Here is a 143,790-nt window from a genome sequence, read left to right on the forward strand (position 1 = left end):
ATAAACATCCTGAGAGTCACAAAATGGGATCTCATCAGCCTGACAGAGATCACCATCATCACATAAAAATAATGAGAGAAGAGTTAGAAATTGGGGATTTATCAGCCTGACAGAGATCACCATCACCTCACAAAAATCCTGAGAGAAGAATCATAATTTGGGGATTTTATCAGCCTGACAGAGATCACCACCATCTCATAAAATTTCTGAGAGAAGAGTTAGAAAATGGGAATTTCTCAGCCTGACAGGGATCACCACCATCTCATAAACATCCTGAGTGTCCCAAAATGGGGATCTCATCAGCCTGAGAGGGATCACCATCACCTCACAAAAATAATGAGAGAAGAGTTAGAAACTGGAGATTTCTCAGCTGGACAGAGATCACCATCACCTCACAAAAATCCTGAGAGAAGAGCTAGAAAACGGGAATTTCTCAGTTTGACAGAGATCACCACCATCTCACAAAAATAATGAGAGAAGAGTTAGAAATTGGAGATTTCTCAGCCTGAGAGAGATCACCACCATCTCATACACCGTTATCTCCCAAAATTCCTGAGAGAAGAGTTAGAAAATGGAGATGTTTCAGCCTGACAGAGATCACCATCACCTCACAAAAAACAAATCTCATAAAAATTCTGAGAGAAGAGTTAGAAAATGGGAATTTCTCAGCCTGAGAGAGATCACCATCATCTCACAAAAATTCTGAGAGAAGAGTTAGAAATTGGAGATTTCTCAGCCTGACAGAGATCACCATCACCTCAGAAAAATCCTGAGAGAAGAATCATAATTTGGGGATTTTATCAGTCTGAGAGAGATCACCACCATCTCATAAAAATTCTGAGAGAAGAGTTAGAAAATGGGAATTTCTCAGCTTGACAGAGATCACCATCATCACATAAAAATAATGAGAGAAGAGTAATAAATTGGGAATTTATCAGCTTGACAGAGATCACCACCATCTCATACACCGTTATCTCCCAAAATTCCTGAGAGAAGAGTTAGAAAATGGAGATGTTTCAGCCTGACAGAGATCACCATCACCTCACAAAAAAAAAAATCTCATAAAAATCCTGAGAGAAGGGTTAGAAAATGGGGATTTATCAGCCTGAGAAAGATCACCATCATCTCACAAAAATTGTGAGAGAGGAGTCACAAGATGGGGATTTTATCAGCTTGACAGAGATCACCATCATCTCCCAAAAATCCTGACAGAAGAGTCCCAAAATGGGATCTCATCAGCCTGAGAGAGAGATCGCCATCATCTCATAAAAATCCTGAGAGGAAAGTTAGAAAATGGCGATTTCTCAGCCCGAGAGAGATCACCATCCCCTCATACACCATCATCTCACAAAAATTATGAGAAAAGAGTTAGAAAATGGGGATCTCATTGCCTTGGCAGAGATCACATCATCTCACAAAAACCCAGAGAGTCCCAAATTTGGGGATTTCTCCCTCTGAGCACCCCAGGGCTGGCCTGGAGCCCCCGATTCCTGTTCCTCACCTCTCCTCCACGCCCCGTGAGCTTTCTTCAGCTTCACCATGAACAGCAGCACGATGATGAGCAGCACCAGGACCAGAGCAGCCACCAGCATGGGCAGCAGGAGATTCTTCTCCTTCCTCAGGAGCCCTTTGGATTCGGGATTTTGCTCTGTAAAATCACACAGGTTTGTGCTGTTAAATGTGCTGGGAATTCAAAGAGAAATTATTCACCCCAATGATGCATTCCTGAAAAATCAAGATTCTTCCCCGTAGGGGAAATCTGATTGGAGCAAAGAGGTATTTTTGCAGTTATGTATTCTTTTTACTTTTATCTATTTCATTTAAAATGTGTTATTTATTTATATAATTTATACATAAAAGGAAATATTTATAGTTTTCCTTATATATATTTATATATGTATCTATGTATCTATGTATATATTTGTATATGTAATATAGGTATATATTTATATATTTATATATATTTGTATATTTGTATATTTGTATATTTCTTTTCCCTTTCCTTTAGTTATGTCTGCTTTTTCCTTTCCAAAATCTTCCAGTGATCCTTTTCATCGCTTACACTGGTTCCTAAAACAAACTGATTTTTCCAGCTGTGCTCCCCAGAATTTCCTCCCTGCTACCCCATTCTATTCTTTAAGATTTTCTAAAATCTTCCCCTTTTGCTACTGCTTGAATTCCTCTCTTTCTGCAGGAACTGACACGACCAGAGCACACAGCCTCGAGCTGCACCAAGGGAAATACGGGTGGGATACCGGGAAAAGGTTTTTAGAGAAAGGGTGATAAAGTTTTTTAGAGAAAGGGTGATAAAGTTTTTTCCAGAAAGGGTGATAAATTTTTTTCCAGAAAGGGTGATGAATTCTAGAATATTCTGCCCTAGGAGGTGGTGGAGTCCCCATCCCTGGGTGTGTTTAACAAAGCCTGGATGTGGCACTGGGTGCCAGGGTTTGGGTGAGGGGTTGGGGCTGGGTTGGACTCGATGGTCTTTAGGATTTCCTCCAACCTTGCGATTCTGCGATTCTCTAAATTCTGTGAATTCTGTGATTTTGTGAATTCTGTGAAGAATTGCTGCACAGTGCCATCTAGTGCAGCCCATCGGAGCATCCCAGCCCGGCTCCCACCCTGCTCCTGCCCTTTTTTCCTCCAAGGAGAGGAACTTTGGCAGGAAACGCTGTGCCCTGTGTCCCACCCTGCTCTGGGACGTGCGATGGAACGCCGTGCCCGGCGGCATCTCTGTAAAATAAATCTCCGAAAATGTCATTTCAGCTCGGAGAAACTCAGGCGGCTGAGACCGAACTCACCGTGCAGTGTGACATCCGTGAGCTTCGGCTGGGCTGGAACTGCTGGAATCCCTGGGGATGCAGAGGGGCTGGAAACTTCTGGATCTTTTGGGGATGCAGAAGGGCTGGAAAGTTCTGGACTCCTTGGGGATGCAGAGGGGGTCGAAGTTTCTGGGTTCTCTGGGGATGCAGAAGATTTGGAAACTCCTGGATCATTTGGAGATGCAGAAGGGATGGAAACTTTTGGATCTTTTGGGGATGCAGAGGGGCTGGAAAATTCTGTATTCTCTGGGGATGCAGAAGGGCTGGAAACTCCTGGATTTTTTTGGGATGCAGAGGGGCTGAGAACTCCTGGATCATTTGGGGATGCAGAGGGGCTGCTGGAAAATTCTGTATTCTCTGGGGATGCAGAAGGGCTGGGAACTTCTGGATCTTTTGGAGATGCTGAAGGGCTGGAAGTTTCTGGATTCTCTGGGGATGCAGAAGGGCTGGAAACTCCTGGTTCTTTTGGGGATGCAGAAGGGCTGGAAACTTCTGAATTTTTTGGGGATGCAGATGGGTTGGTACCTGCTGCATTTTCTGGAGAACTGGGAACTGCTGGATTCTCTGATGAGCTGGGAACTTCTGCATCCTCTGAAGGTCTGCTTGCTTGCTTGCAGCCTGAAGAAACGCACCAAAAATAATGACAAAAATCAGAAGAGGCTTTGCCACTGAACAGATCCTTGAAAAACCATCCTGCCCTGCTCCGTGCTCTGCATTATTTGGGTTTTCTGCCCTGCTCTGGATTTTTATTGGGTTTTCTGCCCTGCTCCATGCTCTGTATTATCTGGATTTTCTGCCTTCATACTCTGCTTCATACTCTGGATTTTTATTGGGTTTTCTGCCCTGCTCCATGCTCTGTATTTTTTGGTTTTTCTGCCCTGCTCCATGCCTTGCACTGTTTGCGTTTTCTGCCCTGCTCTATTCTCTGGATGTTTTATTGGGTTTTCTGCCCTGCTCCATGCTCTAGATTTTTATTGGGTTTTCTGCCCTGCTCCAAGCCTTGCATTGTTTTTTTGGGATTTCTGTCCTGCTCCGTGCCCTGAATTGTTTGGATTTTCTGCCGTGTTCCATTCTCTGTATTGTTCATTGGGTTTTCTGGCTGATCAGGGGTCTCACTTCCAGTCCCCCCCTCACCTTTCCTGCCCTCAGAATATTTTCCCTGCCCTTTCCTGCTCTGAAATGAGGAATGAATGCCACACTTGGGGAGCTTGGGGCAGGATCTGCTGTTCAGCTCTGCCACCGATGAACAGCCCCAAACCCATTTTTTGTCTCAGACTCCTCATTTCATTTAAAGACACATTTCTGTGTGTGTCTGGGACATTTTCACCAGCTCAGGGCACTGAATCAGAGAGCAGAGCTGCAGTACCTGGGCTGGGAAGGTTCTGGAAAGGGAAGGATGCCACCAATCTCTGTGTCCCAGATTCCTCATTTTTTTGCCCCAGATTCCTCATTTTTTGCCCCCAGATTCCTCATTTTTTGCCCCCAGATTCCTCATTTTTTTGCCCCCAATTCCTCATTTTAAAGCACCCCCACACGTGTGGTGTATCAGGAACATTTCCACCAGCTCAGGGCACTGAATCAGAGAGCAGAGCTACAGTACCTGGGCTGGGAAGGTTCTGGAAAGGTGAAAGATGCCACCAATCTCTGTGCCCCCAAATCCTCATTTTTTGCCCCAGATTCCTCATTTCAAAGCACACCCCTCACTTCTGGGTGTCTGTATCATTTCCACCAGCTCAGGGCAGTGAAATCGGAGGGCAGAGCTGCAGTACCCGGGCTGGGAAGGTTCTGGAAGGTGAAAGATGCCACCAATCTCTGTGCCTCCAATTCCTCATTTTTTGCCCCATATTCCTCATTTCATTTAAAGACACATTTCTGTGTGTGTCTGTATCATTTTCACCAGCTCAGGGCAGGAAATCAGAGAGCAGAGCTGCAGTACCCGGGCTGGGAAAGTTCTGGGAGGTGAAAGTTGCCACCAATATCTGTGCCCCCAATTCCTCATTTTTTGCCCCAGATTCCTCATTTTTTGCCCCAGATTCCTCATTTCAAAGCACACCCCTCACTTCTGGGTATCTGTATCATTTCCACCAGCTCAGGGCAGGAAATCAGAGAGCAGAGCTGCAGTACCCGGGCTGGGAAGGTTCTGGAAAGGGAAGGATGCCACCAATCTCTGTGCCTCCAATTCCTCATTTTTTGCCCCAGATTCCTCATTTTAAAGCAGCCCCACACGTGTGGTGTATCAGGAACATTTTCACCAGCTCAGGGCAGGAAATGGGAGAGGCAGAGCTGCAGAACCAGAGCTGGGAAAGTTCTGGAAAGGGAAGGATGCCACCAATCTCTGTGCCCCAGATTCCTCATTTTTTGCCCCAGATTCCTCATTTTTTGCCCCAGATTCCTCATTTTTTGCCTCCAATTCCTCATTTTTTGCCCCAGATTCCTCATTTTTTGCCCCAGATTCCTCATTTCAAAGCACACCCCTCACTTCTGGGTGTCTGTATCATTTCCACCAGCTCAGGGCAGTGAAATCGGAGGGCAGAGCTGCAGTACCCGGGCTGGGAAGGTTCTGGAAGGGGAAAGATGCCACCAATCTCTGTGCCCCCAATTCCTCATTTTTTGCCCCCAGATTCCTCATTTCATTTAAAGACACATTTCTGTGTGTGTCTGTATCATTTTCACCAGCTCAGGGCACTGAATCAGAGAGCAGAGCTGCAGTACCTGGGCTGGGAAGGTTCTGGAAAGGGAAGGATGCCACCAATCTCTGTGTCCCAGATTCCTCATTTTTTTGCCCCAGATTCCTCATTTTTTGCCCCCAGATTCCTCATTTTTTGCCCCCAATTCCTCATTTTAAAGCACCCCCACACGTGTGGTGTATCAGGAACATTTCCACCAGCTCAGGGCACTGAATCAGAGAGCAGAGCTACAGTACCTGGGCTGGGAAGGTTCTGGAAAGGTGAAAGATGCCACCAATCTCTGTGCCCCCAAATCCTCATTTTTTGCCCCAGATTCCTCATTTCAAAGCACACCCCTCACTTCTGGGTATCTGTATCATTTTCACCAGCTCAGGGCAGTGAAATCAGAGAGCAGAGCTGCAGTACCCGGGCTGGGAAGGTTCTGGAAAGGGAAGGATGCCACCAATCTCTGTGCCCCCAATTCCTCATTTTTTGCCCCAGATTCCTCATTTTTTGCCCCCAGATTCCTCATTTTAAAGCACCCCCACACGTGTGGTGTATCAGGAACATTTCCACCAGCTCAGGGCAGGAAATCAGAAAGCAGAGCTGCAGAACCAGAGCTGGGAAAGTTCTGGAAAGGGAAGGATGCCACCAATCTCTGTGTCCCCGATTCCTCATTTTTTGCCCCTGATTCCTCATTTTTTGGCCCGGATTCCTCATTTTTTGCCCCAGATTCCTCATTTTTTGCCTCCAATTCCTCATTTTTTGCCCCAGATTCCTCATTTTTTTTGCCCCAGATTCCTCATTTTTTGCCCCAGATTCCTCATTTCAAAGCACACCCCTCACTTCTGGGTGTCTGTATCATTTCCACCAGCTCAGGGCAGTGAAATCGGAGGGCAGAGCTGCAGTACCCGGGCTGGGAAGGTTCTGGAAGGCGAAAGGTGCCACCAATCTCTGTGCCCCCAATTCCTCATTTTTTGCCCCCAGATTCCTCATTTTTTGCCCCAGATTCCTCATTTTAAAGCACCCCCACACGTGTGGTGTATCAGGAACATTTCCACCAGCTCAGGGCAGGAAATCAGAAAGCAGAGCTGCAGAACCAGAGCTGGGAAAGTTCTGGGAGGTGAAAGTTGCCACCAATCTCTGTGCCCCCAATTCCTCATTTTTTGCCCCAGATTCCTCATTTTTTGCCCCAGATTCCTCATTTCAAAGCACACCCCTCACTTCTGGGTGTCTGTATCATTTCCACCAGCTCAGGGCAGTGAAATCGGAGGGCAGAGCTGCAGTACCCGGGCTGGGAAGGTTCTGGAAGGCGAAAGGTGCCAGCAGTGTCCGTGCCCCCAGCGCGGGGTGCCCGATGGCACAGCTGGCCGTCGCTGTCCCTGCGGGGCTGCAGCTCAGGACCCTCAGGGTGCTCCTGCTGCTCCAGCTGCTCCCATCGGCGCCCAGCTCGTGCCTGGTGTCACCTGCGGGCCCGTGGGGAGAAAAAAAAATTAAAAATGAGCCAGAATAAAATAAAAGAGAATAAATAAAATAAAATAAAATAGAATAGAAAAAATAAAATAAAATAAAATAAAATAGAATAAAATAAAATAAAATAGAATAGAATAAAATAAAATAAAATAAAATAAAATAAAATAAAATAAAATAAAATAAAATAAAATAAAATAAAAAAAATAGAATAAAATAAAATAAAATAAGAAAATAAAACAAATGGAATAGAATGGAATGGAATAGAATGGAATGGAATGGAATAGAATAGAACAGAAAAATAAAGTGAAATAAAATAATAAAAAAGAATAAAATAAAGCAAAAAAAAAATAGGATAAAAGAGAAAAAAATAAAGTCAAGTAAAATAATAAAAAATAAAAAATAAAGTAATAAAAAGGAAAAACTAAAAATAAAAATAAAATTTAAAAAATTAAATAGAATAAAATAAAAAGAATAAAATAAAGTAAAGTAAAAAAAGAATAAAATAAAAAATAAAAAAATAAAATAAAAAATTAAAATAGAATAAAATAAAATAAAATAATAAAATAAAACAAATGTAATAGAATGGAATGGAATGGAATAGAATGGAATGGAATGGAACAGAATAGAATAGAATAGAATAGAATAGAATAGAATAGAATAGAATAGAATAGAATAGAATAGAATAGAATAGAAAAATAAAGTCAAATAAAATAATAAAAAAGAATATAATAAAGTTTAAAAATAAAGTCAAAAATAAAATAGAAAAAAATAAAGTCAAATAAAATAATAAAAAAATGAAATAAAGTAATAGAAAGGAAAAAATAAAACTAAAAATAAAATAAAAAAAAATAAATAAAATAAAGTAAAGTAAAAAAAGAATAAAATAAAAAATAAAAAATAAAATAAAAATAAAAATTAAAAATTTAAAATCCAAAAGGATTTCAGAGCTCCAAAGGATTTCAGAGCTCCAGAAGGATTTCCAAGCTCCAAAGGATTTCGGAGCTCCAGAAGGATTTCGGAGCTCCAGGAGGATTTCAGAGCTCATCTTTGGCAGCAGCTCAGCAATCGCAGCTGCCCTGCCCTGCTGAGCCCTGCTGGTGGCACTAATTAACATTTATTAGCTATTTGCTGATTAGTGTCAATATTTGCAGCAAGTGATTAAAGCTGCGGATGGGAGGGGGAGAAAGAGAGTCACTCCAAGCCTTTAAAAAATGGAGAAAAACACAGAAAGTTGGAGAAATACTGAATTAAGGCAATGAATTTTTATATTTCAAACAATTAAATTTTTGTGTCTCGTGTTTTCATATAAAAGTGGCTGCTCTGAAGGGCAGCCCAGGATGAACCAAGGCAGCTCCGAGGGAATTTCCTGGGGCTGGGAGGTGCCAGCTCAGGGGTTCCCTGGGCTCCAAAGGCAAGGAGAGATTTTTGTTAAAATATTGGAGAAATTCAATTCTGGCTTGCGGGACGTGTTTGGTGTCTGAAGTGTGAGTTGTGGTGTCACAAATAATCCACTTTATCAGGGTGGTTTCAGGCTTGGGGAACCCCCTAATTTTAGAAAAACACTGCGAGAGACAGAGATAAAAACCAGGGGGATAAAATATCAGTATATATTGAGATTATATTGAAATAATATGTTTAGGTTAAATCTCAATATGTACTGATAAATATCAGCATATATTGAGGTATTTCCAGACCCTCACACCCATCCCAGCTCTTCCCAAAAACAGGCAGGATTTAAAAATCTGCTTTTCTACCATGTACTACTCTAGAACACTTCTTTTTTACATTAAAATCCCAGAGATTTTATCTGCCAACCTGATTTATTCTTAAGATTTATTTTATTTTTTACTTTATTAAGACCTGAATGCTGAAATTCCAGGGGTTTGAGTTTATTTTATCCCAGTGGAATTTAGTGCTGAGGTTCCAAGGGTTTGGATTTATTTTATTCCAGTGGAATTTAATGCTGAAATTCCAGGGCATTTTGGCTTTGTTTTATCCCTGTGGAATTTCGTGCTGAAATTCCAGGGGATTTGGTTTCTTTTATCCCAATGGAACAGAGTGCTGAAATTCCAGGATTTTGGGTGTTATCCCTGTGGAATTTAATGCTGAAAATCCAGGATTTTGGGTTCAATTTCTCCCTGTGGAATTTTGTGCAGAAATTCCAGGATTTTGGTTTTGTTTTATCCCTGTGGAATTTCATGCTGAAATTCCAGGGAATTTGGCTTTGCTTTATCCCAGTGCGATTCAATGCTGAAATTCCAGGATTTTGGCTTTGTTTTACCCCAGTGGAATTCAATGCTGAAATTCCAGGATTTTGGGTTTGTTTTATCCCTGTGCAATTCAGTGCTGAAATTCCAAGGGTTTGGGTTTATTTTATCCCAGTGGAATTCAGTGCTGAAATTCCAGGATTTTGGGTTTGTTTTATCCCAGTGGAATTTGTTGCTGAAATTCCAGGATTTTAGGTTTATTTTATCACTGTGGAATTCAATGCTGAAATTCCAAGGGTTTGGGTTTATTTTATCCCAGTGGAATTTGATGCTGAAATTCCAGGATTTTGGGTTTATCCCAGTGGAATTCAATGCTGAAATTCCAGGATTTTGGGTTTGTTTTATCCCAGTGGAATTTCATGCTGAAATTCCAGGGGATTTGGGTTTATTTTATCCCTGTGCAATTCAATGCTGAAATTCCAGGATTTTGGGTTCTATTCCAGTGGAATTCAATTCGGAAATTCCAGGATTTTGGGTTCAATTTATCCCTGTGGAATTTGATGCTGAAATTCCAGGATTTTGGGTTCTATCCCAGTGCAATTCAATGCTGAAATTCCAGGGAATTTGGCTTTGTTTTATCCCAGTGTGATTCAATGCTGAAATTCCAGGATTTTGGGTTTGTTTTATCCCTGTGGAATTCAATGCTGAAATTCCAGGGGATTTGGGTTTATTTTATCCCTGTGCAATTCAGTGCTGAAATTCCAGGATTTTGGGTTCAATTTATCCCAGTGGAATTCAATGCTGACTGTTCCCCAGAGCCGCAGCCCTGAATCACAGACCCAGCTGATATTTCCCCCTCCAGCACCTTTAACCACCCCAAAACTGCCCCAAACCCCAATTTTAGTGCTCAAAGACCCTTTAAACTCTTACCTGGGAGCTCAATGCCATTGTCCAAGAGCCAGGAGATCCGGGGCTGGGGTCTGCTCCCCTGGGTGTGGCAGGAGAGTTTGATGCCCCTTTCCTCGTCCTGCGAGATTTCCAGCACTGGCTGGGAAGGAGGAGCTGAAACGGGGAGATTTGGGATCAGTTTAGGGGCATTTTCTACTCCTTTTTATCAGCATTATTTCTTTTTTTCATCAGCATTATTTCTTTTTTTCATCAGCATTATTTCTTTTATTCATCAGCATTATTTCTTTTTTTCATCAGCATTATTTCTTCTTTTTTTTTAATCAGCATTATTTCCTCTTTTATTTTATCAGCATTATCCGAGGGTGTTGCAAGCCCCCAGCTGGGTTATAATCAGCATGGACTCCGTGATCCAGAAGGAATGAAGGCCACTTTATTATTAGAAATAATTATTATTAAATTATTAATTATTATTGACATAATTTGTTATTACAGTTCTTCTGGAAACACCGGAAACCCTAAGAATTTATTATTAGAAATCTGCAGTTTTTATGGAATACCTAAGACTTTATTACTAGAAATTTACAGTTCTTATAGAAAAAATTAAAACCTAAGATTTTATTATTAGAAATCTACAGATCTGATAGAAAGCTGAGACTTTATGGTTAGAAATCTAAAATTCTTATGGAAACAATGGAAAACCTAAGGCTTTATTACTAGAAATTTACAGTTCTTAGAGAAACAATTAAAACCTAAGATTTTATTATTAGAAATCTACAGATCTTATAGAAATAATGGAAAACCTAATGCTTTATAATTAGAAATCTACGGATCTTATAGAAAACCTAAGATTTTATTATTAACAATTTACAGTTCTTATAGAAACAATTAAAACTTAATATTTTATTATTAGAAATCTACAGATCTTACAGAAATAATGGAAAACCTAAGACTTTATAATTAGAAATTTACAGTTTTTATGGAAACAATTAAAACCTAAGATTGTATAAATAATGGTTACAGAGAGATAATAATTGTTTGAATTTTTAAAATTCTTTGAATTGTTTGAATTTTAGAGAACCATATCTATAAACAATGGTTACAGAAAGATAATTGGTTGAATTGTTTGGATTCTTTGAATTGTTTGAATTTTAGAGAACCATATTTATAAATAATGGTTACAGAAAGAGAGATAATAATTCTTTGAATTGTTTGAATTATTTGAATTCTCTGAATTTTAGAGAACCATATTAATAAATAATTATTTGCATTCTTTGAATTTTGGAGAACCATATCTATAAACAATGGTCACAGAGAGAGATAATAATTGTTTGAATTCTTTGAATTCTTTGAATTCTTTGAATTTTGGAGAAACATATCAATAAACAATGGCAGAAAGAGAGATAATAAATGCTTGAATTTTTAAAATTCTTTGAATTGTTTGAATTCTTTGAATTTTAGACAACCATATCTATAAGAAATGGTCCCAAAAAGAGAGACAATAATTCTTTGAATTGTTTGAATTCTTTGAATTTTAGAGAACCATATCTATAAACAATGGTTACAGAAAGAGAGACAATAATTATATGAATTGTTTGAATTCTTTGAATTCTGGAGAACCATATCTATAAACAATGGTTACAGAAAGAGAGACAATAATTATATGAATTGTTTGAATTCCTTGAATTCTTTGAATTCTGGAGAACCATATCTATAAACAATGGTTACAGAAAGAGAGACAATAATTATATGAACTGTTTGAATTCTTTGAATTCTGGAGAACCATATTTATAAATAGTGGTTACAAAAAGAGAGATAATAATTATTTGAATTCTTTTCCTCTAAGCTCCCCACAGCTTCCCAGGATTTTTCTGGGAAGGATTTTTCTGCTTTCTGTGGCCAGAGAGCTGCTGCCACAGGAGGGGACTGAGCTAAAAGCAAAATGGGAAAAATCAATGTAAAAATTGTTGGGAAAAATCAATGTAAAAATTCAGGTGTGCACTTGAGGAGCTGGCTCTGTTCTGCCCCAGGTACAAATCCCGACCAGGGCAGGGAACTCACCCAAAATCTGCACGTTCTGGCGCTGGGCTCTGACGTGCCGGGCGTAGCGCAGGCACCGGTAAATTCCCTCATCCTGCAGGGTCAGGTTGGAGAGCTGGATGGACAGCTCATCCCTGGAGTAGCGCAGCAGTTTGTACCTCCGGTCCCTCAGAACTGCCCCAACAGAAAATCCGGCTCAGGAAAAAAGCTTGGTGTCGTAGGAAGGGGACCAGGACGCCACGTGGCTCATCACAGGTCCGGTTTATTCAAGAAAGCATCAAACACTCGTACAGCAAATAAAAGCTCATGAATATTCTGCAAGCCAAGCAATCTATTGGTTAAACTATTCCGTGAACTCTTCCCCGTTCCTTAGGGGTTACATCTCCCTTTTCTCATGTCTCTGTCACCGTTTGTTATCCTACAGCAGCCAGGCCCAAGGACACGCTGTCTCACAGGTGCAGGACTTGGAATCGGCCACGGCTTTGCGCTTTTCCAGTCTCTGGTCACCTGAACTTCCCAACAGTGGCTCTGTGTATCTAGAGTGACATGCACGTACTTGAGCCTACCAAACCCGGCTACATGCGTGACGTCCATTTGCCATTTCTCATTAATTTCTAAACTCGAGGATTAACTCCGCAGCCCAGAGCTATTCCCCCATTACGACAGCTGCATACTGGACATGCCCTGACGGTGGCCTTGGCTTCTGATAAGCCCAAAATCAAAGTTCCTCGCCAACGCTTTTGCATTTTGATGATATCTACTATGGGCTTCTCTTGCCAATGCATGCTTATCAACAGGACAAGAGTTATCAAAGGGTAAGGTAACCAATTTATCTGCACACTCATTCCCTTCTCCTGGGCCCTCGGACCGCTTGTGGCTCCTGATATGGATTACAGAGGTCCAGTTTATTCAAGAAAGCATCAAACGCTTATACAGCAAATAATGAGCTCATGAATATTCTGTAAGCCAAGCAATCTATTGGTTAAACTATTCCGTGAACTCTTCCCCGTTCCTTAGGGGTTACATCTCCCTTTTCTCATGTCTCTGTCACCGTTTGTTATCCTACAGCAGCCAGGCCCAAGGACACGCTGTCTCACAGGTGCAGGACTTGGAATCGGCCACGGCTTTGCGCTTTTCCAGTCTCTGGTCACCTGAACTTCCCAACAGTGGCTCTGTGTATCTAGAGTGACATGCACGTACTTGAGCCTACCAAACCTGGCTACATGCGTGACGTCCATTTGCCATTTCTCATTAATTTCTAAACTCGAGGATTAACTCCGCAGCCCAGACCTATTCCCCCGTTACGATAACTGCATATTGGACATGCCCTGACGGTGGCCTTGGCTTCTGATAAGCCCAAAATCAAAGTTCCTCGCCAACGCTTTCGCATTTTGATGATATCTACTATGGGCTTCTCTTGCCAAGGTATGCTTATCAACAGGACAAGAGTTATCAATGGGTAAGGTAACCAATTTATCTGCACACTCATCCCCTTCTCCTGGGCCCTCGGACCACTTGTGGCTCCTCCGCTCTGGTTTCACACTTACCCTGCTGGGCGTTGAGGAAAATGGTGAAATTCCGAGGGTTCAGCCACTGCAGGGTGAAGTTGTGGTTGCTGAGGGTGCTGAAGGTGCAGTTCAGGTTCAGATTTTCTCCTTCCTTCAGAGCCACAGAGTCACCGTCAGCCCCTGCAAACGCCCCTGCCGCGCACCAGGGGGAAAAACAAACTGGAAATTGTGACGAGGAGCAAAGCAGGGATGTTTTGCACAGAGTGATGTGTTAATTTTCCTTTTTCTGCAGTGTTTTTTTTTAATATTTCTACATTGCCAGTATGGTTGTAGGGATATAAATAGATTATTTTCATTGGACAGGTCATCTGTGTGACAAAGGTTTGGGGTCTCCGCCTGCCGGCATGACCTGATTATTAATTATTAAATAATTATTAAACCAATTTTAGTTATTAGCCAAGAAAGTATATCATTGTTAGCCAATACAGAACTGAAGCAGACCCATTTCATGCACTGTATTTAAACACAGACATTCAATTTTCACTTATTTTATGATTATAACTAAATAATATTTAAGGTCCCTTCCAACCCAAACCATTCTCTGATTTTGTGTCCCATTTGCTCCGTGTGTGACTGAGCAGTGAATGATTTCCCAGCACCTCTAAAAATTAGGCTTTTTATTCAGAAATGAAACTTCTTTTGAAAAAAAAAAAAAAACCCCAAACCTGGCCTGGCAGAGGTTACTAAAATGAAATTATAAAATTTCACTCTCTCTTCTCCCAGCTCATTTACAGGCTGGCAGTAAAATGTATTTTTCCTCTCCAGCCATTCTAAGGCAGATAAAACACTTTGTGAGAATATTTGATGATAATTTGAAAGAATTTTGCCTTCTCCAGACAAAAATACCCTGGAGAATTCCAACATTGCTGCCTTGGAGCTGGGTAAATGGGCAGCGGGAGAGTTTTGTTTTCCTTCCTGTTTTGTGTGTTTTGATTTGATTTTCCACGTGGCTGTCGGCTGCCAGTTCCCGCTGCAGTTTGGGGAAATGAATCTTTCGGGGCTTTGGGGAAGATTTTCACATTATTCAAAAATTTAAATCGCTCAGAAATGAGGTTTTTTTTTTTTTTTTTTTTTAGTCTGGAATTTTGCTTTTGTAATCAAAAGCTGCTTTTGTAATCAAAAGCTGGTTCTGGTGGTACGAAAATTTTGATGTTTGTACCTCCGGAACCATCCTTATCTCGCTGTAGGACAGTTCCCCGTGGGGATTGCGGCTGTCGGAGGAGCTGTGGCAGGAGGTGAGCGTTGTTTGGAGGCAGCCGGGGCTCTGTGTGGTTTCTCACAGCCCCCTCGGGTATTTCTGTCCCCGTGGTGGTTTCCTGTCACCCCCGGCAGCGTGGGGACATCGCACCTCTGCGGGTGACGGCAGCCAGGCCGAGCAGGAGGAGCTGGGGCTGTTGCCGCTGTTCCAACCCGGGGCAGAAATGGAATTTCCACGGGGAACCACTGGGAAATGGGGTTTAATCACAGCGTGACTCACAGGGCGGCTCTCCCCAGCGCAGGCGCTCCGCTGGGGTCACCAAATGTGGGAATGTCCCCATGGCAGCTCCAGGGCCGCTGGCTTTTGTTCCACCTGGAATAACCACTCTGCCACCAAGGAGAGATCCTTGGGCAGAGGGAGCAGCAGTTTGGGGTGGGATTGCAGGAGGCAAATCTGAGCTCAGGGTTCGGCTCTGGCTGCTGCTCCTGCAGCCCCCAGGAAGTGGCTGAGCTGCTTGCGCTGAGGCTCGCGCTGAGAGCAGGGTGCAGAGCGAGCTGTGAGCCACAACCACCCTGCCCAGAGAGTTTGGTGCAGTTATCTGTGAGACTGTAACCCTCCATCGTCCTATTTACTGATTTTGGTGCAGTTGTCTGTGAGACTGTAACCCTCTACCGTCCTATTTACTGGTTTTGGTGCAGTTGTCTGTGAGATTGTAACCCACAATCATCCTATTTAATAATTTTGGTGCAGTTATCTGTGAGACTGCTACTCACAGAGCCAACCCTTTAAATGAGTTTGGTGCAGTTATCTGTGAGCCTGTAACTCACAGAGCCAACTCTTTTAATAAGTTTTGGTGCAGTTATCTGTGAGATTCTAACCCACAATCATCCTATTAATAATTTTGGTGCAGTTACCTGTGAGCCTGTAACCCTCAATCACCCCATTTAATGAGTTTGGTGCATTTCTCTGCGAGATTCTAACCCCCAATCATCCTATTAATAATTTTGGTGCAGTTACCTGTGAGTCTGTAATCCACAGAGCCAACTCTTTTAATGATTTTGGTGCAGTTTTCTGTGAGATTGTCACCCACAGAAGCACCCCATTGAATGAGTGAGTTTTCATGCAGTTATCTGTGGGATTATAACCCACAATCACCCTATTTACTGATTTTGGTGCATTTATCTGTGCGATTGTAACCCACAATCATCTTATTTAATAATTTTGGTGCAGTTATCTGTGAGATTGTCACTCACAGAGCCAACTCTTTTAATGAGGTTGGTGCAGAGTTATCTGTGAGATTCTAACCCATTATCATCCTATTTAATAATTATGGTGCAGTTATCTGTGAGCCTGTAACCCACTGTTACTCTAATTAATTAATGAGTGAGTTTTGGTGCAGTTGTCTGTGAGATTGTAACCCCCAGAGCCACCCCATTTAATAATTTTCGTGCAGAGTTATCTGTGAGATTGTAGCCAGCAGCCACCCCATTGAATGAGTTTTTTTGGTGCAGTTATCTGTGAGATTCTGACCCCAAATCACCCCATTTAATGAGTTGTTTTTGTCCTGGCTGCTGACCTATGGATGGAGCTGAATTAATTCTGGAAGCCAAGGCAGCAGCTACAAATTCACCCTGCAGAAAACCTAAAGTGCTTTTCTTTTCCAAAAGACTTTGCAAGTTCTCCCTGAGTTGCTCTGACTTCACACCAAAAAGGACAAATTTGGATTTCTGACCCAGGCAAAGCAAGCAGTGACCCCCTGCCCAAATTTAAGGCAGAATCGTTGGATACCCCAAAGCTGTGTCACCCAGGAGTAACTCGGTGTCACTGATCCTGGGTTTGGGACTCGGTGAGCTCACTGACCCCTAAATGGGGTGACAACTCCTAAATGGGGTGACAAAAAACTGGGAATGGGGCGATGTCCTGGTTCTGAGCAAATTTGGGAGAGAAGCCCCAGAGTGGTTCCTCTAGAAAAGCAGATTCTGTTGGCCAGGACACCGGGACGGGACAAAATTGGGAATGGGGTGACAAAACTGGGAAAGGGGTGACAAAACTGGAAATGGGGTGATGTCCTGGTTCAGGGCAAATCTGGGAGAGAACCCCCAAAAGGGATCCTCTAGAAAAACAGATCCAATTGGCCAGGACATCGGGACAGGATGAATTGGGAAAGGGGGCACAAAATTGGGAATGGGGTAACAAAACTGGGAATGGGGCGATGTCCTGGTTCAGGGCAAATTTGGGAGAGAACACCCCAAAAGGGATCCTCTAGAAAAGCAGATCCAGTTGGCCAGGACACCGGGACGGGACAAAATCGGGAAAGGGATGACAAAATTGAGAAAGGGGTGACAAAATCGGGAATGGGGTGACAAAATCGGGAAAGGGGTGACAAAATCGGGAAAGGGGTGTCATTATAGCTTTGTGACCCCGGTGCCAGCAGCGCAGCAGGGCTGGGGAGCAGAGCTGGGCCGAGCTGAAGCCGGGCTTACCTTGGAGCAGGAGCAGCGGCACGGCGAGCAGCGCCCCGGGCACGCTCATGCTGGGCTGGGCTGGGCTGAGCCGGGCTGGGCTGAGCTGAGCCGGGCTGAGCTGGGCTGGGCTGGGCTGAGCTGAGCCGGGCTGAGCTGGGCTGGGCTCGGTTGAGCTGAACCGGGCTGAGCTGAGCCAGGCTGAGCCGGGCTGAGCTGGGCTCGGTTGAGCTGACCCGGGCTCGGTTGAGCTGACCCGGGCTGAGCTGAGCCGGGCTGAGCTGGGCTGGACTGGGCTCGGTTGAGCCGGGCTGAGCTGAGCTGAGCTGAGCCGGGCTCGGTTGAGCTGACCCGGGCTGAGCTGAGCTTGGCTTGGTTGAGCCGGGCTGAGCTGAGCCGCACTGGGCTGGGCTGAGCTGAGCCGAGCTGAGCTGGGCTGAGCTGAGCCGGGCTCTGTTGAGCTGAGCCGGGCTCGGCCGCTCTCGGTTTCCCCTCCGCGCTCCCTTTTGAGCTCAGCCCGCCGTGACCGCGCGGTGCCCCCGCAGGAACCGGTGGGCGGAATTTCAGCGCTGCCCCCGAGCCGGGACCGGCTCAGCTCGGGGAGAGGGGAAAGGGAAGAAGAGGGAAATGTGGGGCTGGGTCACCCCGCTGCTGCCATGAGCCGGGATCCATTCCCAAGGCAGCGCTCACCTGGTGGATGTGGCAAAGCTGCTTAAAAACCAATTTTCATTTTTTAATCCGTCCGTTTTAAATGCCTGGATTATAAAAAATGACGCTTGTGGACGTGGCAAGGCAGTTTAAAACCCATTTTAAATTATTGGATTAAAAAAAAAAAAAAGTCAATTGTGGAAGTGGCAAGGCTGCCTAAAAACCCATTTTAAATGCCTGGATTATAAAATTGACACTTGTGGATGTGGCAAGGATGTGGCAAGGCAGTTTGAGAACCCATTTTAAATCCTTGCATTAAAAAATATCACTCGTGGATGTGGCAAGGCTGCTCAAAAAAACATTTTAAATCCCTGGATTATAAAAATGACACTTGTGCATGTGGAAAGGCTGCTTGAAACCCATTTAAAATGCCTGGATTATAAAAATGTCACTCGTGGAAGTGGCGAGGCTGCCTAAAAACCCATATTATATCATTGGATTAAAAAAAAAAAAAAAAAGTCACTCGTGGATGTGGCAAGGCTGCTTACAAAATTCATTTTAAATCCTTGGATTAAAAAAGTGTCACATCTGGATCTGGCAAGGCTGCCTAAAAACCCATTTTAATGCCTGGATTATAAAAATGTCACTTGTAGATGTGGCAAGGCATCTTAAAATCCATTTCAAAATCTCTGGATTATAAAAATTACACTCCTGGATGTGGCAAGGATGCTTAAAACCCATTTTAAATGCCTGGATTATAAAAATGACAGTTGTGGATGTGGCAAGGCTGTTTGAAAACCCATTTAAATTCCCTGGGCTAAAAAAACCAAAAATGTCACTCATGGAAGTGGCAAGGCTGCCTAAAACCCATTTATAATGCCAGGATTATGAAAAAAAAATAAAAAACAAAAAAAAGTCACTCGTGGAAATGTCAAAGCAGTTTAAAACCCATTTTAAATGCCTGGATTAAAATATGTCACTCGTGGAAGTGGCAGGGCAGCTTAAAACCCATTTTTAAATCTCTGGATTTAAAAATTGCACTCATGGATGTGGCAAGGCAACTTGAAAACCCATTATAAAAATAACACTCGTGGGAATGGCAAGACAGCTTAAAAAAAAAATATTTAAAATCCCTTGATTAAAACAATGGCGCTCGTGGATGTGGCAAGGCAGCTTGAAACCGATTTCAAATCCCTGGATTTAAAAATAAAAAAAGTCACTCAGGGGTGTGGTAAAGCTGGTTAAAAGTCGATTTTAAATCCTCGGATTGAGAAATGTCACTCGTGGAAGTGGCAAGGCAGCTTAAAACCCATTTTAAATGCCTTGATCATAAAAACGACACTTGTGGATGTGGCAAGGCAGTTTGAGAACCCATTTTAAATCCTCGGATTGAAAAATGTCACTCGTGGATGTGGCAAGGCATCCTAAAATCCATTTTTTAAATCTCTGGATTATAAAAATGACACTCGTGGATGTGGCAAGGCAGCTTGAAAACCCATTTTAAATGCCTGGATTAAAATAAAAGTCGCTTTTGTGGCACTGTGGCAGATCCTCCTTTGGAGCTGCTCAGAATTTGGTGTGGACTGTTACAGTCAAAATAAACTGAATTTAATAAGATAATTATTTATTTTAGAAGCTGTGTGTGCTTGAGTGAAGTGGACAAAATTAATTACAAACCAATGGTGTGTTTTATTCCTCATTTATTAGGATCTATTTCCATGAAATTTCAGGTGCATCACTCAGGGGGAATTTGGTTGATAAATCTGTGGTTTTTGTGGTCATCGTGAATCAATTTTACTGCAAAACAGAGCTGCAGGTCGTGAATTTAAAACAGGATTGAAAGAAAAAAAAAAATAAAATTGGGTTGGAAGCAAAAAGAATAAAATTAAAACTTAGATTAAGAAAGACGTGTGGGAAAAGTGAGTTTGGTTTGAAAGTTGTGGCTTCAATTCCAGAGCTGAGAGTGAAATAATTCCGGGGAAAATCTGGATTCCGAGGGAAAATCCCGTCCCTGAGAGCGGGAATTGGGAGGATTTTGTGCCATCTGCCGTCAAGTGAGCGAATTTCAGCCTCAGGAAAAAATAAAAATGCAGCTCAAAACTCCACCGCACTCCGGAGGAAACGTGAAATAGGAAGGGTGCTCGGCACTTCCTATTTAATAAACTTTATTAAATCACCTGCGAGATGTTTTTGTCTGAATTCGGAGAGTTCCGTTTAATGTGAGAAGCAAATTAAAACGCCGTGGTTGTTTGAACAGCTGGCAGCACTCAAAAAAATGAGATTAAAAGCAACCACCCACCCCTAAAATAAAAAAAATACAGATGTCACAGGTAATCACAGCTGGTTTTGGCAATACAATTATTGGGGTTTTTAAACAGCAAGCTTCTTTTTTTTTTTTTTTTCCCTCTCAAATAAATACAACCAAATAAAAACCAAAATCCGTGATAAACAGAATGATACAATGAGGTGAAAACGAAACAAAAATAAAACCGAAGGAAAGGGGGAAGTTGGCTACAACGAGTCTGAAGAGATGAAAGTTGAGGAAATACAGAAATAATGAGAAATAATGCAGGAACTGGCTGAAAGTTTAGGAAATACAGAAATAATGAGAAATAATGCAGGAACTGGCTGAAAGTTTAGGAAATACAGAAATAATGAGAAATAATGCAGGAACTGGCTGAAAGTTTAGGAAATACAGAAATAATGAGAAATAATGCAGGAACTGGCTGAAAGTTTAGGAAATACAGAAATAATGAGAAATAATGCAGGGACTGGCTGAGAGTTGAGGAAATACAGAAATAATGGGAAATAATGCAGGAACTGGCTGAGAGTTGAGGAAATACAGAAATAATGAGAAATAATGCAGGAGCTGGCTGAGTATTTTCTGTTGTGGGTGATGAGGAGTCCCTGGGGATGAATTTGAGGAAGTGGGGAGCAGCAAGAAGTGATTTTGCAGCCAGGCCGTTAATTAACAGCCACTGCTAATTGCATTTCTTCTGTTCAGTGACTCCATCCATCCCTCCCACCTGTGACTTCCTCTGCGCCTCTTTTGAAAGAAATTAAACCAACCCACAAACCCAGGGAATTACTTGGGGATAAAATTTACCAATCTCTTTGAATTCACCGGGATTTCACAGCAGAAGAGGCCCCTGGCCCCTGTCTGAAACTGTGAAAAGGGAAATACCAAATTTTTACTGAAATTACCACGGTCTGCATCCTCATTTTGCATAAACAAGCAAAGCTCTGTTGACTTAAATCTCAATTTAATTTTTTTTTTTTTTCCCTAAGCCATACATTGCAAATTATAAAAATTAACTTTATTCTTGGCAGGCTTGCAGCTTTTTTTTTTTTTATTCCTTAATTGTGGAGAGAAGGAAAAAGCTGGGAATTGATGTTAGAATAAAAGCTGGGATCTGATGCAGCTCACAGTGAAGGGGAAGATTTTGGAGCGCTGAAATTTAATGTTGTGGGACAAACCACGGGAGTGACATTAAATCCACATTAATCAGCATTAAATCCACATTAATCAGCATTAAATCCTCATTAATGGGGTGAAAATGCAGCAGCAATCCTTTTGTCTTCTCAACTCTCAATTATAAATTTAAAAGGAATATTTTTTCTCTTTTTTTCCACCCAAAAAGCCCTTTTAACACCGCTCAACACAAAACCCCCAAGAAAACTCAAAATGCTGAAGAAAATAAGATTTTTCTCCCTGACACCTAATTCAAGACAAGACCAAAATTGTCAAAATATTTCCCCAACATCCAAAAATATATCTATCTATATATATTTTAAAGAAGAGTATTTTAACATCTACCTCCTCAACCAGAACACCTTTTTTATTTATTTCTATAATTTTTATTTATTTCTGTATCAAAGAGCAGCTGACACCACTCAAATTGTACATCCAGCTTTTGCTCCCTCTCTGTTTAATGCTCCTAAAAATCTCCTTTTAATATCACTCAACTCCAGCAGGATCTAAGATAAATAAATATTAAAACACAGCAATATTTCCTGCCCCAAATTTTTACACAAAAAAAAAAAAAAAAATCTGGAGAATTCACACGCCTCAACAACCAAATTTTTTCTCAATTTTTTCAGTGTGATTGTCAAATATTTAATTTAATTTTTTTTTTTTTTTTTTTTTGCACGGAGGACAACAAGCCAGAAATGCTCTTCAGAATGTCTGTACACAGCAAAAAAAATAATTGAAATGACAATTAAAAACGAACCTGACAGCGATCAAACCACACAGGAGCAGGTTGGGGTTTTTATTTTCCCTGTCCTGAATTTTCTCCCTGACTTTTCAGTTCCATCCCTGCTGGAATAAAGCTCTTATCAGCGGCCTAAGGGGTGTCACACACTCCTAAAAGTAGAAATAATGGGATTTTTATCCTGTGGATTGTGGGAATAGCTGGGATCATGGCCAGGATGGGCTCAAAACTGAGCTCAGCCCCTCTGCGTTTGCTCCTGCCCAATTTTCCCCTTTTTTTGGGGGTTTTTTTCCATTCCAATTTTCTCCTTTTTTTGGTTTTTTTTTTCCATTCCAATTTTCTCCTTTTTTGGTTTTTTTTTTCCATTCCAATTTTCTCCTTTTTTTGGGGTTTGTTCCATCCCAGTTGTTTCTCGTCTCTTGGAGTTTGCTCCCTCCCAATTTTTTCTCCTCTTTTGGGGTTTGTTCCATCCCAATTTTTTCCTCTTTTGGGGTTTTCTCCATCCCAATTTTTTTCTCCTCCTTTGGGGTTTTCTCCATCCCAAATTTCTTCTCTTTTGGGATTTGCTCCATCCCATTTTTTTCTCATCCTCTGGGGTTTTTTTCCATCCCAATTTTCTCCTCTTTCGGGGTTTATTCCATCCCAATTTTCTCCTCTTTCGGGTTATTTGATTCATCCCAATTTTTTCCTCCTTTTTTTGGGGTTTTTTCCATCCCAATTTTCTCCTCTTTTGGGGTTATTTCCATCCCAATTGTTTCTCCTCTTTTTGGGGTTTGCCCCATCCCAATTTTCTCCTCTCTTGGGGTTTGCTCCATCCCAATTGTTTCTCCAGCCCAGTTGTTCTTCCCTCCCAATTTTCTCCTCTTTTTGGGATCTGCTCCATCCCAATTTTTTCTCCTCCTTTGGGGTTTATCCCATCCCAATTTTCTCCTCTTTTGGGGTTTTCTGCATCCAAGTGTTTCTCCTCTTTTTGGGGTTTTCTCCATCCCAATTTTCTCTTTTGGGTTTTGCTCCATCCCAAATTTTTCCTCTTTTTGGGGTTTGCTCCCTCCCAATTCTTTCTGGTGAATGGCCAGTACAAAAATCCCAATATAAAAGGGGAAAAAACCCCTTTTATAAAGGCTTTTTATAAAGGGTTTTTATAAAGGGTTTTTATAAAGGGCTTTTATAAAGCCTTCTGAAGGGAATTTAACAGCACAAACCTGTGGACACAGGTGGATTCCAATAATCAAAATAAAGGACTAAAAACCCAAATCTGAACCTCCTAAATCCCTCAGATTTGGTTGGAAAAGGCTTCTTTTATTCCCACTTCAAAGAAATCCCTCCCAGCTTTTGTTGTGCTGACTTTTGATGCCCAAACTTCACCTGTAACCAGTATGAAATTTGGAATTTTTAATGTACAGAATTTTCCTGAATATCAACCCATCTCTTATTTTCTTTAATATCAACCAATCTCTTATTTTCATGAATATCAATCAATCTCTTATTTTCCTGAATATCAACAAATCTCTGATTTTCCTTAACATCAACCAAATCTCTGCACAATATCCAGCACATTTTGAGCACTCCCATCTTTGCTCAGAGGAACAGCAGAGGCGACCCTGGACTCATTTCCAGCCTTGGGGAAGGATTTTTTTGAATTTTTTGATTTTCCTGTGAGGTGCTTGAGGGTTTGGGGGTTGTGCTGACTTTTGATGCTCAAACCTCACCTGTAACCGCTGTGAAATTTGGAATTCAGAATTTTTCACATGCAGAATTTTCCTGAATATCAACCCATCACTTATTTTCTTTAATATCAACCAATCTCTTATTTTCATGAATATCAACAAATCTCTTATTTTCCTTAACACCAACCAAATCTCTGCACAATATCCAGCACATTTTGAGCAATCCCATCTTTGCTCAGAGGAACAGCAGAGGCAACCCTGGACTCATTTCCAGCTTTGGGGAAGAATTTTTTTTATTTTTTTGATTTTTCTGGGAGGTGCTGAGGGTTTGGGGGTTGTGCTGACTTTTGAAGCTCAAACCTCACCTGTAACCAGTGTGAAATTTGGAATTTTTAATGTACAGAATTTTCCTTAATATCAATCAACCTCTTATTTTCCTTAATATCAGTCAACCTCTTATTTTCATGAATATCAACAAATCTCTTATTTTCATGAATATCAACAAATCTCTTATTTTCCTTAACATCAACCAAATCTCTGCACAATATCCAGCACATTTTGAGCACTCCCATCTTTGCTCAGAGGAACAGCAGAGGCAACCCTGGACTCATTTCCAGCCTTGGGGAAGGATTTTTTTGAATTTTTTGATTTTCCTGTGAGGTGCTGAGGGTTTGGGGGTTGTGCTGATTTTTGATGCTCAAACCTCACCTGTAACCGCTGTGAAATTTGGAATTCAGAATTTTTCACATACAGAATTTTCCTGAATATCAACCCATCTCTTATTTTCTTTAATATCAACCAATCTCTTATTTTCATGAATATCAATCTCTTATTTTTCATGAATATCAACCAATCTCTTATTTTCCTTAATATCAACCAATTTCTGCACAAATCCAGCACATTTTCAGCACTCAGAGGAGAGGAATATCCTGGTGCAGCCCGCAGAGACAACCCTGGACTCATTTCCAGCTTTGAGGAAGGATTTTTTTGAATTTTTTGATTTTCCTGCGAGGCGCTGAGGGCTTGGGGGCTGGGAGTGGAGCAAGCACGAGGTGCTGAACAAGGCTGCAAAAACAGCAGTGACAAAACAACCCCAGCATCCTGCCTGCCACATCCTCATTGTCCCCACAGCGAAAGTGTCACCAGAGCTCCTTCAAGGTGAGGAAACCAACCCCGAGCTGTGCAAGAGCACTCGAGCTGTATTTTAATTTACTTTTCTCCCCCCTCAACTCAGCCCGTTTTGTTGTAAAAGAGCCGATTCGCAGCTCATTTAAGTTAAAAAAAGACTTTTTGCAGGGCCGCGGCCGTGTGGGATGCGCGGGACGGGTGAGGAGGGTTTTTCCTGCTGGCAATAAAACACAAGGAGGAAGGTGATGAAGAGGAGGAAGAAGAGGCATTGTCCAGCTGGGCAGGGCTGTCCTTGCTGGTGCTCCTACTCCTGCAGGAGCGTTTCTCTCCAGTTAAAGCCCCCGGTGGGTCCATGGGTGAGAGGGAGGATGGGGGGGTCTGTGAGCTGCCACACGCCGGTGTCCCCCAGCTCTTCACAGGAGCAGAAGCCCAGGTAGGGAATCTGTGAGGAGAGAGGTGGGAATTCAGGAAAACAGCAGGGATTGAGCTGGGTAATCCCAAGGGATCCATACTGTGATAAATAGGTATGATTCGTGCTGATAGAAATTGAAACAGTAATCAATAGTGATACAGTAATTAATATTTGAGAATAATAAAACAGGTAATAGTTAAAAGTTGTAATGCCAAAGAAGAGAGGGAAAGGAGGGGCTCCACCCACCCCCTGTGGGATCTCAGCACCTCAGGACGGAGGTGCAGAGTCACCGAGACCACCCTTGGGGGGCTTGGAGGTCCTGGAATGTTGCCAGAAGTGTCTGGTGGCTGCACTTTGATCCTACACCTGTGTGAGGATGGGAGGATCTCACTGGGGTAAATGGTGAAGGGATAAGTTAATTAGAGTGCGAGACACAGGGTTTAGGATTTCTGTACAGGGGGGTCTGGAGAAGCAAGATGGAGGAATTGGGGCGTGTCCTGTCCTTCTTCTTCTTCTTCTTGGCCTCCATCTTCTGTGGTGGTGGTGGCACTTTGGGATTGGTTCTTGCTAAAAGTGCACTGGTCAATAAGGGTGAAAGGCATTGGGGAAAATAGGTAAATATCGTATACGTAGTTTTGGGTATAAAGATAAGTGACCGCCCCGGGGGCTCTCAGTGTGCTCATGGCTGGCTGCTGTGCAGACCTCTGTCGGGCCAAGAGAAAATCTTGTAGATAAAAACTAATAAACACTGAAGACCGAGAAAAAACCTGAAGACTCTTTTCGTCCTTTGGAGCGCGGGCTGCCCAAGACCACCCCGAGCCTTTCCAGGCCATCAGAAACAGCCGAGACAGCGACAACCCCCCATTCTCAGCAGATGTTCTCAAAGACCACAGGAAAGAAGCTGAAGATAAAGTTGCTAAAAATGACCAAGAACCTGGTTGGGTCCAAGAAAATGCTAATTGTAAGGGACTTATTGCTTTGATATGTAGATGCAGTGATACGTTATTCTTGGCTTACATTGTACTGGCTTGGTGCGCATGTGTAACCCAAAGGTGAATTAAAGGACAGCGAAGAAGACTACAGAGCCTTCATCAGTGACCACCCCCAAAGACTTGTGCGACCGCCAAACCGAGTGGTGGTGTCGCAGACATTTCTTCACAGAAATCCTTTCTTTCGGATTTCTGTGTCTTCTGGAGGCCAGAGGCCTCAGAAGGGAAGGTAAACAATTATTGTCAGATGCTGTGGAATGTAACAGGGGTCTCTTGATTGGCTCATTTTCTATGTTTATAATTAAGGGCCAATCACCAGTGCAAGCTAGGGGACTGAGTCCTTGGGCAAAACTTTGTTATGGATTCTTTCTATCTATTCTAGCTAGCTTAGCAGCTCTGCAAACCTCTCTCTATATTCTATTTAGCATAGTCATAATGTATTCTATATAATATATAATAAATCAGCCTTCTGATCAAGAAACAAGATTCACCGTCTCTCTCTCACCAGCAGCGACCCACTCAGGCGCGGTAATATGGTGGCACGTGCGTAGTAAAAGTAGTGAAGAAAGTAGAAACAGAAAAGTGACAAACCGAAAATAGGAGGAGATGGCATTGACACACGGCATGTAAGAAGTGATTTCCACTCAGCAAGCTCGTACGTGAGGTGGCAAGGGTCACTGAACCCTGCCCTCCGTACCCCGCGGTTGTTTTTGCTTATGCACTATTATTTGAACCAAATTATCCCTTGTTTATATATTTTCTAAACTATTTCATTCAAATTGTTACTACTTTTAATATTATTTAGTTTTTTTTAATGATGAAATAATTAAGCAAACATAACAATACCCATCCCAGGGGTGAGACCCTGCTGGGCCACTCCAGGATTTCACCCTTTTTTGCTCTCTTTCCCTCTCCCAAAGTCCATTTTCAGATGGTGATTGACAGGCTGCGCACCACAAAAAAAAAAAAAACAAAACAGATTATACCCTTGGAATGTGGGTTTAAAAATGTAGTTTTGAATGGAACGTAGCTTTAAAAATGTAGCTTTAAGAATGCAGTTTTAAAAATGTTGTTTTAAGAAGGTAGTTTTAAGAATGTAGGTTTGAATGCAATATAGTCTTAAGAATGTAGCTTTAAAAATGTAGTTTTGAATGGAATGTAGTTTCAAAAATGTAGGTTTAAGAATGTAGTTTTGAATGGAATGCAGTTTTAAAAATGTAGTTTTAAAAAGGTAGTTTTGAATGAAACGTAGCTTTAAGAATGAAGTTTAAGAATGTACTTTTAAGAATGTAGGTTTGAATGCAATGTAGTTTCAAAAATGTAGGTTTGAGAATGTAGTTTTGAATGAAATGCAGTTTTAAAAGTGTATGTTTAAGAATGTAGTTTTGAAAGGAATGTAGTTTTAAGAATGTAGTTTTAAAAATGTAGTGTTGAATGGAACGTAGTTTTAAAAATGTTGTTCTAAAAATGTAGTTTTGAATGGAATTGTAGTTTCAAGAATGTAGTTACGAATGAAATGTAGTTTTAAAAATGTAGTTTTAAAAAGGCAGTTTTGAATGAAATGTAGCTTTAAGAATGTAAGTTTAAGAATGTACTTTTAAGAATGCAGGTTTGAATGAAATGTAGGTTTAAGAATGTAGTTTTGAATGGGATGTAGGTTTAAATGGGATGTAGGTTTAAACAGGGACCAGCTCAAAGCAAGTGTGGTCCCAAACCAGCACAGCTTTGGGGGAAATGTGGATGTTCCTGCAGCTCAGGAACATTTTTGTTCCTGTTTTGTTTGAACTTTGGGGGGGATATGGATGCTCCTGCAGCTCAGGTGGGCACCTGACCCCACAAACCCAAAAGGCTCCCAGCAAACCCTTCTCAGGTGGGCACCTGACCCCACAAAGCACAAACTGTCCCTGCACACCCATCTCAGGAGGGTCCCTGACCCCACACTCTGCCCCAGCCTCTCAAACCCTTCTCCCTCACCCTCCTGACTCCTGAAATGAGTCCATGTCAGACCAAGCCCTGCTCCAGCAGATCTCCACTTGGTTTTGTCCCTGCTGGCCCTCACCTTTCGGACCATCTGTACAAAATCCTTGGAGTTCTGGGGGGACAGCCCCTGGAGCTGGCAGGTGCAGGCCTCCAGGGAGGAGGCATGAGCCACGATCAGGATGTTATTTCCTGAAATAAAATGAGAAACACTGTTGGGGAAGGTGAAACAGGAAAGCCTTATCAATATCATTGCCTGGCAAAAGATTCTGAGAATATGGAAACCATAAGCGAGATTGAAATGAAAGCAAGCTTTGAGATCCCTCAGTTACTGAACAACTGGGAAACAATGGTGTGGCTGGCTGAAGGTGATCCCCTTTTGATGGAACAACACCCTCTGCTTGCAGACAGGCCCAAGGGTCAGAGCAGACCCTACAGCTTGGCAGAAGGGGCCCAAAGAGGAGATTTTAGGGTTTAAAATGTAACACAGGATGGTGATGTAATGATTCTTACAGGCTGCATGTAAATGCTGCAGGATTTGTGTATTGTACTAGATTGGTTAGTGAGGATTAGAATATCCAAAACAGAAGATAATTTATTGCATTGGAACGGGAACCTTTCTCTCTTTTCCTCACTCTCTCATCCTCTTTACCACTCTCTTTACCTCTCTCTCCCTCTTTGGGGCTGCTCTGAGCTGTGGCTGGCAGCTCCCAGCAGGGCCCTGCACCCAGGCCCTTTGCAATAAACCCCAAATTCCCAGCCCTGGCTCCAGAGATCTCCCATCTCTTTCTGTCCCCACTGTCCCACCCCTGTCACTCCTACAAAACACAGCCTGAGGAGGGACCCAAAGCCAGGTTTAGGGGCTGGTGCCCCAGATCAAGCAGCCTTTTAAAACACTTTATCCTACAACAACACATCAAGCTGTGAATTGTCGCTGTCACATTCTCTGAAAAATCCCTTTTGCCCAGGATTTCTCTCCTAGGAAGCTGAGAAGCCTCAGAGAAAAAGGAAAACAATAATTATCTGATTTGCTTCTCCTGTGTTTTGCTGCTTTGGAATGTGTTTGGAGATTGTTTTATTGGTTTCATGGGAATTGTTTTGACTCTTCGTCCAATCAGCGCCAAGCTGTGTAGGGACTCTGGAACGAGTCACGAATCTGCATTATTATCTTTTTAGCCTTTTGTCTGTATCCTTTCTGTATTCTTTAGTATAAGTAATATAATATAATTAATATAATATAATTAATATAATATAATTAATATAATATAATATAATATAATATAATATAATATAATATAATATAATATAATATAATATAATAATAATATAATATAAATATCAGCCTTTTGAGAACACAGAGTCACATTCATCATTCCGCCCTGCCACGGGGCACCCCACAAATACAAGAGTGAATGAAGGGGAAAATGAGATTTGTTAACATGTTTAGAGCATTTCTCAGTTTTCAGGGTAGTGCTTAACTCATTCCTACTTGGTTTGAAAATGCTTTCTGGAGAAAACAAGAATTCCAGTGAGGTTTCAGCTGTGTTGGGAAGCAGATGCTTTTTGCCTACGCAAAAATTAATTCCTGTTACAACAAACACTTTAATTTCACTTGCTGGCTTTGCACAGTGGCAGCTCTGCATTTCCATTTCTGAGATCCTTCACAAGCAATGCCCCACTGTGCTTTTGAATTTTTGCGTGCAAACCATTAAAATCAAAGCTTAGAATGCAGAGTCAGGTCAGCGAGAGGAAATCTGTGAAAACGACAGAATTTAGGGATTCTCAGAATCAACAATAACAGTTAGAGGTTTTTTAAAAAAAATAAATATTGTGTTTGGAGAAATGTTCTAAGGTTTTTATGGAAATATAAGTTGGAGGAGGGGCTTGGATAGGGGAGGGAAAATGTCCCATTTAGTGGTGGGAACACACAGCAGAGGGCAAATAATAAATAAATTCCCACCATTCCAATGGAATCCCTAAAATAATTCTGCTGTTTAACTTTATGGATCTCTCTTGTAAGAGAAGTATATCTGAAAAATAATTCATCTAATCCCTTGGGAATAAATTCCCATCATTCCAATGGGATCCCTAAAATAATTCTGCTATTTAACTTTCTGGCCTTGACTTGTAAAGTGATGTATCTGGAAAAGAATTCATTTATTCCCTTGGGAATAAATTGCTATCACTCCAGTGGGTAAGGATCCCTAAAATAATTCTGCTATTTAACTTTATGGACCTCTCTTGTAAGGTGATGTATTTAAAAATAATTCATTTACTCCCTTGGGAATAAATTCCCATCATTGCAATGGGATCCCTAAAATAATTCTGCTGTTTAACTTTATGGCCCTCTCTTGTAGGGTGATGTATCTAAAAAACAATTCATTTATTCCCTTGGGAATAAATTCCTATCACTTCAATGGGTCAGGATTCCTAAAATAATTCTGCTATTTGACTTTATGGACCTCTCTTGTAAGGTGATGTATCTGGAAAATAATTCATTTATTCCCTTGGGAATAAATTCCTATCACTTCAATGGGTCAGGATTCCTAAAATAATTCTGCTGTTTAACTTTATGGACCTCTCTTGTAAGGTGATGTATCTGGAAAATAATTCATTTATTCCCTTGGGAATAAATTCCTATCACTTCAATGATTCAGGATCTCTAAAATAATTCTGCCATTTGACTTTCTGGCCCTCTCTTAAGGTGACGTATCTGCAAAATAATTCTGAAGGGAATAAGTGAATTTTCTTGGGAATTTCCATTTATTCCCTTGGGAATAAATTCCTATCATTCCAATGAGTCGGGATCCCTAAAATAATTCTGCCATTTGACTTTCTGGCCCTCTCTTGTAAGAGGAGTTTATCTGAAATTATAGCTCAGGACTTTCCAATGGTTCTGGGAGAGAGGATGGGAGATTCAGGGCTGGGAATTTATCCTCTAAGAGAGAAATAATTCAGGAATGTTGGAATTGCCACCCCCTCTGCAGCACTCACTCACCTTTGCCTTTACATTCACTGATGATTTCCTTCGTCACTTGGTAGCTTCTGCTGATGTAGGAGTCGTAAGACTCAGAAACCACCAACTTGCTGACAGGAATATGAGGTCTGAGGGGAGAGAAACACAGCCAGGGAATTGTAAAAATAAAGAATTCTAACTGACTGCAAGGACTGGGAGGAGAAAAAAACAGCCAGGGAATGGCAAAAATAAAGAATTCTAACTGACTGCAAGGACTGGGAGGAGAAAAAAACAGCCAGGGAATGGCAAAAATAAAGAATTCTAACTGACTGCAAGGACTGGGAGGAGAAAAAAACAGCCAGGGAATGGCAAAAATAAAGAATTCTAACTGACTGCAAGGACTGGGAGGAGAAAAACACAGCCAGGGAATGGTAAAAATAAAGAATTCTAACTGACTGCAAGGACTGGGAGGAGAAAAAAACAGCCAGGGAATGGTAAAAATAAAGAATTCTAACTGTAAGGTCCGTGCAACCTCTGTGATCAGGAGGAAGTGCCAGTGATGTGGGAAATTTGGTTGATAATAAGCCAAAATTTATTTTATATGTATATATTTTATATAGAATAATATTTATATAATTTATATATAAATATATAAAAATACTAACTATTATATAATATATTTATGTTTGAATTTCTTATATATTATATAATCTCAGGTCACATATATATATTCTACATATATTGTATAGAATTTTCAGGTCATATATATATTTAATATATATTTAACATATAATTTATATATTTATAGATATTATTTAATATATGTACATATACATATGTATATACATATATAAATTTATATATAATTTATATATATTTATATATAATTTTCAGGTCATATATACATATATATAAAAAATATATGTATATTTTATATATTATTTAATATACCTACATACATATATATACACACATATATATTTAGACACATACATGTATATATACATATATAAATAAATAATAATAATAATATATATATATAATTTCCAGGTCATATATATTATATGTATATTTATATCTATTATTTAACATATCTATGTACACATATACACACACACACACACACATATATATATATATATATATATATATATATATATATAAATTAAAAAATATAAAAAAATATAAAAATATATAATTTTCAGGTCATGTTCAGCACAGCAGCCCGGAGCCTGCTCTGAGTTTCTCTGGACACCCTCAGCAGCTCTCCCAGCCTGTGGTGACATTCACCCTGAGCAGGTTTGGGTGCTGGTGCCCCGAGCAGGTTTGGGTGCTGGGTGCCCCAAGAGCCCCAGTTGTGCAGGTTTGGGTGCTGGGTGCCCCAAGCAGGTTTGGGCGCTGGGTGCCCCGAGAGCCCCAGTTTGTGCAGGTTTGGGTGCTGGGTGCCCTGAGAGCCCCAGTTTGTGCAGGTTTGGGCGCTGGGTGCCCCGAGAGCCCCAGTTTGTGCAGGTTTAGGTGCTGGGTGCCCCGAGCAGGTTTGGGCGCTGGGTGCCCCAAGAGCCCCAGTTTGAGCAGGTTTGGGTGCTGGGTGCCCCGAGCAGGTTTGGGTGCTGGTGCCCCGAGCAGGTTTGGGCGCTGGGTGCCCCAAGAGCCCCAGTTTGAGCAGGTTTGGGTGCTGGGTGCCCCGAGCAGGTTTGGGCGCTGGGTGCCCCAAGAGCCCCAGTTGTGCAGGTTTGGGTGCTGGGTGCCCCAAGAGCCCCAGTTTGTGCAGGTTTGGGTGCTGGTGCCCTGAGCAGGTTTGGGCGCTGGGTGCCCCGAGAGCCCCAGTTTGAGCAGGTTTGGGTGCTGGGTGCCCCAAGCAGGTTTGGGCGCTGGGTGCCCCGAGAGCCCCAGTTGTGCAGGTTTGGGCGCTGGGTGCCCTGAGAGCCCCAGTTTGTGCAGGTTTGGGTGCTGAGTGCCCTGAGAGCCCCAGTTTGTGCAGGTTTGGGTGCTGGGTGCCCCCAGAGCCCCAGTTTGAGCAGGTTCGGGTTCTGGTGCCCTGAGCAGGTTTGGGTGCTGGGTGCCCCGAGAGCCCCAGTTGTGCAGGTTTGGGCGCTGGGTGCCCCCAGAGCCCCAGTTTGAGCAGGTTCGGGTTCTGGTGCCCCGAGAGCCCCAGTTGTGCAGGTTTGGGCGCTGGGTGCCCCGAGCAGGTTTGGGTGCTGGGTGCCCCGAGAGCCCCAGTTGTGCAGGTTTGGGCGCTGGGTGCCCCGAGCAGCCCTGCCCTCGGTACCTGTAGGTTGTGTCCACGCTGAGCGTGGCTGCAGCCAGGTCTGCGGGGGGGATCCAGGCGGGCAGCGAGCTCCCCGACACCCACTTGGTCCACTCGAACAGGCCGGGCTCCACCCGGATCTTCAGGCTGTTCTCCTGCTGCATGCCTGCGACACACGGACAGGGGAGGAACAGAGCAGCTTTAATGCTTCAGGTATTTGTTAATTAAAAAATAAATTTAATTGTAATTATTATTAAATAAATAAAATTAATTAACTTTATGTCATGTATATGGTTCACTCAAACAAGCCGGGCTCTACCCAGATTTTCAGGTTGTTCTCCTGTTGCATACCTGGAAAACAGGGAGATGAGGCCAGGTAGCAGTGAGAAGGAAGAGATAAGATTTAATGCTTCAGGTGTCTGTTAATTTATTGGTTTTCTATGGGAAATTAAGTATTACTGTTCCTATTTTCCTATTGTTAAGTATTGCTTATTCCTGTTCTCTATAGGAAATTAGGTATTAAAAAAAATTAAATTATTTAATGTATGCCCTACAACTGATTTGTAAATAATCAAATAATTATTGAAACAAAAATATATTAATTATAAAAATCAAAAATAATTAATTTAATGTATTCCCTACAATACATACATTGTATACAATGTATTGTAGGGAATGTCAAACTCTGGCTGGCAGCTGGTGCAATTAGAAAAGGGCTCCTTATAGATTGTGCTGATAGAAAATATATTGCTATGGAAATAATGATTGCCATTCACTTAATAGATAATAGTAATTAATTTAATTAGAATAGGATAATATATATAGTAATAATATTATCTATAATAAAATAGAATATAATAATAGAATAATAGAAGAATATACAATAGAATTATTAAATAAAATAATGAATAAATTTAATAATAATTTTATTATTCAATAAAATAATAATAACCTATATATTAAAAATAAATTTTAATGAATAAATAATCCATTTAAAGAAATTAAATTTATTTAAATAATTAAATAAAAATGATATAATAATACACCAATATATAATATAATAATATAAAAATTAATTCAACAATAAAATTAATACTAATTACCACCCCCCCATGGACTTAGGCCCATGTTTTTTCCCTGTTTGTCAGATTTTTTGCAGCACATGAGGACACCCCAGCCCGTCCCTGTGTCCCTTACCTTTCAGGATGTTGTGGGCTGTCTGCACGCAGCGCAGCGAGGGCGAGCTGTAGATGTAGTCTACAATGGTGTTGGTTTCTAGCAAGGCTTCACCTGCAAGACAGTGTCCCCTCAGAGCCTCAGATGCCACCAGCAAAGTGTCCTTGGGCCCGTTCATTGCCACCAGGAAGGTGTGCCCCCAAATCCCTTTAATTCTCCACAAAATGTGTCCTTGGACCCCGTTAATGCCACCAGCAAAGTGTCCTCAGACCCCGTTAATGCCACCAGGAAAGTGTCCTTGGACCCCGTTAATGCCACCAGCAAAGTGTCCTTGGGCCCGTTCATTGCCACCAGGAAGGTGTGCCCCCAAATCCCTCTAATTCTCCACAAAATGTGTCCTTGGACCCCATTAATGCCACCAGCAAAGTGTCCTTGGGCCCGTTCATTGCCACCAGGAAAGTGTGCCCTCAAACCCCTTTAATTCCACACAAAATGTATCCTGGGACCCCTTTAATGTCACAAATTGTGTGTCCTTGGACCCCATTAGCAAAGTGTGCCCTCAAACCCTTTTAATGCCATCAGAAAAGTGTTCTCAGACCTCATTAATGCCACCATCAAAGTGTCCTTGGACCCCTTTACTGCCACCAGCAAAGTGTGTCCTCAAACCCTCTTAATGCCACCAGCAAAGTGTGTCCTCAAACCCTCTTAATGCCACCAGCAAAGTGTGTCCTCAAACCCTCTTAATGCCACCAGCAAAGTGTCCTCAAACCCCTTTAGTTCCCCACAAAATGTGTCCTTGGATCCCTTTACTGCCACCAGCAGAGTGTGTCCTCAAACCCTTTTAATGCCACCAACAAAGTGTCCTCAAACCTCGTTAATGCCACCAGCAAAGTGTCCTTGGAGCTCTTCAATGCTACTCAAAGTGTGTCCTTGTCCCCTGAATGCCACCAGTTGAGTGTCCTTGGAACCATTTATTACCACCAGAAAAGTGTGCCCTCAAACCTCTTTAATTCTCCACAAAAATGTGTCTCTGGACACCTTTACTGCCACCAGCAGAGTGTGTCCTCAAACCATTTTAATGCCACCAATAAAGTGTCCTCAGACCTTATTAGTCCCACCAGCAAAGCGTCCTTGGAGCTGTTAATGCCACCCAAAGTGTGTCCTCAAACCCTTTTAATGTCACCAGAAAAGTGTCCTCAGTAAAGTGCCACCAGTAAAGTGACCTTGGACCCCTTTAATGTCACAAATTGTGTGTCCTTGGACCCCATTAGCAAAGTGTGTCCTTGAACCCCTGAATGCCACCAACAAAGTGTCCTTGGACCTCTCCAAAGCCACCAGCAAAGTGTCCTCACACCCCTTGAGTGCCTCCAGGAAAGGGTGTGCACAGACCTCTCTAAAGCCACCAGCAAAGTGTCCTTGGAGCTCTTAATGCCACCCAAAGTGTGTCCTTGTCCCCCAAATGTGACCAGCAAAGTGTCCTTGGAGCTGTTAATGCCACCCAGTGTGTCCTTGTCCTCTGAGTGCCACCAGTAAAGTGTCCTTGGAGCTCTTAATGCCACCCAAAGTGTGTCCTTGTCCCTGAATGCCACCAGCAAAGTGTGCTTGGAGCTCGTTATGCCACCCAAAGTGTGTCCTTGTGCCCTGAATGCCACCAATTTAAAATGTGTTTAAAATGTAACGCTTTGTAAAGTGTCCTTGGAGCTCTTAATGCCACCCAAAGTGTGTCTTTGTCCCCCAAATGACACCAGCAAAGTGTCCTTGGAGCTCTTAATGCCATCCAAAGTGTGTCCTTGTCCCTGAATGCCACCAGCAAAGTGTCCTTGGAGCTCTTAATGCCACCCAAAGTGTTTCCTTGTCCCCTGAGTGCCACCAGCAAAGTGCTGTGACACTCACAGGGTCCCCTTCTGTCCCTGCTGCCATGTGGAGCCTGAGCATCCTCCTGCTGCCCTGTGGTTTATTTGTGCTCAGACAAGGCAGGATAATTTTAGCTGCCCCAGTTTGGCTGTGCCCAGCAAGGAGTGCTGGAAGGATTTGAGTTGAAATGCTCAGAGCTGTGTGTTTGAGGGCTGGGCTCTCCCATCACAGCTCCCAAGATGTGCTGCTTCACCGACAAAGGATTTTATCTGTGCACAAAGCAGCAGGCTCAGGGATGAGGATGGGGAGGGTGGGAGAGCGCTGGAAATGATTGGTGACATTATAAAGCCGGGCAGGCTGATAAAAGGATGCTGGTGTGGCAAGCTGGGGGGAAAAAAGCAGATTTTGGAGGAGGTGACAGCCACATTGCTGCAGTGCTCCACAAGGTGGATAATAACAAAATTTTCCCAGTGCATTCATCCTTTGGTGGCTCTGATTCCCCCCATGTCCCACATTTCTGCTTTGCCTTCTCAGCTGCAGCAGCTGAGGGAGATGAGGTTTCCTTTGGAAGAGGAAAATTGCTGGGGAAGGTGAAGGGACTTTGAAAAGCTCCTTGAAAGATTTAAATCCTGTCAGCTCAAGGCATCCAATCCATTTTTCCTGCCTTGAACGTTTCCATTCTCTGATGGGGGGAAGATAATGGGAGGAAGTGGGAGGAAGAAAACAAACCTTCCTGGGCAAGGTCTTCATGGAACCATGGAATGGTTTGGGTTGGAAAAAACCAAAAACCCCCTGGCCAGGGACACTTTTCACCACTCCAAGTTGCTCCAAACCCTGTCCAACATGGCCTTGGACACTTCCATGAATGAGTCACACTCATGGGAACAATTCCTTTAAATCCTTGAAAGATTTAAATCCTGTTAGCTCAGGGCATCCAATCCATTTTTTTTCTTCCTTGAACATTTCCTTTCTCTGATGGAGGGAAGGTAATGGGAGGAAGTGGAAGATAATGAAGTTTCCTGGGAAAGATCTTCATGGAACCATGGAATTATTTGGGTTGGAAAAACCAAAAAACCCCCTGGGCAGGGACACTTTTCACTATCCCAGGTTGCTCCAAACCCTGTCCTTGAACACTTCTATGAATGTGCCACACTCATAGGAACAATTCCTTTAAATCCTTGAAAGATTTCAATCCTGTTAGCTCAGGGCATCCAATCCATTTTTTTCCTGCCTTGAATGTTTCTTTTCTCTGATGGGGGAGGAAGATAATGGGAGGAAGTGGGAGGAAGATAATGTGCTTCACACTGCAGCAATAATGAAGTTTCCTGGGCAAGATCTTCACGGAACCATGGAATGGTTTGGGTTGGAAAAAACCAAAAACCCCCTGGCCAGGGACACTTTTCACCACTCCAAGTTGCTCCAAACCCTGTCCAACCTGGCCTTGGACACTTCCATGAATGGGCCACACTCATGGGAACAATTCCTTTAAATCCTTGAAAGATTTCAATCCTGTTAGCTCAGGGCATCCAATCCATTTTTTCCTGCCTTGAACATTTCCTTTCTCTGATGGAGGGAAGATAATGGGAGGAAGTGGAAGATAATGAAGTTTCCTGGGCAAGATCTTCATGGAACCATGGAATGGTTTGGGTTGGAAAAACCAAAAACCCCCTGGGCAGGGACATTTTTCACCACTCCAAGTTGCTCCAAACCCTGTCCAACCTGGCCTTGGACACTTCCATGAATGGGCCACACTCATGGGAACAATTCCTTCCCAAAAATCCCCCCCCAAATCCCCCCAGTCCAGCTGCAAGCTTTGCCTGCTGAGCAGCACTTACCCACGAGCCTGGCCTGGGTGCAGCCCAGCACGGTGATGGGAGCATCTTTTTCATAATCCCTGAAACCACCACTCCTCTGAGGTAAGTTGTGAGGCATGTTCAGGTTGCTGCGCATGTACCTGCCTGCAGGGAGAGGTGCCGAGCTGCAATTATTCCCCCAGACAAAAGCAGGAACATCAACACCTGATTTTCTCCTCTCCCACCACCTCAGCTGTGCCTAAGCCCGGCTCATGAGCAGGTTTTTTTCCCATACAAATTTACAGGAATCTCACAAAATTAAATTAAATTAATTTTAAATCTCTCACCAGCTCAAAATCGGCACAGAATGTTGCTAAGGTTCTCAAATTTATTTATTTTTTTTAGGACTGATTTCCCCAAGGGAATGTCATTTCTATCCCACAACAAACATTCCACTTTTACAGGAGGTTGGAATATCAGAGTTTAGAAAGAAGGGAGTTGTGAAATCATCCTTTCACCACAAGGTTTTGAATAGTAGAATCTTTTAGGACAGATTTGTGATCAGCTCTAAGGCCAACACAGCCTGAAGTTATAATTTATTCACTAGTCTGAAACCAGAGCATAACATTTGGTTCAAAACACCAATTTATACCCCAGAAACCACTCTGAGCAGTGTTATTTTCATTTAACAACAAGTGAATGGCTCCATTTCATGAGACCCAGCAGTACAAAATTTTTCTTTGATGGCAGCAAATGTTTTCATTGAACACAGACTGCCAACACCATGACTGCATTTTCTCTGTGGTGATGGAACTGTAATCACTCCTGTGATATATTCCCAAATATTGCCAAATGGAGCATTTCCTCCTTGCTGCTGCTGGCTGCACAAAAATCAAAATTTTGTCTTAAAACCCACAGCTTCTACCAGAGAGTGGCCACTTCTTCCTCCATGAAATCCTGGGATACCCCCAGATAGCAATAAAGGTGAATAACAAAGGGCAGAAGACCTCAAAGTTCCAGCAGCAAAGGCTCCACTTTCATATTACAGCATATTTTATATTCAATTTTCCAAGTTATTGTGTTTTATTCTAAATTGGCTAGAATAAAACTAACTAAATCATTAGAAGAAATTCTAACTCTCTGCCACTCAATTCATTGGTTAGAAGGCGCCTGTGTGTGTATGTGCTAAGACTCTATCTTTACACAGGTGTTTACGCTTTTTCTTTGTGGATTTCTTCATTTTCACAGATTCAAACTGCCTTTTGACAAGAACATTGTTATGTAAACTCATTCTCATGGTTCTTTTCCATGGGAACGTAACAGGCTACCTGTTAATTGAGCTGAAATAGAAAGGCCTGATTTTATAATGTGGGAGAGTTTTACAGTGACTTCTGTGAGCCAGAGAGGAGTTTGATAAGAGGATCCATATTTGATAAGAGGGATGCATATTTGATAAGAGGATCCATGTTTGATAGGAGGATCCATGTTTACCCCAGAAAGAATTCTCTACCAAGGTCATTGACACAGAAACCAAGAAAAAAGAAGGATAGAAAAAAGAAAGATAAATAAGAGAAGCCTGCAACTCTTTATTCCATAAGCACTTTGTTTGTCTTGTGACCAATAAGTAAACTGAAGAGTTTTGTAAGAATGCATAAAAAGCATGCATGCTGTAATAAAAACAGGTTTGAAACCTTCTGAAAACAGAGTGTAGCTTTGTGTTGTGACCATCTCAACTATGACATTTTAAGGCATTTTTAAAATAAGTTTTTACCCTACATGCGACACGCTGGGCTCACCTTTGGCATCGAAGCACTGGGACAGCCAGTACTTGCCAAACACCACATCCATCCTCTCTCCATGCCTGCACACGAACAGGCAGCGCTTCTGAGGGCCCGGCTGGCTGCTTATCCTCAGGGGCTGATGTTGGGGGAGATGAAACAGGAAAGCCTTATCAATATCATTGCCTGGCAAAAGATTCTGAGAATATGGAAACTATAAGCGAGATTGAAATGAAAGCAAGCTTTGAGATCCCTCAGTTACTGAACAACTGGGAAACAATGGTGTGGCTGGCTGAAGGTGATCCCCTTTTGATGGAACAACACCCTCTGCTTGCAGACAGGCCCAAGGGTCAGAGCAGACCCTGCCAGCTTGGCAGAAGGGGCCCAAAGAGGAGTTTTTAGGGTTTAAAATGTAACACAGGATGGTGATGTAATGATTCTTATAGGCTGCATGGAAATGCTGTAGGATTTGTATCTTGTACTAGATTGGTTAGTGAGAATCAGAATATTGAACACAGAAGAAGATTTATGGTATTTTAACAGGAACTTCGCTCTCTTACCTTCTCATCCTCTCTCCCCTTCTCTTCTCTCGGGCCTGCTCTGAGCTGTGGCTGGCAGCTCCAGCAGGGCCCTGCACCCAGGCCCTTGGCAATAACCCACAAGTTCCATGACCAGAAGAAGATTTATCGTATTGTAATGGGAACCTCTCTCTCTCATCCTCTTTACCACACTCTTACCTTCTCTCTCTTTACCTCTCTCTCCCTCTTTGGGGCTGCTCTGAGCTGTGTTTGGCAGCTCCCAGCAGGGCCCTGCACCCAGGCCCTTTGCAATAAACCCCAAATTCCCAGCCCTGGCTCCAGAGATCTCTCGTCTCCATCCGTCCCGACCATCCTACCCCTACAGGCTGCAAGGAAATTGATGCCTTCAGTTGGAGCTTTTATATTTTCCACATTCTGCCCTGCATTGGTATAGAGCTCTGAACTTCAACACATATAAATTGTCACCAAGTTCTCCTCACAGCTCAGTCCCACAGAACAATCCTTGTCCAGCCCCAGAACCAAGGACACCACTGCAGCTCCAGCCCAAAAAGTGCAAACAACAGAGAACTGAGCAACAAACAACAGAAAACTGAGCAACAGAGAGCAAACTGGGAGGCTGGGACTGCAGAACCTGGAGTTGGAATTGGACAACTAACTCCATGTGGAAATCGACCAAAATTTATTAAAGTGTGAAAACTCGTGACCTGCCATCCATCTTGGGCGTAGCTCTGGCTGGACTCTTGTACAGCCCAAGCTGTGTCCTTTAAAAAATAAATTAATTATATCCTTTTAAAAAATGCCCATTTTATTCCTCTAACTGTCCAGCCTCTCCAAGCATGAAAGTGGCAGCAGGCTTGACTTTCAGCAGAGTGCAGAGACCTCAGAAAACCACAAGATTTGGATTTTTTTTTGCTTTGCCCTTGTGCAAACATCCCAGGGAAGGCTGCAGGATTTGTTGCCTTGATGGGTTTGTGGGGCTCTTTGGGAATTTATAATCCTGCTACACTTATCTATACATAAAATCATTTATCTATCCATATAATCCTGGTGCATTGACATTTATTTTATGTGCTATAAAGCTGCTGAGGGGGGCAGAGGAGGGGGTCCTGCCACCCCAGCTGAAGAGGCAGTTTGGGGACAGGGCTGTGTCATTAAAAACTCTGTAACTTGTGCTGCAGGGAGTGAAAAGATAAATTTTTTTAGGAAAATCCATTCGGTGGAAGGTTGTCCCTAATGATTTCTGGCTGTGGGTCCCTACCTGCACGTTCTGGCAGATGATGGTGAGAGGCCCAGCGTCCCCTGGCCCTTGGTCTTCCTGCTGCCTTCTCTCTAGAGCTCCATCAGCAAAGGCTTGGAGGGATGGGCAGGATGAGGTGTTCAGGATGGAGTAGGACCTGCCAAAAATAGAAAAACATTGTCTTTGGGAATGGTCTTTGTGCTCTCAGGATGTTTCTGTAGCCTGCAGGAGCCGGTGGTAATTATTGTTGTAATTATTTTATTATTATTTGGGGTTTAGTGCTGCTCTGAGAGCACCTTGCCAGGTGATGCACACACGCGAGGAGACAATTCCATCTCCATGGGCCGTTTCCTTAGGAACAATTCACAGAACAATTCCCAAACTTTGCCCTGGGAGATTCTCTCCACCCTGGAATGTCCTCATGGAAAACGCCAGGACCCTCCTGATGGCCACAGGATGCTCACTAACATCACCTGGGGACCTTTCCATGCCACTGACCGTGGATTTGTGATCCCAAATTTGGGAATGAACGGCTGCAGGGAGTTTGCACTCATTTCTAGCACAAGCTGTGGCTGCAGCAGGAAGCTGGGGCCTCTCCCTGTTCAGTTCTCAGGGTTCCTGTGCCCAAAACAGCTTCTCCCCCTGTTGCTCCTGCAGTTTTCAGTGCTGCCTATTCCCTTTCCCACCTGTTTGGGAATTTATTTATTCCCCCAGTGCCTCCTGTTGAGGGCACCAAAGGGATTTAACAGAGCCCACTCTCCCTGCAGGGCCCTGCCTAATGATGGTCCCTCTGAACAAAGCTCTCATTCCCACATATTCAAGGACTTTGGCCAAAACCCTGGGGACTAAAATGTGACAGGCAATTACAGAAGCGGCCCCGACCCTCTGCTGACTCAGTTACCTCTGCTTAGTCATTAAAAAAATAACATTATCAGGTAATGGATGTGGTCATTTATTTTGACAGAAAGAGTTGCCAGAGCTGGCACTTTTCAGTGCCTTAAATGCAGCAGGAGCTGCTTCCTGATAGCAGCAGTTGGGATAAAATCTCCCAGGGGTGTCACAGCTGGTAAAATAGCCCCGAGTGACTCTGCCAGTGGGACAAAAATAGGTCACCTGCGTGAGTTGCATGATTTAAAGGAGGGAAAAACCCATTGTGATGTTGGTCCTGATCTATTATCTGCTGAATCAGGGTGCAAGGATGACACTGAGCTGCTGGATTATTCCTGAGCTCCCAACAGGGGCTGGCACTGTTGAATTGTTCCCCTCGTTGCCCAAATGCAGGTGGAGCATTGGGGTCAGCACTGATCCATCCTCAGTGACCCCACAGCTTGAGTATTTGTGTGAACAGAATCTCAGTTCTCACTTAGGACCCATCCCTATTTCTGTGCAAAGTGAATTTCTCCCAGCTGTCAGCCCTTCCTCCCGTTCCATCCCTTTCCTGTCTTGCCCATATGACATTTTTTAAGGACACTGATCTGGAGAATGCCAAGGATTTTTTGGTTACCCCACTTCCCTTTGCCCCCAGGAGCTGCCACACAATTTCTGAGCCTTTCTTTCTGTTTTAATAAAGGCCACAAAGGCTTCACCATCTATTTATAGAGGCAGGATTTGCTGGGAATGGTGCTGAGGCAGAGGCAAACTCTCAATGTGCTGGAGAAGAGCCACCAGCCTGTCCCCAGTGCTGCTGGAAAACACAAACTGCTGAGGCTGCTCCAGCTGAGTCATCTCCTGAGGACAGCTCATTGTTTGGAGGCTTTTCCTCAAAATTCTGGGATTTTTGGGGAAAAAATCCATCTCCTGCCTTCCAGATGGTGCCTTGTCTCCCCTGCTCTGGCAGGGATAAATGAGGGGTGAATTAATGATTTCAGGACCAGCATTCTGTTTCATGATTTCCCACCAAAATCAAGAGGCATAACCTTATTTAAAAGATGAGGGCTGCATTCTCACTGAAGCTATTAACAAGATCCTAAAAATCTTCCTAAATATCCTAAAGAATATTCCTGATCCAAACTCCTTCCCAGCAGGGAATGATGCAGGGGGAAGATGTCTCTTCCCAAATTAACTCTCAGATTTACACCTTGCTGATGGCAGGCCCAGCCCAGAGGTGCCTGCACAGCAGTGCCTCCAGCAGCCATCTGCTGCAGCTCCATCAGCCACAAAGAGCTGCTGCAAAAATCTGCAAAATTCACCTTGTCCTGCAGCCCCATGCTAAGGGAGAGCATCTGCTGCTGCTTGGCTGAGATGAGGCTCTGTGTGCCAGCTCCTTCCCCTCAGTGCCCTTCTCAGCATCCCCGCTCGCTGCCCCAGCTGAAATCCCAGCTGCTGCTGAGGCCTTAAGTTTGAGTATAATTATATTATATTGTATTGTATTGCATTGCATTGCATTGCATTATATTATATTGTATTGTATTGTATTGCATTGCATTATATTATATTATATTGTATTGTATTGTATTGCATTGCATTATATTATATTGTATTGTATTGTATTGTATTGTATTGCATTGCATTATATTATATTATATTATATTATATTATATTATATTATATTATATTATATTATATTATATTATATTATATTATATTATATTATATTATATTATATTATATTATATTATATTATATTATATTATATTATATTATATTATATTATATTATATTATATTATATTATATTATATTAATAAGTTTATATTTTCCAGATTCTGAAAAATATAAAACCCACATATTTTCTGGATTGTGCCTTTGTGCGTGACTCTGAACTTCATGTAAAGTGTCAGCAAGCTCTCGTCACAGCTCACAGAACAGTCCTTGAACAATCCTTGAACAATCCAGAACAATCCTTTTCCAGCCCCAGAACCAAGGACACTGCTGCAGCTTCAGCCCCAAAAATTGCAAACTACAGGGAATGGAGCAACAAACAACAGAAAATTGAACAACAGAGAGCAAACTGGGAGGCTGGGACTGCAAAACCTGGAGCTGGAATTGGACAATTAACCCAATATGGAAATGGACCAAAACTTATAAAAGTGTGAAAACTCGTGACTCAGTGTCCATCCTGGGCGTAGGCTTGGCCAGGCTCCTGTACTACCCAAGGTGTATCTTTAAAACCCTTTTAATAAATCCCTATTTTATTCTTTAACTCTGCCCAGCCCCTGTTCCAGGGACCTCCCAAGCCACCCCTGAGCCCACTTTTCAGCCGTGGAAAGGGGAGGAGCAGCCTGACCTACCCATGGAACACCCAGGTGCCACATTCATCCGCCTTGGTGATGTAGTTCTCAGGCAGCAGCCCCGAGCAGCCAGTGGCCAGGGAAATGCCATAAATCCAGCCCTCGCTCGTGCTGCTCTGCTCCACTGGGGACATGAAAATGAAATCCCCTGGGACCAGCTCCAGCTCGTCGTCGTTCTGCGGGGTGTAGGGGTAGATCACTTGCAGAGTCTGGGGGAGAAAAAGCACAAAATGTTGTTAATGTTACATCAAACGGGCCCCCAGCTGTGTAATAATTAGCACAGACTCCAATAAGTAATAATCTTTATTAACAAACCCATTGGTCTTTTATACATATTTATATATATATTTGCACCCCAACTGGTGCCATGATCTAGTTGAGGTGTTAGAACATGGGTTGGACTCGATGATCTTAGAGGTCTCTTCCAACCTAGAAATACTGTGATTCTGTGATATTCTAGTTGGCTACATGTGGAATTGATTGGTGCTTTAGTTAAAACACCATCACCATTGGCTAATTAAGAAACCACTCTTTGGTGAACAAATCCCCATAACACATTCCACATGTGCACAACACCACGTGCAGCAAGTCGAGATAAGAATTCTTTCTCATTCTTTTCTCTGATCTCACAGCCTTTCCCAGGACAAAGCTTGGAAAAGTTGTGTAAAGCTGCTGCAATGCCACCCTTCAGCAGAGGGGCAATTTTTTGGGGTGATGATTTATTAAAATATGGATATTGATCTAGTACCGATATCCAACTGTATCCAACTGTGACAGACAAAAACTCTCTAACAGTTTAGAGTTAGAAAGTGTGTGTTTATTGTGGGATAGCTCCCAAATACACACCGCAATTTACAGATGATTACAGAGTCCTTTTATCTGTACAAGTATTGAATACCCAAAATGCAAATACATATTTATGACTTTGGTACATCCCATTCCCAATATGGATATTGATCTGGTACCGATATCCAAAAACTCTCTGACAATTTAGAGTTAGAAAGTGTGTGTTTATTGTGGGATAGCTCCCAAATGCACACTGTGATTTACAGGTGATTACAGAGCCCTCTTATCTCTACAAACATTGAATACCCAAAATACAAATACATATTCATCACTTTGGTACATCCCATTCCCCTCTCCTATGGTAATTAGTTCAAAAGCTATTAAACATGGTAATTAGTTCAAAAGCCATTAAGCATGCACAGTTTGTTCCTTGAAATGGGTCGGTGGTCCCTGTCATGGGGAGGGGTCCCAAAATGAGGAAGTCAATGGAGTCTTCCTCGTTCTGACCTCTCTACCTTTTCAATGCAAATCTGACGAATGAACCCTTGGTAGAACTCCCATTCCCATCTTCAATTGGTTTCAGAGCACAGGAGGCCACAAATGTCTCATGCTCCTAAAAGCCATTTATCAGCTTCTGTATTCTTCATTATAAACCCAGCTAACCCAACATTGTGTTGCCAAGCAACCAACTATTAGTTAACTACAAACTCTTAACTTCATCAAGGCCTACCCATTGGTTTTAATTACCTCCAATAAAGCTTATCTCTAAATAAAATCCTAGCTCCTCTAAAACCCCTAAATTCCTCCAAGTTTCCGTCTCAGTGGGAGGAGCTGCCGGGCTTTACCTCGTGGTTGACGAAGCGAATGTCGCGGGAGAAGATCGCGGCCACCCAGTCGCAGCCCAGCTTGACGTCGATGCTCTGGGCCAGCTTCTCCAGCGTGGGCAGGTGGCTGCTCTGGAAGTGATAGGCCAGGGTCACGTGGAGCTGCTTCTTGTGGGGCTCCACGTGCACATCTGCAATGGGGAGAGGTGTTGGGAAGGATGAAAGTTTGGCAAGAAAGATATCTACGCTTAGCGGAAAGGTTTTTGACTATAGAACCAGAAGAAGAAATAGAAATGAAAGCAAGTTTTGATATAGAAGAAAAGAATTGCTGAGTCAGTCTCACTGGGTAACCAAGGAGGCAAAGGCTGTGTTAGTTAGAGGGGGTTTTTATGGCTTAGAGCAAAGGATAAACCCACCCCAAACAAGAAGATGTTTTTACCAAGCAGAAAGACACCACAGGCAAACAAGGCAGCAAAGTTGCAAAAAAAGTCTCAGAATTTTCCAGTGCAAGAAAACTGAAAAAAAAACTTCTAGCTTAAACTGTAATGTACTGACTTTTAGTGATTGGAGAACAGTAACATGAATATGGTAATTACAGCAGTTATGATGGGCTAGAGACAAAGGTTAAGGTATAGATTGGTTCTGCTGTGTTAAAATGCTCAGCAAAGAAAAGTATATAATGCAATTAACCAAAAGAAAAGTATAAAATGCATTGTAACCAAAAGAAAAATATATAATGCATTGTAACCAAAAGTATAGAATGCATTGTAACCAAAACCAAAGGGTGTCCAGGCCTGCCTGCAGCTGGAGTTGACAGCTGTAGGCACAGCTCTGTCACCCACAACCCTGGGCTCCTGTAACATCTTGGATGTAATAAACTGCATTTTGGATACAATAAACTGCATTTTGGATACAATAAACTGCATTTTGGGTACAATAAACTGCATTTTGGGTACAATAAACTGCCTTTTGAAGAGCTGCCTGGAGTCCTGCAGAGATGAGGGTTGAAAACCCCTTTGTGCCAGGTTGGTGACTGTGGCCTCTAACAGAGCTGGACGTGCAAAGATGCTCAAGTGGGACAAACCAGAGCTCAGCTGGAAATCTGGGAGTGTGAGGCTGTTGCTGTTGTGTTAGGGACAGCTGAACAAAGCAACACAGACCCCAAGGTCTTCTCAGAAGGCAACAGCAAAGTTTATTAGACATCCCATTCTTTTATAGACTGCTCTGAGAAAGCTGGACCTGGTGGGTCCTCAATCAACACCCCTCACCTCAGTGGCTAATTAGGAACAACACCCCTCTTGTAAACATCAAATGAGTAAACAACAAGCTCAAAACATCAGCTGAACAGATTAAAGATTATTTTAATTCTTTCTCTGAGCTTTCTCAAAGCTCCCCCTGAAAAATGCCAGGGAAAGTTTACCTGACTTTCTCTCTGAAAATTTATCTTTCTCTCTGAAAGTTTATCTGACTTTCTCTCTGACCAGGCTGCCAGCATCCACAGGAGGTCTCTAATATTGAAAATTATCAGAGATGTGACAATCCTTATTGCAACTCTGGAAATGCAGGATGTCCTGCCAAAAAAAAAAAAGAGATTTTTTCCTAGGTAGGAAATCCAGGAGGCTTTCATGAGCAGCTGAAGATCTTTCCAAAATAATCAGGTTAAAAAGCATGATTTTCACTCTCCCTCCATTGTTCTCTCTGCTGCACTGAATTACAAGTCCATGGAATTTGCAGGCTTGTGCAACGTGATTAAATCTTTTCCCTGGACATTGGTTGGATTATCAGTTTAGCCACTGAGGGTGAGGTATTCCCAAAATGTGGAAATGTAATAATGATTCAAAACGATCCTGCAGAAAAAAAGAATCTGCATCAGGAGATCATTCCAGGTGAAAAGACGTGAAATATTTGGGCTCTTCCAGTCGATGTGGAAATCACAGGATGCATTGTTTGCACATAATTTATTCATGCTTATTCAACCAAAAATTGCAATTAGATTTGACTGATTATTCAGTCACAATTGCAGCTATTCAGAGGCTTGGCTCCAATTGCCAGCCAGGGTAGCTTTGCAAGCTCATCTGTCTTTTTTGTTGTTGTTGTTTTTCATCAGTGATAAAAAAAATGTTAAATAAAAACCCCAGAGACTTTAATGTGATAACCCGACCAAGCTGTGGCTGCAATGCACCAATTGCCTTCCCCTAAAAACCCCAATTTGGCCTGAATTGGAGCAGTCTCAGGGCAGAAGATTGTTGGAAACCACCAATGTTTTTTTATTCTGGGTCAGTGGGGTTTTTTTGGATAAAAATCTCATTTTTGGCTGTGCTGGAGGGAAACACTGATCCCACACTCACTGGCTGCAGTGTTCTTGGACCCACCCAATATCTGCCTTCCAAAACTTTCTTTTTAAAGATAAAATTCCTTTTCTAAAGGGAAGGGATGTTCTAGATCAGGTGAAAGCAACATTTTCCAGAGGTTCTGGACCCTCCTGGCTCCCTGTTCTGGAGCAGGGACAGACTCAGCATCCCTGCAGGGCTCTGGATGCCTGCCCAGCATGGGAGCAGCCCAGGAATGCAGAATTTGCTGCATTTTGGTGCATTTAAACTCCAGGATAAACCTGGGACTAAATGGGGAAGGACTAAACCAGTTGTGCATTTAAACTCCAGGATAAATTTGGGATTAAATGGGGAAGGACTAAACCAGTTGTGTGTTTAAACTCCAGGATAAACAATGGGGAAGGACTAAACCAGTTGTGCCTTAAGATTCAGGATAAACCTGGGATTAAATGGGGAAGGACTAAATCAGTTGTGTGTTTAAACTCCAGGATAAACCTGGGATTAAATGGGGAAGGACTAAACCAGTTGTGTGTTTAAACTCTAGGATAAACCTGGGATTAAATGGGGAAGGACTAAATCAGTTGTGTGTTTAAACTCTAGGATAAACCTGGGATTAAACTGGGGAGGACTAAACCAGGCCAAGCAGTGATGGAGGGTGGGAGGATTCTCCAGGGAGATGTCCCAGTGCTCCCAGGGTGTTGTGGTTTCCCATTTTGTGGGTGACTGGAGGACATTCAGAGGTTGTTCAGCAGTGCAGAGGATGAGGTTCTGGTTATTCCCCCTCCAGAAGCAGGAGAGGATCATGAAGCACCTGTGAGCTCTGAGGTTGGAAAGAGCAACCAACCAACCAACCAACCAACCAACCAACCAGCCAACCAACCAAACCACCAACCAACCAACCAACCAACCAACCAAACAACCAACCAAACAACCAACCAAACAACCAACCAACAAAACAACCAACCAACCAACCAAACAACCAACCAAACAACCAAACAACCAAGCAAACAACCAAACAACCAAACAACTCAGGGTCTTCTCTCAGGGCCCTCCTCACACCTCAGAAATGCAGTGAAAAATGCAGTGAAAAAACAACCACAGCCTTGAAATGGCCGAGGAAAGTTCTGTGGTGGTGGCTGGAGGCGGCGAGAGGGGCAGGAAATGGCTCAGAGCAGCTGTCAAAGGGTGAAGAACCACCAAATGTCAGCTTCCCCTCCAAAACAGCGCTGCAAACTCAGCGTGAGACATCTCCCAGCTGAAAAGGCAAAGCACACGCTGGGGTGTTTGAGTTTTCACTTAAAAATCGGGGATTTGCTTTCGAGCTTTGCTTCTTGGTGGCAGCAGAGCTTTGGGGTGCTGAAAAGGCCCAAACTGTGAGCTTTGGAAGCTGCTTTGCTTCTTCATGACACCAAAGTTCTGGTTTTTCTGACACTGCCCAAAATGGGCTCCATCATAGAATCAAAGTTTTGGTTTTCTAATGCCCTTCACGCTTCAAAGTTTTGGTTTTCTGACAATGACCAAGCTGGGTTCTCATGGCATCAAATTTAGTTTTCTATCAGTGCCCAAGCTGAGCTCTTTTGGCATCCAAACTTTGGTTTTCTGACAATGTCCAGGGTGATATACTTCATGACACCAAAGTTTTGATTTTTTATCAATGCCCAAACTGGGCTCCTTCATGGCTTCAAAGTTTTGTTTTTCTGACAATGCCCAGGCTGGGCTCCTTCAGGACACCAAATTTTGTTTTTCTGACAATTCCCAAACTGGGCTCTCATGGCATCAAACTTTTGGTTTTCTATCAATGCCCAAACTGGGCTTTTTCATGACACCAAACTTTTTTTTTTCTGACGATGCCCAGGCTGTGCACTTATGGCATCCAAGCTTTGTTTTCTCCTCACCTGCTTTGGAAGCCGCCTCTGCAGCGAAGTCTGCAGCAAACTTCTTGAGCACCTCAGCACTGTCCTCCTTGACGAAGAGCCCGATGAAGTTGGAGGACGTGTAGAGCTCCAGGGGCAGGGGCGTGGGGAATTTGCATTTCCAGCGCATCACCGTGGCCTGCAGGGCTTCCGTGAGGGCGTCCACCTTGCTGTCCTCACACTGCCAAGGAAGCAGGACAGGAGGGGATGAGGGTGGGTGGCAGTGGCCTACCTTTCCCCTCATGCAGGGAGAGAAAGCACAGGGGCATGGAAAACAAAAAAAAAACCAAAAAAACCAACAACAAAAAAGAAATCTATGTTTAGAAATCCTCGGCCCCTCCCTTGTCCTCAAAGCAGGATCAGCTATCCCCAAGTAACCTCCCCAAGCTCTCCCCACCCATTCTCACACTGAGGATCACTGCAGAGGATGAGAATTCTGTCTTCTGCTGCTGCTCTTCCCTGAAAACAACAGCTTAGAAAACCAATTCCTCCTCCAGCAGCCCAGGCATCCACAAAACCCCCCCAGCACCCCCTAAACCAGGATGAAATCTCCAGGCCGAGCCCGGCAAGGAATGGCTGAGGGAGAGAGGGGAGACGAGCTGTGCCTTACCATGAAGAACTGGCAGAGGGTGATGTGGGGGAAGATGTTGTGGGCTTTGTTCTTGCCACAGATCTGCTTGGACTGCTGCCAGAACTCGGAGAGCTTCTGCGCCAGGGGCCCGGTGGGGCGCAGGTACAGCACGTACTCGCGGGGCAGCGAGTCGTCCAGGAACGGGTCACCCACGTGGGAGAAGAGCCTGGCGGGCAGAAAGAGCTCCTGAATCAATAAATAATCACTGGAACCCAGGAAATGCCTCTGGCTGCCCTGGAGGGCTCGAGGCCCTGCCCAGGGGGCTCAGAGACCTTGGCACAGAGCCCCAGACCACTGTGCCTTTGGTTTTTACCCGTGGAAAAAATTACCAACCTTTATATGAAGAATTACAAGTCAAGAGAGTTTAAGTGGAATAATAGTTTGTCACGGGGTGAAAAATAGATTTTTCTGTCTGGGTTGTTTCTGCCCTCTAAAAGAGAGATATGACCGTGCAGAGCTGTCCCCTGAGTGGTGGCAGTGAGTCCTGCCCTCCCAGAGCAGCTGTGGCTCTGCAATGAGCAGTTTCTGGGATTTCCTGTGCCCAGATCCAAGCCCAGAGCTCTGGAGGATCTGTCCAGGTTCCACCATCACCCTCAGGGACTCTTTTCCTTCATGACCTGACCAAGATGGAGGAGTTTGGGTGTGCCTTGTCCTTCTTCCTCCTTCTTCTTGGCCTCCATCTTCTGCTGTGATGGTGGCACTTTGGGATTGGTTTGAGGTAGAAGCTCACTGTCTAACATAGGTGATAGGTGTTGGAAAGTAATTGTAAATATTGAACACGTAGTTTTTAGTAAAAAAGATAACACCAGTGTGCCTCAACCCGACCTGCCAGACAGACCTCGGTGGGTCAGAGAAAGAATTTTATAGATAAGAAACAATAAACAACCTTGAGAACGAGAACTGAAAAATCCTGACTCCTCCTTCCACTGCTGGGCTGGGAAAAAGAAGCTTGTACGTATCTCAGAGTCACTGTGACCAGCAGAGATTCTGAGAGGTAATCACGGATTCTCTTCCCCCAACCAAACCAGCTCCCCCTGTGCTGCCCCTCACTGCCCCTCCATGGGAAAATGCGGCTCTGGCGGGTCAGGCAGAGCTGCTGTGCCTCACTTGCAGCCCATTAGCACCGCTCAGTAACACAGAAAATTGGGTTTTACTTTCAGCCTGATGCTCTGAAGATCTAAGCCAGGTCACTGCTTCTGCCTTTTGTGCCTTTCAGGGCGCAAAGCACAGGAAGGAGAGCACAGGAATCAGCTGCAGAGGGTGGTGGGGGATCCTTCTCTCCCCTATTCCCTTTCCCACCTGTTTGGGAATTTATTTATTCCCCCAGTGCCTCCTGTTGAGGGCACCAAAGGGATTTAACAGAGCCCACTCTCCCTGCAGGGCCCTGCCTAATGATGGTCCCTCTGAACAAAGCTCTCATTCCCACATATTCAAGGACTTTTGTCGGTTTCTCGGCTGTTTAGGTGGCCTGGAAAGGCCCAGGGGTGGCCTTGAAGAGCCGACGCTTCAAAGGACGAGAAGAGACTTCTGATCTTGTCTCGGTCTCGGTGTTTATTAATTGTTTATCTAAAAGATTTTCTCTCATCCCAACAGAGGTCTGCACAGCAGCCAGCCATGGGCACACTGCGAGCCCCCGGGGCGGTCACCTATCTTTATACTCGAAGTTACGTACACAATATTTATTATTTTTCCCCAATACCTTTTACCCTTATTAACCAGTGCACTTTTAGTAATAACCAATCCCAAAGTGCCAACATCACCACAGAAGATGGAGGCCAAGAAGAAGAAGAAGAAGGACAGGACACGCCCCAATTCCTCCATCTTACTTCTTTAGACCCCCCTGTACAGAAATCCTAAACCCTGTGTTTCACTCTAATTAACTTATCCCTTCACAATTCACCCAGTGAAATCCTCCCATCCTCACACAGGCGTCATCTCCCTTGTAGGATCAAAGTGCAGCCACCAGACACTTCTGGCAACATTCCAGGACCTCCGAGCCCCCCAAGGGTGGTCTCGGTCACTCTGCACCTCTGTCCTGAGGTGCTGAGATCCCACAGACTTTGGCCAAAACCCTGGGGACTAAAATGTGACAGGCAATTACAGAAGCTGCCCCGACCCTCTGCTGACTCAGTTACCTCTGCTTAGTCATTTAAAAAAAAAAAAAAAAAAGAACATTATTACATTATTATAACCCATTTGCTGCAGATCAAACCCTCTCAGACCAGGCTCATTTCCAGCACTTAAACAGCACCTCAGTAACCCATAAGAAGGATGTTTTTATTTGCAGGTGTTTTTCAGACAACATCCCTGTTTAAACATCCCACATTCTAATGGTTAAACTCTAAATTCACCATTTCTGCTACTTTTGAACATTTATTACTTCATACCAACCAGTCGCATGCTGCTTGGACACTCCTTCCTCCTGTCGATGCCAGCGCTTTTTGTCTGCAGAGAGAGCAAAATAAAAAGAGAATTTCAGTGCTGCTGGGTCCATTGCTGTGCGTTTGGACATTTGTGAGATGCCCTTTCCAATTCTCCAACCCCTGAGGCATTTTTATTGTTTTTTTTGGATGTGTCACCTGTGAAATCCCAATAAACTGAAGGGCAAAGTCAGGCAACCAGCACAAAATATGAATTATGAACCTCTGGGTTTTCCCACTTCCCCACTTTTTCTTCCATGCACAGAAGCATGGAGGAATTGGGGTTTCTTTTTATTTTCTTTTATATTTTATTTATCTAAATATAAATCTATATATAAATCTATAATAAATCCATCTGCATTGTAATAATATTCCATTCTGGAGGCGTGCAATGCCTTCCCCACAAGCTCACTCACAAAAATGAAGCTCAGACAGAATCCTGTGCAGAACAATGCAGCCCTTCACTGACAACTGTAAATCAAATTAGAAATATTCCTAAAAATTAGCAATTAGTAGAGAAACATCAGCATTGAATGGTCTCTTTGCTGGCAATTTCAGCATGAAACCCTAAAAGTTTGGGTCTGAAAGTGCAGAAGTTGCACTGAGGAGAAGAAAAATTCAACAGCCACGAGAGGGCACAAACAGAGATTTTTCCAGCTTAGAAAAGTTCCCTTTAGTCCAAAAAGCTCTTCTGCTTCTTTCCCTCCAGAATGCCTCTAAATCCCTTTTCCCTCCAGCTGGGAGCACCCAGCTCTCCTGTTCTGTGAGTTTTCTGAGCAGACCAGCACAAATCACAGATTTAAACATGGAATTGTGTTTTCCAAGTGCTCGATGCCAGCAGGGAAAGCAGCTGTGGCACCAGGGACAGCCAAAGGGAGGGATCCACCCAGAACCCAAAGGGAGCAAGAATTATGAGTGAAAAAAGCAGAAAATGACAGAAATTTTAGGATTATGAGGCAGAGACAGGAGCTCAGCTGAGGGGGGTGAAGAATTCCCCATTTCCCCAAGGGAAAGGGAGCAGATCCAGGCTCCAGCCCGTGGGTTTGGGGTCAGGGAGCCTCCAGGACTTGTGGCTGTGGTCGTGTCACCCCTTGTGTCACTCGTGGCTGTGCTTTGTCACCCCTCCTGCCTGCAGTGCCGCCTTTCCCAATGCCCTGACAGCCCCAGGACACCCCTGAGCATCACCCCCAGCCCCAGGCATGTGCTGTTGACTCAGCTGTGCTCAGCCCTCCCCACCCCTTGAGCGCACACAGCTTGGTTCGTTTGGAGGGTAAGAGGAAGGCAGAGAGATAATTCTGATAGTGCTGATAACGATAAAAAACAACCAAAAAAAAAAAAAAAAAAGAAGATAAAAACTAAAGGGCTGTGTTTTGCAAATGTGCGATGATGAAAACACTTCCTCCCCAAGCTGTTTTGCTGCCAGAATTCCCTGGAGATCAGCAGGGCTGGGCCCTCTGGGAGATGGATTTGGTGGGTTTGGGGTGGTGGACGCTGTGGGTTGGGGCTCCTGCCCGGCTGACCTTGCTCTGCTCTGGAAAATGTTCTATGCAAAGCAGAAACTGCTTTGGTTTGGAAAGCAGCTCAGGCAAAGGAGCTGAAACAGGGGGAGGAACTCTCTAAAAGATAAGGGGGGGAACTCTCTAAAAGATAAGGGGGGGAACTCTCTAAAAGATAGGGGTGAAGTCTCTAAAAGATAAGGGGGAGCTTTCTAAAAGATTGAGGGGACAACTCTCTAAAAGATGGGGGGGGCTCTCTAAAATAGAGGGGAGAACTCTCTAAAAGATAGAGGGGAACTCTCTAAAAGATAGGGGGGGACCTGTATAAAAGATAAGGGGGAACTCTCTAAAAGATAAGGAGAATCTCTCTAAAATACAGGGGGACCTCTCTAAAAGATATGGGGCACCTCTTTAAAGATAGGGGGGGCCTCTCTGAGAGATAAAGGGGAACTCTCTAAAGGAGAAGGGGGAACTCTAAAAGATAGGGGGGAAATCTCTAAAAGATAAGGGGGGAATTCTCTAAAAAATAGGGGGGACCTCTCTAGAAGATAGAGGGGGAACTCTCCTAAAGAGAAGGGGGGCATCTCAAAAAGTGAAGGGGAAACTCTCTGAAGGATAAAGGGGAACTCTAAAAGATAGGGGAGACTTCTCTAAAAAATAAGGAACACCTCTCTAAAAGATAAGGGGGGACCTCTCTAAAAGATAAGGGGGAAACTTTCTAAAAGACAGGGGGGACCTCTCTAAAGGACAGGGGGGATCTCTCTAAAATACAGGAGGGGACCTGTCTAAAAGACAAGGAGGCCCTCTCTAAAAGACAAGGGGGACCTTTCAAAAAGATAAGGGGGAACTCTCCAAAATATAAGGAGGACTTCTCTGAAAGATAAGGGGGACTTCGCTAACAGATAAGGGGACTTCTCTAACAGATAAGGGGACTTCTCTAACAGATAAGGGGCACCTCTCTGGGAGCAATGCCTGAGGATTTCTCCTGCCCTGCTTCCACCATTTGTTGTGCTGCCCTTGCTCAGCTCCCCTCCCCTCCTGTCTGGGCTGTTTCTGCTCTCCAAAAGGGAGATGTGGCCCTGCAGAGCTGTCCCCTGGATGGTGGCAGTGAGTCCTGCCCTCCCAGAGCAGCTGTGGCTCTGCAATGAGCAGTTTCTGGGATTTCCTGCGCCCAGATCCCAGCCCAGAGCTCTGGGGGATCTGTCCAGGTTCCACCACCACCCTGAGGGACCCTTTTCCTTCATGACCTGACGACTCCCTGGAACAAACCACACAGAGGAGCTCTGCTGGGATTAACTGGGATTGCAACAAAGGGAGGCAGAGAAAACACCAGGCTGGAGCCACAGCTTTGTTCACCTGCGATTTCCAGAGCTGCCTCCATCATCCACAGGGACAAGCAACTCCCTTTCCAATTTCAATTTAATTTTCAGTGTGAGGAGGAAATGCTGCATAAAGCAAACAAAGCCAGAGGATATTTTTATCCCAGGACCTGCAACTGAGAGATTTATAAGGGTTTTTTTTTTTTCCCTTATTGTTTAATTTAGTGCAAGGAATGGTGCTGATGACTGATGTGTCTCTGAAAATCCCACCCTGGGGAGGACCCATCCTCCAGCTGCCAGGCCAAAATCAGCTTTTTTAGAAAGCTGAGTTCCTCAAAACTGGTCCCAGCCAATGCAAAAGTGGCCTGATTTTCACAGCTGCTGAGTGCAGTGGGAGCTGGAAGACGCATCCTGCTCCTGAGAAAATCAGGTCACTTAATTAGGTGACAAATTATGGCTTAGGTGCTCACATTTCCTCACGCTGGGCAGCAAATGTTGGCTGCAGCATTGTAGAAAAAAAATATAAATTATGACTCAGATGAACCAGAAAAGAGGAAAAAGTAAGAAGATGACTTATTTTTCAGAATTTACTGGATGGTATCACTGAGTAACCGTTTCTGGTGATGCAAAATGGGTTCAGGAGATTTGTGCAGCATTGCTGGTCCCCTGGGGCACCCAGTTCCTCTTGGCTTCTGAGATGAAGTGCAGGGAAATCGTTTAAAAGCACCCAGCAACACGGAATAATCATTTTGAACAGAGTTCTGTGCAAATGCAGATCTGGAGAATTCAGGGGAAGAGGAAAGAAAATCCCAACAGCAATGGCTTCCAAATGCACAGCAGGAAGAAATAAATGGGTTTGATTCTTCCACTTGAGGTGGGAGACACCAAAGTGTGTTGAAGAATTAAATGGGTTTGGTTCTTCCACCTCAAAGTCCTCCCCATGACACTCCTCAATGTCAGGGCCCAAGGAAAACCCTTCCCCACTCAATCCTTGGTTAAACGATGAAATATGGCCAGGAAACATCCCAGCTAAAGAGCTGACCCCAAAATATTCCAGCAGAACTGAGACGAAGTGCAGGGAAATCGTTTAAAAGCCCCAGCAACATGGAATAATCATTCGGAACAGAGGTTCTGTGCAAATGCAGATCTGGAGAATTCGGGAAGGGGAAAGAAATTCCTCCTCTGGGGAAGGGGAAAGAAAACCTAACAGCAATGGCTTCCAAATGCACAGCAGGTATTTTATTCAGCAGGAAGAATTAAATGGGTTTGATTCTTCCACCTCAAAGTCCTCCCCACGACACTCTTGAGTCTCAAGGCCCAAGGAAAACCTTTCCCCACTCAATCCTTGGTTAACAAGGTGAAATATGGCCAGGAAACATCCCAGCTAAAGAGCCACATTCCTGGGTGCCACAAATTTCTGAATTATTCTGCACACAGAAATGGCCACTGTGAAGTAGGAAAAAACCACCCAAATTCCTGGGTGCCACTAATTTCTGAATTATTCTGCACACAGAAATGGCCACTGCGAAGTAGTAAAAAAACACCCAAATTCCTGGGTGCCATTAATTTCTGAATTATTCTGCACACAAAACCAGCCATGGTGAGGTGTTCCTAAATGCGCTGTGCTCCTCTGAATCCTCAACGTGCACAATTCACTCAGCCAACCCCCAAAAACGTAATAGGATGCTGCTTCTGTTCTTATTTGGGTGACCTTGGTGCTTTCACTAAACAACTGCATATTGAGGAATGGTTTTGCAAGGAAAATTTGCAAAATTATGCATTTAATGACTTGGTTATGTGAAGTAGGAAGAAAACCACCCAAATTCTTGGGTGCCACAAATTTCTGAATTATTCTGCACAGAGAAATGGCCACTGTGAAGTAGTAAAAAACCACCCAAATTCCTGGGTGCCACTAATTTCTGAATTATTCTGCACAGAGAAATGGCCACTGCGAAGTAGTAAAAAACCACCCAAATTCCTGGGTGCCATTAATTTCTGAATTATTCTGCACACAAAACCAGCCACAGCGAAGTAGTAAAAACCACCCAAATTCCTGGGTGCCACTAATTTCTGAATTATTCTGCACACAAAACCAGCCACAGCGAAGTAGTAAAAACCACCCAAATTCCTGGATGCCACTAATTTCTGAATTATTCTGCACACAGAAACAGCCACGGTGAGGTGTTCCTAAATGCGCTGTGCTCCTCTGAATCCTCAACGTGCACAATTCACTCAGCCAACCCCCAAAAATATCATATGATGCTGCTTCTGTTCTTATTTGGGTGACCTTGGTGCTTTCACTTAACAACTGCATATTGAGGAATGGTTTTGCAAGGAAAATTTGCAAAATTATGCATTTAATGACTTGGTTATGTGAAGTAGGAAGAAAACCACCCAAATTCTTGGGTGCCACAAATTTCTGAATTATTCTGCACAGAGAAATGGCCACTGTGAAGTAGGAAAAAACCACCCAAATTCCTGGGTGCCACTAATTTCTGAATTATTCTGCACAGAGAAATGGCCACTGCGAAGTAGTAAAAAACCACCCAAATTCCTGGGTGCCATTAATTTCTGAATTATTCTGCACACAAAACCAGCCACAGCGAAGTAGTAAAAACCACCCAAATTCCTGGGTGCCACTAATTTCTGAATTATTCTGCACACAGAAATGGCCACTGCGAAGTAGTAAAAAAACACCCAAATTCCTGGGTGCCATTAATTTCTGAATTATTCTGCACACAAAACCAGCCATGGTGAGGTGTTCCTAAATGCGCTGTGCTCCTCTGAATCCTCAACGTGCACAATTCACTCAGCCAACCCCCAAAAACGTAATAGGATGCTGCTTCTGTTCTTATTTGGGTGACCTTGGTGCTTTCACTAAACAACTGCATATTGAGGAATGGTTTTGCAAGGAAAATTTGCAAAATTATGCATTTAATGACTTGGTTATGTGAAGTAGGAAGAAAACCACCCAAATTCTTGGGTGCCACAAATTTCTGAATTATTCTGCACAGAGAAATGGCCACTGTGAAGTAGTAAAAAACCACCCAAATTCCTGGGTGCCACTAATTTCTGAATTATTCTGCACAGAGAAATGGCCACTGCGAAGTAGTAAAAAACCACCCAAATTCCTGGGTGCCATTAATTTCTGAATTATTCTGCACACAAAACCAGCCACAGCGAAGTAGTAAAAACCACCCAAATTCCTGGGTGCCACAAATTTCTGAATTATTCTGCACACAAAACCAGCCACAGCGAAGTAGTAAAAACCACCCAAATTCCTGGATGCCACTAATTTCTGAATTATTCTGCACACAGAAACAGCCACGGTGAGGTGTTCCTAAATGCGCTGTGCTCCTCTGAATCCTCAACGTGCACAATTCACTCAGCCAACCCCCAAAAATATCATATGATGCTGCTTCTGTTCTTATTTGGGTGACCTTGGTGCTTTCACTTAACAACTGCATATTGAGGAATGGTTTTGCAAGGAAAATTTGCAAAATTATGCATTTAATGACTTGGTTATGTGAAGTAGGAAGAAAACCACCCAAATTCTTGGGTGCCACAAATTTCTGAATTATTCTGCACAGAGAAATGGCCACTGTGAAGTAGGAAAAAACCACCCAAATTCCTGGGTGCCACTAATTTCTGAATTATTCTGCACAGAGAAATGGCCACTGCGAAGTAGTAAAAAACCACCCAAATTCCTGGGTGCCATTAATTTCTGAATTATTCTGCACACAAAACCAGCCACAGCGAAGTAGTAAAAACCACCCAAATTCCTGGATGCCACTAATTTCTGAATTATTCTGCACACAGAAACAGCCACGGTGAGGTGTTCCTAAATGCGCTGTGCTCCTCTGAATCCTCAACGTGCACAATTCACTCAGCCAACCCCCAAAAATATCATATGATGCTGCTTCTGTTCTTATTTGGGTGACCTTGGTGCTATAAATGGGGCCAGGACAGGAAGATGTCACCAGGGATGCAGTTCCTGTTTGGGCCAGGGGGTTGGGGATGTTCCTTTTCCGCGTCTGTGAAGGAAAATAAAACCAACAAAACCCCCGCGGTGTTTTTGTGAGGAGAGCGGCTCTGATATGAGGGAGTGGCAGGGCAATTAATTAATTAATTAATTAATTTCTCTCCCTTCGTTGGGTTTTAAGCAAAAGAGAATTTAATAAGTGCAAAAAGTCTGTGATTGCCAAGGGATAGAAATTCCCTTTTCCCCCACTTCCCAATTGCTGGAATTTCCCTTTTTCCTTGTTCCCAAGGGATAGAAATTCCTTTTTTCCCTCTTCCCAAGGGATGTAAATTCCCTTTTTCCCTCTCCCAAGGGCTGCCTGCTTATCCCCAGCTCTGGAATAGTGAGTAAATAGTAAATTATTATATATATTTCCCTTTTCCCTCTCTTCCCCTCTGCTAGCAGAGGGAAAGGGAGCGAAAAGGAAAATATATATAATAATTTGTGTTTGTATATCCACAGTTTCAAGTATTTCTTTTATTCAGAGGACAAGCAAACTGCAACGTGGCAGAAAATATATTTAATAAAGTGTGTTTGTAGTCTCCACAGTTTCAAATATTCCTTTTTTTTCAGAAGACAAGCAAACTGCAGGCTAGCCACAGGAGGAGGAGGATGAAATGATGAATTTTATGTACAAAGGAGGATGAAATGGGAAATATATATAATAATGTGTGTTTGTATGTCCAGTTTCAGAGATTCCTTTTTTTTCAGAGGACAAGCAAACTGCAGCCTGGCAGAAAATGTATTTAATAATATATTTGTATAATAATATAATATTAAATTTATATATTGTAATATATATAATATACACATATATAATGTAATGTAATGTAATGTAATGTAATGTAATGAAATATAATATAATATAATATAATATAATATAATATAATATAATATAATATAATATAATATAATATTAGTATAATAATATATTCGTTTGTAGTCTCCACAGTTTCAAATATTCCTTTTATTCAGAGGACAAGCAAACTGCAACCTGGCAGAAAATATATCTAATAATATGATATGATATATGATATATGATATTATATTATATTATATAATATATTTATATATATATTATTTTTATATATACTATTTTTATAGATATAAATATATCTATCTATATATTTGTTTGCATCTCCACAGTTTCAGAGATTCCTTTTTTTCAGAGGACAAGCAAACTGCAACCTGGCAGAAAATATCTCTAATAATATATTTGTAATATAATATAATGTAATGTAATGTAATGTAATATAATGTAATATAATATAATATAAATATATATTTCTATAATAATATATTTGTTTGTATATCCACAGTTTCAAATATTCCTTTTTTTCAGAGGACAAGCAAACTGCAGCCTGGCCACAGGAGGAGGAGGAGGATGAGGATGAAATGATGAAATGATGATTTCTATGTGCAAAGGAGGATGAAATGATGATTTTTATGTGCAAAGGAGGATGAAATGATGATTTCTATGTGCAAAGGGGGATGAAATGATGATTTTTATGTGCAAAGGAGGACGAAATGATGATTTCTATGTGCAAAGGAGGACGAAATTATGATTTCTATGTGCAAAGGAGGATGAAATGATGATTTCTATGTGCAAAGGAGGATCGAGTGATGATTTCTATGTGCAAAGGAGGATGAAATGATGATTTCTATGTGCAAAGGAAGAAGAAATGATGATTTCTGTGTGCAAAGAAGGATGAAATGATGATTTCTATGTGCAAAGGAGGATGAAATGATGATTTTTATGTGCAAAGGAGGATCAAGTGATGATTTCTGTGTGCAAAGGAGAATCAAGTGATGATTTTTATGTGCAAAGAATGAAGGCCTGGGCACGTGTCCGCTCCTTTTTGGAGTTATGTAAGGTTTTGAAGGTGCATTTCTCTCCCCACATGTGCACCAAGGCGCTCCCTAATCCCTGCTCAGCCAGCTCGTTAAAGCACGAGCAGAGGGAAGTCCAGGCTTGTAAAAGTGGCGGGATCAAGGCAGGAATGTGGCAGCCATTCACCGCTTCCAGAGAGGCACGGGGTTGAAAGAGGAAGCAGGAAATTCCCTTCCTGAGAACAACAACACAGCAGCTTTTTGTGCTTTTTGTGCTTTTTGTGCTTTTTGTGCCTTTTGTGCTCTTTATGAGGCGTGGGCTTGGCTGTCCAGCCCTTCCAGGGCCCTGCAGGATGCAGGAGGAGCAAGGCTCAGGTTTTTGGGCTGATTTGAATCTGTCACACCCCATTAAAATCCTTTCATTCTCCCCTTCAGCTCTGTCCTCAGTTCTGCTCATAATCCTGCTATTGGTTTGGTTTTTAATTTCTGTTTTGGATGATATTTGCTGTCTGGCTTCCTGGTTCACTTCCTTCAGCTCCTCTCCCCATGTGCTAATCTAAAAGTGCTGCTCAGACAAGCTCTGAAAATAGCAGGAGGCCTGAGGCTGGAGGAATTTAAGAGAATGGTGTCTCACAATTCTCTAATAAACCCACAGCACCTCAGCTGCCTGGTTCAGCCTCAGACCTGTGGCTGCAGGGCAGTGGGGGCTCGGGGCGGGAAGGTGAGAAATATCTGCTGCTGTTAAAGCTTCTGCAGAGCTGTGGCCATCAGCAAAGCAGCCAGGCGGGGTTAATAATACAAATAAACTCACACACAACTGGAGCTCATTCAGCAGGGGCTCATCCCCTGCAAAACCTGATTTTAACGGGAGCCAGAACTGACCACGAGCTCAGCAGCTTTCATCCCAAAGCCATTAATCCATTTTTAGCTAACCAGGATGACAATGTCTTTGCAAGGAGCCAAGCTGGAGGTTTAAGGATGCTCCAAGGCACCATCTGGAGGCTCGGTGATAGCCAGGAAAGGAAGCAGTTGGCAGCTGATTGGGGAGAAATGAAATCCCACATTTGAGGCAAACGCGGCGCTTTCCTCTCCCTAACTGCTCCTCTCCCTCTCCAGGAATGAGATTTGCCACAGCTCTGGGGTTTTTCCTTATTCCCACAGCCCCTTTTTCTTACCAGGAGTGAGTTTGGGCTGGAGGAACAGGGCCAGGTGGCTGCTGCAGTGTCACCAATGTCCCCACTGCCACCTCCTGCCTGCCCATCGCGGCAAACACAACACTTTCTTCTCCCTAATTGCTCCTCCCTATCCAGAATGAGATTTGCCACAGCTCTGCTTATTTTTCCTTTTTCAGCCTCTTTTTCCCACCAGGAGTGAGTTTGGACTGGTGGAGCTGCTGAGGAATAGGAGCAGGGCCAGGTGGCTGCTGCAGTGTCACCAATGTCCCACTGCCACCTCCTGCCTGTCCATCAAGGCAAACACGGCACTTTCCTCTCCCAAATTGTTTCTCTCCCTATCTAGAATGAGATTTGCCACAGCTCTGGGGTTTTTCCTTTTCACCACAGCCCCTTTCTCCCACCAGGAGTGGGGTTTGGGCTGGTGGAGCTCTGGAGGAATGGGAAAGGGGCCAGATGGATGGTGCAATGTCATGAGTGTCCCACTGCCACCTCCTGCCTGTGCACTTTCCTCTCCCTGATTGCTCCTCTCTGTATCCAGGAATGGGATTTGCCCGGAATGAGATTTGCCACAGCTCTGCTGTTTTTTCCTTATTCCCACAGCCTCTTTTTCCCACCAGAACTGGGTTTGGGCTGGTGGAGCTGCTGAGGAATAGGAGCAGGGCCAGGTGGCTGCTGCAATGTCACCAATGTCCCACTGCCACCTCCTGCCTGTCCATCTGTCACAGCCCTTCTGCACTGTCCCCAATGCCCAGCACAGCCCCCCCACCCTAATTTGGGGAGGGGGATCAGCTCCTTGTGCCCCCTTTGTGCCCCCAGCAGCCCCACTTTACCCCTCTGTACACTGAATTTTTTCAGTAGATCTTTAGGAAGAAAAAGAAAAAAAAAAAAAAAGCCACAAGTAGCACTTTAAAGTGCCAGTGTTAACATTTTCCAGCTTCTTGGGGTTTCAAAACAGGAAGTTTGGGGGCGGCGCAGTTGCACAATTTGCCAGAAGCTGCTGTTCTGTGAAGTTGGTGACACGGGGCTGTACCAGGAACCCCAGCCCTGGTGGCCACCAAGGCTGTGACCTTGTGGGACTGATCCCCAGCAGGTTGGATGAGCTGGAGGAGCCCTGTGTGACTTCTCCTGGAGCTGGTTTGTCCTGCACAGAGCTGTGCTCAGGGGGGCTTTTCTTTTTTGAAAGAGGGAGTGAGCAGAGATCACACAGCCCAAAACCCCAAACTGAGCCCTGAGCTGCTTGGTTTGGATCTGGTGAAGAAATTTAGGGTGTAAAACCCCTCCAGGGCGAGAGTCCAGGGCTTTGAGTGCTGCACACCCTCACAGGGACAGGCAGAGTTGCTGTGAACTGGCTCTGCTTGAGATTTGGATTGGTTTTGGTCAAAACTTTGTCAGTTTGGGTCCTGCACGACCAAATGATGGAATCCTGGGATGGTTTGGGTTGGATGGGGCTTGGAGATCATCTGGTTCCACCAGGGACACCTTCCACAACCCCAGGATGCTCCAAGCCCCATCCAGCCTGGCCTTGGGCACTTCCAGGGAACCAGGAGCAGCCACAGCTTCTGGAAAGTTCTCCCAGAGCCTCGCCACCCTGATGGGGAAGAATTTCTCCCAAAAATCCATTCGTCCAGTGAAGAAGGGAATATCCTGTGCTTGCCCAAACTGGGGGAGCTCAGCCACTCCCACCCCAACATCTGCACTCAGCCTGATTTGGTGCTCTTTATAGGGCTCAATTCTCGTGGTTTTGGGGTAAAATCTTCACCTTCCCGTGTCCCAAAATGTCTGTTTAACACCAAAATAGAGATCTCAACAGGACACAGCCATGGTGGGGATCATAAAATACCAGCTCTGCATTCAGCCTGATTTGATGTTCTTTATAGGGCTCAATTCTCGTGGTTTTGGGGTAAAATCTTCACCTTCCCGTGTCCCAAAATGTCTGTTTTAACACCAAAAAATTCTGCAGCTGTGTCAGAGGCCTCACCAGGACACAGCCATGGTGTGGATCATAAAATATCAGCTCAGAAGGTCTCTCCTCCATCATTTCAGTCTCTGCTGAGAATTTCTCCCATAAATCCATTCACTGTTTCATTTTCTCTCTACCCAGTGAAGAAGGGAATATCCTGTGCTTGCCAAAAATGCAAAACTGGGGGAGCTCAGCCACTCCCACCCCAACATTTGCACTCAGCCTAATTTCATGTTCTTTGCCCTGATCATTTTTTTGTTCATTCTGAGCTCTTATTTTTCCCTCAAATGCTGATTTTTTCCCCTCAAATGCTGATTTTTCCCCTCAAATGCTGATTTTTTCCCTTCTTTGGGAGCAGTGTGTGCCCATCTCAGAGGTCCTGCGTGCTTGTGGGCTCCCAGCTCTGCTGAAAAGGCAAAGCCCAGGGAGGGAAAATGGGAAGTGGAGGCCTGGCAAGAAGCTCAGGCTGCTCTCACACCCAAAATAAACTCAGGCAAAGCAGCAAGAAGGAAGTCTAAGAAATTAAGGAAGGTGGAAGGAAGAAGGAGGGCGGGGTGCTGAAATAGTTGGGTCAAAGGCAAAAAGAGAGACTCAAAATAGCCTTGTGCTCTAGACAGCTCTGTTCAGGAAATTTTGGAAGCCTTGTTACTTTCAGTAATACACAAAATTCACAATATTTCAAATTAGGATTCCTCACTTTTTTTTGGTGTGACATCTAGAGAAGACCAGTATTCATTATATCAATATTATGTCAATATTATGTCAATATTCAGTATATCAATATTATGCCAATATTCATCATGTCAATATTGTGTCAATATTCATCATGTCAATATTGTGTCAATCTTCATCATGTCAATATTAATTATTTCAATAATAATTATTTCAATATTAATTATGTCAATATTCACTATGTCAATATTATGTCAATATTCATTATGTCAATATTGTGTCAATATTCAATATGTCAATATTGTGTCAATGCTCATTATGTCAATATTGTGTCAATATTCAATATATCAATATTGTGTCAATGCTCATTATGTCAATATTCATTATATCAATGTTATGCCAATATTCATTATATCAATGATATGTCAATAATAATTATGTCAATATTTATTATATCAATATTATGCCAATGTTCATTATATCAATATTATGTCAATATTCATTATATCAATATCCACATGGGAGATCTGGCCAAAGAAGCCCAAAATGCTGCAGGAAAAGGACAAAAAGGGGTTAATCAGCAGATGATGAGGGACATTTGCCACTGACTAAAACACCCCCAGAACAGAGCTGGGGCTGGGAGTCCCCATGTGGGGGTGAGAAAACACTCACAGGGCTCAGGCTCTGGCCTCAGAGGGTTTGAAGTGTGTGGTTACAGCACGGAGCTGCAGCTGAAGTCAAAGTTTCCACCAGGGGAAAGAGAAAACAAGCGAGGCAGCGAGCTCTGCTCTGAATTTCAGTTTGGGGAGCTGAACTTGGTCTCCTTCAGGTCACTTTGGAGTCCGCAGGTGATTAAAAAAGCTATAAAAATACACAATTATTTTGCTGTTATAATCATGATAACTTGTAAATTCATGGCCAGACTTCAAACTCTAATACCAGAATAAATATTAAAAATGACCCTGCAGTGTCTGGCTCAGCAATCTGGATTTTTTTTTTACATGAAGTCTAACCAAGAGACTCCAAAAAGTTCCAATCCTCACTAGGGAAGGTTTAAAAAAAATTCCCCATTTTAAAAATAAATATGTTTGAAGCCTAAAAGGGAACAGGAAATGAAGAATTGCGATAAAGTGAGAAACAATGAGATAAAGAAGGATCTAAGAATTTAATGTGAAAACTTCACCACAGACTGGGAAGATTTCCCTGCATACTTTCCTGATTTTGTTCAGGCCTGTCACCTCTAAGTGTGGAGCCTTTTTATTCCTCTATCTGATCCTGCAGAATCTGTCAGTGAATTACAAAAAAAAGCAATAGGAAGACTTTAATGAGACCTGGATTTAGTAATTATCCCTACACTAAAGAGTACTTATGCATCTCTTTAACTCCAAGCATGTACTTACAGACTCCAGCCCTGCTCTTATGCAAAGCAGGTGCTGCAAGGTTATTAAAAATCATCAAAGCTTTGGGGCTCTTCTTCCTTCTAGCACGGTTTCCAAGGATTTTAAACCAAGTGTTTGCTGTGATAAAAGGAACTTTGTTCAGCTGCCTGAAAACCTGGGGATTTGGTGCTGGCATGAACACAGGGGTGTGGTTTTTTTGCTGGTGTGTTTGCTCACGAAAATCCCCTCAAGCAACAAAAGTCTGGCAAAATGTGGGAACCCAGGAAATTCCTCTGGCTGCTCTGGAGGACTCCAGACCCTGTCAGGGGGCTCAGAGACCTTGGCACAGAGCCCAAGACCCCTGTGCCACGGAAAAAATTTCCAACCTTATATGAAGAATTACAAGCCATGAAAATTTAAGTAGAATGACAGTGAATTTATCACAGGGTGAAAAATTGATTTCTGTGGTTTTTAGAATGGGGGTTCAGGGGGCAAGATGGAGGGATCTGGGTGTGTCCAGCCTTTCTCCTTCTTCTTCTTGGCCTCCATCTCCTGCTGTGATGGTGGCACTTTGGGATTGGTTTAGAGTAGAAGCTCACTGTCTAACATAGGGGATAGGTATTGGGAAGTTATTGTAAATATTGTACAGGTAGTTTTTAGTATAAAGGCATAACAGTGCCCCGGGGCAGGCAGAGTGCCTGTGTCTGACCTGCTGGATGGACCTCAGCTGGACAGAGAAAGAATTTTATAGATAAGAAACAATAAACAACCTTGAGACCGAGAACTGAAGAGCTCTGGATCCTTCTTCGACCTCTGGGCTGGGAAAAGAGACTTTATAACACATCTTGGGAAGAATTGTGCCTTGATTTTCTCTGTGAAGAGAAATGTGGGGCTACACGCTTGGCCCTGACAGGAACAACATCACTGTGGGTAAACAATCTCCATATTACATTCCACTTTGGCACAAACACAGACACAACAATTGTTTTTCCTTTCTCTGAGGTTCAGAGAATGTGAAGCCCAGAAATATTCTTGGGAAGAATTGTGCCATGCTTTTCTCTGTGAGGAGAAACGTGGGACTACACACTTGGCCCCAATAGGCCAAGGAACCGAAACCCCATCACTGTGGGTGAACAATCTCCATATTGCATTCTACTTTTGCACAAACACAGGCACAGCAAATAAGATAAGAATTGTTTTCCCTTTCTCTGAGGTTCAGAGAGTGTGAATCTCAGAAATATTCTTGGGAAGAATTGTGCCTTGCTTTTCCCTGTGAAGAGAAATGTGGGGCTACGCGTTTGGCCCTAATAGGCCAAGGAAACCAAACACCATCACTGTGGGTAAACAATCTCCATATTGTGTTCCACTTTGGCACAAACAGGGGCACAGCAAATGATATAAGAATATTCTTGTTAAGATTTGTGCCTTGCTTTGCTCTGTGTGGGGCTACACGTTTGGCCCTGATAGGCCAAGGAACCAAACACCATCACTGTGGGTAAACAAGCTCCATGTTGCATTCTGCTTCTGCACAAACACAGACACAACAATGGTTTTTCCTTTCTCTGAGGTTCAGAGAATGTGAATCTCAGGAATATTCTTGGGAAGAATTGTGCCTTGCATATGTCCATTCAGGCTGGATAAACCCGTCAGTAATCTGATATCATGGCTGTTTTCAGCCAGGGACTTCCTGAAGTCCTTTCTGCCTGAACTATCAAAGAATGTTATTCAATTCTCATCAAACAATACTCTCTTAATCCTCCCTGCCTAGAATTTCTATAGTTCAAAAATACATTTCTGCTTATCTGAACAGTGTGCCATGAGATAAATATTCTCTGTTCTTCCTCTACAATGTAAACTGTGCCAGACAACATTATAGACAGAATAATCACCGAAATCTATAAATCTACAGATCTACACACTGCTATATTTTCTACCAATCTCTCTGTGAGGAGAAATGTGGCTACACTACAATCTAATGAAATCTCCTTTTCCCCCCTCCTGTCACCATTATAATTTTAATTTTTGACACCTAAGAGGTGTGAAATGGGGTGGGAATAGATCAAGGGCAGAGCCCTCATTAATTTTTCCTGACAAAAACTTGTGTGTGAGCTCAGAGACACAACCTGGCCTGTCCTTCAGGGCAAAATTTCCATGGGTGTTTTGGGATTGCTTGGGTGTGATGGTGTTCACAGGGCCTGAGGATGAGGAGGATCTGACTCCATGTTTCAGAAGGCTTGATTTATTATTTTATGATATATATTACATTAAAACTATACTAAAAGAATAGAAGAAAGGATTTCATCAGAAGGCTGGCTAAGAATAGAAAAAGAAAGAATGATAACAAAGGTGTGTGGCTCAGACAGAGTCCAAGCCAGCTGACTGTGATTGGCCTTTAATTAGAAACAACCAACGTGGGCTAATCAAAGATCTACTTGCTGCATTCCACAGCAGCAGATAACCATTGTTTACATTTTGTTCCTGAGGCCTCTCAGCTTCTCAGGAGGAAAAATCCTAAGGAAAGGATTTTCCAGAAAATATCATGCTACACTTGGGTCCCTAAATAGTGACAGATCTGGGGTTTCCCTTCACTCCAGACCTTTGCCCACGAGCTGAGCTGTGCTGCCTGAGCATGAAATGGCTTTCCCCATGTTATTTTATTTTTTCCCTTCTTTCCCACATCTCACACCTCATCCCAGCACTGGGGACACATTTCCTGCCATGCCAGGGCTGTGTGGGATGGATGCTCTCCTCGGAGCCCTCGATATGCAGGCTGAGCTCTGCAGGCAGGTACTGGCAGACAGACAGACAGGCAGACAGGCAGACAGGCAGACACACCCCTCCATGAGCAGCACCTCCTTTCCAGAGCTCAGCTCTCCCCCGCAGCTCAGCAGCGCTGCTGCTGTGGGGGTGTGCTGCTAAAATTATTCATGGGGGAAAAATAAAAACCCCAAAAAAAACCCTTTTACAACTGAGAGCTGAGCCCCATCTCCTCCGGGTTTCTGAGGTCTAGAAAGCAGCTTGAGAAGTGCAGATTTCCTTTCCTAAACACACAAGGAGCCTCTTTTCCCATCTGGTGCAGCCCCTCTTTCCATCCTGCTGAGGAGGCAGCCTGCCCTGGGAGGGAATCACTGATCCAGGGACAATTGCAGGCACTGGTAGCATCAGGAAGGAGAACACCTGGCAGTGTTCAAAATAAGAAATAAATAAATAAATAAAATAATAAAAAAAAAATTAAAAAATTTTAAAATAAAAAAATAAAAAAATAAAATAATAAAATAAAATAAAATTAAAATAATAAAAAATAAAATAAAAAAATAAAAAATAAATAATTAAGTAAAATAAAGCAAAATTTAAAAATAGAATTATAAATAAGTAAAAAAAACAAACAACACAAAATAAAATAAAATAATAAATAAAATAAAATAAAATAAAATAAAATAAAATAAAATAAATAAAATAATAAAATAAAATAAAATAAAAAATAAAATAAAATAAAACAAAATAAAATAGAATAAAATAATGAATAAGTGAAATAAAACAAAACAAAATGAAATAAAAGAAAATAATAGAAAATAATGAATAAATAAGTAAAACAATACAAAATAAAATAAAATAATAAAAAATAAACCAAAATAAAATAAAAAATAAAACAAAATAAAATAGTAACTAAAACAAAATAAAATAAAATAAAATATAAAATATCTACTACTTCAAAATAATATCTGTGCTTCCCTCCCTCCACCTGTCAGAGTGGGCTCCTGGGAGCTGGGACAAGAAAAATGTTTAAATAAAATGAGTGGCAGCTGCTTGCAAAGGTTGGTTGCAAAGCTCCCTTGGTTTTTAAAGGTTGGTTCCTCTGCAGGCTCCTGTGGTCATGGTGAAGGACCCAGACTCGTGTGAGTTCCCTTTGGGTAAATGTTTGAGAGCTGCCTCGTGAAAAATAGGCAAGAAAGGAGAATCTGTCAGCTGAGAGGAATTCTTTGCAGTAAATCTCAGGGGCTGGTGAGTGGCGGAGTCATGGAATCACAGAATGGTTTGGATTAATAAAAATAATTTAATTCATCCCCTCCCATGGCAGGGACACCTTGCACTGTCCCAGGGTGCTCCAGCCTGGCCTTGGACACCTTTTAACCCTTTCTGTGCAGTGAGGCCTCTCTTTTCTCAGCGCAATCTTCTTTGTTCTGCAGTTTAACATTTCCTGTTTCAGCAAAGCACCTTGGCAAACAAGGCACAAATAAACCCCATGGAGTGAGGCTGAAGTGAACGATCAGGGCAAATTCTGTGGGTAGCACACCGACCTCGGTGCCACTTGGGGGTTTGGTGCCCCCAGATTCAAAGAGGAATTCTTTGCTGTAAATTTCAGGGACTGGTAAGTGACAGAGTCATGGAATCACAGAATGGTTTGGGTTGGGAAGGACCTTAAAAATAATTTAATTCATCTCCTCCATGGCAGGGACACCTTGCACTGTCCCAGGGTGCTCCAGCCTGGCCTTGGACACCTTTCAACCTTTCCTGTGCAGTGAGGTCACCGTTTTTTGAATTCAGTCCTCTTTATTCTGCATTTTAACATTTCATGCTTTCAGCAAAGCCCCTTGGCAAACAAGGCACAAATAAATCCCATGGAGTGAGGCTGAAGTGAACGATCAGGGCAAGTTCTGTGGGTAGCACACAGACCTCGGTGCCGCTTGGGGGTTTGGTGCCCCCAGATTCAAAGAGGAATTCTTTGCAGAAAATCTCAGGGGTGATACAGCAAGGCATGCCTAAGTCATGGAATCACAGAATGGTTTGGGTTGGGAGGGACCTTAAAAATAATTTAATAAAAATAATGTAATTCATGCCCTTCCCTGAGCACTGTCTCAGGGTGCTCCAGGCCCCATCCAGCCTGGCCTTGGACACTTTTTAACCTTTTCTGTGCAGCGAGGCCTGTGTTTTCTCAGTGCAATCCTCTTTGCTCTGCAGTTTGTTTGGCAAACAAGGCACAAATAAACCCCATGGAGTGAGGCTGAAGTGAACGATCAGGGCAAGTTCTGTGGGTAGCACACAGACCTCGGTGCCATTTGGGGGTTTGGTGCCCCCAAATTCAAAGAGGAATTCTTTGCAGAAAATCTCAGGGGTGATACAGCAAGGCATGCCTAAGTCATAGAATCAGAGAATGGTTTGGATTGGGAGGGACCTTAAAATAATTTAATAAAAATAATTTAATTAATGCCCTGCCCTGAGCACTGTCTCAGGGTGCTCCAGGCCCCATCCAGCCTGGCCTTGGACACTTTTTAACCTTTTCTGTGCAGCGAGGCCTGTGTTTTCTCAGTGCAATCCTCTTTGCTCTGCAGTTTGTTTGGCAAACAAGGCACAAATAAACCCCATGGAGTGAGGCTGAAGGGAACGATCAGGGCAAGTTCTGTGGGTAGCACACAGACCTCGGTGCCATTCAGGGCTTTGGGGATTTTTTTGGCCCAGCCCTGCCTGGATTCCTGTGGAATTGCCTCCACCCAGGCAGGTGAACGTGCAGAGCTGCACAGAGGCTTTCACAGCAGCTCAGCATCAGCCTAATTTTGCTCCCAGTGGCATTGAATGAGGCAGAATTAGGCTGGAGCTGAGCTGCTGAAAGCTCCATCCCATCTTCCTCCTGCTGGAGTTGCCTAAAAATAAGGAGTCCAATTAAATCTACAGCAGTACAATGTATGAGGGAATGTATAATTAATTTAAAAAATCAAAGGCTGTCTTACAGCGCTGATCAGCATTTAGCAATGCTGCCACCAGCTCTTACTCTCCTCATCCTTCCTTTTTAATCAGAGATTATTGTTGGATCTCCTGACAGTGTGATCACATATTCTGGTGCTATTGCAACAACTGGGAGCTGCAAACATCCCCCCAGGAGGAGAAGGAGAGAAGGAAAAATTTATTTCCCTGGCCCTGACATTTACCAGGAACCCTGATATTGGTGAAAGATAAAAATTTGCTCGCTGTGACAGTCAAGGCTTTCATTTCCAGCACAGCCCTGCTGAGGAACTAAAAGCTGAGAGAAGAAATTGCATGTGCAAGGTCATCTCCCAGAGTTATCACTCTCCTTATTGCTGTTTTTCTGTACCCAGCACTCCCAAAAACAAAAAAGGATTTTAATTTTGGGTCTAGCAGGACAGCTGAGGGAAGCTGCAGAGTCTGAGCTCTGCATTTCTGCTGGCAGCATCCCCAGGAGCTCTGCTGGATCCCCACGAGCTGCACTGGCTCCATCTGGGCCCCCAGAGCAGAATCTGCTTTTTATTTTGGGTGCCAGCTGCTCACAGTGGGACAACAGCGAGGGTGGCTTTGTGTCAGCCCTGGGCTGTGCCCAGATTTTCCCTTTTCTGGTGCCATTTCAGGCTGAATCCCTTCCTTTTTATGTGGCTTATGCCCAGATTTCCCCATTTCCCCCCTTTTCTGGTGCCTTTTCAGGCTGAATCCCTTTCCTTTTATCACGGTTATGCCCAGATTTCCCCACGTTTCCCTTTCCTCGTGCCATTTCAGGCTGAATCACTCCTTTTTAACTTGGTTATGCCCAGATTTCTCCATTTCCCCCCTTTTCTGGTGCCTTTTCAGGCTGAATCCTTTTCTTTTTAGTTAGGTTATGCCCAAATTTCCCCATTTTCTTTTCCTTGTGCCATTTCAGGCTGAATCCCTTTCCTTTTTATAACGCTTATGCCCAGATTTCCCCATTTTCCCTTTCCTCATGGCATTTCAGTCTGGATCCTCCTTTTACCTGGCTTATGCCCAGATTTTCCCACTTTCCCCTTTCCTGGTGCCATTTCAGGCTGAATCCTTTTCTTTTTCTCGTGGTTATGCCCAGATTTCCCCATTTCCCCTCTCCTGGTGCCATTTCAGTCTGGATCCCTTCCTTTTTATCAGGGTTATGCCCAAATTTCCCCATTTTCCCTTTCCTCGTGGCATTTCAGGCTGAATCCCTTTCTTTTTAGTTGGGTTATGCCCAGATTTCCCCATTTTCCCCTCTTCTGATGCCATTTCAGGCTGGATCCCTCCTTTTATCAGGGTTATGCCCAGATTTTCCCATTTTCCCTTTCCTGGTGCCATTTCAGCCTGAATCCTTTTCTTGTTAGCTTGGTTATGCCCAGATTTCCCCATTTTCCCCTTTCCTGGTGCCATTTCAGGCTGAATCCTTTTCTTTTTCTCATGCTTATGCCCAGATTTCCCCATTTTCCCTTTCCTCGTGGCATTTCAGGCTGAATTCCTTTCTTTTTAGTTGGGTTATGCCCAGATTTCCCCATTTTCCCTTTCCTCGTGCCATTTCAGCCTGAATCCCTTTCCTTTTTATAACGCTTATGCCCAGATTTCCCCATTTCCCCTCTCCTGGCGCCATTTCAAGCCGAATCCCTTCCTTTCCTGGCACACCTCAAAATCCTCCTGCTCCAGCAAGGCCCGACTTTTTTTCCCGGAGGGAATTCTGAGAGGAAACCACCCCAGAGCCCAGCACTGGAGCCAGGGATTGTTCCTGATTGTCCCCTCGGACCGGGGAGCTGCTCCAGCCTTGTCCCCAGGACACTTTTCATCAAGCTCAGAGGATTCACGGGCTGTAAAAAAAGCATGAAATGCAACCCAGACGTGAATTTCACCTGCTGCCACCTCGGTTTATGTGAAATCTCTCCCTTTTCCCTGCCCCATCCTTTTTTTCCTGCGTGTTTAACCCGCAGATTCCCCCTGGCACTGCCAATTCCTGCCATGGGTGATCCCGGGGCTCCTTCACAAAACTCACAGTGCAAACCTCTCTAATTGCTCCAAACAGGCAGAAAATAAATAATTGTGAGAGGTCAATTATTCCCAGATTGGTCCCTGCACTCCCCAGGGCGAGTTTGAGTCACCATTTCTTGATTTTCAACTGAATATCTTTTGTAAAAAAATATTTCTTTATGAAATAATTTTAAATAATTAAGTTGTTATTATTGATAAGTTTTAAAGAACAAGTTTCAAAACTTAAGATAAGGGGTTTAGAACAATAATTTTATAATAATTAATTTATAATAATTTTGATAAGTATAATCTATATTATTTCATTATATATTATATTATATTATATTATATTATATTATATTATATTATATTATATTATATTATATTATATTATATTATATTATATTATATTATATTATATTATGTTATATTATATTATGTTATGTTATATTACATTGCATTGCATTACATTATATTATATTACATTACATTATATTATTTACATATTGATTCTTTATATTTATATATTTTATATTTATCTATTTATGTATATTTATGTATATCTATTTTATACATTTATTTTTATATTTTTATATTTTTATATTTTTATATTTTTATATTTTTATATTTTTATAATACAATACAATATAATAAATATAATATAATATAATATAATATAATATAATATAATATAATATAATATAATATAATATAATATAATATAATATAATATAATATAATATAATATAATATAATATATAGAATAGAATATATCTATATTTATTGTTGATATATATTTATTTCTATAATTTAAATAATTTATATTATTTATTATTATAATATATATTTTGTTATATATATTATTTATTATTTATTTAAATAATTTGAATTATTTACTATTTTATAATGAATAATATAAAATTATATGTAAAATATAATAATTTTATACATTTTTAGATTCAAAATTATTAAGGAAAGATCAGCCACCCCTGAGTGTAGTGAGATTCAGGAAAGGTCCATCCCTGCTCTAGGCTGGTGTAGAGCAGCTCAAGGAGGCCAAAAAGGGATCTCAGACTTCTCAAGGGACTTTTATTTGTACAAACACCAGCCCTGGGCTGTGGCAGAGTTTTTCTGTCTGTTAAACCAAAAAAAAAAAAAAAAAAAAAGAAACTTTTCTTTTAATTTCCTGCATCATTTAATAACGCTCAGTGCATTTCTGAAGGATCACCCCTCTCAGTGGATTCAGGATCCAGCTCTGCTGCTGTCAGATTTAAAAATAAAAATCTCCACAAGAGTTTTTTTATGTAAGGAAGAGGAATTTTTACTTCTCTGACTGGGCACTGCTATAGGCTGAACGACGCATTTGAAGTTATTTTTGCAATGTGTTATTACCCTCAAGTTGCATCTCTCCCTTTTTTGATGCATAATTTAGATTTTAGCCTCTCATAAATTACATGCCTAAGGAACTGCTGATGCTTCTGGGAAAGAGAGAAAAAAAAATAAAAGGCTCCAACAACAATAAAAAGCCTGCACAAAGTATTCTTTCTTTCTGGATATGAACACATTTATGCTTCTCTGAGTTTTCCCCTATTTTTGTCTCTGGGATGTTGACACAAACACAGAACTTCTATTGTTGGCTGATTCGCCAAGATCAGGGTGAGTTTTCCCATCATCTGCAGCCTGAAATCCCCAGATGGATGGATGGGGTAAAAAAAGAAATGAAATCAATTTGATTTTTTCTAATGGAGAAGTTTCTTCCTTGCAACACTCTCCAGGAAAAGCAGGATTATTAAAGTCCTGAGGGGGTTGGAGTAACTCAATCTCCTATTCTGCTGCTTGATGTTGACAAATCTATTTATTTTTGGGTGCATTTTATGCTCTGCTCAAAATAGAGGTAGGGAGGTCTTTGCCTGTTGCTGCTTTCCTTTAGGTTACCATAGAATTTCTTAAAAAAAAAAAATAAATTCCCAGTGGCTTCCAAATGGCTCTGACCTGAATATTTCCAATAAAAAGTGTGAGAATTTTGGACAAGTGGGTGAAATGCCACAGCCCCCTGCTGAACCTGGCTTCAAGTTAGAAATGCCAGGTGGGAAGTTAATTAAAATTACAGAAAATAAACTTTCTGTTGCAAAACAAACTGAAGATCTCTGCAGGCTCTGCATTGTGCCCCAGTAATTTAAAATTTTAACTCAGTTAATCTGCTGCTCCTGAGGTTAAAAAGAAGAAATTATTGCCTGAAATCATCTGTCCAAGGAAAACGGAGATAAAATGGGGAATGGGGGGAAAAAAAGTCAAAAAAATGATGTTTTTGTAAGTATTGGAGGCAACATCAGCAGGTTTTTAAGTGTGTAATTTATAAGGGAAGTGCTTCAAATGAAATCAGGCACTTAAAAAAATCAGCAAAGTGTGGAGGACACATAATCACCTTTGAAGAATTTTAAAAGCCTTTTCACATTTGTATTATTCGAGCTCCTCACTCCTGTAATTTCACCTCTTTTTTGCTGTTGTTGATGTTTGAATGGCACAGCTCCTGATATCAAGTGATTATTTCAGAATCAACGAGTTTCATTAGAAAAGGCAAAGTCAATCCATGTCCTTCCTGCCTGGCAAGAAAATCTTAAGAAAACAACTTCAGTGTGTCCTAAATTCTCATAGGAATTAAAATAAATCTCAAATTTTAATGTTCTAATAATTAAATCTCCATGTTTAAGCCAGGCCTAGGAGTTTCTGTCCTTAGTCAGACCCTGAGTTTTGCAGATTTCTGTTCTGTCCTAAATCCTTACAAGGATGAGAATAAATCTCAAGTTTTAATGTGCTAATAATTTAATCTCAGTCTTTAATCCAGGCCTAGGAGTTTCTGCCCTTACCAGACCCTGAGTTTTGCAGATTTCTGTTCTGTCCTAAATCCTTACAGGAACAAAAATAAATCTCAAGTTTTAATGTTCTAATAATTAAATCTCAATGTTTAAGCCAGGCCTAGGAGTTTCTGCCCTTACCAGACCCTGAGTTTTGCAGATTTTTGTTCTGTCCTAAATCCTTACAGGAACAAAAATAAATCTCAAGTTTTAATGTTCTAATAATTAAATCTCAATGTTTAAGCCAGGCCTAGGAGTTTCTGCCCTTACCAGACCCTGAGTTTTGCAGATTTCTGTTGGAGTAGGTGCAGGATGGAGAGGAAGAAAAGCACAGAAACTCCAACCCTAAAACTTTGCAGCATTTCCCCAGAATGATCAAAAATCAGCGGCAGGTTTTGGGATGGGTCGCTGGGAGGTCGCCAGGTTGGCTTTGGATAGGAAAGGTAACAGCGCTGCCCCAAAGGGCTGGAATTGCCTTCAAAAGGCCCTCAAACAATAACCTTTGAGTGGATTCCATCACTTCCTGACCAACAAACCCTGATTTTCTGTGCCTTATCTGGGTGCCAAGCGCTGTGCCGGCGCCACAATGCAGGCATTGTTCCTGCAGCCCCGGGCTGAAGTGGGTTTCGGTAACTCTGCTCTTCCCAACACCACCGGCTGCTGACCGCGATCCCAGCCCGGCTTTAACTCCTTCCAGCTGCAGGAACCTCTCCCAAAAAGGGTTGTGGTGGGATTTCAGGGTTTATCCCAGAACCTCGGGTCCCTCCACTGACAATTCCCTGCCAGGTGTGTCAGTCACCTCTCCGCTCCCCTGTCAATGCTGGAATTGCAGAAAAGTGATTTGGCAGATTCAAAGGATGCTTTCAACCCCTGGGGGGACATTGGGACATCCAGGTGTCCTTTGTCCCTTGAGAACTCCCCTCCTGTGCCTGGTTGGTTGCCACAGATATATTTTATGGAAAATCCATTCTCCTGAGAAGCTGAGAGGCCTCAGAAATGAAATTAAATCAATGATTATCTGCTGCTGTGGAATGCAAGAGGTGCATCTGTGATTGGTCTCATGTGGTTGTTTCTAATTAATGGCCAATCACAGTCAGCTGGCTCGGACTCTCTGGTCAGTCACAAGATTTTATTATCATTCCATTCCATTCCATTCCATTCCATTCCATTCCATTCCATTCCATTCCATTCCATTCCAGCTTTCTGATGAAATATTTTCTTCAATTCTTTCCGTATCGTTTTAGTATATAATTTTCTTTTGACATAATATATATCATAAAATAATAAATCAGCCTTCTGAAACATGGAGTCAAGATTCTCATCTCCTCCCTCGCTTGGTGACCCCAAGTGATGAAAAATTCCACAGTTGGTGGCTCCCTACCCCTTCCCTCCTCCCCTGGATTAAAGGAGCAGCAACCACGGGCTCAGGGAGTTCTGTTGGAGCTGGTGCTGCATTCAGAGGCCTGTGGGCCAGAATAAAGCTCTGCATCCAAACCCTCCATCAGAACTGACTCCTTTCCTTCACCAACCCCTCAAAGCTTCTCCACAGAGGGAAACCTGAGGAGCAGCCCCTGTTATGGGGGGAAGCTCCATCCCAGCACCACCAGAGCTCCTGCAGGCCTGGCCTTGTCCCCACAAGACATCCAGCCAGGCAAAAGTGTCTCTGGGGTGAAACACCACACACCCAGCCAACCAAAAGCGTCTCTGGGGTGATCCAGCTGGCCAAAAGTTTCTCTGAGGTGATGTTTTGTGGAGATAATCAAAACTCCACAACTTTTGTGGAAGTTGTAAAGCCGGTATGTTTATTACAGCGCTGGACGCATGTGGGAATCATTCCTCTAAAATGACACGTGTACTTTTGGGAACTTCGGGTCCCTTTTTGTCCCCCTCTCAAATACATATGCACACAACTTCACAATAGGTTCATATGTATTAATTTTTATGAATTTTGTGTGACATTTGCTGCTAGTTCTTCGTTATCAGGAAGAATTCCTAGGTCAGGTTGAGCTGCTCTCACAGCAGTCTCTGTCTCTCCCTATCACCTTCTATCTCTCTCTCCCTTATCTCTGTCCTTCACTGAAGCAGTTTCTCTTAGCCTGGGCTTTTGCAGTCAGACTACACAGCAAGCTACACACTTAAAGATGCACAATCCCCCTAAATCAAAATGGATTTCTACTCTGGAAAATTTCAACTCTGCCTCATTGAAACACCAACATCCAGCCAGCCCAAAGTGTCTGTGGGGTGAAACACCAACATCCAACCAGCCCAAAGTGTCTCTGGGGTAAAACACCACAATTGCCACTATTTAGTTCAGCAGCAAGAGCCAGAGAAGCTCAGGCACATCCCATCCAACTATATTAATAAGTATGCCAATTAAAAAGTGGGTTTTTTAAAAATTTTTTTTGGGTTTTTTTCTTTCCCCACGAAGAACAGAAAGGAACCTAAACCTGCGACTCTCAGTGTTAGATAACATGTAGATGATGGTGAGTCATAGTGGAAAATTGTAGATAAAAATTGCACAAAGGCTTATTTAAGCAGCATCTCATGATTCTTTCCCTGCGCCTGAGCGTGTGAGATGTACTCACACACACACACACTCCAGAATAATGCTACTATTTGTCCATCCCTCTGCCCTGCAGCTGCCTTGGAAGAGATGAGAATCAAAATCCAGAATAAAAATGCACTTTGGTATCCATATTCATATTTTCATATTCATTTCACATTCCCCACCGAGGCACAAAAACCCTGGGCCAGATTTAATCTCTGCTCCCTTTGTGACAAACACCCCAATTCCCACACTTTTTCCCATGGGAAAACTCACTGGGATTTTTGCTGGGTCACCAATGGGATATTCCTGATTTACAACCTGGAAAAGAGGCAGCTGCTGGGTGATCCTAAGAACCCAAAGAGTGGGGGTGGATTCCAAGGGATGGATTCCCAGATTTCACTCCAAGAACTGCTTGGAAAGAAGGTCAGGACAGGCAGATCTGACTTGTGGCAGGAAACACTGAGAACAAGGTGCTGGTTTTGTTTTTTTTTCCTCTGTGCATGTGGTATTTCTGTAATTCAGCAGCAGCCAAGCTCTGAAAACAAACCCAAAAGAAGAGCCAAATATGTCAGTAGGAGCTGGAGAGGAATCCCAGCAGTGCCTGAGAGTTTCAGGATGGGAGATATTCCTGTTTCCTCCTGAATCAGAAACCTGCATGAAATCTGCTAAGGAAACATCCAGAGGGGAGAGAGAAAACAGCTCAGCCAAAACGAAAGGAGATTTTAATTCCTGAAGGACACAGGTCCACAAATAAGAGCCAGAAACCGTGGCTGGGTTTCTGGAGAAAGGCTGCAAAAGTGCATTAGGTTGTGGAGGAGGAGTTTCCATCTTCCTCATCCTGCCCAGAATTGTTCCCAGTAGGATCCTCTGATTTCCCTCTCCAGCCCAGCTGAAGGAACAGGGCCAGCCGACCTCACAATTCGAAATGTTCTTCCTAATGCTGCCTCCTCATTTGTCTGCTTAATTTCCATGCATTAGCCTTTATGAGCTTCACGGGGCCACCTTAATTGCATTCCCTTCTGCCTGCTCAGGGAAGGGATTTTTGTTTTTTTCTCTTTCATTTTTGCATGGATTGAAAGCAGGGTTTGGAGGCAGAGTGCTGGGAGCAGGGAGATCTGGCAGTGACCGCCATCATCATCATCATCATCCTCATCATGTGGGGAGCACCCAGGTCTGGGATCCCAGCCCTGCCACTCAAAATTCCCATTTTATTCCCATTTTATTCCCATTTTATTCCCTCAGGGCAGCTCTGCATTTCCCTGCTGTGCCCTCAGCTCCCTCCTGGAGGTGCCTCGGCGAATTCTTGGTGATTCTTTTCTCCCTGAGCACCTCAGCTTCCCAAATCCCACCCAGCTGGCTTTGCCAAGCCTTGCTCAGCTCTGAAAACCCTGAGAGAATCCCTGAGCCAGAGCTCGTCTGGAACATCCCTGCTGGAATGGAGCTCAGGAACTGCCACAACAAAATGGACACAAAAGTGTCCACAAAACGTCCACAAAGGACCCCAAAACTCCTGTGTGCAGGCAGAGGAGGTGAAAATAATCAGAAAGTGCCTGTGCAAACGTAGAGGAGCAGAAAAATCCCCAAAAAAGCTCCTGTGCACACACAGAGAGGCTGAAAAGACCTCAAAAGGTGCCTGGGAACAGAGAGGCTGAAAAGACCCAAAAGTTCCTGTGCAAAGACAGAGGGGCTGAAAAAACCCCAAAAGTTCTTGTGCACAGGCAGAGGAGCTGAAAAAAATCCCAAAAAGTGCCTGTGCGCAGACAAAAAGGCTGAAAAGACCCCAAAAAGTTCCTGTGCACAGGCAGAGGGGCTGAAAAGACCCCAAAAGTTCTTGTGCACAGAGAGGGCTGAAAAGACCCAAAAAGTTGTTTCTGTGCAGAGATAGAGGAGCAGAAAAAAAACAAAAAGTGCCTGTGCACAGACAGAGGAGCTGAAAAGACCCCCAAAGCTCCTGTGCACAGAGAGGCTGAAAAAACCCCAAAAGTTCCTGTGAAAAGGCAAAGAGGCTGAAAAGACCCCAAAAAGTGCCTGTGCACAGACAGAGGGGCTAAAAAAAAAAAAAAAAATCAAAAAAGTGCCTGTGCACACAGAGGAGCTTGAAAAACCCAAGAAGTGTCTGTGCCCAGAAAGAGAGGCAGAAAAGACATCAAAGCTCCTGTGCATGGGCAGAGGAGAACAAAAAATCCCCAAAAGTGCCTGTGCATAGGCAGAGGAGCAGATAAACCCCAAAAAAGCTCCTGTGTACAGGCAGAGAAGCTGAAAAGACCCCAAAAGTTCCTGTGCAAAGACACAGGGGCTGAAAAAACCCAGAAGTTCTTGTGCACAGACAGAGGGGCTGAAAAGACCCAAAAAATTCCTGTGCAAAGACAGAGGACATGAAAAAAAATTGAAAAAGTGCCTGTGCACAGGCAGAGAGGCTGAAAAATCCCAAAAAGTTCCTGTGCACAGACAGAAAGGCTGAAAAGACCCCAAAGTTCCTGTGCATGGGCAGAGGGGCTGAAAAAATATCAAAAAAAAAGTTCCTGTGCACAGAGGGACTGAAAAATCCCCAAAGTTCTTGTGCACAGGCAGAGGAGTTGAAAAAAAAAACCAAAAAAGTGCCTGTGCACAGACAGAGAGGCTAAAAAGACCCCAAAAGTTCCTGTGCAGAGCAGGGGGAGATGCAGAGGCTAAAGGCTGCTCCCACCACCCAGTGCACAGACAGAGGGGCTGGAAAAAACCAAAAAGTGCCTGTGCACAGACAAAGGGGCTGGAAAGACCCCAAAAGTTCCTGTTCACAGGCAAAGGGGCTGGAAAAACCCCAAAAAGTGCCTGTGAACAGGCAGAGGGGCTGAAAGGACCCCAAAAGTGCCTGTGCACAGGAGGCTGAAAAAAACCTAAAAACGTTCCTGCTCTCAGGCAGAGAGGCTGAAAACCCCAACAGTTCTTGTGCACAGAGGGGCTGAAAAGACCCAAAAAAGTTCCTGTGCAAAGGCAAAGAGGCTGAAAAGACCCCAAAACTCCTGTGCACACACAGAGAGACCGAGAGGAGCCCAAAGTGCAGAGCAGGGGGAGATGCAAAGGCTGAAGGCTGCTCCAACCACCAAGTATCGACTTCATCCCCATCCGCCTCCCACACAGCACCAGAAATAACCCGAAATAATTCCTTTGAGCGTGTCTGTGTTGCAGTTACGTGTTTAATGACTTCAAGGGAGATCATTTCACTCCTCAATAAAGGTGGATTTTCCATGGTTTGAGGGGAACGCCCGGTTTCCTGAGTTTTCCTGAACGCTTTGCAGCTCTCGCTGGATTGAACTCCAGGCTGCTGCCTCAGGTTGTCGTTACCCTCATTAAGAGAGAGAGAAAACCTCAGCACAAACGGGTTCAGCAGCTAAACTTAGCACTCAGTAATTCAGTGAGAGAACAAGGAATGAGACAATTCTCCCATCCTGCCTGCTGAATATTAGAAGAAATAAAAATACATCTCATTTTCCTTCTGCTCCTGTTGTTTGCTGCCTCAGGCATCGTCTTTTTGTGGAGGATAATACACGCAGGGCAAGGAGTTCAGCAGAAATGTTTGTGGCAGGATGCTGGGGACATCACTGAGAAAGAGGAGGAGGAGGAAGAGCACACACAGGAAAATTTCATGCTGGAATTATCCAGGCTCACTGGGGATGGAAGCATCTGACTGAGTTCTGAATGTTGTTAACACGGTGAAGAGTTCAAACCCCTGGAATTGTCTCTCCTTTTCTGAATATTATTTAAAATAGTGCAGAGGTCAAATCCCTGGAATTGTCCCTCCTTTTCTCAATGTTATTAACATGGTGAAGAGGTCAAATCCCTGAAATTGTCTCTGGAATTGTCCCTCCTTTTCTGAATTTTATTTAAAATGGTGAAGAGTTCAAATCCCTGGAATTGTCTCTTCTTTTCTCAATGTTATTAACATGGTGAAGAGTTCAAACTCCTGGAATTGTCCCTCCTTTTCTGAATATTATTTAAAATAGTGCAGAGGTCAAATCCCTGGAATTGTCCCTCCTTTTCTCAATGTTATTAACATGGTGAAGAGTTCAAACTCCTGGAATTGTCCCTCCTTTTCTGAATATTATTTAAAATGGTGAAGAAGTCAAATCCCTGGAATTGTCCCTCCTTTTCTGCATGTTATTAACACAGTGAAGAGTTCAAATCCCTGGAATTGTTTCTGGAATTGTCTCCCCTTGCCTCAATGTTATTAACAGGATGAAGAATTCAAACCCCTGAAATTGTCACTCCTTTTCTGAATATTATTTAAAATGGTGAAGAAGTCAAATCCCTGGAATTGTCTCTCCTTTTCTGAATATTATTTAAAATGGTGAAGAGTTCAAACCCCTGGAATTGTCTCTGGAATTGTCCCTCCTTTTCTCAATGTTATTAACATTATGAAGAGGTCAAATCCCTGGAATTGTCTCTCCTTTTCTCAATGTTATTAACATGGTGAATGGTTCAAATCCCTGGAATTTTCTCTCCTTTTATCCAAAGACTTTTGCAGCCGCACTCTGCTCCAGCTGCTCCCAGGAAATTCGGATTTTCATGCGTTTAGCATATCAGCACCTTTGTAACATTAATTTGGGTTTTATCAGCAGAGGAAAATCCTTGAATGTGTTTTGCTTTTTGTTTTAATGGGCTCTGCTCATTTTGACCTTGCAAAAGCAGGAGAGCTGATAAAACCGAGTTTTTGCTGTTTTTACCACCACATCATGACTCTGAGAGAGAACACGGGCTGAAAGACCCAACAAACTTTGGTGGCTTCTGTGCTCACAGCTTGGACAAAGTAGCATTAATTTCATTTTTATCAGCAGAGGAAAATCCTTGAATGTGTTTTGCTTTTTGTTTTAATGGGCTTCGCTAATTTTGACCTTGCAAATGTACAGGAGAGCTGATAAAACCAAGTTTTTGCTACCACGTCATGACTGAATTTTGAGAGAAAGTGAGCTGAAAGACCCAACAAAACTTCTTTGGTGGTTCCTGTGCTCGCAGCTTGGTGGGGACAGGACACCCCAAAAAAAGGAGGGGATTTCAGCTCATACTTCTGGCATCATTTTCCCCATCCCCCTGAATCATTCAGGTTGGAAAGTTGAGATCACTGAGTTCCCCTGCACTGCCAGGCCGCCACTGACCATGTCCCCAAGTGCCACACCCACAGTGACTTTTTGTTGTTTTGAATTTTTTTTTTTATTTTTTAAGATTTTTTGGTTTTTTTTTTTTTTTTGTGTAACAAACTTTTTTACACACTTTATGTAAATAACTTATTGTTTTGTATTCTTTTATGGAGGAGGAGAAATTTGACGGACTGTTGGTTTGTCTAAGTGTTATTGGAGAGGTGGCACTTTCACCCTCCAATCTGCTGTCACTTTTAGAAATTTAGGAATGTTAGAATTATAATTTAGAAATTTATAAACGTTAGCATTATAATTTAGAAATTTGTAAATGTTAGCATTAGAAATGAAAACTTTTTTTTACTTTGAAAAGAGCAGTGTGTCCACGCTGTGGTATTTCGTGTCCTATAGTGACACGAAATATTATAGGAATTCTCTTTTACATTTCCACCTCCACCAGTGGAATAAACATGATTTAGTGCTTGCCATCTATCCAGGGCTTGGAAAAAAATCATCTTTAAGGCTCTTCCCAGCCAAAATAATTCCATGATTCTGGTTCAGAAGATTCTGGGGTGCCCTGGGGGTGTCCCCCTATGATGATAATTCTCCTCAGCCCGTGCTGCGCACCTGAGATGTGACATTTGGGGACTCCTGCCCTGGCAGCGTTTCCTCCGTGCAGCTGAGTAGGAAACACTCAAAGAACCACTTCCTGTGCTGTCAGTGGGGCACGGTGAGAGCTGATGAGAGTTTTGCATTTTCTCTGAGCCCCGAAAGCCTCAGCAGAGAGCAAGCAGCACGTGGCACTGTGCTGTGTTACCAGAAGGAATCTCCCGATCTTTCCAGCACCACTTCCCCCTGTTTACAGCACATAAAAAATGAAATTCCAGCCCCCAGGCTGACAATCCCCAGCACCCAGACAAACCCCAGAGCTTTTCATTTTTGTGGAGTCACCGAAATGCTCTTTTGAAGGCACAACACCTGAGCAGGGTGTGAGCTCACAGTGCAGCTCGCCTGGAACAAAGCAGGGAGGCAGAGGAGCCCTGGCAGCCTCATTCCCCTCCTGGGCGGCAGATGGAAGCTTGGCAGGGGTGTTAAATCTGCTCACAGCCAACAGGGTGGTGTTTCTTGCACTGCTCCATCCTTCCCCACATCAGCAAACCATCCATCCTCACTAAAAACCCGACAGCCGAGGGACTGAAACGTGACTGGGGATAAAAAAAACCCCAAAAACATTAAAAATGACACCACTTACACACCTCAACCCCCTGTCAAATAAACAGGGCTGTTTACTATATTTTCTCATGTTTTTTGCCAGTTTAAGAGCTGAACTTTGTGTGCTGCTCACAGCCAGGAATGCTGAAATAAGCACAGTGGCAGATGCCCTGACTTTTGTTCAGATGTTTGCTCCATCCTTCCCCACAGCAGCAAACCATCCATCCTCACTAAAAACCTGACAGCCGAGGGACTGAAATGTGACTGGGGCTAAAAAAAACCCCAAAAACATTAAAAATGACACCACTTACACACCTCAACCCCCTGTCAAATAAACAGGGCTGTTTACTATATTTTCTCATGTTTTTTGCCAGTTTAGGAGCTGAACTCTCTGCTGCTCACAGCCAGGAATGCTGAAATGTGCAGGGTGGGAGATGATGCCCTGACTTTTGTTCAGATGTTTGCAGGAGCAAACCATCCATCCTCACTAAACCACGGCACAACCCAACAGTCAAGGGACTGAAATGTGACTGAGGGTAAAAAATAAAACCAACAAAAACCATTAAAAATGACACCACCTACGTTACCCAACCCCCTCTCAAATAATCAGGGTTATTTACTATATTTTCTCATGTTTTTTGCCAGTTTAGGAGCTGAACTCTCTGCTGCTCACAGCCAGGAATGCTGAAATGTGCAGGGTGGGAGATGCCCTGACTTTTGTTCAGATGTTTGCTCCATCCTTGTCCACAGCAGCAAACCATCCATCCTCACTAAAAACCCGACAGCCGAGGGGCTGAAATGTGACTGGGGGTAAAAAAAAATAAAAATATACCACCTACATCATCCAACCCCCTGTCAAATAATCAGGGTTCTTTACTATAATTTCTCATGGTTTTTGTCAGTTTAAGAGCTGAACTCTGCTGCTCGAAGCCAGGAATGCTGAAACAAGCACAATGGGAGATGCCCTGATGTTTGTTCAGATGTTTGCAGGAGCAAACCATCCATCCTCACTAAACCACGGCACAACCCAACAGTCAAGGGACTGAGATGTGACTGGGGGTAAAAAAAAAAACAACAAAAACCATTAAAAATGACACCACCTACATTACCCAACCCCCTGTCAAATAATCAGGGTTCTTTACTATAATTTCTCATGGTTTTTGCCAGTTTAAGAGCTGAACTCTGCTGCTCACAGCCAGGAATGCTGAAATGTGCAGGGTGGGAGATGATGCCCTGATATTTGTTCAGATGTTTGCTCCATCCTTGCCCACAGGAGCAGATGCACCTGTTGCATTCACAGCAGCAGATAACCATTGTTTGCATTTTGTTCCTGAGGCCTCCCAGCTTCTCAGGAGGAAAAAATCCCAAGGAAAGGATTTTCCATAAAATATGTCTGTGACACAAATGGTGCTTGGTTTAGGAGTCAGGATTATTTTGCTTCCCTTCCACTTCCAGTTCACTATCAGCTGTCTGAGAACGAGCTCAGCTCAGAACCCAAGGAATCAGGCACTGGGATTTGTGTGTCCCACTGCACCAGGGCTCTGTGGCTGGTTTGGAGCTCTGCTGTACCTCAGCAGAGCCACATCCCTGCTCTGCCTCAGTGGATCCCTCAGTGTCACAGACATCTTTTCATGAAAAATCCTTCTTTAGGATTCTTCCTCCTGAGAAGCTGAGAGGCCTCAGGAACAAAATGCAAGCAATGGTTATCTGCTGCTGTGGAATGCAACAGGTGCATCTGGGGTTGGTCTCGTGTGGATGTTTGGAATTAATGGCCAATCACATCCCAGCTGGCTCTCTCTCTGTCCGAGCCACAAACCTTTGTTATCATTTTTTTCCTATTCTTAGCCAGCCTTCTGAGATGAAACTTTTCCTTCTATTCTTTTAGTGTAGTTTTAATGTAATATATATCATAAAATAATAAATCAAGCCTTCTGAACCATGGAGTCAGATCCTCGTCTCTTCCCTCATCCTCAGACCCCTGTGAGCACGGTCACACCTCAGCAGAGCCACATCCCTGCTCTGCCTGGGAATGGATCCCTCCTGCTCCTCCTGAATAATTTCTGAGGTGTTCCAGCAAGGCTGAGCTCAGAGTGTTTTTGACATGCAGTCATTAGGGTTGACAGTTTTAAGACTTTAATTGTGTTTAGGGGGAGGAAAACAGTTGCAGTTATTATGGTGTATAGATAGAAGTTGAGGAGAGTGAGTTTGGGCTTGTAGATGATAATGATTGCTATTCAGCCTAGGTGGGAGATGGAAGAAAAGGCCAGGATTTTTCAGATTTGTGGTCAGTTGAGACCCATTCATCCTCCCGGGGCTGCTGAGAGCATTGCCAGGATGGTTGGGAGTGTAGGGTTTAGTGCTGGCAGCCAGGAGAGCAGGGGAATACCAGGCAGATAAGACTCTCACACTGAGATGTTGAGATAAGTTTCTTATCTCAAAGGGGGAAGGGGGATTTCCCACTTCTGCTAAATGCCTTTTGGCCTGCCATCAAGAGGGAATTGAGCTCCATAATACCCACCCAGGTCTTGCTTGCGGTAACTTGTGTCCTCAGATCTTTCCCTTCAAAAATCAGCAAGATTGAACTGTAGATTTTAAACTGTACTTGCTATGATTTAACTGCAACCAGATCTCTGCTCCCATTGGTTTTGTGTGTCTTTGCAAAATTATCCTTGAAATCTGAATTACACTCCAGCCTGGGCTCACAGCAAGGAAATGCCCAGCCCAGATGAACCATGGCTTTGTTAATCCCTCCTGAAGGCCAGGGCTTAAATCAGTCTGACCCAAGTGTCAAAACTTGCGCTAAGATTAATAACTAAACTCTTCCAAATGCATTTAGGAGAGTTTGGGCCATGTCTGCAAGGTCTCCCAATAAAAATATAAGAGAGCACCCACACGAGTGTTTGAGTATTTGGATTATCTTTGGGGAGAGAGGCAAAGCAGAAAGTTTGACTTTGTTTTACCAATAAAACTCAGTCCTCTGTGCTGAACCAGAACTCAGGTTTGGATGTTTCTGGATATGGCTTAAGCCACCTAAAATAAAAGCTCAGGAGCTTTGGGCATCCTCTGGAGTTGATGCAGATCTTTATTCAGGCAGCCTGAGGTCTGAGCTTAAGAGTTTTTGTGCTTAAAAGCAGCAGCAAGCCCTCTGGAGTGCTTTGAAGATGATGCATGGTGTGGCACATTGTGCTTAATCACAAATGCACGAAGAGAAGGAAATTAAAATTAGGATTGGCCAACAGAAACGTTAATAAATGTGCAAAGGTGAGATTTTATTCATCGAGCTCCTACAAGTGTGGTCAGCAAGACCTACAAATGTGTTTAAGGTCTTTATTATTTTACCAATAAAACTCAGTCCTCTGTGCTGAACCAGAACTCAGGTTTGGATGTTTCTGGATATGGCTTAAGCCACCTAAAATAAAAGCTCAGGAGCTTTGGGCATCCTCTGGAGTTGATGCAAATCTTTATTCAGACAGCCTGAGGTCTGAGCTTAAGAGTTTTTGTGCTTAAAAGCAGCAGCAAGCCCTCTGGAGTGCTTTGAAGATGATGCATGGTGTGGCACATTTTGCTTAATCACAAATGCACGAAGAGAAGGAAATTAAAATTAGGATTGGCCAACCGAAACGTTAATAAACGTGCAAAGGTGAGATTTTATTCATCAAGCTCCTACAAGTGTGGTCAGCAAGACCTACAAATGTGTTTTAGGTCTTTATTATTTTACCAATAAAACTCAGTCCTCTGTGCTGAACCAGAACTCAGGTTTGGATGTTTCTGGATATGGTTTAAGACACCTAAAATAAAAGCTCAGGAGCTTTGGGCATCCTCTGGAGTTGATGCAGATCTTTATTCAGGCAGCCAGAGGTCTGAGCTTAAGAGTTTTTGTGCTTAAAAGCAGCAGCAAGCCCTCTGGAGTGCTTTGAAGATGATGCACTGGGTGGTGGAACTTACTGGCACACATTGTGCTTAAAGCACAAATGCATGAAGAGAAGGAAATTAAAATTAGGATTGGCCAACAGAAACGTTAATAAACATGCAAAGGTGAGATTTTATTCATCAAGCTCCTACAAGTGTGGTCAGCAAGACCTACAAACGTGTTGTAGGACAGGTTTGTGTTTCCAGTGGCAGCTTTTTGCACACAATTTCCTGGTGGCTGAATCATTTCCCCCCACAGACCCTCCACCACAATTCACGGGGTTTCAGATGAATTTTTCAGTTTTATTGCGTGATGTTTGCTGTCACGCTTCATGTTTTTTTCCAAACCAACAAAGTCTCATGGTTTCTACTTCTAGTTCTGATGCTTTGTGCTGTAGAGGGGGGGGAAAAATACAGAAGAAAGCAAACCACACATTGGCCACAAATGGCTGCTTCACTTCAAATATCTGTTGTGGGAACATTGTTTGTGTGGATAAATGTCTGCATATTCCTGGATATAGACAGAAAAAAGGAATTTTCTGTGTATTTTCACAGCTAGGGAAGATCTGTTGTGTTGGGATAGATTTTTAACGTTTTGGGAGGGCTGGGGAGTTGCAGAAGTGCTGCAGGCATGGAAGGAGCATTTTCCTTTTTCTGCCCATGTTCAGGAGTGCAGAGGAGCCAAACTGCCCCGTGCTGGGTGCTGACAGCTTCCCTGGGGCTGGGGGGAGGCAGAGCAGGGAGAAAACCCAAATATCAGCGCTGGGGTGGGAGGAGGGACCTCCAGTGCTTTCTGCCCCTCTCTTATGCCTTGCACAGGCTGTGGAGGTACTTAAAAGTCAGAAGTGATCCAGAAAAACAGAAGAAGCGGTGTGCAAGTTTCAGAACTGCTCTGACCTTTCATAAGTCGGAGCAGCTCTAAGACTTGCACACTTCAGGAGGAGGAGAATTGTTGTTCCTCTCCTTTGAGTGCGTCACAAATAGCGGGGGACAGGAAGACACAAAAAAATCGACAAAAATCCACAAAAATTCACGAAAATCTACAAAAATCCTGTATTTCAACAGTTCTTTTCACCTGGGCTGGGCGAGCAGCCAGGTCACCTGTCAGCAGAGCAGAGCTGTGACAGAGCTGACCCCAGGAATGAGCGCTGCTGGCAGAATTACAGCTCCACTTTTCTGCTCTGACCTTTGTTTCCTGCCCCGAGCAGGAACATTTTCCTGCTGTGCTCCTGGGACAGGGAAGGGATGGAAATCAAGCCAGGGAATGTTCCTGGGGTGTGTTCAGTGCTCTGAGCCACCACTCCGTGGGAATGTGAGATTCTGCAAAAGCAGAGACCCTAAAAAGGGAAAATATCTGCACAAAACCCCCTGGCAAAGCTGAGGAGCAGGGCTGGGAAGTGTTAATGGGGTGGGGAGGAAAGAGACATACATTTAAATAAACAAACAAAGAAATATTAATGATATAAACGTAATGATAAAAATAAATAATTAATAATTATATAAACTTAAATAAATAAAATAAAATAAAATAAAATAAAATAAAATGAAATAAAATAAAATAAAACAGATCCTATTCAGCCACCAGCACAGGACATCCATTGTCACCAATCACTGCCAACATTTCCACCTTCCCTTCCCAGCCTGGCCTCCTGAGCAGCTGCCAATCTCCTGGCCAGGCTTATCACCTTCCCAGAGCTGCCTGGGATATCAGCAGCACACAAGGCAGGCAGGAAAATCAATTCCCTGAATGCAAGGGAATGATTCCTCTCCAAGGCGGCGAGGCCAGACAAAGGGAAGCTCTGATGGCCATTGATTTTTGAGGGAGAGGAGCTGCGTCTTTGGCTCGGCTTGAAAATGAGTTGTTTAAAGGTAAAGGCAAAAAAAATAAAAATTCCTGCTGGCTCAGGGAAGGTGATTGTGCTGTGGATGAGGAGAATTGAGAGGGGCTGTGCTGCAGACACAGAAGTGCTCTGCCATGAGAAACGAGACGGGGAGAGCTGATAATGAGAATGAAGAACTTCCTTTGATTATTGCGTCTCATTTCCTATAATGCAATCTGCATCTTGAAAGCAAGCTCTTGTGCTGGTTGTTAAATCCCCCTGCCTCCTCCAGATCTCCAGATCTTAAGCAGCAGCATTGAAAGAGAAAGGTTAACCTGAACAAGGTTGAATATAAACCTAGTTTTGTTGGTTTTTTTTCTGAATTATAAGATGCATTATAATGTGACCGTGTTCACAGGGGTTTTTGGATTGGGGAAGAGATAAGGATCTGACTCCATGTTTCATTAGGCTTGATTTATTATTTTATTATATATATTATATTAAAACTAAATTAAAATAGTAGAAAAAAGGATTTCATCAGAAGGCTGGCTAAGAATAGAATAGGAAAGAATGATAACAAAGGTTTGTGGCTCGGCTCCCTGTCCAAGCCAGCTGACTGTGATTGGTCATTAATCAGAAACAACCACATAAGACCAATCCCAGATGCACCTGTTGCATTCCACAGCAGCAGATAACCATTGTTTACATTTTGTTCCTGAGGCCTCCCAGCTTCTTAGGAAGAAAAATCCTAAGGAAAGGATTTTCCATAAAAGATGTCTGCGACATTATAACACCACAGGTACAAGAGGAGTCAGTTCAGATATGCAGCCAAATCTGGCAGGCAGGAAAGTGGGAGCAGCCAAGACAGTGCTGAGAAAATCACCAAGGAGGGGAGGGAATTGTTGTCTGAAACCTGAATCCTTTTTAAAATCCAGCCCCAAACCACCCCTGAAAACAACTCCTGAATTCCTAGATTCTGTCAGACATCCCATCCCAGGCTGTGTGCTCAAATGGGACTGCTGGTTTGGCTTTGGACAGGGGACAGGCTCAGGAGCAGGTGCAGATTTTGGATGCTCCCATTTCAGCCATGGAAGGGTTTTGGAGGAGGGCAGGGTGCACCTGGCAGAGCTCACACACGCCTGCTTTGCCACGTGGAAACCCAAAAAATTGACAGCCAGTCTGGAAAACAGAAGCTTCATCCTTCTGTCCTTGCACTCCCCTCGCTGTGGAGGGGGAAGGAGATAACGCTTATCACCCTGCTGATGGCAGAAAAGCTGCTGGAAATTTCTGAGCCTTCCTCACCCTGCCGCGAAGGCAGAGCAGCCCCAGCTCCTCCAGGGCAATGCCTGTGCTCAAACCCTGCTCCTCCAGCAGGAGATGAGGGCCCAGCAGTGAGCAGAGCCAGGGCATGGAATTGCACATTTCAGCCCAAAACAGGATGCACCGAGACAGCAGAGAAAAACCCTCCCTGATCAACGCCCAGGAAATGAAACGAGAGCTGATCCAGATAAGAGAATCGAGCAGCTCTGCTCACAGTAACACCAAAGGGCTCCCAGCAGAGCCCACCCTGCACTGGATTGAAAATAAAATTGCTCCAAGGCTGTGCTGAGTGACCTCAGAGCTTGTGCAGCACCTCAGAATCCTTTGTCAGCAAAATCCATCCAGGGTTCATCCACCAAGGTGGGATCACATGTGGGGGCCTGTGTGGCTGCTGGGAGCATCCCCTCTGCCCAACTTTGCCTTAAACTTCAAAAATAACAGAAATATTTATCCCTTAAACATCCCTCAGCAGCTCAACACCTTGGTCAACACCCAGGAAGAAATGAAATTAAATGAGAGCCTCTGATCCAGATAAGAAAATCGAGCAGCTCTGCTGTGGAATGGCCCTTAGCTCATGGTAACTCCAGCACCAGAGTCCACCCTGCACTGGATTAAAAACCAAAATTGTTCCAAATTTTGGAATTTGGCTGTGCTGAGTGACCCTGGAGCTGCTCGTGTGTTTGAGCTTGAGCAGCACCTCTGGATCCTTTGTCACCAAAATCCATCCTGGGTTCCTCCCCTGAGGTGGAATCTACAGGTGAGGAACTGGGAGCTTTCCCTTTGCCCAACTTTTTACTAAACTCCAAAAATCACAGGAATATTTATCCCTTAACCATCCCTCAGCAGGATGTTTAATGCAGGAAAAATGACAGGAATATTTACCCCTTAAACATCCCAGTTCCCAAACGTGGCTGGGATGCTGCCGATATTCTCTGCTTGTTTTATCATCACCGCCAAAAAGCCACAGTCTTCAGGAATTTTCATGGCAAAAACTTGTCTCTGCTTTGACTCACACCTCGAAGACTTTGCCCCAAACTGCAAAAATGACAGGAATATTTTTCCCTTAACCATCCCTCAGCAGCTCCCAAACCTGGCTGGGATGCTGTCGATATTCTCTGCTTGTTTTACCACCACCACCACCAAAGTCACAATTTTCAGGAATTTTCATTGCAACCAAGAACTTGTCTCTGCTTTGACTCACACCTTGAAGCAAAGGGACAATTATCTAATCACAACACTCAATCCCGTTTTCCTAAGATCATCTAAATTGTTCAGCTGCTTCAGATCCTTCAGTGATTAGAGAGATATTCCACAAATAAACTCCCTGCGTGCTCCTGACACTCAGAGCTAATGTGCTGCAAGCAAGGGGAAGATAAAGCAGCATGGAAAAAGGATTGCTTCCTCACCATCACTTACATCCAGCCTGAAAAACCACAAAATTTCATGTTTTTTACAGAAATGAAAGTCACATCAAAAGTCCTGCAAGGTTTGGGGATGTGCTGCAGCAGAACTGAAATAATATCCAGTGGGTGGAGGGTTGAGGTGGATGCCTGGAACAGCAGCTAATTTCCACCTAAGAGCACATTTTGTGGTTATTTATGGCCTGATGGCAAATCCAAACCACCCAGTGCTGCCAGAGCCTCTCTTTGTGTTCTCAGGCAAAAACCTTAAAATGCTTTTGTGCTCAGGGAGGCGCTTAATGTGCAGAGACACTGAGCCTCCCTCAGCCAAGGCTTCCAGAGTGGCTGCTGGCTTCAGCTCATCCCTCCTGCACTTCCACAGAGACCCTGGCTTCCAGACACAGCAAAGCCCTCAGATTTCAGAATTTGTTCCTTTCAGTGAATAAACCCAAACCCCAGCAACACAACTTCCTCCCATATACTGCTAAGTTAAATTTTTAGGGGATTTTTTTTTTTTTTGGCTTTTGGTGATCCAAGGGGGAATCCTGTCCTTTTTGTGGAATCCTCCCCTTTTTGTGGAATCCTGCCTTTTTTGTGGAATCCTGCCCTTTTTGTGGAATCCTGCCCTTTTTGTGGTCCACACACAACTCCTGTGCCCCATCCCTGTCACAGCTCATATCTTTGGTGGATTTATCCTCCAGAACACCCATGAGTCAGGGAGTTACTGCCCTCCTGAAGCCCAGAAAAGGCAGCACCCTGCACTTGGAGCTGTCTCTAGCTCCAGGAACCAGGCAAGATGTTTTTTCTGCTCTGGTGGCCCAGTTTTGTTGCTCATTTCAGCTTCCTGTGAGATCTGAGAAGGTTTTCAAGCGACTTTTTGCTGTCAGAAGGGATAAAACAGCCTGTGAGTGTCCTCCCCACTCCCACAGAGGTATGAGAGGGTTTTGGGTGCTGGGTTTGGGTTGGGTGCTCTGCACTCCCTGCTCTCATCCCTCCCCACCCTGCTGTTCCAGGTTGCAATGCAAGATGTGTTCTGTTACCATCTGTATGGCAGATTACCTTTGTCAAGTGGGCAGTTGCCTTATCTCTCTCTCTGAGTGATCACAATCACTCCTCCCTCTGAGGGCACACCAGCTGATAACAGCTATTGAATGTCACTGCATGGCTGATAAGAACTACAGCATCCCATTGGGAGATGTGAGCCCAGAGGGAGGAGCCAAGCATTCCTACCTGGATGTAATCTGGAGATTCTGGAACACCAGCCAAGCATTCCTGCCTGGATATAATCTGGAGATTCTGGAACACCAGCCAAGCATTCCTGCCTGGATATAATCTGGAGATTCTGGAACACCAGCCAAGCATTCCTGCCTGGATAGAATCTGGAGATTCTGGAACACCAGCCAAGCATTCCTGCCTGGATATAATCTGGAGATTCTGGAACACCAGCACGGCTTCTCCACTGGATTCCCCAGAGGAACAGCAGCTGCCTCTGCCCCTGGATCTCCAGAGGCAGAGACTGCACCTTTCTCCAGGATCCCTGCTCCAGCAGAGCCACCCCTGACACTGCAGGAGGGCTGAGCCACAATTCCACTGGGACTGCTGCCAACAGCCTGACCCACAGGGTGTCAGGTTGGGCTCTGACTCTGGCAGTGTTGTTCAAGTGTACTGCATTGTTTATTTTATCTTTTTATTTTTTTTCCTTCCCTATTAAAGAACTGTTATTTCCTGCTCCCATATTTTTGCCTGAGAGCCCCTTAATTTCAAATTTATAACAATTCGGAGGGGTGGGGAGGGTTCACATTCTCCATTTCAGGGGAGGCTCCTGCCTTCCTTAGCAGATTCCTGGCTTTCCAAACCAAGACCCCTGCAGAGCCCCCCTGGCAGTGAGGAGGGGCTGAGGTGACATCTCTGCCATCCTCCTCCCCCAGAACAAGCTGCTGACAGCAAATCTGTAAAATTCCTGAGCTGTCATGCAGGGAAATCCCATGGCACCTCAGCAAAGCTCCTCTGCTTGGAGGAGCAGCAGCTCCAGGAGGATTTGATCTGCATTTGTCATGGAGATTGGTGGGGGTGAGAAGAAGGAGGAAATATTAAGACATGGCAATCCTGTCCCCATGCTTTGTGATCCCAGAATTTACTGCCAAACCCAGCCCTGCCAGCCTCCCTCAGGCTCTTTGGGGCTTTCTGTGAAAAATTCCTCATTTCCCCCCCCTCCTGCTGTCACATTTTCTCTGGGCAGCCTCGGCCCTGCCCTTCGAACGCTCCCTTTGCAGCAGATGGGGCTGCGTGAACACCCAGAAGGAGCAAAGGAATCAGCAGCTGCTCCCTGGGGCTGCCCAGGAGGAGATGGAGAAGGATCTCAGCAGTGCCCGTGCCCTTGGTCAGGCTGAGTCACAGCAGAAACCTGGCAGGACACAGCCAGGGCGAGGAGAAAATTCCTCCACGTGGGAGGCACTTCCAGAGGAGGCACAGGCTGTGCCAGAAACTCCTGTAAATCCAGAAAGTGCCAGAAAAGCTGGCAGATTCCAGCAGGAATATGTGAGTCCAGCTGAATCCCAGGCAGAGTCTGCGTTTCCAGCACCTCATCCTGTCCCCAGGAATCCCCAGGGGCTGGAAGTGCTCTGATGTCAATGAGGATGAGGAGCTTTGGGGCAGGAAGATGGGAAAGGTGCAATGTTCTCCAGAATCAGGGAGTTTGTAGGGAGGATTTGTAGGGAATTAAATCCTCTCTGTGAGGAGCTTTGGGGCAGAAATATGGGAAAGATGCATTGATCCCCAAAATCAGGGAGTTTGTAGGGAGTTAAATCCTCTCTGTGAGCAGCTTTGGGGAAGGAAGATGGGAAAGATGGGAAAGATGCATTGATCCTCAAAATCAGGGAGTTAAATCCTCTCTGTGAGCAGCTTTGGGGAAGAAAGATGGGAAAAATGCATTGATCCTCAAAATCAGGGGGTTTGTAGGGAGTTAAATCCTCTCTGTGAGCAGCTTTGGGGCAAGAATCAGAGGAAGATGGGAAAAATACATTGATCCCCAAAATCAGGGAGTTAAATCCTCCCTGTGATAGCTTCTCTGGGAAGCTGGGTGATGAAATTAAGAATCCTCATAAAGGCTGATCTTCCCTTGCAAGTTGAGAGTTTTATCTCAGGGGGAAAACAGGCAATACCAGGGGGGAGCAGGTATTTCCCCCCCCCCTGCAAATCACACTCTTTTCACCAAAACTGAGCAACACTTTAAAATTATGTCCTTGGAAAAGCAGGATTATGTCCTTGGAAAAAGCAGGAATGTGTGCGTGGAAAAGCAGGATGATGAGCCTGGAAAAGCAGAATTATGTCCTTGGAAAAGCAGGGTTATGAGCCTGGAAAAGCATGATTAAGTGCCTGGAAAAGCAGAATTATGTCTTTGGAAAAGCAGGATGATGTGCCAGGAAAAGCAGGATTATGAGCTTGGAAAAGCAGGATTATGGCCCTGGAAAAGCAGGATTATGAGCCTGGAAAAGCAGGGTTATGTGCATGGAAAAGCAGGATGATGAACCTAGAAAAGCAGGAATGTGTGCCTGGAAAAGCAGGATTATGAGCCTGGAAAAGCAGGATGATGTCCCTGGAAAAGCAGGATGATGTCCCTGGAAAAGCAGGATTGTGTGCCTGGAAAAGCAGGATTGTGTGCCCCAGCTCCAGGCAGGAATCTGGAGTCATTATTTATAAAATCCTCCATTTCTCCAACACATAAATGTGCAGTGAAACACCTGAGGTTTATATTTTCCCTCCCAGAGGCTTTGGCGCTGACTCTTTTTATGCCCAGGCTTTTCTGCACTCCCTGAGTGGCACAAAATCCCCATTTCTCAAAGGAAAGAAAGTTGGGTTATTTCTGGGGAAGATGCTCAGCTGCTGAGTGTTATTATTGCTCCAACAAAGGAAACACTGCCAGGCTGATTTACACTCCTGGAAGGCTTTGCCCCTCAGAAATGAATGCATTTATGATACAGCTCTGTAAAAGGAACAGAAATGTGATTTTTAAGGGGCAGCTGTAAACTCCATTTGCTGCCAGGCTTGCTCCTGCTGCCCATGAGTAAGAACCAGCCCCAAATCTGGGTTAGCTGGAGATTTCTCTGAATGGAACTGGCTTATCCTGGCTGATAAATTGTGAGCTGACACTTCCTGGGGCTTGGCAGCCCCTCTCAGGAGGAACTATCGATTTTGAGACAGAAATCCAATATAATTGTGGGAGAAGGGAGCAGGACATCATTGACACCACTCAGAGCTGCAGCTCTGGACAGCCCTTTGTGGATGGCAAATGTTAATTCAGGTGCCCTCTCTGGCATCAGAACCCTCCATGGATTGTCTCAAGCTGCATTTATTTGTCTGGAAAACGGGAGTGGTGATTATCTGGGAGTTGCTGTTCCTCATGCAGCTGTGGATTTACCCAGCAATGGGGAAAAAAAGGATTTTGGAGGCAGTGCTGGGATTTCTCCCTTCCTTCTCCTCATCCTCCCCTCCAGAGGCTCTTTCTGGCTCCTGTTTGTGTCAGCTTTGTCAGCTCCCGGAGCAGGGAGGATGTTTACCTTCCCTCCTTAGGCTACCTAAAAATCAGATTTCTGCTCACAGGGGGGACATGATTGCGGCGGTTTCACCTCAGCTTGAAATTTGCATCATGAAATTTCAAAAAAAGGGTGAAATGGGGAACAGCTCTGAGGGAAAACAGCACCACCTCATCTGTTTCAGGCCTGCCCAGTGCCATTCAATGCCTGGAAATGTTTGGGACATCTTGGTCTCAGCCATTCCAGAGTGTGCTCATCCCATTGAGTCGTGGAAGAACTTGCTGGGTTTCATTGAGCACAGGGGAAGCAAAATTGTCATTTTTACACATCAGGGGATGAGAAATCTCCCTCAAACACCCCCAGCAAGTGATGTCACAGTCAGCAGCCCCAAGTGATTAATTCTGCACAGTCATGGGGAGCCGAGCACCACCAGAGCTCCATGCAAGGGTGAGAAGTGGCACTTGCCCTTTGTTTGGGGTGAAATGGGAGCAGCTCAGGAGGAAAACAGCACCACCTCATCTGTTTCAGGTCTGCCCAGTGCCATTCAATGCCTGGAAATGTTTGGTCTTTCTCAGCTATTCCAGTGTGCTCATCCCATTGATGGGATGAGTTGTGGAAGAACTTGCTGGGTCTCATTGAGCACAGGGGAAGCAAAATTGTCATTTTTACACATCAGGGGATGAGAAATCTCCCTCAAACACCCCCGGCAAGTGATGTCACAGTCAGCAGCCCCAAGTGATTAATTCTGCACAGTCATGGCGAGCCGAGCACCACCAGAGCTCCATGCAAGGGTGAGAAGTGGCACTTGCCCTGTTTGAGATTGCCAGGGGTGATAGGTGGGAGTGAAACACAGTGAAAACCTTTCCCTGCCAGGCTGTGGTGTCTGTCAGAGTTCCCAGGCTCTGGGTTTAGCACAAGGGCACACATCCCAAGGTTTGCTCAGCCCCAGCCTTCCAGCAGCATCCCCAGGGTGTTCTGCTGGCAGGGACTGTGTGACAGCACTCACAGGGGTCTGAGGGTGAGGGGAGAGATGAGGATCTGACTCCACGTTTCAGAAGGCTGATTTATTATTTTATTATATGTATTACATTAAAACTATACTCAAAGAATAGAAGAAAGGATTTAATCAGAAGGCTGGCTAAGAATAGAATAGCAGAAGAGTGATAACAAAGGTTTGTGGCTCAGCTCTCTGTCCGAGCCAGTTTATTGTGACTGGCCATTAATTAGAAACAACCCCATGAGACCAATCCCAGATGCACCTGTTGCATTCCACAGCAGCAGATAACCATTGTTTACATTTTGTCCCTGAGGCCTCCCAGCTTCTCAGGAGGAAAAATCCCAAGGAAAGGATTTTCCATAAAAGATGTCTGTGACAGGGCCTGGCCTGCCAGGAGCTGCCAGTGCCAGATCTCAGCCCCAAGGGCACAGATTCGGTGTCTGGGCAATGCACAGACATCAAACCCATCTCCCCTCCCTCATTCCAGGCTCAGTTTATAATTACTGATTTAAATTTTATTCCAATCCTGGCCACACCTGGCAGATTATTGTCATACCTGCAACACCGTTTTTTGGGAATCTCTGTGGGAAATGGGAATTCTGAGGCTTCCCAGGGAATGGAGGAGCACTCCTGCTCCCAGGTGTGTGAGGTTGGTGTCTCTGAGCTCTGTACCATGAGCTGTGGGTTCAGCAGCCCCTCAAGCCCCACCTTTGGCTGCTGGGACTTGCTAAACTTCAGGAGAAATGTTCAGAGTGGGTCTGAAGGGAAGCACACAGACAAGAGATCCAAGGGGTCTCAAATACAATTTATGCAGGCTGTCAGCTGCTCTGTTACAGTAATTCCAGCAATTCCCTCAATTTCTCACTGTTTCTTTCCCCCCTCCACTTTTCTGCAGCCCAGCCTCAGCCTTTGTGTCCCCAGCAGCACAGAACGTGGTGGGGACAGAAAAACACCCAGGAATCTTTTTCTTTTTTTTCCTTTTCCTTTTCCTTTTCCTTTTCCTTTTCCTTTCCCTTTCCCTTTTCCTCTTTCCTTTTCCTTTTCCTTTTCCTGTGTTTCTAGAGGGGCTTGATACTTTGTGCAGGCTGCCCTAGAGCAGAGGCTGGGCAGAGCTAAAGAATAAAGCAGGGATTTATTAAAAGGCCTCCATGGATGCACCTTGGGCAGCACAAGAGCCCAGCCAGGGCTGCACCCAAGATGAACCAAAATGGCCCCAAAATACACCCAAGGTGAACCAAAATGGTCCCAAAATGAACCCAAGGTGAACCAAAATGGTCCCAAAATGAACCCAAGATGAACCAAAATGGCCCCAAAATGACCCCAAGATGAACCAAAATGGCCCCAAAATGAACCCAAGGTGAACCAAAATGGTCCCAAAATGAACCCAGGATGAACCAAAATGGTCCCAAAATGCACGAGCGCTCCCGGGGTCTCTCCCTGGGATCAGTTTCTGCTCCATTTGCACCTTGCAGTTCATTGTCCCATTGCAGCTTTAGCCCAGGCACCTCCCACCCTGCTTGTTTTTTCTCTCTGCAGCCCACGGGGTTTGTGCTCCTGGGCTGAGAATTTGGATCATTTGTCCCTGGTGCCCAGCTGGAGCAGGAATGGTTTTGTCTCCCTGCTCTGTGCACAGAGCTCAGCATCCCCTGATGTGAACCCAGACCCCACACACTAAAGCAGCACAGAATGTGAAAAACAGAAAATCCCAAAGCTGAGGCAGCAGCAGGCTGAGGGAGCCCTGGCGTGGCAGTGGGGCCCATTGTGGAGCACACAAAGGCTGCAGAGAGCCTTGGAGCTGGAATCCAAATCTCTGTCAGCTGCTGAGGCACAGCTCCTTTGATGACTCTGCTTGTTGGGGATAATTAGGCTGGTGCACACAGACACACACACGGATGTCTCTATTCTTCCTGCAGTTGCACTGCACACGCTGTGCATCCATGATGAGCTCTTGGTTAAAACCCACGGCGGTGTTTTCAACTCTGAGAGCCCAAATTCACTTTCTAAAGTGACTTAAAAACACTAAAGCATCCTCAAGAGCCAGCAGGGTTAGCAGTTGATATTAAAAGCACCATGGTTGTAGGGTTTTCTTTCTTTCTTTCTTTCTTTCTTTCTTTCTTTCTTTCTTTCTTTCTTTCTTTCTTTCTTTCTTTCTTTCTTTCTTTCTTTCTTTCTTTCTTTCTTTCTTTCTTTCTTTCTTTCTTTCTTTCTTCTCTTTCTTTCTTTCTTTCTTTTCTTTCTTTCTTTCTTTCTTTCTTTCTTTCTTTCTTTCTTTCTTTCTTTCTTTCTTTCTTTCTTTCTTTCTTCCTTCCTTCCTTCCTTCCTTCTTTCCTTTCCTTTCCTTTCCTTTCCTTTCCTTTCCTTTCCTTTCCTTTCCTTTCCTTTCCTTTCCTTTCCTTTCCTTTCCTTTCCTTTCCTTTCCTTTCCTTTCCTTTCCTTTCCTTTCCTTTCCTTTCCTTTCCTTTCCTTTCCTTTCCTTTCCTTTCCTTTCCTTTCCTTTCCTTTCCTTTCCTTTCCTTTCCTTTCCTTTCCTTTCCTTTCCTTTCCTTTCCTTTCCTTTCCTTTCCTTTCCTTTCCTTTCCTTTCCTTTCCTTTCCTTTCCTTTCCTTTCTCTTTTCCCTTTCTCTTTTCCCTTTCCCTTCCCCTTTCCCCTTTCCCCTTTCCCCTTTCCCCTTTCCCCTTTCCTTTCCCTGCTCATGATCTTTCAAACAATGGAATTCCCCCTGACTTGTGCCACTCTCAGGGCCCTGCAGCATCCTCTGAACTCAGGCTGCTCCATAGGAAAGTGGCACCAATAATCCAGGGATGAACTTTCCGAGGGCTTTACACTGCCCAAGGGGGAGGGAAAATCAGCATTTAATTCCAACAAGGCTCCATTCAAACATGCTGGATATCTGAAATCCCTGGCCTGAAATCCAGGACTTCTCCCTGCCCCTCTTTGTCTTGAGAATCTCACCAGTGCATTTGAGCTGGCTCCTGACAGCGCTATCAGGTCTGGAGACAGGTGAAGAAAAAGAAAAAGGGATACAAAAAAGATAACACTGATATCTGCTTCCCTGCAAGCTGATAGGGAGCTTGAAAGGGAATTGCATGCTAAGGATCAGGTTTTAAACTGCCTGGGGCTTTGGCTCAGCAGGCTCAGAGCCATTTTTCAGGCTCCCTCAGTGACATGTGAGGTCTGGGCTGCCCTTTCCGAGCTCCTGCCTGGAGCAGAGGGCAGGATCGAGTTCAGGACCTTGGCTCCGAGACAAGGAAATATCAGAGGGACGGAAGCCCAGGGAAATGTTTTCTTGTCACCATGTAATTTTAATAGCCAAACAAACCAAGTGCTCGGGGAGCAGGAAACTCTCTGACATCTCTGTCAGCGTTTGCCAAAGCCAGGGAGCCTTGGAAAGCAGAACTCAGCAATGCAGGGAATGCTGCCTGAGCCAGGGCCTCTCTGCACATGGTGATGCTGCTCCACACCCCAACACCGGGTCCCAGTGCAGTGCGGGGTGTGCAGGCACCACAGGGGAGTTTGATTTTTGTTTGATTTTTGTTTTTCTCCCTGAACACACCCACGAGCTCATTCTGTGGGACAGCAAGTCCTGCAGGGACTCCCTGACCTTGGCTGAGCAATTTGCGCAGGGCTGTCACAAACATCTTTTATGGAAAATCCTTTCCTTCGGGGTTTTCCTCCTGAGAAGCTGGGAGGCCTCAGGAACAAAATGCAAACAATGGTTATCTGCTGCTGTGGAATGCAACAGGTGCATCTGGGATTGGTCTCATGGGGTTGTTTCTGATTAATGGCCAATCACAGTCAGCTGGCTCAGACAGACAAACCTTTGTTATCATTCTTTCTTTTTCTATTCTTAGCCAGCCTTCTGATGAAATCCTTTCTTCTATTCTTTGAGTATAGTTTTAATGTAATACATATAATAAAATAATAAATCAAGCCTTCTGAAACATGGAGTCAGATCCTCATCTCTCCCCTCACCCTCAGACCCCTGTGAGCATGATCACACAGGAGTGCTCTGTCCTTAAACCCTTTCCTCAGAAATGTTTTCCCTGTGGATGTCAGCCCCAAATATCAGATTGTTCCAGGGCTCCCAGCCATCAGGTTTCATTAATGGCACTTGTGTGTCCCTTTGATTAATGGCACTTCTGTGTCCGGCATCCTGAATCACTGAGGAGGTGACACCAAGCCCTGCTGCTGCCGTTATCATTTTACAGTGAGATCTTATCACAGAAATGTCTCCTTTGACTCTGATAAGAGGTTTCCCTTCCTCTGATAACGTTGTACCATGTCATGGAAAGAGTTGCTGCGCTAAGTCTTGTATGAATGGACTGAAACTCCACAGATTCAGGTGCAAGTCTCAGCCTAACTGTGGGTTTGATATCCGAGCTTCTCTGCGCCTCAGTTTTCAGATTATACATGGAAACAAAGAGCCCTCTGTGGTTTATCACTTTGGATCTCCAAAGTAAGGAATTCCTCCAAAGTAAGGAATCCTCCAGATTCTGGAGCCTCTTCATGGACACAGAGTTAAACTGTGTCATGGAGATCCCCCCACCCCAATGGACTGCAGCCACTGGCCCAGAACAACCTGAATCCTGCAGGAATCACCTCAGTCCCACAGCAGAAACTGCAGTAAAGCCAATGGAAAAAAAAATAATAAAATCCATGTGCAGAGCAGCCACGGACTGAGTCCCAAATGGAAGTTTGTGTAGCTCCCCCAGAGCACCTCCCTGGCAGCTGCTGCCTCATCTCCCTGTCCTGTCCTGCAGACCTGCTGGATCCCCTCCAGCACAGATGGACAGAACAGTCCTGAGCCCTCAGGGCTGGCCCAGGAACTGCAGAACACAACCCAGAGCAGCTCAGACTGCTCCAGCCCCATCCCCTAAACCCTGATGTGGGCACAGAGCTGAGTCACTCGTGCAAGTGACCTCCCAGAACCTCTCCCTGTCACCGTCACATTTTCTGAAAAATCCCTTTTGCCCAGGATTTTCTCCTGGGAAGCTGAGAAGCCTCAGAGAAAAAGGAAAACAATAATTACCTGATTTGCTTCCCCTGTGTTTTGCTGCTTTGGAATGTGTTTGGAGATTGTTTACCCACAGGTGATTGTTTCATTGGACTCTGGTGTGAATTGTTTTGACTTATTGGCCAATCAGGGCCAAGCTGTGTCACACTCTGAAGAGTCACGAGTTTTCATTATTATTTTTTAACCTTCTGTAAGTATCCTTTCTGTATTCTTTAGTATATTTTAGTATAGTATTCTTTAATATAATATAGATAATACAGTAATAAATAAGTGATAAATCCTTCACATTTGTTTCCCAGGAAAATCCTGGGAATCAAGAAAATCCTTCATATTTGTTTCCCAGAAAAATCCTTCACATTTGTTTCCCAAAAAAATCCTGGGAATCGGTAAAATCCTTCACATTTGTTTCCCAGGAAAAATCCTGGGAATCAGGAAAATTGTTCAAATTTTTTTCTCAGGAAAATCCTTCACATTTGTTTCCCAGGAAAATCCTGGCAATCAGGGAAACCCTTTAAATGCTTGGGCTCAAGAGGGGCTTGGGGCTGGTTTCGGGCTGGGTCTTTGCACAGAATGAATTTCAGCCAGGAATATTTGCAGCAAACAAACACCCCGAAGGCAAAGCTGGGAAGGGAAGGAAAAGAAACCACTTGAAAAATGAAAATTATGAGCAGCACTTCACTTCCACACAGTCATTTCCCAAATCCAGCTCCAGCCTTGCTGTGCTGAAATCCTGTGATGTTGCTAAGTCTGTTACCAAGCAAAACATGTCTTGGCAGGCTAAAATCCCTTCCCAAACACCAGAAAACTGAGCTTCGTTTCTTCAGCAGGAATGAAACCTTTAATGCTTGTAAGTTCTCCTCCTTCCTGAGAAGGCAAATCCTGGTTTTGCCCAGCTCCAGGGGAATTATCTCCTCCTCATGGACACAGAGTTAAACCCTTTTCCAGGCCCACATCAGGGGAAGGAAGATTTAGTTTTGGAAAGCTTTGCCACCTGTGTCATCTCTTCTGCTTATCAGAGACAGAAAAAGCAAATTATCTCTAATTTAAGTGTTGTGGGCAGTGATTTACCCAGCCTGAGTAATGGACCAGGGAATTATCTTCATTTTCTTAGGCCTGGATATCTTCTGAAACAGAATCTCAGAGTTGTGTGCAGCAGCTGAAACATCTTGAATTTTATCCATTTATATATCTATGCATTATATCCATTCTGTGAACCCGGAAATATATGAAAAAAAAAAAAGCAGGATTAATTATTTTTCCTCATGCTAGAATTTTAACTGGTTTTGAGGATGTTTTGGAGGAGTTTAAAGGCTGACATGGAACTTTGAAAACTTGCAGATTCTGGAGCCACATTGATTTCTGCACCAGGCAGGATGAATAAGTTTCAATAATTCAAGTTTGGCCAAAGGTCTCCTTCCATCCTGAATGAAACTGCAATCCACCACTATTTTTTTTTTCAATTTTAGCCTTTTATAGACACATTATGGATTTTTTAATAATTGCTTCTACAGGCATAGGAGCTGTAAGTGATCCCCTGTGGTTTTGATGGCCTGTAAATTACATTTATATATCCATGCATTATATCCATTTCTATACCCATTCTGTGAACGCAGAATTAAAACAAAAAAAGCAGGATTGATTATTCTTCCTCGTGCTAGAACTTTAACTGGTTTTGAGGATGTTTTGGAAGAGTTCAAAGGCTGACATGGAACTTTTAAAACTTGCAGATTCTGGAGCCACATTGATTTCTGCACCATGCAGAATAACTGAAATTTATTGAAATGTTTCAATAATTCAAGTTTGGCCAAAGGTCTCCTTCCATCCTGAATGAAACTGCAATCCACCACTATTTTTTTTTTTTCAATTTCAGCCTTTTATAGACACATTATGGATTTTTTAATAATTGCTTCTACAGGCACAGGAGCTGTAAGTGATCCCCTGTGGTTTTCATGGCCTGTAAATTACTTTGTGCTTTTCTTCTCTCTGCTCTCAGGGTTATGCAGGGATTATAAACAACAGCGAGAGGTGCTGGCAGGCAGACTGGATGACAATTAGGTGGAACCACTGATGGGAAATTCATAACAAGATGATAAATAATATTTTAGGGCGACTGGGAAATATTATTTGTACGAAATCTCTTTCTGGAAGAATCCTCCTGTTGTGTTTAGGGCATTGGAGCACTGGGGGTTTGATTGTGTCAACAAGGGTAAAATGTTTTTCTTGGTGCCCAAATTGCAAAATGGGAATTTTAACCTCACCTTTGCCTTCCTTGCCTGCTTCACCCAGAAACTCCTGGGGGTAGGGACACCAGACAGTACGTAATCTAATGGGCTAATTGCAAAATAAAATAATAATAATAATAATAATAATAATAATAATAATAATAATAATAATAATAATAATAATAATAATAATAATAATAATAATGATGATGATGATAATGGCAGTGTGCTGGCAGCAGGGCAGAGCAGCAGCTCCTGGTGCTGGTTCAGAGGGATGACACGCTGCAGGTGCTCAGGTAGAACATTCTAGAAGTGGTTTGAGCTTCACCCTGTGATTCAGAGGAGCCCTGAATGCAGCTGGTGCTGGGAAGGAGGAAAACAGACAGAGCTGTGCCCTGGAACTCCTCAGAGAGGGGAACAGGGAAAACCTCACGGGTATCAGTGTGAGCTGGGGGACCCTGGATCAGCGCAGAGCCATTGACTGCAGTCACAGCTCAGCTCAGAGAGGAAGGACACATCCCCAGAGCCCCATAAACCACCCAGGGGATGGACAAATAAAGGATTTTTAAAGAACCTCTTGCAGTTTGGCATTGCCACCTGACATCCTCTCTTGGTCTTGCCTGCCCCAGCCCAGTTCCTGCCTTACCTGAGCCACCAGCAACACTCGGAAATCACATTCAGCCTTTCACCTTTGATATTTTAACAATTTCTGCCTTACCTGAGCCACCAGCAACACTTGGAAATCACATTCAGCCTTTCACCTTCCATTATTTTAACAATTTCTGCCTTACCTGAGCCACCAGCAACACTTGGAAATCACATTTAGCTTTTTACCCTCCATTATTTTAACAACTTCTGCCTTACCTGAGCCACCAGCAACACTCGGAAATCACATTCAGCCTTTCGCCTTTGATTATTTTAACAATTTCTGCCTTACCTGAGCCACCAGCAACACTCGGAAATCACATTCAGCCTTTCACCTTTGATTATTTTAACAATTTCTGCCTTACCTGAGCTATCAGCAACACTTGGAAATCACATTTAGCTTTTTACCCTCCATTATTTTAACAATTTCTGCCTTACCTGAGCCACCAGCAACACTCGGAAATCACATTCAGCCTTTCACCTTTGATTATTTTAACAATTTCTGCCTTACCTGAGCTATCAGCAACACTTGGAAATCACATTTAGCTTTTTACCCTCCATTATTTTAACAATTTCTGCCTTACCTGAGCCACCAGCAACACTTGGAGATCACATTTCGGAAATCACATTTTCACCTTCCATTATTTCAACAATTTCTGCCTTACCTGAGCCACCAGCAACACTCAGAAACCACATTCAGCCTTTCACCTTTGATTATTTTAAGAGTTTCTGCCTTACCTGAGCTATCAGCAACACTTGGAGATCACATTTAGCCTTCCACCTTTGATTATTTTAGCACCTACAGGCAAAGCCAGGCACTGTGAGCCCACCCCAGGAGCTCGCTCACCCTGGAAATGCAGATTTCAGCTCAGCCTGTGGCCCTGCCCGAGCTGCCCTGTCTGTCTGTCTGTCCCCACCGAGTGCCCCCAGCTGCGGCAGAGCCAGGAGGCAGCGCTGGTGTTTGGTGACACGCCTGACAGACTTGTCTGACAACCTGGGCGTTTGTTTTGCATAAGCCACCCAAACAGATGGTCACCACTTTTTAAGTACCAGCCTGGCTCGTGTTTGTGTGCACAGAGCTGAAATCCTAATTTCACTGAAATCTCATTTCACTGAATTCCCATTTCACTGAATTCCCATTTCACTGAATTCTCCATCACACTGAATTCTCAATTTCACTGAAATCCCATTTCACTGAAATCCCATTTCTGTTAATTCCCATTTCACTGAAATCCCATTTCTGAATTCCCATTTCACTGAATTCCCATCTCCCTGAAATCCCAATTTCACTGAATTCCCATTTCTCTGAAATCCCATCTCACTGAATTCCCATCTCAGAGTTCCCATTTCACTGAGTTCCCTGTTGGAGCTGTGGTTTTGGGGCAGCAAACACAGGTGGGAGATTTTGGGGGAAAACTCACAAGGGCTTTAAGGTTATTTCTCCTTACCCTCTCTGTATGAAGACAATGATTTTTTGTTTTTAATCTCCTTACCCTCTCTGGTGGGAAATGATGATTTTATGTCCCTGGCATCTTGGTATTCTCATTCCCACATCCAGAGAAATGCTGAGAGTTAAAAACCATTCTCTGGGCCTTTAGGAAATGTCCTTTTGCCGTGCCCTCCTCCCTCTCAAGCTCCCAAACCTGTGCTCCATCCTCATCCTACCCTTGGTGGCACCACTTTGGATTTTAATGGGTTTATTTTCGTTTTGCTTTTTGCCTGAATTTTAATGATGAATTACTTGTAGCTCACCGCTCCTTCCGATGGGATGAGTGGTGCCTGTCCCAGCACAGAGCTGAGCTCTCACACAGGGTTATCCTGAGCTCAAGGCAGCTTTCCCCACCTGCCTGGCTGCATTTTTTGTGCATTTAGGGGTATTTTGCTCCTTTTTCTGGCTTGCTCCCTCTATTTAACCCTCTCTGCTGAGTTGTCTCACAGGGTTATCCTGAACTCAGTATCAATACAGCTTTACCCACCTGCCTAATTGTATTCCCAATAGGCACTTTTTGCATTTAGGGATATTTTGCCCATTTTCCTGGCTTGCTCCCTGTGTTTAACCTTCTCTGCTCTGCTGAGCTGTCACACAGGGATATCCTGAACTCAAGGCAGCTTTACCCACCGACCTGGCTGTAATTTTTTTTTGCATTTAGGGGTATTTTACTCCTTTTTCTGGCTTGCTCCCTCTGTTTAACCTCCTCTTCTTTGCACGATGAAACAATGAGTTCATTTTAACAAATGCCAGAGCTTTTAGGGCAGGAATGTGGCCCACAGACGCAGCTCCTGAGTCAGGTAGGATCAGGGCTGCCTGGCAGCCTTGATGGCACTGTTGTGCAGGTAAGAACCACTTTCATTCATAGGATCAGGCTGATTTTTTTTTAAATCCCAGCTCCACTGAAAGATACACATCTTTTTTTTTTTTTTTCCCCAACCATCTTTTCTTCCAAGCATGAAGTCACCGCTCTGCCCTGCTCTTCATTTGCATTCAGTGTGTCTGAAAGCTGTGTGCTGATCTCAGTAGATAACTGACTGCCAGAAGGAGTGCAAAGCAGCAAAATAAAACACCAAAAAATAAAAATACGATTTCCTGCATGTGCTGGTGGATCCATGCAATCCCACGAATCCACCAGGAACATATGCCCTTAAACTGCATGTGCCTGTCTATATTTATATATACATTAAAATAAAAACAAACTGTGACAAGGGAAGCTGCAGAACGCCGGAGTTCTGATGGGAATCAACAACAAACTGAAAACTTAGGCAGCTCAAGGAGCCATCCCGATCCCCACCGGTTTCATTTGCATCCCAAAGCAGCAGTCCCACCTCAGCAGCCGCTGTTCCCTCATTAAGGTGTCATTAGCTTGCTGCCTGATTAATTTAAAGCCTAAGCACACACAGGGCGTGAATTGGGCAAGATAAACCGAACCACTCCGGGATAGGGATGGAAATCGCTTCTGTCGCTCCGCTGCTTTAAGGGTGATTTGTACACGACTTAAAGCGAATCCCCCGAGTGTCCGAGCTAAAGCAATTTCAGTTTGGGCGGCAAAAACTTCTGGTCCCTCCCTGGCCATCCCAAACTTCAGCACAGGGACCGGAGTGCCGGAGGCTCCTGCCCGGCCGGAGGAGGCGAGCGGAGCATCCCGAGGGTCCTACAGCCCTAGAGCATCCTCGGGCCACGCCAGGAGAGCATCCCCTGCTCCGGGAGAGCATCCCCTGCTCCGGGAGAGCATCTCCTGCTCCGGGAGAGCATTCCCAGCTCCGGGAGAGCATTCCCTGCTCCCTGAGAGCATTCCCTGCTCCAGGAGAGCATTCCCTGCTCCCTGAGAGCATCCCCTGCTCCGGGAGAGCATCCCCGGGCCACGCCAGGAGAGCATCCCCTGCTCCGGGAGAGCATCCCCTGCTCCGGGAGAGCATTCCCTGCTCCCTGAGAGCATTCCCTGCTCCAGGAGAGCATTCCCTGCTCCCTGAGAGCATCCCCTGCTCCGGGAGAGCATTCCCAGCTCCGGGAGAGCATCCCCTGCTCTGGGAGAGCATTCCCAGCTGTCCAGGCCGTTCCGAGAGAGCATTTCCAGGCCGTATCGCCCCCAGCCCGGGACAGCATCGCGCCGCTGCCCCGGCAGCGCATCCTCCACTGCCGGGAGAGCATTCCCCGCTTCCCTGGCTGCTCCGAGAAGGGCCGCTCCGGGAGCGCATCCGAGAGAGCACTGCCCGCTGCCGGCAGAGCATCCCTCCGCTCCGGCGGCGCATTTCCCTCTCGGGAGAGCATCCCCTGCTCCGGTAGAGCTTCCCCTTGCTCCGGTAGAGCTTCCCCGTGCTCCGGGAGCGCATTTCCCCTCGGGAGAGAATCTCCCTGCTCCGGCACAGCATCCCCCGCTGTCCGGGCCGCTCCGGCAGAGCATCCCCCCTTCTCCAGGAGCGCATCCCCCTTCTCCGGCAGAGCATCACCCCGCTCCGGGAGCTCATTGCTCCATCGGGAGAGCATCCCCCTGCTCCGGCACAGCATCCCCTTGATCCGGCAGAGCATCTCCCTGCTCCGGGAGCGCATTTCCCGCTGTCCGGGCCGCTCTGGCAGAGCATGGCCCCTCTCCGGGAGCTCATCTCCCGTCTCCGGTCGAGCATTCCCCCGCTCCGGGAGCTCATTTCTCTCTCGGGAGAGCATCCCCCTGCTCCAGCAGCGCATCCCCCCTGCTCCAGCAGTACATCCTCCCTCTCCGGGAGCTCATTTCCCTCTCGGGAGAGCATCTCTTTGCTCCGGCAGAGCATCCCCCCTGCTCCAGCAGCGCATCCCCCTCTCCGGGAGCTCATCCCCTCTCCGGCACAGCATCCCCGCCTCTCCCCGAGCTCGATCCTCGTTCCCCCGGCGCTCCCTCCCCGCGTCCGGCCCCGCTCCGCTCCGGAGCAGCGCAGCCGAGCGCCACCCGCCGCTCCTCCGCCTCTCCCCGCTCGGCGAAACGCGAGCAAAGAGCAGCAAAGCCCCGCGGGGCAGCGACTCACGCCCGTGCTTTGGGGAAGCCCATGGAGAGCAGGATGTCCAGCGAAGAGCCATGTTTGATGGTCCCGGCGCGCTGCTGGCGGCCCCGGCGCGGGATGACTTTGCTGTAGAGCTCGTCCCGGGCAGCCATGGCGAGCTGGGCCATCAGCGCGCTGCCATCGCCCGGCCATGCACGCCGGGGGCTGCGGACAGCGCCGGGGACAGCCACACACGGCCCCGAGCGGCGGCGACACCGCCCACGGCCCGGAGCGAGGGGAGGGATGAGGGAGGGATGAGGGAGGGATGAGGGAGCGCGGCCGGGATTGTGTCCCCGCCCCGCCGAGGGTGGGTGGGGGATGCGCGGGAGCGGGCGGGAGCAAGGAAGGTTTCCTTTAAGGAAAAAAAAAAAAAAAAAAAAATTTAAAAAAATTAAAAAAAAAAAAGGAAAATGAAAGCACGTGCACGCGCGGTTTGGTTTTCTTTCTTCTGTTTTTTTTTTTTTTTTTTTTTTTTTCTTTTTTTTAGGTTGGTTTGGTTTTGGTTCGTTTTGCCTTCATTAGAAATCTCTTATTGATTTAATGATTTTTTTTGTTGGTTTTTGTCTGCTTTGCCTTTATTGTAATTTTTTTGTGTTTGTTTGTTCATTCATGTATTTGTTTAATATATTTATTTATATAGATATATTTAATAATATTTATTTATATATAAATGTATTTATATAGAAACATGTATAGAAATTTATTTATTTATATAGAAATATTTATTTATATAGAAATTGTTTCTTTCCTTCCTTCCTTCCTTCCTTCCTTCCTTCCTTCCTTCCTTCCTTCCTTCCTTCCTTCCTTCCTTCCTTCCGACACTTCCTTCCTTCCTTCCTTCCTTCCTTCCTTCCTTCCTTCCTTCCTTCCTTCCTTCCTTCCTTCCTTCCTTCCTTCCTTCCTTCCTTCCTTCCTTCCTTCCTTCCTTCCTTCCTTCCTTCCTTCCTTCCTTCCTTCCTTCCTTCCTTCCTTCCTTCCTTCCTTCCTTCCTTCCTTCCTTCCTTCCTTCCTTCCTTCCTTCCTTCCTTCCTTCCTTCCTTCCTTCCTTCCTTCCTTCCTTCCTTCCTTCCTTCCTTCCCTTTTTCTTCCTTCCCTTTTTCTTCCTCTCTTATTTCCTTTCTTTCATGTTTTAGGAAATCCTCTCTGTGACCTCAACCAAACTCCTCAGGACAGATATTCCTGCTTTTCTCCTCATTCTGTTTCAATTCACCCGCCTCATCCTTTTCCTTTTATTTTTTATAATTTTTTTTCTGTGACTTTCCCTTTTTTCCACTTTTCCTTTCACTTTTAAGGCCAGCCTCATCCTGCTCCTGCAGGCCCAGCATGAAACCCCAACCCTGCCAGCAAATAAAAACCCCTGAAGAGGCATTTTTAAAAATAGTTTATGTTGGGGAAGGAAATCAATAGTGGCAATGACAAATCTATCAGTGCAGTTGTTATTATTCCCATTAGGGAAAACCAACAGCCCATTTCCATTTTGTTGTATCAATGAAGGGGAAAAAAATAATAAAACAATTCATCTGCCAGCTCCCTGCTCGTTCTCCTCCTGTGCCAGGAGATTTTCTGCTCTTTATCCACAGGGAAAAACCATCCCTGAACTGAGGATTCCATGGAAATTCCAGCTCAGGAAAGACACAGCACAAAAAACCCCAAAACCAAACTAAAAATGCTTCTTGTTCCTCTCTTAAAATCACTTTTAACTCCTCTGATGTGGCTGATGTTCTTTAATTTGTCCCTACTATTGATTAGCAAGGTCTTCATTTAAGCCAGAGGGTGAAATGAATTTAGCTGTGGATTTCAGCTGTGAAATCGGGATCAGGCACTCCAGTTTAATTCAGGGGAGAATTAAGGGTTTTAATAACAATATTTCTATTCCATTTTAACACAAGAGGAGAATTAAGAGCATTAATAACAATATTTTCTATTCCGTTTTAACAAAGGAGGAGAATTAAGAGCATTAATAACAATATTTGTGCTCAAATTTGGAGCCCCCAGGAGGGTTTGGCCCCCATGAACTCATCCCAGCCCCACAAAGACCCTGGAAATTCCAGCTCAGGAAAGACACAGCACAAAAAACCCCAAAACCAAACTAAAAATGCTTCTTGTTCCTCTCTTAAAATCACTTTTAACTCCTCTGATGTGGCTGATGTTCTTTAATTTGTCCCTACTATTGATTAGCAAGGTCTTCATTTAAGCCAGAGGGTGAAATGAATTTAGCTGTGGATTTCAGCTGTGAAATCAGGATCAGGCACTCCAGTTTAATTCAGGGGAGAATTAAGGGTTTTAATAACAATATTTCTATTCCATTTTAACACAAGAGGAGAATTAAGAGCATTAATAACAATATTTTCTATTCCGTTTTAACAAAGGAGGAGAATTAAGAGCATTAATAACAATATTTGTGCTCAAATTTGGAGCCCCCAGAAGGGTTTGGCCCCCATGAACTCATCCCAGCCCCACAAAGACCCTGGAAATTCCAGCTCAGGAAAGACACAGCACAAAAAAACCCAAAACTAAACTAAAATTGCTTCTTGTTCCTCTCTTAAAATCATTTTTATCTCCTCTGATGTTGCTGATGTTCTTCAATTTGCCCTCACTGTTAATTGGTGATGATTTTATTAAAGCCAGAAGGTGAAATGAATTTAGCTGTGGATTTCAGCTGTGAAATCAGGATCAGGCACCCAATGCACTCCAGTTTAATTCAGGGGGAGAATTAAGGCCATTAATAATGATATTTTCTATTCCATTTTAACACAGGAGGAGAATTAGGAGCATTAATAACAATTTTTGTGCCCAAATTTGGAGCCCCCAGGAGGGTTTGGCCCCCATGAACTCATCCCAGCCTCGCTGGGAGCACCACAAGGACCCTGGAGGAGAAATAAAAATCCCAAATTCCTCCTGATCCCACCTCCCCATGTGCCAGGGCAGAGCAGGGATCTGAGCCAGCAGGAAATGTTTGCATTTCTCTCCCTGGGCCTCCCTCCTGTGCTCCAGCTGAGTTGCTCAAGCAGGAAATAACAATAAAAATGAGATTTTGCTATGGGGCTCTGCCCAGATGGGAATCTCTTTCCTCTGCCTGGGACAGATTCACACAATAAATTCCGACAGAAATAAATCCACATCAGGGAAGTGGCAATATTGAGGTTGGTTTGGTTGGGTGAGCTGCTGCATCAAAAAAGGAACAGAAATAAGATTTATTTTTTAGGTAAGACTGGCTGGAAGTTATTTTTCAAGCCTGCCAAAATCATGTCCTTGCAATTTTAACTTCACCTGGCTGGGCTTTTTTACATCGAAACTTTATATTTTTAGGAAAAAACGTGGTTTTTTTCTACCCCCAGCTATGAAATGTGTGCTTGGAAATAAAGCTGCCACCCACCTTTTATTTTTTTCTCTTTTTTTGATTGCAAGCTGAAAATGAAAGCTGTCACAGTGATCAAATAGGGAAAGGGAAGAAAGTAAAAGTAGAAAGGCAAATTTTTAAAAAAGGAAAGCACCCAGAAAAATGTGTTGCAGCCTCTAAAATTAACAATAATTTCAGCGAAATAATCAAAATATACAAAATGATTTGGCTTGTGTGAAAGCTGTGATATTCAGTTTGTGGAAAATGCTGTCAGATTTTCACAGAGAACATTTCTGGTTTGGTTTTGAATTTATTTTTGTTTTCACATGGCCTTGTGTTGCTGGCCTGATCCCAGATATTTCTATTTGTGATCTTTTATTCCTGCTCAGCATTTTCCTGTTTAGGGCAACAACTTTTGGGTGCCCAAAGCCACAAAAAGAACACAAATTCCAGCCCCAAGAGCCTTGGCTGGGAAATCCTAAATTTTCCTGGGTGAACTCCAATTCTAATCTATTTGCCTACAGGAAAATGCATTTTTAGGGGATTATTTTTATTATTATTTTTATGAAATTTTATTTATTTATTTATTTTGCTATATGTAATATTTAATATATAATATATAATATGTAATATGCAATATATAATACATAATGCATAATATATAATACATAATATGTAATATATAATATATAATATATGTGTAATGTGCAATATATAATATGTAATATATAATATGTAATATATAATATATAATGTATAATATATTATATATTATATATTATATATTATACATAATATATAATATAAAATATGTAATATATAATACATAATATATAATATATAATACATATAATAGATAATATAATATATATAATATATAATATATAATATATAATATATAATATATAATATATAATATATAATATATAATATATAACACATAGTATATAATATATAATATATAGCATGTATTATATGTTATATGTTATATAATATATAGTATATAATGTAAAGTATATAATGTAAAGTATATAATATATTTTAATTATTATTTTTATTATTTTAGGGGATTTAAAAAAAAATTTTTTTAATTTCTCTTCCTGGGGGTAAAGGCAGAATTGAGGAGACAGAGTTTTAAAAGCCAGGGAGGGGGAATTTCCTTAGGAAGAGCTCAGGTTTCTGAGGAATTTGAGCCAAATTTAGGGATTTTTTTGAGCCAAATTTAGGGGGTTTTGGAACCAAATTTAGGGATTTTTGGAGCCAAATTTAGGGGATTTTTTGAGCCAAATCTAGGGGATTTTTTGAGCCAAATTTAGGTTTTTTTCCCCAGCCTGATGCTCCCTCCTGGTGCTGCCATGGGAAGGCTTTGCTCCCTACCAATGGGAATGTTCTGGAATAAAGAGCTCAGCACAGGGAATGGAGCAGGGCCTTGGCTTTTCCCCTTATCCCAAATCCATCCTTGGCAAGTCCACCCTCATTTTTGGATTTCCCTGCCCACACCAGCTAAAGAATCAAAAATAAATTGAAATTCAGAACTAAACTCAGCAGTTCCCCTCCCCTCTCACCTCCTTTTTTAATTTTTAAAATTTTTTCCCCATTCTCCCGAGTTTCCAAGTGCCAAGGAAATTTGATTTCTGGCTGAGGAAAATCACCAGCTGCCTCAGCAGCACCAAACCGGAGGGGAAATGATGATTTCATTGTTAACTCGGAGTTTTTGTGAGGCTGGGAGCAGACCAAAACTGCGAACTGCAGCTCATTTTCTGTGCTGTGGGTGCTGCAAGTGGCAGAACAACATTCCTGAGAGCAGCCTTGGGGAATAAATCCCCTTTTTGTCCAGCTCTGGTGTCGCAGACATTTCTCCACAGAAATCCTTTCTTTCAGATTTCTGCGTCTTCGGGAGGCCAGAGGCCCCTGAAGAGAAGGTAAACAATTATTATCAGCTGCTGTGGAATGCAATAGGATTCACCTTGATTGGCTCATTTTCTATGTTTATAATTAAGGGCCAATCACCAGTGCAAGCCAGGGGACTGAGTCCCTGGACACAACTTTGTTGTGGGTTCTTTTCTATCTCTTCTTAGCTTAGCTAGCAGCTCTGCAAACCTCTCTTTATATTCTATTTAGTATAACTATAATGTATTATATCATATATTAATAAATCAAGCCTTCTGATCAAGATACAAGATTCACCGTCTCTCTCTCACCAGCTGCGACCCGACACAGGTCGCAGTTATAACTCTCCTGAAACCACTGCCTGCTGTCGCAGACATTTCTCCACAGAAATCCTTTCTTTCAGATTTCTGCGTCTTCGGGAGGCCAGAGGCCCCCGAAGAGAAGGTAAACAATTGTTATCAGCTGCTGTGGAATGCAATAGGATTCACCTTGATTGGCTCATTTTCTATGTTTATAATTAAGGGCCAATCACCAGTTCAAGCCAGGGGACTGAGTCCTTGGCCACAACTTTGTTGTGGGTTCTTTTTCTATCTCTTCTTAGCTTAGCTAGCAGCTCTGCAAACCTCTCTCTATATTCTATTAGTATAACTATAATGTATTATATCATATATTAATAAATCAAGCCTTCTGATCAAGATACAAGATTCACCGTCTCTCTCTCACCAACTGCGACCCACACAGGTCGCAGTAATACTCTGGTAGCTGTTGGGGCTGGATGTGGGGCTGGAATTTATTTATTAATTCCCACAGGGGAAATTCCCTTCCCTCCCATTGCCGAGCTGCTCCCTCCTCTCAGAACTGCAAAATTTGGGTAAAATTTGAGTCCCCAGAGGGGTTAAAAACAGCTGGAGCTGCTGGATAATGGAGAGAGGGATGGGAAAGGAGAATTTTTTTCCGTTTCTCCCTCATCTCAAAATTTGCCACGAGATTTGGGCTCTGGGAGAGTCATCAGACCTTCAGGAATGGGGATATTTTTATCCATCTTCAGCTATTTTATTTTATTTTATTTTATTTTATTTTATTTTATTTTATTTTATTTTATTTTACTTTATTTTATTTTATTTTATTTTATTTTGGGGTCTTGTGCTCTGGGAGAGTTATCAGGGCTTCAGGACTGGGGATCTTTTATCATCTCCAACTTTTCTTTTCTTTTCTTTTCTTTTCTTTTCTTTTCTTTTCTTTTCTTTTCTTTTCTTTTCTTTTCTTTTCTTTTCTTTTCTTTTCTTTTCTTTTCTTTTCTTTTCTTTTCTTTTCTTTTCTTTTCTTTTCTTTTCTTTTCTTTTCTGTCTTGGGCTCTGGGAGAGTTGTCAGGGCTTCAGGACTGGGCATTTTTATCCATCTCCAGATTTTATTTTATTTTATTTTATTTTATTTTATTTTATTTTATTTTGAGTCTTGGGCTCTGGGAAAGTCATCAGAGCTTCAGGACTGGGGACTTTTTATCCACCTCCAGCTATTATTTTATTTTATTTTATTTTATTTTATTTTATTTTATTTTATTTTATTTTATTTTATTTATTTTATTTTGGGTCTTGGGCTCTGGGAGAGTTATCAGAGCTTCAGGACTGGGCATTTTTTATCCACCTCCAGATTTTATTTTATTTTATTTTATTTTATTTTATTTTATTTTATTTTATTTTATTTTATGTCTTGGGCTCTGAGTGAGTTGTCAGGGCTTCAAGACTGGGCATTTTTTATCCATCTCCAGATTTTATTTTATTTTATTGTATTTTATTTTTGGTCTTGGGCTCTGAGTGAGTTGTCAGGGCTTCAGTACTGAGCATTTTTTATCCATCTCCAGCTTTTATTTTATTTTATTTTATTTTATTTTATTTTATTTTATTTTATTTTATTTTATTTTATTTTATTTTATTTTATTTTATTTTATTTATTTTATTTTGGATCTGTAGCTCCAAAATTTGGCTGCAGAAGTGGAATTGTGCGGGGTGAAAAAAGCACCACAATCTCCATTAGCAGGACACTGAGAATTTGCTTTTCTAGCTCAGGTTTCCTTCAATTTTTGAGTGTGTTTTCCTCGTTAATATAAAAAAAAAATCCACTTTAAAATAAATTAAAAAAAAAAAACACTCTTTAATTTCATCACAATTCCTTCATTTGGGCTTTTAGAGTTACGGAGCAGAGCAGGAATAAGTCAAGAGGCAAGATGGCCTTCAGATATTTCAGGGCAGGACAGGACAGAAAATAAAAGAGAAATAAAAGGTAAATAAAAGAGAAATAAAATAGAAATAAAAGAGAAATAGAAGAATATATTAATTTTAAATGATTTTCAGCTATATTTTGGCTCTGCTGGGAGAGGAAGGTTTTGTTGCTGGGCACTGACTCAGCGCAGAGCTGGGTTCTGAGGGCAGGATTTGAATTTTTTGCTCATTAAAACCCAAGCCAGCCATGGAGAGGCGCTGAGGCTTTGCTGAGTGAGGCTTTCCCCTCTCCTAACCAGGCAGGGCTGGGTTTTTTATCTATAAAACCTTTATTTGAATTTCTCCTGCTTGGCCCAGCAGCCAAGGGACAAGGTAGGATTCAGCTAAAACCACAGGCCAATTAAAATATTGGTGTAAATCCACTTTTAGTGGTGTAAAAACCACTTTTATTGGTATAAAACCCCATTTTTATTGGCATAAAAACTACTTTTATTGGTATAAAACCCACTTTTATTGATATAAAATCCATTTTTTCTGAGCTGGGCTGCTCCCTTTGCTAGCAGGAGAAAAACTGAGTAAATAAATGATTTAAAAAAGCCCCAACTTGCAGCCCATGTGCAAGAAAGATCCAGAACCTTGGCTGTGTTATCTCGTGGATCCCTGGCTGTCCCTGGTGTGAACCCAGTTTATTTCCACCCTCATTTATTTGCTGGGGACCGAGCCAAGAAATAACGAGGTACAATAGAAATCTGCTGGGATTTCCCCAGCTCCCCCACACAGAGAAATGTGTGGAGGTTGTACAAAGTCTGCAAATCTCCTTTTGCTTTGCTTGGAATTATTCATTTCATTTCATTTCATTTCATTTCATTTCATTTCATTTCATTTCTTTTTTTTGTGTTTTTTTTTTTTTTTTTAGTTTTTTATTTTTTTTTTATTTTTTAGCTGCATTCCTGGGCCCTGGTTGGATTCCCCGGAGGAAAAAAAAAATAAATTGCTTTTGTTGAACAGAAGATTGGAAAGGAAGGGGATGGGGTGTTTGTGGTCATTTGAAATCATCCTGATTCTTTGAAATTGTAGAATTGGAATTGAAATTGTAGAATCGTTTGGAACAATATGAGAATTTTATATGAGGATATTAAAATAATACGAGGGTTGATTTAATTTGATCTCAAAGACAGGAACCAGCTCGGATCGATGGGGTGATGCTTTGGTGCCTTTCCTCATTTTTTCCTGAGTTATTTTTGCTGTTTAACTTTCCTCTCTTTGTGCAGAACAGGCTTTGAACGGATTTGAGCCTGGAAGTGCTTCTGTGAAAACGCTCAGCCAAGTTTCACAAAGTTCATTGGAACAGAAACAATTAAGCAGCGCATGGCAGAGAGGAGAAAAATTTGAAAAGGAAATATTTCTAATGTCATCACCAAACAGGCTTAGAGACGTAGGAGGCGGATTTTTAATGTTTGTGATAAGATTTTTATCTGGAAAACATCACTTCAGCAATGATTAGAGAAGAGGATTATTCCCCATGTAGGTGTGTGTCCATTATAAACACATTTCTGTAGCTGGAGAGGAACTTCAAGCTGCAATTTCAATATGAATGAGCATCATCCAACATCCTGCTCCTGCTGGAAGTGTCTGCAATTTATTTCATATTTAAATCCTCATTAGATGAGTGGCTAAAAGAGAGAGGCCGCTCAGTGTAAATTAAATTCCCCCGTCTGTGGCTCCATGTGTAACTCTTTGCAATCATTTCCTCAAATGTTACATTCATCCTTTGGAGCATAAATTTCCATAGAACTTTGATTTCAGCTGCTTCTCTCCTTTACGTGAGTGCTGCAGAGAATTAAACATTCTCAGTCCAAACTCTGATCTGGATTGATAATATTTAGCATAAACCTTGCATTGGAAAAAAAAAAAGAAAAAAAAAACCAGAATAAACCAGATTTCCTGATCGAGACAGTCCCAAAAGCACACACATATGTTTAATTTTACTACTCAGAGTATCCTTGTTGTATTCCCAGCAAGGAAATTGTTCCTGGGGCCCAAGGTAACTCTTGATGCTTTTCTCAAGACATCCCAAACAAAATAAACTTGTCAGAGCTCTGCAGCCCTGGCCTGGGGTCCCTTGCAGTTGTTTTCCCTGTTCCGTGTTAGGATCGTCAGGGATAAACAACACGAGGGAGGCAAGCAAGGCAAGGGAAGAGTTCCTGTTTGCGGATCTCTGCCCGTCTGTTCCTCGCTCTGCCTCGCCCTGGGGAGCGTTTCCACGCTCTGCTCGTCTCATTGCGGAGGATCCAGCCCAGGGCACCTGGGGCTGCATCCCCTGGGCTCAGCCCCGAGCCCTGCAGGGACGCCTTGAGGAGGCTGTCCCAGAGCAGGGACTGGGCAGGGGGAGAAACCTTCCTGTTTTAAATAGAAGGAAAATATCGGTTCCTCTGGGTCTGGATTGAGGGCACTTGAGGCAGTAATACATATTTGGACTCAGGTGTTTATTATTTCTTATCAGTGAAACAGCCCCACAGCCATGAGTTCTGCAGCAAGGCACAAAACGGCAACAATCTCTTGTTCCAAGGCCTTTTAAGACTAAATTATCCAATTAAGAGCTGACACCTGGATTATTGTCCCTTTTAACCCAATAACTGATCCCAGTGTGGACTTTCCTGCCCAATTACAAAATGCCACCCAAACCCATGGAGAACGTGGAAGAAGAAGAAACCCAGGAGAAACCCTGTGCCCTCCATCTCGCTCCCATCCACAACACACTAAAAATCCCAAACCTCAGCTGGGAGAATGAGTCAAGCTGGGGAACTGTTGGTTTCTTTGGGTCTGGACTGAAGGCACTTGAGATGATAGGTTCATGTTGGGACTCAGGTGTTTATTATTTCTTATCAGTGAAACAGCCCCACAGCCATGAGTTCTGCAGCAAGGCACAAAATGGCAACAATCTCTTGTTCCAAGGTCTTTTAAAACTAAACTCTCCAATTAAGAGCTGACACCTGGATTATTTCCCCTTTTTACCCAATAACTGATCCCAGTGTGGACTTTCCTGCCCAATTACAAAATGCCACCCAAACCCATGAAGAAGGAGGAAGAAGAAGAAACCCAGGACAAACCCTGTGCCCTCCATCTCGCTCCCATCCACACCACACTAAAAATCCCAAACCTCAGCTGGGAGAATGAGTCAGGCTGGGGGACTGTTGGTTTCTCTGGGATTGAAGGCGCTTGAGATGGTAGTTCATGTTCACACTCAGGTATTTATTTATTATTTGTTATCAGTGAAACAGCCTCACAGCCATGAGTTCTGCAGCAAGGCACAAAATAGCAACAATCTCTTGTTCCAAGGCCTTTTAAAGCCAAACTATCCAATTAAGAGCTGACACCTGGATTATTTTAGGGGCACTATGACAAAGAGCAGCTGGTGGAATACTTAAATTGAGAGGAGAAAAACCGTGGATGACTATAAATGCACCTTGATGCAGTCCAACTGAACTTGAAGATGGGTTAAATGACTTTGAACTTAAACTTGGGTTTAAATGACTTTGAATTTAAACCTGGGCTAAGATGGCTTTGAACTTAAGCCTGGGTTTAAATGGCAGCGTCTGCTGAAGTATTTGGAGTGAAATAAACGGGACCAGCATCACTCCAAGGGGAGGGGGAAAGCTCCACCAGGGAATGCCCCAAACCTTCCCTCTGCTGCTCCTTCAGGGCTGGATTTTGGTGCTGCACTTCCCTCTGCTGTTGGCTGCCCGCACTGGATTTCCTCTGCCTCCTCTCCTCCCCACACCCTGCTCAGGGCAGCTTTCCCCTGATCCTCCCCTTCCCTCAGATTTTTTTGGGGATAATTGAACAATTCCCCACTTCAATTGAATTTTTTCCCCGCCGTTTTTGTGCACTGAGAGAATTCAGCCCAGCTTGGAGACCACGAGAAGAGGAGCTGCCCTGAGATGGTGACATTTTGATGAACAAAAACCCCAGATTTCTCCCCAAAGAGAAAAACCCTGCCTGTCCTTTCCCCTCCACAGAGTTTAAACCAGTTCTAAACTCAGGCTCTGTACCAAACCCAAAGCAGGGTTGAATTCCCTGATTTTTTTTAGGAGTGATGAGTTTTCCCATCAGCTGTTGTGTCCCAGCCCTGGTTTCTAATTCTTTTTGTAAAGAACGCTCTGGGATGGTGGGGTTTGAAATTCCAGAGCAGTTGGCAATGGAATTTCAGCCTCCAAAACCTCCCTGAGGGCTGAACTTCACCCTCCAGGTGTTTTCTGGGAAGGTTTTGAGAAAGAACCACCTCAGAGTGTCAGAAACTCGAGTTTCTCTTTGGGAGCTCAGAGCAAGCTTCTCTGTAATCCTCACACATTTCTAAACCTTTTCCCCACTCAGGGCCAGGTGAAGCAGGGACAGGAGCACCTGCAGAGCTTTTTTATCAGAATGCGGCTTTTTTGCCCCATCTAGTGGGTACGGCATGTACTGAGCCTGGAGCTGGTTGTATTTTAATCCCAGCATTTGGTTTTTTCCCAACGCAGCTCTCAGTGCCTGATTTCTGTTTTGTTTTCTGGCTGTTTGGGCAATAATCGTGGGTGGGAAATGCACAGAGAGCGGTGGATCTCAGAATAACTCAATCATTGCTTACTGAGAGACGTGAACACGGCACAATTATCCCAAAAAGAGCAGCTTGGAAAAGGCCAGGAATTTCTAGGTGAGGGATAAAGGTGCTCAAAACCAACCTGGTCCAGCTCCAGCTCCGCAGTGTCTGGGGTGGAGAGCGGCATCAGCTGATATCTGATTTTTAAATTTAAGTATTTATTAAATATCAATTTATTTATCATTAATTTCTAATAATTGTTATTAATTATTAATTAATTTGCTATAATTATTATACTATAATAATGATCATATTTTATAATATCTAATTATATAACATTTCATAATATATAATTATAATATATATATTATATAATATATAATCTATATTGTAGAATTACATTATACATTATATATTATATAATTATGTAATATTATATAAAATAACTAAATATTATTAATTATTATTTAATTAAATAATTCAATTATTTATTGCTTAAATTAATAGATATTAATTAATATAAATATCAATTAAGAAATAATAATAAAGAATAATTAAATTAGATTTATTAATTAGCTGAATAAATTAATATAAATTTATTTATTTATTTATTTATTATTATTAAATTTATTCATTTAATATTCCCTGGATTCCCTTTCAGGTGATAATTTCTGTTTTCAGCTGTTTTTTCCTGCCTGAGAAAATCCCTGGAGTCAAGGGCTGGAAAGACAAAGCATGGGAGGACATCTCTGTGCATATCCCATTCCTTCCATTTATTTCTCTAATAATTGCATAATTATTACCCAAATAATTGGAAAACATCAATTTTTATGGGTAATTTTCCCATAACCAGGAAAATTCCGCAATTATTTTCCTGGAAGTTTGAGATGGGAAGGAAAATTTTGTCCTCTCCTGAGGTTTTTGAGCAGTAGCTGCTGCTCTGTGTGTGTTGGGATGTGTCAATAAACCGTGGGGGGAATTGCAAACCATCCTGTGCTGGAAAAGGCGAGGAGCTCTTCCTGCTGCTGGGTGTTCCTGGCTGGAATTCAAGAATGACAGGTTGCTTAAAAAAAAAACAAAAAACCAAAAAAACCCATTAAAAAACAACACAACCCTGTGGTTTTATTGCTTTCTTCCATGCAGATGTCGAGTCCAAGCTGGGATTTTTCAGGAAACTTTCCCAGGGAAATGAGATTTCCTTGAGCAGAGCAGCTGCTGGCTCAGGGGCCGAGTTCTCATCTGGGATGGGAAAAGCTCCAGACTGAGCCTGGCTCAGAAAACAGCTCTGAGCCTAAACCTGGGCTTTAAACTGAGCCTAAACCTGGGCATTAAACTGAGCCTAAACCTGGGCATTAAACTGAGCCTAAACCTGGGCATTAAACTGAGCCTGAACTTGGGCATTAAACTGAGCCTGAACTTGGGCATTAAACTGAGCCTGACCTTGGGCATTAAACTGAGCCTGAACTTGGGCATTAAACTGAGCTTAAACTTGGGCATTAAACTGAGCCTGAACTTGGGCATTAAACTGAGCCTCAGCTTGGGCATTAAACTGAGCTTAAACTTGGGCATTAAACTGAGCCTGAACTTGGGCATTAAACTGAGCCTGAACTTGGGCATTAAACTGAGCCTGAACTTGGGCATTAAACTGAGCCTCAGCTTGGGCATTAAACTGAGCCTGAACTTGGGCATTAAACTGAGCCTGAACTTGGGCATTAAACTGAGTCTGAACTTGGGCATTAAACTGAGCTTAAACTTGGGCATTAAACTGAGCCTGAACTTGGGCATTAAACTGAGCCTGAACTTGGGCATTAAACTGAGCCTCAGCTTGGGCATTAAACTGAGCCTGAACTTGGGCATTAAACTGAGCCTAAACCTGGGCATTAAACTGAGCCTGAACTTGGGCATTAAACTGAGCCTCAGCTTGGGCATTAAACTGAGCCTGAACTTGGGCATTAAACTGAGCCTAAACATGGCATTTTCAGAGAATCCCAGAATCTCCTTCCAACCCAAGCAGGTTTGGGTTGGAAGGAACCTAAAAATTCCTCCTGTTCCACTGCCCTGTCATGGGAAGGGAAACTTCCCTATCCCAAGCTGCTCCAAACCCCTTCAGACCATCCCAGTCCCAAGGGAATTTGGCTCCTGTGCTTTGTGCCAGCAGAAATATCCAACCCAACACCCTCCAAAGCTCCTTTTGTTCTTCTGGCATTCAAGTATTTCTCAATGAAAGTTGTGATAAAAAATTCAGCCCAGCTGCTGTGGCTCCTCCAAGCCTGCCTGGCCTTGCTGTGGCAGGGAAATAAACAAACCCGCAGGGAGGAGAGGCTGGGCTGCTGATCTGGGTTTGGGAACGGTCTGGATTGGGACCAGCTCTCTGATATTGGTGGGCAATGGGGTTCGGGTCATTCAAGAGATCATTCCGGCCATTCAAGAGATCTGCTGGGGTTTCCCAAGGATTTGGAGTGAGTTTTGTCCTTGCTGGAGCTGAAAGCAGATAGCACAGGGGGTTACACAACAATAACAACACCACCCTGTCCGTTTCATGCTCTGATCAAGCAAACAACACCCGAGGGATGCCCTTGGTCAAAGTTCAGCTCCTCACACTTGCAGCCAGCCCCAGGACACAGGGGGAGTTTGGAATATCTGCCTCACTCCTCATCAGGCACAAAATATCCTGTTACCACTGGGGAGCTGCAGCACAGGTGGGAAAAGGCACAATTCTAAAGCTCTGCTCCGAAAAATGAAAAGAGAAGAGGAAATCAATGCTGTTGGCAGAGCCCAGAGGTGTTCCCATGGCTGGTGTGGGCATAAAATCCGAGATTTTCACAAGGGTCTGAGAGGGAGAGATGTGATTAACGCATTAGCAGCGTCTTGTCTGTCCAAGCAGCCCAGTGGAAACTTGGAGAAAACAACAGAAAAAACAGAAAAATAAAAGAAAAAAAGAAAATAAAATTCTCTGCCTCAGAGCACGACAGATGGGTCACCTCTGCTGCAGGTCACTCAGAGCTGCTGCCAGCGTGAAGCAGACTCAGAAATGTCAGGTGGAAAGCTGCAGTGTGCAAGCACAGAGCTTTTTATCACAAATATTTCAGGTTTTCATGCTGCCAGCCCAGCCCAGGGCTCCTTATGGGGTAAAAGAGCAGGAATTGTTCTGGGGTGTCCCCAGCCAGGCCCAGGGACACAGGGCTGGCTCCGTGGAGCTGCAGGTACCCCTGGTGCTCTGGGATTTATTCAAGGTCACACAAGGAGTTTGTAGCGGAGCCAGGAGCTGCATGCAGCTCTTCCCTCAAGAATAAAGGCTATCTTTCATCTAAATTAAACCCCCACCGTTTTCCAGAAGCTTCAGGGCCTCTGTCTAATCTATTCACACAGCATTCATCACCATGGCATCTAGGTGCCACTCTCCTCGTCCCTTAACCTTGCCAGAGCCTGTCATGAATATTCCCAGCATTTTTATGGCTTTCCAAATGAGATGAGCACACTCTTCCACTCTCTGCCTCCACCTCCACTGCCTGATAAACAACCCAGCTGTTAGACCCACAAAATTATTAAAAAAAAACCTAAAAAAATAAGGTTTCCAATTAGCAAACCTTGCACTTGGCCGTGTTTTGGAGTGTCTCCCCTCCCCATCAGAAGTTGGGCCTGGCTGGTGACACCCAGAACAATTCCTGCTGGTTTACCCCATGAGGAGCCCTGGGCTGGCAGGGTGAAAACCTGAAATATTTGTGACAAAAAATCTCTGTGCCACTCTCCTCGTCCCTTAACCTTGTCTGAGTCTGTCATGAATATTCCCAGCATCTTTTATGGGTTTCTAAGTGAGATGAGCACACTCTTCCACTCTCTGCCTCCACCTCCATTGCCTGATAAAAAACCCATCCAGACCCACAAAAATATTAAAAAATAAATAAAAAAATAGGGTTTCCAATTAGCAAACCTTGCACTTGGCCGTGTTTTGGAGTGTCTCCCCTCCCCATCAGAAGTTGGGCCTGGCTGGTGACACCCAGAACAATTCCTGCTGGTTTACCCCATGAGGAGCCCTGGGCTGGCAGGATGAAAACTTGAAATATTTGTGACAAATATTTTGTGCCACTCTCCTCTTCCCTTAACCTTGTCTGAGCCTGTCATGAATATTCCCAGCATCTTTTATGGGTTTCTAAGTGAGATGAGCACACTCTTCCACTCTCTGCCTCCACACCTCCATTGCCTGATAAAAAACCCATCCAGACCCACAAAAATATTAAAAAATAAATAAAAAAAATAAGGTTTCCAATTAGCAAACCTTGCACTTGGCCGTGTTTTGGAGTGTCTCCCCTCCCCATCAGAAGTTGGGCCTGGCTGGTGACACCCAGAACAATTCCTGCTGGTTTACCCCATGAGGAGCCCTGGGCTGGCAGGATGAAAACTTGAAATATTTGTGACAAATATTTTGTGCCACTCTCCTCTTCCCTTAACCTTGTCTGAGTCTGTCATGAATATTCCCAGCATATTTTATGGGTTTCCATGGATGAATTTTCTCCCAGCATCTTTTATGTCTTTCCAAATGAGATGAGCACACTCTGCTTCCACCTCCACCCTGAACAGCCTGCCTGATAAACAACCCATCCGTTAGACCCACAAAAATATTAAAAAATAAATAAAAAAGAGGGTTTCCAATTAGCAAACCTTGCACTTGGCCGTGTTTTGGAGCGTCTCTGCTCCCCTCCCCATCAGAAGTTGGGCACTCTCACGACACTGCCTGTCACTGCTCAGCCTGCCAGCTGCATAAAATCAAGGCATCAGGCTTTTTTTAATTGAATGCATAATGAGGTGACTGGCAGGTTTAATTAACAAAACTCATCCTGTGTATGCACCTGGAGGTGAAAATAAGTTTAATCAAGAGGAGTTGGCAAGTGCCAACAGCTCTGTCACGGTTGCCCCCCTCTTTCCCCCCTCTTATTTTGGTTTGTTTCAACCAGGCTTTATATTTGCAAAAATGGCTCTGGGTGCTGATTAATTATCTTTTGCCCGAGATTGATGAGTTGTTGCTGCCTGCTTCATAATGAGAACCCTTGCTCCTGGAAAAGCTTTAATAATCAGGCTGCCTTGGATAAACTGCTGATGGCAAACGCTCGGGGTACCTGAATTCCAGTAACCCTCGAGGACTTGATCCATGGGAGGAAAAATCGTGCTGGAAATGTGCTGGCTGGCACATTATGGCCGAGGGGAGGTGGAAAAGGTGGTTCCTGTTTTGTCCAGGGAAGTTCAGGATTGAGGGAGAAGCCGCTGAGGGGTCAGAATTTACTTCTGGTTCGAAATGGCATCATTGGAGGGACACAGGGCTGGTAAAAATCATGGATAGAAGGTAAAAAAATGCCTGAAAAATGCCTGGAAAATGCCTGAAAGATGCCTGGATGCCTTCCCTGCTCCTGAAGGCAAGGCAGGAGGCCATTCCCGTGTGCTGGCTGGCTCTTTATGGCCAAGGGAAGGTGGAACAGCGTGGTTTAAGGCCTCCTGAGAAGTTCAGGATTGAGGGAGAAGCCACTGAGGTGTCTGAATTAATTCTGGTTCAAAATGGCATTGTTGGAGGGACATGGGGCTGGTAAAAATCACGGATGGAAAGTGAAAAATGCCTGAAAAATGCCTGAAAAATGCCTGGATGCCTTCCCTGATGTGCTGGCTGGCTCTTTATGACCCAGGGAAGGTGGAACAGGATGGTCTGGAGCCTCCTGAGAAGTTCAGACCATGAGGGGTCTGAATTACTTCTGGATTGAAATGGCATCATTGGAGGGACACAAGGTTGGCAAAAATCATGGATAGAAGGTAAAAAAATCCCTGGAAAATGCCTGGAAAATGCCAGGATGCCTTCTCTGCTCCTGAAGGCAAGGCAGGAGGTCATTCCCATGTGCAGGGACAACCTGTGCCCACAGGACACCCACAGCCCATCCAGCACCGCCTCGGCCCTCCCGAACCCAAAACGCACACCTGGAGGGCGGAGCTGCACATCTGGAGGGCGGAGCTGCACATCTGGGAGGGCGGAGCTGCACATCTGGGAGGGCGGAGCTGCACATCTGGGAGGGCGGAGCTGCACATCTGGGAGGGCGGAGCTGCACACCTGGAGGGCGGAGCTGCACATCTGGAGGGCGGAGCTGCACATCTGGGAGGGCGGAGCTGCACATCTGGGAGGGCGGAGCTGCACACCTGGAGGGCGGAGCTGCACATCTGGAGGGCGGAGCTGCACACCTGGAGGGCGGAGCTGCACATCTGGGAGGGCGGAGCTGCACACCTGGAGGGCGGAGCTGCACACCTGGAGGGTGGAGCTGCACATCTGGGAGGGCGGAGCTGCACACCTGGAGGGCGGAGCTGCACACCTGGAGGGTGGAGCTGCACATCTGGGAGGGTGGAGCTGCACACCTGGAGGGTGGAGCTGCACACCTGGAGGGCGGAGCTGCACACCTGGAGCCCAGAGGTGCCAGAGGGTGTGCAGATGTCCCCTGTCCAGCCGGGCTTGGCCAGCTGGAGGCCCTGGGGGTGCTGCTGGTCCCTCTGTGCACACCCAGGGTGTCCCAGGGCGGTTCTGGCGGAGGCTGTGGGTGTTGTACAGGGCGGGGGATGAACCCCGGCTGTCAGAACATCCTCCTGCTCCTCATCCTCTGCCTCTCCCGCCTGAAAAGGCGTTTGCTGTGGCGCTCCCATGCACGGTGTGCGCTGGGGGTGTTGTGACGGCTGTTGTGTGGCTGCAGGAAGGGGATGATGGCTCCCTGATGATAGCGTGTCACGGCTGCGTGTCTCGCTGCTGCTCTGCTCCTCCAGCTGCGCATTCCCTGCCGCTGCCTCACTCTGCTCTCAGCCGTGCTGCTCTGATGCGGGGCTGTGTGCTGAAAGTGGGAAAAAGGTTCTGAATACTCCCACTTTGTAAAGAATATGGGTGAATTTTCTGCCTCTCTGCTCCTGGGTCCCTCCTGGAATGCTGTGTGGTATGTGCTGGGTCTGCAGGATGGAGGAAGGAATTGAGGGATCTGACTCCAAGTTCTTAGAAGGCTAATTTATTACTATATTTGATTTAATATATTTATACAATATAATATATATTATATTATATATGTAATATATAATAATAGATAATAATATATAATAATTATATAATTATATATATAATTTACTTATTAAAATTGATGAATTGAAGGAATTGATGGATCTGACTCCATTTTCTTAGAAGACTAATTTATTATTATATTTTATTTAATAGATTTATATAATGTATATAATATAATATAATATAATATAATATAATATAATATAATACATATATAAAATAATTATATAATATTTATTTATTATAATTGATGAATTGAAGGAATTGATGAATCTGAGTCCATGTTCTTAAGGGATTATATTATATTATATTATATTATATTATATTATATTATATTATATTATATTATATTATATTATATTATATTATATTATATTATATTATATTATATTACATTATATTACATAATATTATATCATATTACATCATATCATATCATATCATATTACATTATATTATACTATATTATTCATATTACATTCTATTACATTATATTATATTATACTATATTATACTATATTACATTACATTATATTACATTACATTTTATTATGCTATACTTAAAACTATACTACAGAATAGAAAAGGATACATCAGGAGGCTTAACAAGATACTAATGAAAAACTCCTGACTCCTCAGAGTCCAACACAGCTGATGGGGATTTGTCATTAAGTAAAAACAATTCACATGAAACCAATCAAACCTGCACCTGTTGGTAAACAATCTCCAAACACATTCCAAAGCAGCAAAACACAGGAGAAGCAAATCAGATAATTATTGTTTTCATTTTTCTCTGAGGCTTCTCGGCTTCCCAGGCGAAAGCCTGGCAAAGAGATTTTTCAGAGAATGTGACAGTGACAGTGCTGTGCCCAGGTGTGGTGACCCCAGTGAAAGGAGGACGTGGAAGTGTTGGAGCAAGGCCATGAGGCTGAGAAGGACGAGAGATTTGGGGCTGCTCAGCCTGGAGAAGGTTTTGTGGAGACCTCAGAGCACCTTCCAGTGTCTGGAGAGTACCCGAGGGAGCTGGAGAGGGATTCTGTCACAGGGCAAAGGGGAGTGGGGTCAAACCGAAATTTAGGGTGGAAATTTAGGAAGGAACTGCTCCCTGTGAGGCTGGGCAGGCCCTGGCACAGGGGAGTGGGATCAAACTGAAATTTGGGGTTATTATTGGGAATTAGGAATTGCTCCCTGTGAGGGTGGGCAGGCCTAGCACAGGGGACTGGATTTAAACTGAAATTTGGGGTAAATATTGGGAAGGAATTCTTCCCTGTGAGGGTGAGCAGGCCCTGGTACAGAAGCTGTGGCTGCCCCTGGATCCCTGGCAGTGCCCAAGGCCAGGCTGGAGTGACCTTTTCCAGTGGAAGCAGGGGTGGAATGAGATGAGTTTTAAGTTCCTTTCCAGCCCAAACCATTCTGGGGCTCCATGGAGCTGTCAGAGGAGATGCCCTGGGTGTTGACCTGGCCTTTTGTACGTTGGGATGCTTCATATCCCAACATCCCACACAGGTTTTTTGGAGGTGCTGGAGCTTCACCCTGCTCAGTTAAGGATCAGTGCACTCAGGTGTCCTGCCAGTTTCACCTCTCATGTGACTGCTATGGATTTTCACTGATAAACTCTGGAAAAATAAATGTATAAATGGCTGAAAGCTGTGGGAGAAGGAGCCTGTGAAGCACACAGAGGTGTCTCTCCTCTCTGCTGTGATCTCACACCTCCAGCCTTTACAGGGGATCTCATCACAAAAATCTAACGAGAAGTGACCAAAAAAAAAAAAAAAAATAAAAGAAAAAGCCTTTTACATCTGCTTTAAGGAGCTGACTGGAGTGCCAAGTGTGTTTAACCTAGATTTGAATTCCCCTGCTGCGGGAGGGTTCCTGTGCCCAGGCAGAAGGCCCAGAAGGGTTATGCATCATTTACAACCCCGTGTTCCAAACAAGGGGCAGGACGGGGGCAGCAGGGAGTGGAAATGCAGCTTGAGAGCCCTCAGCTCAGCAGGAGCCCCTGTTGTGTGCAGGGGCAGGGCCCAGCTGATGAACAGCTTCTGGCAAGGCCAGCAGGGCTTGGCTCCCTCTTGCTGCCTGCTGGCACGACAGGGAAAGTGTCCAAGTGTCCCTTCCATGGCAAGGGACAGCTGCTGCCTGGCTGTCCCTCTGAGCAGCTGCCAGGCCAGGTCTGGGGGACCCTGACAGGGTTTGGGGTCCCCTCGAGCCACCCAGGAGGTAAAATCTCCCTCAGTGTGATGAGCTGGTCCCTGCTGAGCTCCTGTTTGTTTGTTGCTGCTGCTCAGAGTGAAAGTCTTGGAATTCTGGGTTGTTTTAAAGAGAATCCTGAAATATTTGAAGCTAGGGAGGAGCAGCAGCACGAACAGGTGATATCTGGAGATTGTGTGGAGAGCCAGAGTGGGGCTGCTGGAGCTGGGAATGTGCTGAGCATCCCAGAGGACCCCTGTAATCAGGTTTATCATAGTCCTGAGTGGAGAAATTCCCAGAGGGATCTGCTGTTTCCTCCTGTGAGGTGATCCTACCCAACAGGTAAAATCTCCCTCTGTGTGATGAGCTGGTCCCTGCTGAGTTCCTGATTGACTTTAAGGGGGTGTTGCTGCTGCTCAGGATAAAAAAATCTTGTAAATCTGGGTTATTTTAAAGAGAATCCTGGATTATTTGAAGCTAGGGAGGAGCAGCAACACCAATAGGTGTCTGCTGATATCTGGAGAGTCAGACTGGGGCTGCTGGAGCTGGGAATGTGCTGAGCACCCCAAGGGATCCCTGTAATCAGGTTTGTCATAGTCCTGAGTGGAGAAATTCCTAGAGGGGAAAAAAAAGAGAAAAAAAAAAAAAGAGAAAAAAATTATCAGGGGTGGACTCCACCTGCTTGCAGCAATTCCACAAGAACTCTGCACACCACTTGTTTTGTAGGAATACACAAAACAGGAAGTTTGATATCCTAAAAGTTGTTTTTCTGTTGGGATTGATGCCAGTAAAGTCACATTTCCCTTCACCCCCTTTCTGCTGGTGGACAACACAAGTAGATATGCACAAGGCGAGTTTTTCAGGCTTTTTTTTTTTTTTTTTTTTTCCCCCCAAAAAAATAATCTAAATATGGCTCAGGTGCTCCGGGGCAGGGCTGAGGAGCCGCAGCCACAGGAGGTCAGTGTTGCACTGTGGAAATGGCAATGGGAAGAGCCAGAGTGGCCTTGGAGGAAAACTTGACCCAGAGGGGAGGTGAAGAATTCCTGCCGGGCACTGCGGGGCAGTTTGAGGATGGGATGGTGGAAAGAGCGGGGATGTGCCCCAGGTGGGGAGGGAAAGGGGGAAAAGGAGCAGAGTGTGGATTTTTTGGGAAGGAAAAGGGCAAAAGGAGCACAGTGTGGATTTTTGGGGAAGGAAAAGGGCAAAAGGAGAACAGTGTGGATTTTGGGGAAGGGCAAAAAGAGCATGGCGTGGATTTTGTGAAGGAAAAGGGCAGAAGAACACACTGGGGATTTTGGGAAGGAAAAGGAGAACAGTGTGGATTTTTGGGGAAGGGCAAAAGGAGGGCAGTGTGGATTTTTGGGAAGGAAAATGGCCAAGGGAGCAAGGTGTAGATTTTAGGGAGGAAAAGGGTAAAAGGAGGGCAGTGTGGATTTTGGGAAGGAAAAGGAGGAAAGGAGCACAGTGTGGATTTTTGGGGAAGGGCAAAAGGAGCACAGTGTGGATTTTGGGAAGGAAAAGGAGAAAAGGAAGGCAGTGTGGATTTTGGGAAGGAAAAGGGCAAAAGGAGCACAGTGTGGATTTTGGGGAAGGGCAAAAAGAGCGTGGTGTGGATTTAGGGAAGGAAAATGGCCAAAGGAGCGCAGTGTGGATTTTGTGAAGGAATAGAGCAAAAGAACACTCTGGGGATTTTGGGAAGGAAAAGGAGAACAGTGTGGATTTTGGGAAGGAAAGGGGCAAAAGGAGCAAGCACAGTGTGGAGTTTTGGAGAAGGACAAAAGGAGGGCAATGTGGATTTTGGGGAAGGAAAAGGAGGAAAGGAGCAGGGTGTGGATTTTGGGAAGGAACACGACAAAGGAACATAGTGTGGATTTTGGGGAAGGGCAAAAGGAGTGCAGTGTGGATTTTGGGGAAGGAAAATGGCCCGAGGAGCACAGTGCGGATTTCATGCCTTGGGGAGCTGGGAGCAGGCCCTCGATGGCTCTAATTTGGGGTGCACACAAGCTGGTCCAGCCCTGCTTTCGGCCCAGCTGCCCCCTGAATTTGTTTGCTGGAGCAGCTCACCCTGCCCACCCCACGAGCAGCCTCCCTGTGGCGGGTGGGTGGCTCAGCCGCGGCTCCGCTCCACTTATCAAGGCTTGAAAAGCCTTTCCACGGCTGATCCCGGTCCCACCTCCTGCGATTCTCCTCCCAGGGTGGTCTGGGGGCAGGTTGGAGCAGGAGGAGCGAGGGATGCTCGCACGGCTGCTGGCTGCTGAAAGGGGATTTGCATTCCAGCAGATTCCAGGGGCTCTGTCCAGCCACTCTCTCCCCTCAGGGCTCTGAAATGTGTTCTAAGGCCCGTTCCCAGGGAGCTCTGGCAGCTGTTTGATGTGGTGGCAGCGCTTTTTAGAGAATGGCTGGGCCGGTGACAGAAGCGAAACTCGAATATTCTCCAGTAGGCTCTGCGGTTCCTTCATTAAAAACAGACAGATAAACAAACAAATTACAGCCCATTATGAGCATGTCCTTCGGTTCCTCTTCAAACAGCTTTTTGCTGTTTTAGAAAGCCTTAAATAAGGACACAGCCTCCCCAGTCTTGGCCATAAACCCTTGGCTTTCAGCATTCCCTGTGCCTCTGGATCCGTTGTCTTTGCTGCCTTCGAAGTGTCTGATGTGAGCTTTTAATTCCTTTGGCTTTTCCTGGTGAGAGGCTTCAGAACAAGATTCCTCATGTGCAGCCTTTGATGTTACACCACAAAGAATCTCCCCCTTTTTCCAAATGCTCTGCTGAACCCCCATTAAAAACAAAACAAAACAAAAAAAATAAAGAGAAGAGTTTCACGTAGCCAGGCTGGGAGGAAGTGGGGTGACCCATGGAAATGGTTTTTGTGTCCCTCACAAAGGCCCCAGTGCTATGGTGATGGGCTCAGCCAAAAGATCTGCGCTCATTTGGGCAGGGCTGGGCTGAGTTGTCTCTGCAGGCTTGGAAACATCACGTGAAACACTCAGGGGAAACCCAGCCAGAATTTTCCTCCTCCAAAAGTGCTTAGAGACCTGTTTTGCTTCCTCCGACACTTGGTGGCTTCTGCTTTATCAGTGCTGAGCTCCTTGGGACTCTGCTGCCCTCTCACATTTGGGCACCTGGGGTTGTTTCTGCTTTATTGGTGCTGAGCTCCTTGGGACCCTGCTGCCCTCTCACATTTGGGCTCATGGGGCTGTTTCTGCTCCTGAAGCTGAGGGAGAACAATCAGCATCACAGACTGGAACACAGCTCTGCCTTGGGTGAAACACACTGACAGAACCCAGCCAGAATTTTCCTCCTCCAAAAGTGCTTAGAGACCTGTTTTGCTTCCTCTGACACTTGGGGGCTTCTGCTTTATTGGTGCTGAGCTCCTCGGGACTCTGCTGCCCTCTCACATCTTTGCATTTGGGCACATGGGGTTGTTTCTGCTTTATTGGTGCTGAGCTCCTTGGGACTCTGCTGCCCTCTCACATTTGGGCACCTGGGGCTGTTTCTGCTCCTGAAGCTGAGGGAGAACATTCAGCATCACAGACTGAGCACAGCTCTGCCCTAGGCTGGCTGAGGGGGTTTGGGACCATTTTGTTTGGGCCCCTGCTCAGGCACTAAACCCTGGGCAGGTGCTTTGGGTGCAGCCTGTGAACCCTCAGCTTGGTTAAAGGGCTTTGTTCCAAGTGTGCTCTGCAGAGGAGAAGCCCAAGCGCTGACCGCTTTCAGGAGCATCTGATGCGTGCACCGTGATTAGAAAGGGTAGGGGAAGTTAAAAATAACCTGTGGAGGAGGCATTCTAATGAGCAATTATCATTCCTCTCCATTGACTTTTTGCAGCAAGGCTCTCCATGTGTTTAGTCTTCTCCAAAGAACATGCCAGATGTTAGAGTGAGTGACTTGTTAAGTCCCTGAATTCTATTCTCACTGGTGTTCTGAAGCATTGTCAGGTTCTTTTTATTTTTTTCCCCCCTTTTTATTTTATTTTTTTTTTTTTGTAACTATTAAAATAATTGGGCCCTGAACATTCTGACCTGATAATGCAAAAGAATCTTGGCTGGCTTTCCTGAGGGTCAGGATTTGTGAATAGAAAACTTGGGGAGGGTTTGCCAGAACAAAGAAATGTTTCTGCATGCAAAGATCTTCAATAAGTTAATCTGAGGTGGAATCATCTGGCTTCAGAAATCATGCCTCCTGGCAAAATCTGACTTTTGCATTTCAACATCCTGAACTTTAGTCTCCAAGGAAGCTTTTGTGCTTGTGGGGCTCTGCTTTTCTCCCTCTTTAGAAATAATTGACGACGAGGCCGATTCCAAAATTTTCATATATGGGGGGGGAAAGCGATGAGGAAAAGCAAAAGTTCCCTTTACAAAGCCACCAGAGCCCTTTGCCATCCCCATCCCCTCGCAGGAATCTTAATTGGATTAAAATCCAAATCTGTATATTGTGATTTTGCGTGCCATGGATCCCACCCTCTTGTTTTTAGGCGCATTGGCCAAACTCAATGAAGTGCACGGTCAATGTTTGAGCTGTGCCTTTGGTGTCCCTCGGTTGGAGCTCATTAAGCATTCGGGGAATAATAATTCTGGGACTTGAACTTTGATCTGAGGAATCTGGGAAAGAAAGGGCCGGAAATTGCAGCAGCCTGATTAGCTACCCCAAGTTGATCAACTTTTCTGCCAGATGCAGGCAGAGCTCCCAGAGGCTCGCAGACAATGGTGGGGGTGAGGCAGAGCCGTGTTGTGTCTGCGCTCCCATCACATCCCATTACTGTCTGCCATGCAGATGGCACTTTGAGCCACCCCACAGCCAGCCACAGCCTTTGTCCGAAACATCTACTTGACAAAAAAAATTAATAATAATTTGTTTAAATTTTTTTTAATTTTTTTTTTTTAACCTTAAGTGTTCGCGGATTTTCGCACATTTGGTTTCGTTAGCGCTGGAAGCATCAAATTATCTCGAGAAAACTTTTCCATCAGAGCTTTGCCTGATATTTTCCTGACTCTGAATTTGTGGCAATTTCAGTGGGACACCATGAATTCCAGTCCTTTAAAGCCACAATTAAATTTTGCAAAGGTGGAATCGGCCTTGTTGCCAATCATTTCTAAAGAGGGAGAAAAGCAGAGCCCCACAAGCTTTAGTCTGCCTTGCAGACTAAAGTTCGGGGTGTTGAAATGCAAAAGGAGGCAAAACTGGGCCAGGCTGTGGGGTTTTACATGGGCAGTACTTTACTCCCCAGGAGGAAATTTAGATTAGGGTATAAAAGCTAAAATGCTCAGATGTAGAACAAGGCAGGGGTTGCCATGTATTTCCATTTCACCCAAAAGTATCAGGAGAATCTCAGCTGGAATTCAAGCACATGTTGTGACAGGCTAAACTGGATGAGGAACCAGATTCAGAGCTCTGCTGTGTCTGGCTGGGGATTTTGTGACCTTGGCGACTGAGAAGTCCCAGCTGGAGCTGAGACAGGAGTGGGATGGAGCTGCTTCTCCCAGAGCAGAGCTGGAGACTTGGAAATCTCCTTCTTGGGAAGGAGGCACCCCTGCCACAGCCAGAGCACCTCCATAAAACCAAAATACTGACCCCTCCCATCTACGGAAAACCTTCCTGATTGTTTGGTTGTGGTTGCTCTCCCTCAAAACTTTTGGGTTTCTGTCAAGAGACACATCAAATGTCTACCTCAATATCCAAGGGAAATAAATATCCACAAGCTCAGTGCCATGTTTCTGGAGGCTTGGCCAGCTGGCAAAGCAGGAATGGGATGCGGAGCTTTTCCAGAAGGGCTTCTGATGAAGACAAATTTCTCTTTTTTTTTTTCTTATTCCTGCTAGAAATCAAATACTAAATATTGTAGTTGAAAACCCAAATGGTTTAGGTTCCAGCAATAAGACATCCTGGTGCCTTGTGCCTGCAGTGCTGTTTGATCCCTCCTTGGTCCCTCTGCTGTCCCAGGCTCGGGGGCGATGCAGTTCTCCTTCACATGGAAATGTGCTCAGGATGTTTTCCAGGAGGAAAATCACTGTCAGGGCGAATAATATTGTTTGAAAGAAAGTTTCCTTCTGAAATGAAAAAAAAAACGTAATATGGTTTTGGCAGGCTCCCATCTGCCTCCCATTGCAGACACTCCATGTTGTGGTTGTGTGTAGCATCAGGAGCTGCCTGTAATGTGATTTTGGAAATTCTGTGTTGAGTGGCTGGGTCTCAGTTTTCATGGTGGAGAGGTGTCTCCTTGTCAGAGCGCCAAACGTTCTGTCAGATCCCGTCTTTTCTGCCCCTATATAAAGCTGAGCTTTGGTTCCAGGCTCGGTGACGGAGGAAGCTGACACTATTCCAGCATGTTGTTCATATCCTGAAGTCTTTTAATTTCCCCTGGCTGCTGTTGCAGCAGCACCATTCCACTGAATAAATTAATCACAACCCAAGATTTGTTGAATATGAAGCCTCAAAAGCCAGGTTCCACTTGAGACTTGGAGAAAGCTGTTCCACTGGGGTGCTCTGGCATTATTTTTTCCCCCCCTCCGTGGGTGAAATGGTTACAAGAACCTCTGCTATTGTTGCTAGGAAAAAAAAGTGGCTTCCTGCGATAGAAAGTAATTTTTTCAAATAGGAAACATATGGCTGGTCCCTGACAACAAAGTAATATTCAGGTGCTGGTGGCATGTGCCTCCAGTGCTGCTGCAGGAAGCTGTCTTGGAAATCTGATGGCAGAGCCTTACCCACGCTGATTTTCAGGAAGTGGGGTGTGGGGATGGAATCTGAACATGATATCAGAAATAAATGCATTTACATTTCTAATTTTGTGGGGATTTCTTTGCTGTCCCTGCTTCAGGAGTCTCTGCAGTGCATCCCTGGTTGGCTGTGATAGACAAGTCCCGGGTGAGGTCTGGGGTGCTCCTTGATACCCATCTGAGGGATAAAAACCCAATAATTCCATAGTGAGAGCCCCTCTCAGGGTTTGGTGTCTCTCATGAGGAGTGACAGGAGTCAGTAGGTTTAGGTTGGATATTGGGAAAAATAATCTTTATTGTGATGGTGGTGAGGCCCAGGCACTGGTTTCCCAGAGAAACTGGGGCTGCCCCACCCCTGGAGGTGTTCCCTGCCTCTTCCATGGAATTTTGGGAGCTCCAAAAGCTGCTGGGGTCATTATTTCACAGTAAGAGTGGTCAGATACTGGAATCATTTACCCAGTGAGGTGGTGGAGTCATCATCCCTTGAAGAATTCAAAAAAAGACTGGATGTGGCACTTGCTGCCATGATCTAGTGAACAGTTAGAACATCGGCTGGACTTGATGATCTTATAGGTCTCTTCCAGTCTTGAACTTCTGTGATTCTGTGATTCTGTGATTTATTCTGAGTTACGTTGCTTTTGTTGTGGTTCTCAACCTTAATACAGCCAGAGCTTGGACTGAACCATAGCTGGGGATATTTTTACCTTCCAGTACTGGAATTTTTGCCTCTAATAATGAATAATATTTCCGATGTGAGCCAAACTTCTTTTTCTCCTGGCTTCTGGCTAAAAATTTGAATTTTTACTTAAATATTAAAGTGTTCATCATAGCTCAGATATTCAGGCTGTTTCTCAGCTCGAGCTTGGGTTGGGCTTGCAGCCCGAAGTGAATTTGGTCAGCAGGAGCTGATGGGGCTTTGCCATCCCCAGATGGGCCAGACCGAGCGTGGCTGTGTGGGATCACACACCTTGGGTGCCAAGCTCACTGTGGTTTTTATTTCCCTGCACAGAATTCTGTGTTTGGGGTTTTTCAGAGTGCTGCAAACCCCCCTTTGCACTTCTGAGCTTGCCTTCATTACTGCTCAGCCACCCCATTAGTGCTCTCACACCTGCAGCTTCCTCATCTACACGGCTTTAACCCTTCGGAGAAATGTCAGGATGGGAGGTGAAAAAATCTCAGGATTTGGGGTGACTCCTGTGCCACCTTTGACTTTGTTTTATCCCCATATTTCAGGAGTGATTTTTGTTTGGCAGCAAGCTCTGAGGAGGCAAACTCAGCAATAACTTTGCAGCATCAGGAAATAAATGGACAAGCGAGGATGCCAAAATTTCCTAGTGGAGATCCTGAACCCTGGAGGAATCTTCTCCAGAGCTGCAGCAAGATGCAGAGAGCCACAAGAGCCGGGCAGGATTGATGGAGTGCCTGCAACTGAGTCTCTGCCATAAAAGTGACAAATGGGGGACAGGAGTGGGGCTGCTGCAAACTTAGCATGACTGGAGGAAAAAATAAAAACGCAAAGGGTAATTTATTGGCAATGAAGAACCATCAGCAGGAGACAGGGAACTTAATTCAGCCTGGTTAATTAGGTATGGGACTGAAACCTTGGTCGTGCACAGCTCCAGCCACGGAGTTGCTGGGGCTCTCTGAGGATTCTGCAAAAGCTTGAAATGAATTTTAATTGTTGGTTCCAGGCTCTGCCAGAGCAATAACCAGGAAAACCCCTCCAGGTGGGCCTGGGGTGGGATTCCACCATTACCAGAGGCTTCGCCTGGGGGTTCTGAGTGTCCAGAGCTATTCTGGCACGGGGGTTTTAAACATTTTGTGCGGTTAAAAGGACAGTGTGGGGTGGCACAGCCTTTGGTCATCTCCAGAGGTCCCTTGAACCTCAGTTCTTCTGTGATTCTGTGCCCACCCAGACCCTCAGCAACCCCCCAAATTTTGGAGGTAGTTTACCACCCACCCTCTTGTCCCCAGCCCCCCAAACACCCAAAATTACCTGGGGATGTCTTTGTTAACCTGTTAGACATCCCCAGGAAAT

General features: G+C 43.9%; 2 protein-coding genes across 4 annotated transcripts in view; both read right to left on the reverse strand.

Moving 5' to 3' along the window:
• CRTAM (cytotoxic and regulatory T cell molecule) overlaps positions 1-17,412 on the reverse strand; it is a 19,231-nt gene extending 1,819 nt beyond the window's left edge. The window contains exons 1-8 of the mRNA XM_059488463.1: positions 17,364-17,412; positions 13,662-13,814; positions 12,136-12,288; positions 10,099-10,230; positions 6,778-6,954; positions 3,348-3,440; positions 2,831-3,311; positions 1,502-1,683 (exon numbers count right to left, since the gene is read on the reverse strand). Coding sequence (XP_059344446.1) covers positions 1,502-1,683; positions 2,831-3,311; positions 3,348-3,440; positions 6,778-6,954; positions 10,099-10,230; positions 12,136-12,288; positions 13,662-13,814; positions 17,364-17,412 — 1,420 coding nt within the window. The remainder of the gene's footprint in view (positions 1-1,501; positions 1,684-2,830; positions 3,312-3,347; positions 3,441-6,777; positions 6,955-10,098; positions 10,231-12,135; positions 12,289-13,661; positions 13,815-17,363) is intronic.
• A 2,765-nt stretch (positions 17,413-20,177) lies between these two features.
• Positions 20,178-113,975, reverse strand: UBASH3B (ubiquitin associated and SH3 domain containing B). Of its 3 annotated transcripts, none has more exons than XR_009419959.1 (15): positions 113,740-113,975; positions 54,059-54,116; positions 51,651-51,837; positions 51,023-51,221; positions 46,819-46,988; positions 45,188-45,396; positions 41,980-42,115; positions 40,201-40,321; positions 38,447-38,569; positions 34,779-34,871; positions 33,603-33,747; positions 31,376-31,482; positions 28,460-28,569; positions 24,749-25,441; positions 20,178-24,697 (listed from the first exon to the last, which is right to left on the reverse strand). XR_009419959.1 is itself a non-coding variant. In XM_059488221.1 (14 exons), the coding sequence occupies exons 1-14, from the start codon at positions 113,880-113,882 to the stop codon at positions 25,304-25,306; spliced, it is 1,935 nt and encodes a 644-aa protein (XP_059344204.1). In that variant the 5' UTR covers positions 113,883-113,969; the 3' UTR covers positions 20,178-25,303. The 3 variants fall into 3 exon arrangements, 1 of the variants encoding a protein (XP_059344204.1); XR_009419958.1 differs by having other exon boundaries at positions 54,063-54,116; positions 113,740-113,969; XM_059488221.1 differs by having other exon boundaries at positions 20,178-25,441; positions 54,063-54,116; positions 113,740-113,969.
• Positions 113,976-143,790: the final 29,815 nt, after the last annotated feature.

The sequence above is a fragment of the Ammospiza nelsoni genome, chromosome 24 (genome assembly GCF_027579445.1).
Source record: "Ammospiza nelsoni isolate bAmmNel1 chromosome 24, bAmmNel1.pri, whole genome shotgun sequence".
NCBI classification, from domain to species: domain Eukaryota; kingdom Metazoa; phylum Chordata; class Aves; order Passeriformes; family Passerellidae; genus Ammospiza; species Ammospiza nelsoni.

Coding starts and splice junctions, on each gene's coding strand:
- UBASH3B (XM_059488221.1), bottom strand. CDS start 113,882: ATGGCCCAGCTCGCCATGGCTGCCCGGGACGAGCTCTACAGCAAAGTC. Junction 51,838..54,062: donor GTCCAAGCAGCATGCGACTG/GTTGGTATGAAG, acceptor TCTGCCCGCCAG/GCTCTTCTCCCACGTGGGTG. Junction 28,570..31,375: donor CAGTGAATGTAAAGGCAAAG/GTGAGTGAGTGC, acceptor ATTTTATTTCAG/GAAATAACATCCTGATCGTG.